Consider the following 144,179-nt stretch of genomic DNA (forward strand, 5'->3'; position numbering starts at 1 on the left):
GAACACGTTGGGTTTTAGCAAACGAACATCATTAAGTCGGAAAAAAAAGGTGCAGCCCTTCCAACCAGCGCATCCAGTACTCATACAGAATGACAAATATGAGTGTGATTTTTTGTGGTGCTTGAGGTCGCTGTAGCGCCCGATATGCTGCCAGGAGCAGCTGCTGCTATCAACGTGCTTCGGCTTCTCGGCTGCCCACTCCCCCAGCCAGTCTGCGCTCACCCCCTCTATTGGCAGCCTCCCTCCCACCCGCCCTTCCTCGCACGAGGGGGCGGGGCTTAGGGGCAATCTTAGCGAGTGAAAAAAAAAAACGAGGACTTGGAGCGTGAACATGGCGGAGCAACCGGTTCCTGCGGCGGCGGCTCAGGTGAACGGGAGCGTGCCCGTGCTCTTCTGCTTCTCGGTCTTCGCCCGGCCCTCTGTCGTGCCGCACGGCTCCGGGTATGAAGTGCTGATCCAGAAGTTCCTCAGTTTGTACGGAGACCAGATCGACATGCATCGCAAATTCGTCGTGCAGCTCTTCGCCGACGAGTGGGGGCAGTACATCGACCTGCCAAAGGGCTTCCAGGTGAACGAGAGGTGCAAAGTGCGGCTTGTGCCCCTGCAGATCCAGGTGAGCGCCCGCCTTGTCCTACCGATGTCTTTGTCGGGCCTGACAGCTCCCCTAAGACCCACCTCAGTGCCCCTGGTGTTCAGGTCTGCCCAGTCCCCAGGATCAGATTGTCTTGTAGTGTCCTGTGCTCACTGTCCCTGAGACCAACGTCATGTGCCCCTGACATCCTTGTAGTGTCATGCGCGACACTACACTCCCGGCTCCCTCGTGTTGGTACCTCTACAAGTGAATGACTGTCCCTCAAACTATTCTAAATCCACCCCCACCCTCCCTGGGTCAAGAGGTGTGCCCACGAAATCCACGATTGTTCCTTTTCAGGTCCAGATCGGTGGCCATCATATAGGTATTCATATCCATCCGAGGTGCATCATATGTTCAAGGTCAGTGCACTATCCAGTCCAAATCTCGGCTGCCCACCTGCAGTAAGTGCTCTCTAGCCTCCAGTCAGTGTATCCGTGTCCTACAGGTTCATCGTTCGCCCTCCAGTCCAGCTGTGCACCTCTGTGCTCGTGTCTCTGAAGAATGCGGTTCCCAGACAGCGCAGGTGCCCGCACAGTGCCAAGGTGATGGAGGCTGTGACAGCACGTCTGTTTACTGTTTGTAGTTGAGCGCAACATGCTACATATGGGAAAGCGCGTGTTCCAATGAATCTCCAGTCCCTGTCTGCCAATTCCGACGGGGCTGCTGTTGCATCCTGTTGCTTTCTTCTCATAAACTTAGCAGTAATTGTGTCAGTGAGAAGGAAGTGATGATGGAAACAGTCGGCTTCCACGTAGGTAGTACAGTGTTTTGGGAAGCAGTGCATTATAAATGAAACCAGTGTCATGAGAATCAAGACCTCCCACACCTACCCTTTTTTTATTCGAGAGGGTGGGTCCATTTAAAGTAGTTTTATTGGTGCTAGATTGCCGAACCATTTTAAAGTAAAATGTATATTTAATGCAATATGTCGGGGGGCGGCGGTCGTGTATTCGGGTGGCGCGTGCTGAAATGTAAGTTTATTTCCAACACCAAGCCTCGTGGCTCACGTTATTTGGGCAGTGGTTCCTGTTGCGGGGTACGGTGCACCCTTCGCCCGCGTGACACCCGCCGGTAGTGGAGTGATGCTACTACACATTCCAGCCAGGCCATGGCTCCCTCCGTGATGAGAGCACGACCAAACTCCATGGCAAACTTATACCATAATGATTCGATTTTTTTTCTCCATGCGTGCAGGTCGAAAGACCTGATGTGCCAGACCGGTGTGTGTAGTGAGTCCGTGTGAATGCCGCTGCACCCTGCTCGCGCGCCATCCGCCGCCGTGAACCGACCATGGGGCAGTGTGCTGTCATGGGAGTCGCATGGGGTTACACCCCCTCCCATTGCTGCTTCACATGCAGCTCCCTCTGGAAGCGTCGGTACTCTTAGAGCCCTTGAAAGAAAAGCAAGTGGTGTAGGGAGAGAAGAGGATGGCTGCATGTGTGAGACCTCGTTCCAGTAGTATCCATCGCGCCTGGCTCTCAGTCCTAGGCTACAGGACGCAATGACATGTAGATAACAGCAATGCACATTCAGGACACAATGTGAGAGTATTGGTTATGGCGTGCTTTAAAAAAAAAAAAAACTCTTCGAAGCCTTGCATCCACACCAAACTCATGGCTTCTGTTTAGAAGAAAAGGAAGAAAACTTAAACCAAGCATTAACTAAACCGACAGGCCTTCTTATTTTTAAAGGAGGAATGTCCTTCGCTTTTCATGGCCTTCATAAGCTGCGTTTGGTACTTCTCCCATGCAGGCTGCAGTATCTTCCGCTCTTTCTAGAGCTCCCACAGTGCTCACGTGCTCCTGTGTCACAAAACCGCTACCCAGGACAGGTGTAAGATGTACTCTCTGCAGAGCTGTGTGCACGTTCAGTATGTTAGGGTAGATATCATAGTTTGGTAGGTATGTTAGGCTTGGTATGTTAGGCGTGCTAGGTTTTGAAGGTATGGTAGGTTTTGAATGTATGGTATGTATGATGCTAGCTTGAGTATGGTCGGTAGGTATGTTGGGTTGGGTATGTTAAGTCGTGGTAGGTTTCGTAGGTATGTTAGGTTATTTATGCTAGCTTGGGTATGGTCGGTAGGTATGTTGGATATGTTAGGCGTGCTAGGTTTCGTAGGTATGTTACGTTATTTATGCTAGCTTGGGTATGGTCGGTAAGTGTATTAAGCTCGGTATGTTAGGCGTGGTAGGTTTTGAAGGTATGTTAGGTTATTTATGCTAGCTTGGGTATGGTCCGTAGGTATGTTGGGTTGGGTATGTTAGGCGTGCTAGGTTTCGTAGGTATGTTAGGTTATTTATGCTAGCTTGGGTATGGTCCGTAGGTATGTTGGGTTGGGTATGTTAGGCGTGCTAGGTTTCGTAGGTATGTTACGTTATTTATGCTAGCTTGGGTATGGTCCGTAGGTATGTTGGGTTGGGTATGTTAGGCGTGCTAGGTTTCGTAGGTATGTTACGTTATTTATGCTAGCTTGGGTATGGTCGGTAGGTGTATTAAGCTCGGTATGTTAGGCGTGGTAGGTTTTGAAGGTCTAGGTTTTGAAGGTATGTTAGGTTATTTATGCTAGCTTGGGTATGGTCCATAGGTATGTTAGGCTCGGTATGTTAGGCGTGGTAGGTTTAGAAGGTTTGGTAGGTTTTGAATGTATGGTATGTATGATGCTAGGTTGGGTATGGTATGTAGGTATGGCAATTTACCAGTTATGCTAAGTATATATGACAGTTTAGTGTGGTAGGTTAGCTAGGCATGGTAGATTTAGTAGGTTACACAAGGAAGAAAGTTACGTAGTTATTATAGGTAGCTAGGTTTAGTAGAATTGTTATTGAAGGGTATACCCTTTTTATCTGAATTATAATAGTGTCAGCAAACTAAAACAAATGAATGCCCTTAGTGTTTAGTGACAGGGAGTGTGATTTTAGTAAGTAGTAAAGCTATAAATCAACAAGTAAAATGCAATTGCCTCAGGAAAGTAAATACATTAAAGAACACAGAATGGCTAAAGCTACACATAATGTTGCCTCTGCAGCTTAACTAAAGGACCACTTGATCCAGTTGCCAAAATCTAATGCATCTCAAGCAGGACAATATACCTATCCCCAAAATGCCATGACCTTGATGAACAGCCCATACAATCAATGGCAAATGATAACAAACATGAAATCCAATGGTTGAAGAGAGCTGACCCAAACCCCTCCATCTATTTATACTTTTGAATACTTCGTTGTGTAGTATTGATGACAAAAGCTCTCTCAACAGACTGCTAAAGCTGTCAGTAGCGAGTCCTAAAAAAACAATAGTTAAAGCACTTCCTGGGGTCACATTAAACTCCTGGATGTGCTAAGACCTTTTCATAAAGTGACCACATTGTAAGACAAATAACATTAAACAGTGCTATTATTTAAGTTGTAGATATTGAGTCATGGAATACTTGGAAGTTTGGGTTTAGCTTCTTTTCCATGAGCCATGATTCTCATTGACAAGCAGTGCCAGACAGACTATTGCAGTTTACCAAGCCTGCTATGGTCTCCTTCACTTCAAATGACAAGAATTGTGTTTTCCTTCTACTAACCAGGACCCTCTGCCTTACTTACCCTTCACAACGTCCGCTGTAACATTAGACACAACTGAGCACTCAACAGAGAGATCAGAAAAAAACAAGACTTATTTGTAACTGCAAAGTATGCCTGACATTCTGTGGTGTGTGATGCTCCTGATTAGACCATTAAAGAGAATCTACTACTGAAGAATTGCTTACTATTCTAAAACCTAAAGCAGACATGCATTGCTTAGGGCACCCTGAGAACCCGCATGTTTGCGCACAATTGCCCCATGACACTTCCTGCATGCTTGATACACGTTAGCGGAAGTCAGTCTCTCCCTACACAGGGTGGCATTGTGATTTCAACAGCTAACCATCACTTACTTACTCTTTGTTAAACTAAAATGTATTAAGGTCGTATCCTTTACTGAAAGAACAACGATTAGACGGTACCCCTTTTTTTGCATACCATTTAGGTGCCTACCGTGTGAGTTTCCACCTCCACAAATAACGCGCAGGAGTAAGCCTTGACTGTTCAACCTCACAAATCCTGATAGTCAAAACCCAAAAAGGAGGTATTTTCGGAGTTCCAGGAATGGCTGTAATGATTATTACAAGTAAACCTACTTTCTCTTGAGTCCCTTCTGCCTCCAATTACTGGCTTGCGTATGTAGTCATGGTTTACATTTCAAGTAGTTTTTTTTATTTTTAATTGACTGATTAATTAAAATCATTACAGTAAAAAATAACAGCGCTTTGGGCGCATAGTGCGATCCCCAATATTACACGTATTTCATTTATACTTAAAACCATTGATACAGAACATTAAAATGTTCAGACTTGATAGTTCTGAGTAGCTAGGTGAGACCCCTTAGTGCTTGTCTGGGACCCCCCTGATTGCTTTGGCATCATTTGGCATGTCTGTTACAGGAACAGGGTTACATTCCCGTGACTCCTTTTGGGACAATCCGAATCAGATGTGTACATTTCCCCATTCTTGCTAGATTCATTGTCGTTGATTTGGAGAAACATAAGGTCGAGGCCTCTCTGCAGGTCTTTGCCCTGTTGGCAATACTAATGGGGCGAAGAAGGTGCCTGCGATCATTATTTAGTTTGGGGCAGCAGCACAGGAGGGGCAACCAGGATTCCTTCTGAAAGGAACACAGCCTGCATTCTATATTTTCTCTCTTATGTGCCCATGCTGGATTGAAATCAGTGATACAGCGTTAATAGTCTCATAAAAAATATTTTACTGCAGGCATGTTGAATTGTTCAGTGGCTATAAGTTGGGGCTTGAACGGAGGGCTTTAATGTCTTGAGCAAAAGATGTTTCACAGACTTTTTTGTTTACTGCTTTCTTCCAGGCCGTGAGCAGGATTTCCAAAAGTTGCAGGCTCGCTGCCTCTATCTTCAAAGTGTTGATACCGTGGCCCAGATTGGCATGCCAAGCTGTTCCTACCTCCTCAAAGGTGGATCTCAGTTGGTATTTTAGGGAGTCAGCTGGGGCCCTCTGGATCCTTAGGTATAGCTTTATAAGGTCCCCAGGCACGATACCGTGGCCCAGATTGGCATGCCAAGCTGTCCCTACCTCCTCAAAGGTGGATCTCGGTTGGCATTTTAGGGAGTCAGCTGGGGCCCTCTGGATCCTTAGGTATAGCTTTATAAGGAGCTGGGGCCCTCTGGATCCTTGGGTATAGCTTTATAAGGTCCCCCAGGCACGTCGGGTCCGTCTCTCAAGGCCGAGCTCTAATCTCAGCCTTGATTTCCTGGCAGCCCGTGGAACAAGCATCACTGATTTATGAGCTTTATGTCTTCTTTGTTCAAGAAGACAGAGATCCTGGGAAACAGTTTTGCTTTTAGTGCCGTCAGTATTGGGCCCGCTGTAGGGCTTAGCAGATGTTGCCTCAGTTATTTTTATATTTCAAGTATATCTAAACAGTGGAAAAAGTGCGTCCCACAAGTTCAGTGATGTGGGCAATTCTAGGCCAAATACCTTACTCACTGGGGCTCTCCATTAAGAATGTAATTCTATGTATCAAATTATTAATCTCTGGATTGTAAATTATTTTTTAACGAGCTGTATAGAAACTTTGGTGAAACATACATAACGAGCAACAACTGTGATCAGGAAAATGTCTGTAGCTTTGCAAAGCACATTTGTAGAAAGTGCCCCTAAAATATAACACTGGGTATTATGAGTTCAACACAGTGTTCCTCATTAGAGCTTCCCAACTTAGTCACTGTGACTAAGGCCAAAATGAATATTTAGAAACAAGAAGCGCTTCCCCTTTTTTTTTTTTTAACTCGTCAGCATAACTCTCATGGTTAAACAAAACCTCCCCATCCCCTGCTTGGAATCGTGTCTAACAATATTTACCTCTCACTCCCCTTTTTGTGAAGCCTCGCCATTTTGTTGGTAGTAGTGTTTGATATAGTGTTTTTATGATTTGATTGTGTCTTGTGTTTATTTGACTACTACTTCTCCCTTTAATCATGATAATGTAGTTTTCTGGAGCTTATGCTTACTTCTACTTTCGTTGTTTTCTTTTAAAATTGTGCTTTCCTATGTGCTAAACTTTGTTTTAATGTCCCCCAGGTTCTAAAACTTAAGAGACACAGGGAGGCAACACACTGTTTACCTATTCCATTCATTGATTTACAAATTTGTTGCAGCCTTCCAAATCAGATACACAGCACTACCTTTAATATTTAAAATACTGTATTTAAGATTTTACATACATTACGTACATCATCCATCCACAAGTTGCAATTGAAATGAAGTCAGACCTATTGGGCTGCTGTTATATGCGCATTCTGTTACAGGCAATCTGAGTATCCAAAGTCCTGGAAGGTATCAGCTAGCATGCAACTTGTTGAGGATGGTGACACACCCACCCCACTCTTTAGACAACATTCAACAAGCCTTGGGGGAAAAGTAACCCTCTTGATCTCCTTATCCCATCCCCCCCAGTCGTGCCCAATCTGTTCTGGACTCCTTAAAAAGCAGAAGTGATTTCAGCTCTGAACAAGTGGTGCTATGAAGATATGCTTGCCTCCTGTTCTGAAGTCTCAGGAACACGAAGACCTCACTTGCAGCATCTCTGAACTCCATTGCTGGTAGTTCTGACCAGCCTAGTGGTGCCATTCGCAGTTCTGAGCCACTGGAGGTGTGTGCTGGAAGATTCCTGACACCGTCTCCAACGCCGCTACCTGCACAGACGCCGTGGTCACTGCTTGCGGAGGGAGCGCAGCACCGACTGTGACACGGCAGCCCTGACTCCTGCCAATGCTGTCTCCACATTAACTCTGACGTCGGGACCAAGGCCGCTGCCTACACCTGGCCCAAGAGCACAACTCGTGGAGTGCATAAAGCATCGACCGATGCCAGCACCTCCCGTCCACTATCGCAGAGTCGCTAACCGATGTGGATGACTGCCCGACGCCACACCGATGCAAGGAACCAAAGCCTTGCTGCCATGTCATCTCCCCTGCAACAGTAAGCAACCCACGCCTCACCTCCCCTGCATCAGTATGCAACCAACGCCTCGCCTCCCCAGCAACAGTAAGCAACCAAATCCTCACCTCCCCCGCAACAGTAAGGAACCGATTCCTCACCTCCCCCACAACAGTAAGGAACTGACGCCTCACCTCCCTTGCACAGCAGTAAGGAACCGCCACCTCACCTCCCTTGCAACAGTAAGGAACCGCCGCCTCACCTCCCCTGCACAGCAGAAAGGAACTGACGCCTCACCTGCCCTGCACAGCAGTAAGGAACTGACGCCTCACCTGCCCTGCACAGCAGTAAGGAACTGACGCCTCACCTGCCCTGCACAGCAGTAAGGAACTGACGCCTCACCTGCCCTGCACAGCAGTAAGGAACTGACGCCTCACCTGCCCTGCACAGCAGTAAGGAACTGACGCCTCACCTGCCCTGCACAGCAGTAAGGAACTGACGCCTCACCTGCCCTGCACAGCAGTAAGGAACTGACGCCTCACCTGCCCTGCACAGCAGTAAGGAACTGACGCCTCACCTGCCCTGCACAGCAGTAAGGAACTGACGCCTCACCTGCCCTGCACAGCAGTAAGGAACGGACGCCTCACCTGCCCTGCACAGCAGTGAGGAACTGACGCCTCACCTGCCCTGCACAGCAGTGAGGAACTGACGCCTCACCTGCCCTGCACAGCAGAGAGGAACTGACGCCTCACCTGCCCTGCACAGCAGTGAGGAACTGATGCCTCCCCTCCTCTGCACAGCAGTAAGGAACTGACGCCTCACCTCGCCTGCATAGCAGTAAGGAGAACTGACGCCTCACCTGCCCTGCACAGCAGTAAGGGACCACTGCCGCCCCGCACAGGCACCGCATCACCTCCCCGACGCCATGCGACCTCGTTGTTTGGATCATTACAAAAGGTTTTGTATCTCTGGAGGTCTGGTGACTCTGTGACCAGCCTGCGCACCTCATGGTTTGCGTCGTACTTTGAATTTGTACCTGTCACAATGTCGAGATAGCCCGAGTTGGAGCTATTGTCTTCTTAGAGCTATTTTTTGCAAGAAACCATTTACATGTGATATTTTGAATTGTGAATGTTGGATTTTTGTTGTTTTGCTCTTGTTTGTTTTAGCTAACGATATTCTATTTTTCTAAACTGGTTTGGTGTCCATTTGTGGTGTTTTCACTGTGGGTTATACACAAATGCTTTACAGATTGACTCTGTAGTTTAGCCTGACTGCTCTGTGCCAAGCGACCAGAGGGTGGGCACAGGCAAACTTAGGTGTGTACTTTACTCATCCTGACTAGGAGTAAGGGACCCTAATTGGACAGGGTGTATACCACTAGCAACTAGACACCCATATCCAAAACCATGGAATTCCAGTATCTATTACTTTTACAGTCGTTTGGGCATACCCGGCAACTCGTCAGGGGAAAGTGGTCCGGGTGCTGAAGTTCATCAACCAACGCCTCCCAAACCCTGGCTACTTCCATCAACCCTAGGCCTCTCTTGGCCTCTCACTGTCATAGCCTGCCTATCCCAGCACCTCTTCTTCTTTTTTTTTTTTTTTTTTTTTTTTTTTTTCCCCTGAGTCCCCCCGCCCCTTGAAGGGCCTTCATCGTGTCCAGTTCCTAGTGATTTCTCTGTTTGCTAGGAGAAAACCTAAATGAGACCTGCTCGTGACTTTATTCTTGGTCGTGTGTGGGAACCACCTCATGAGGACACAGGGCACTATCATCTTTACAAACAATTGACATGTCTATATCCACAAATTATTAAACTTCCTTTATTCGTTTTAGGGTCGTATTAGTAGATATTTCAAGTTCATACACTATTTTGCCACACGTCTAGGCCAAGATAGTGCTGTAACTAAATAGTCAGTAAAACATCTAAGAGGGCTCGCAAAACAAATAAAATGTGCCATTTGCAAAAAAAATCCCTCTCAATTTGTCACACTGTTCAATAGCTTCCCTGTGAGAAAACGAAATGCCTGAAAAAATGGACAACAAGAGCTCTAGTCTCGCGCATTGCGAGTGACAATCAGACATTTGGAATTTGGGTTTAGCTCATACACCACAGTGATTGTCGCACCTGTTGGGAATAGACGCTCTCATTATTTTTGTCTATTCAGCGCTCATCATAGCATCGCTGAGAATGCTGTAAGTGGCCTTCCCATCACAGGAGTAAACAACCTACATAGACCCCTCTATTGAAGAGCACAGACGCATCTCAGCTCTGCTCTACTAATTTGGAACAATGTTTTCTGCATTTAATCTGGATACCTTTATATACTATGCATTGTGTGCCACTGCAGTTCATTACTCTTTTAATGAGACTTTGCTTTTATTTTGAACTGTTCTCCAGCTTACAACGATGTCGGATCATTAAAATCACCGAGCAGGGACAAGAGAGGATGTGGCCTAACGGCTAGGGCGGTCGACCTAAAATCTGGGGAATAGTTTTCGGCAACGACGCTCAACATCACTTACTCTCTCCGTGCCCAACAACAATGAATGTGGCAACTGGTGCTCATGTAAGCGCTCTGATACCTGAAACCGGGCCAAGTTCGCCCTCTATAAAATTCAGAAGAAAAAACAAACAAAAAAAAAAGCAAAAGTTGGGTGACCTTATTGTCTGCGATATACTCGAGTATGCTTTTTACTACTCAGTTACATTTGAAAGCACATGTATACCCCGTTCGCGCAAAAAAACGGAACCAAAGTAAAACCTGTTTTTCCAAGGAGGCAAAGTGGCAGAGGAGAAATGACGTTGGCGAAAGAGTAATCATCGATGTAGGTTATTGATAATAGATGACACCTCTTAGTGTTAGTAAATATCTGCAAATTAACAGCTTTCTAAAATTCAAGGAAAGTGTACATCTGAGATACTCTGAAGCTATACGTAGCAATTAAACAAGAATTTAGCACATAAGAACATTCTGGCAAATTGACTACAGATTAAAGTCAGCTGTAGAATAGTAGTCTCTCAAAAAAATGTCAAGTTTTGGAAACCTGAAGGTTTTCCAGCCAGATCAGGGTACCCGATAGTTCCCTCGTGAATGGATCTGTTGTATTTAATCTCAGCCACCATTTCTTAAGTCTCTACTGGGTTTGTTAATCCTCTGATGATGTAAAAAAAACACGAGGGCCATAAGGTGCTGTGGCAGATCTTTGTTCAGAGGATACTTCATCCTTTGAGGATTAACCAAAATAATCTCTTAATACCGCCATGGTGCTTGATTGTGATACATCGAGTGTAGCAGCATATGCACCTGAGTAATGGGAGTTGGGCACCCTGAGGTCATAAACACAGTCGGTGCTTTTAAATACGATTTTTGAAGTAATACCGAGATTCATGCGAGCAGGGCACAACGCTCTGGAGTTTTTTCAAAGTGAACACTCGTCTGCATACTTTAGAAACAAGCAGTTACAATGCAATAGGTTTCGCAACTGCGAGTTTTGGAGCTATTTGCATTGTAATTTGCAATGCCTTTAAAAAAATTAAAAGGCATTGTCATTTACAATACCGAAAGCATCACCTATTGCAGAGCGTGTCTGGGAAGACGGCGCCGCGCTTATTAAGTTAAAAGAAAAGAAAAACAAGCGGAGGCATAAAGTAATCAAAATAAAGCTGACAATTCTTCTTCACAAGCTTATGCTGCTTTTAAACGGCCTGAAGCCTCAACTCCCTGATGGGGCCGCCTCAGCCAGTGACCGGCCTCCCCAGCCTCCAGTCTAGGGCAGGATAGAATGTTATGTCAGATGGAAGATGGTGAAAGAAGTTAAAAAGAAGGGGCTAGAGTTCTTTCACCCGTATATCTAGTGTTTAGGCGCTCTCTATGTCGGCCACACACCGCTGTTTTCGGCAAGTTCGCCCAACTGGGTCCCAAGTCCCAAACTCTGACGGGGTCTTCGCCTCCCTCATGGGACCGGCTTCCTTCTTAAGACATTAATTAAGCTGGGTGTGCTCTGCCTACTTCCGAAACCTCTTTTAATTCAATATGTGTTCATTCACATGACTTCTGATGATTGTCCTTCAAGAGGGCAGCCCGGGTCACCCGTTTCTTGAGCACAGCGAGGAGAGAGACGGGTCACACTGCCGACCGACAGCCTTTATCGCTGACAGACTCCAATACCGCGGACACAAAACTATTTACATGCTGTATAAACTGGCGTTTAGCAGACCACCCGCCTTACACTCAAATGAATGCGACACGAGTTGTGCAATAAAGTGTCCAATTAATCCCCTTACTATGATGTTACACGTAAGAAGGGGGTGGCATCCTGAGCACCGCGAGGAGAGACGGGTCACTCTGCCGACAGACAGCCTTTATAGCAGACAGACTCCAATACCGCGGACACAAAACTATTTACCTGTTGTATCGTGGCCCGACCACAGAGCAGAGGAGACCAGAAGACGAGCAGGAGCACCAGAGCGCAGCAGTAAGCAAGGGACACAGCTACACTTGTGACTCTCAGCAGTAGCAGCACCAGATCCTCGGGGCACGACTGGGTATGTGCGCTCACAGCCTGCTGGGAGCTGAAGTGCACTGGAGCCACACTTAGGCGTGCAGTCTGTATGATGAATGGAATATTTTTAACTGTAATTGACATAATGCGAGAGAGAGCGGAGAGCGGAGAATGCAATGAATACAACTTTTTTTTTTTTTTTTGGTTTCCTCATATACCATTATGGAATTCTTAAAGGGAGCTTAGGCAACTCAATTTGAAAAGGTCGATCCTATCCGGCCCTAATGTTAAGCGACCAAGTTCATACAGAGCCATGCCTAATCCCTCAAGTTGCCACTGCTTTCCCAATCCACTCCTTTTCACGCCAAAACTGACTCCCTGCGTTACTGGGGAGATTTAGGAACCCACAGGGCCCAAGATAAATCATAGGAACACCAAATTACCTTTACCTTTAACTATCTTGCCATGCCACCAAGGGCTTCCAAATTTTATCAAAACTTGTGAGATCACATGCCATATCTGACTTACTGGTAACAATAACATGTTTAAGACAGTTTGAAAAAGATGGAGGTAATGGATCTTTCCAGGCTCTGCATATTTCACGCCTGGCTAGGAGTATGACGTAGAAAATGAACCTTGTGTTAATATCCTCAATATTGTAGACAACTCCTAGTCCGGAAAGAATAGTATTAATTGTTATTACTATTGGTGTCTGCAGAACCTCCCCCAAGAAACCCTGTACCGAATCCCAATAATTTTTTATTTCTGGACATACAGCCAACATATGCACATCATCTGCGGCCAGGAATCTGCATCTTGGGCAATGATAATCTAGATTGGCGAATTTCATAAGCTTCTTTGGGGATATATATGCCCTATACATGGTATATAAATGGTTCCGCTTTAATGTTGCCGGTTTTACCACAGCCTGCAAGATAGTAAATGAGTCAACCCAAATATCCACCAAATCCACATTCTCCAATACTAGTAGATTATTCCATAGCTTTTGTATCTCTGATTCGCAGATGTTCTCAGCTTCTAACATAGCTGTATACCAGTATGAAATTTGTTTTTTCCACTTATTTTTCCTATATATTAAATCAAATTTTGGATTAGGGTTATTGAGATTCCAGGGCTTAGATAGCCACCATCTGGATAACTGATGATATTTAAACCTTGTAAGAGTACCCCCAGTAAGACCAGATACTGCCTCCCAACTGAGAAGCTGTGAGCCAACCTGGAGATCCCCCCCCCCCCAGCGCTCAATCCCAGCGGCCCTAAGAGGACGAGATAGTAAATCGTCAAGGCAGGCCGGTGTTCCTGGGGAATCCCAGATTGGAGCCTGAACTGAGTAATAGGGAATATCGAGCTTCTGCCTCACAAAGACCCAGTTTCTAATAGCTGTCCCCAGGATCTTTAGTCTTATTTTTTTGTAAAATTTTGGGTCTCCAAACTTAAAAAGAAAATGCGATTAGCCCTGTGGTATATCTCGTAGTAGTGCTTGAAATAATAAACCTAATGATGTTGCCTCTATCTCCCCCGCCAAGGGTCTAACGTTCTTGAAATGGAAAGCGTGGCAGTAGACCAATAGATCAGGAAAGGCCAAACCACCTGCCTTTAAAGATCTCCTAAGCTTCTTCCATGCTACCCATGGCGATTTAGAGTTCCAAATAAAGGAACCCAATTTCCCTTGCAACTTTTTAATGGATACAGTGTTAAAAGATAATGGGATAGAATTAAATAGGAAAGTAAGTTTAGGAAGGATAATCATTTTTATTAGGTTAACCCTCCCAAAGATGTTTAGAGGGAGTGATGACCATCTTTGCAGTAAAGCACAGACCTCCTTAAAGACCTTTTCCGTATTAATTTTGGTGATATCCTCAATTTTTTGGGTCAAAAGGACCCCCAGGTATCTCATTTTTGACTTGGTGCCCACCGTACTAACCTCTTGGTTCCACTCCATGATTTCGGTTTTATCTTTATTAATGGAGTAACCAGAGACCGCCCCAAATTCGTCAGCTAGAGCTATCAATTTGGGCAAGGCGACCCCTGGGTTTGAAGTGAACATAAGAAGGTCATCAGCATATAATGCGAATTTTAGTTCTAAGTCAGAAATCTTAAAGGGTTTAAATGCTGGGTCAGATCTAAGTAAACAAACAAAAGGCTCAATATACAAATCAAACAATAAAGGCGACAGCGGACAGCCCTGCCTAGTTCCGCGAGCAATTGGTACCCAGGAGGTTAAAAGACCGTTTATTAATATCCTTGCCCGTGGGGAGCGGTAAAGAGACCTCATAGCAGTTACAAACTTATTTGGGAAGCCAAAGGCTTCCAAGACCCTCCATAGATATAACCAATCTACCAGATCAAATGCCTTAGCGGCATCCACTGCTGCCAGGGTCAAAGGGAGCTTCTTGCTGATAGCAACATCTATTGCTGCGATAACCTGAAATGTCAGTTCGTTTAGTTGTCTGTCTGGGATGAAACCCCTTTGGTCCTGATGAATAATTGTCTTTACCGTTTTGGCCAGTCTGGCTGCAAGCACACCGGCAAAAACCTTATAGTCTGTGTTTAACAGCGAGACTGGCCTGTAAGATTCGATCTTTAATGGGTCCTTATTTGGTTTCAGGATTAGCGTTACAGTAGCCTCTGCCCATGAGTCGGGAGCATTCTCGCCGCCCGTAAAAATTTTATTAAACAGGGTTGTGAGAACTTGCACTATTTGATCTATAATTATCCTGTAAATTTCTACTGGGAGGCCGTCGGGTCCAGCTGCCTTACCCTTAGCCATTCTCATCAGCTGAGCTCTGACCTCACCTTCCTTTATGTCCGACGCAAGGAAACTATTATTCTCTTCAGCTAAGCATGGGAGCTGAATCTTACTTAACCAGCTTTCCAATGACAAGGGAGATTGGTTTATTCTAGCAGAGTACAGCGTTTTAAAGAAGGATTCAGCCTCAACCCTAATTTTCTCATCACTTGTGACAATACCCGAACTTCCCTGGGTGAGACTTGTGATCATATTTCTATTTCTGTCCATCCGAGATTTCCAAGCAAGAAGGCGACCACATTTCTCCCCATAAGAAAAATTTTGAAGTTTGCTGGCGTCCCATCTACCTTTCAGGACTTTATCCAAGCCTGCTTGATAGTCTGCTCGCAAAGCATCTAGTTCCTTTTGTAGGAAAGGTTTTATACTAGAATGATTGGCAGAGGCTGCTTGGAGTTCCAATTCTTTCACTTTGATTTTATGAAGCTCTTCTTCCTTTTTCTCCTTATTCTTCCTATTCCTAACAATTGACATGGAGGTCAGCATACCCCGCAGAAACGCTTTATATGTTTCCCAAACCACTTGTTGGTTGGCTGAGCCTATATTATTGTTAAAGAAATCCTCTGTCAAAGTTATCAGATCCATTTTTGTCTCATCCTCTAGTAACATAGATCTATCTAGGGTCCATCTCCTTTGTATTTCTTTTACTTTGAAAGTAATGATTAACTCCACTGTCGAGTGGTCTGACAAGATGGCAGGGGTATATTCGGTAGTGTCAACTGCCGCAAGTAACACCTGATCAATAAGGAAAAAATCTATTCTGGAATGGTGGCCATGCCTGCGGCTATAAAAAGAAAAATCCCTCCTTGTGCTGTTTCTAACTCTCCAGACGTCTATAAGGTTATAATCCTTAACTAAGTTTTTAAGCTCTCTCCGGGATTTCACTGGAGGTGTAAATTTGACCCTCGATGTTCGATCCAGCTTATCATCTAAAATCAAATTAAAATCACCCCCTATGATAACTGGCCCTGTGTGATCTAAAAGAATTGTTCTAAGCTTCAGGAGTGACCCTGGAAGATCTTGATTGGGGCCGTAATATACAGCACATACAAAAGGGATACTCTGGCACTGTAGAGACGCCACCAACCACCTTCCTGATCGATCAGTGTCATATTTCACCACCTTAATTCCTGCGTTAGCTCTAATCAATATTGCTACCCCTCTAGTGCTACCATTCTGGTCAGAACATAGGACTTCCTGTATCCATCTAGCCTTCCCCAGCTCGGTCTCACACTCTTTTTTTCTCTAAGTGGGTCTCTTCCAATAAACAAACCTGAGCCCCTGTCCTAAATAAATATTCCTTAACCCTTGTAAGTTTCCTCTTATCTCTTAGGCCATTCACATTCCAACTGACAAACTTAATTTTGTTATTCATATTAACCTTTCCATCTACCACCACAGGCCCTGCTCCTTTCCATATCCGGTGTATTTATTGATGTGTATATGGGAATTTTTTTTTTTACCCCTTTTGCCCCAACCACCCAGCAAACCACCCACCCCCCCTGAAGAACCCCTCCTATACCTACTCTGGCGATCTTGTCGCCTGTGGGGGCTCCCGTGATCTGACCTGGATCCTTCCCGTCAGTTGCTAAGAAAAAAAAAAAACAGACTCCTGTATATGAGCCGGGTGAACCCTTATCTTTTTTTTTTTTTTTCCCTTCCTTTTTTTTTGTTTGTTCTTCCTCCTCTTCCCTTTTTTATTTTTTTTATTTTCTCCACCTTTTCTTCCCCTTTTTTTTTTTTTTCCCTATTATTTTTTATTTACTTCTCTTTTTTTTCCTATTTTCCCTCTTCTTCTTCTCCCCCTTTTCCCCTTCTTCCTCCTCTCTCCTCTTCTCCTTTCTCGTCCCCTCCCATACAGTGAAACAACTAAATTCAATTAGAAAATTCTGTTAAGGACTCTCTCTTATTAAAGTTATGAAGGAGTCAACTTCATGTGGAGATAGAAAGTTATGGGTCTTGTTCTTCCAAACAACTTTTAGGAATGCAGGGAATTTCATTTGAACCTGGGCGCCCAGGCTCCTCAGATCGGGCATTCTGTTTCCCAGCTCCCACTGCCTTTGTGCTGTGGCTTTTCCTACATCTGACCTAATCAAATATCTGATAGTCTATCTGGAGGGTTGTATCAGCTAGTGCTCTACTCAGTACTAGCTCCTTTACCGTATAGGTGAGGAAGTTCACCAAGATTTTCCTAGGTGCCTTCCTCTCCTTATGCAGCCTATAGGGGTCTCTATGAGCTCTTTGAATTTCGGCCTCAAGATCTATGTCAGGCCTGTCTTTTAGTACACCATCTCTAAGCAGGTTACAAATAAATGTTTAACATCCCCTTTCTCGGCTCCCTCAGGAATCTTTAAAAATTTGAGATTATTCCTTCTCGAATGTATCTCGAGTCTCTCAATGTCCGTTTGGAGATTTTTGTTTTGCAGTCTGAGAGCCTCTAGATCTCTCTCATGTCGCTGAGAGGCACCCGTAAGCAGAGACACATCTTCTTCTAACACACCAGTACGCTTAGACACTTCGTCTAATTTAGCCTCCAAATTCGCACATTGATCGTGAATGCTTTTCTGATTTGCCTCAGAGATTGCGAATTTCGATAACAAATCCTCCCTCATGTTTAATAATAAGGACTCTAATTGAGAGAGCCTGGGTCCGGCAGGGGTATCCATAGTCGACTGCGGGGCTTCCCCGTCTACTGGTGGAACCTCTTGTGTTCCTGAGTCACAATCCAAGATAGAATATCTGTTGGTTAGAGGCAAACCCCCTTGCGTCGTAATAGTACCTGCGGTGGGTTGTACAATAGGAGTTGGGCCCCTTGATGGTTGGGCCGGGAGATGTGTCGCATTCGGAACTTTCTTTAATGATGGCCTTGATGCAGACTTGGGTAGAGAAGATAGAGGAGATGTACTACCTCCCTTAGAATCCATGGCCTGCTCCAAAATGTTAAAATAGGACTTCAGGGATGGGGCCGGTTTACCTCGAAGGGGCAGATTCTTGGGAAGCCTCTGTTTCTGCTCGCCTACCCCTCCTTTTAAGCTTTTCCCCTTCCTTTCCTTCTTCTGCCCTTTAGACGAGGGAGCGGCAGTCCCTAACCCTATCTCTATTTCAGGGCAGTTGCCTGCCACCTGGAGCCCTACCTTATGGAGCTCTAAGTTCGACCTAAGCTGATACCTGTTTCTGGTGCCCCCTGTTCTAAGGGCAGCTGGGGCTCTAGAAGCTGGGGGTTTGATTCCTAATTCCTTACTACTGCTCTCTGATAAAAGAAAGGACCCCCCTGGCAACTCGGGGTGAACTGTAAGTAAAGGGCTGGAAAATTGAGAGATGTTCGAACTCATTCCCTCCCCTTCCCTCCCCCCCCCGCAGCTCCGGCTGCCAGAAGGAAGGAACTGGCTTCACGTATACAGGGTCAATAGATAGCGGTCAACAGCTAGGTGAACTGACTATTGAACTATCGCAATAACCGTCCCCTTCAATCTTAGTAGTCCTTAAAGAATATGCACCAGAAAGCCTTCGGGACCCAATTCTCGCTAATACCAGCCTAACACCATGCCAGACCTTTGCACGCCCAAAAAGCCAATTCTCGTGCTTCAGTTCAGGCTCCTTTGTATGTATTAATGCTCGCTGGTATGTTTGTGCTTGTGTTTGTGATAGTTTGTAATTGCAGCTCGGTCTCACCGCTTTTACAAGGGGCTCGGCGTTTTCCAGAGACACCATCGGAGTTGCACACTTCCAGTGCCTCCAGAGGTCCTAGCGCCCAAATGTTTTGTTCCGGTAGTGAGGCTGGAAGGCTGTCAGGCGGTGGAGGCGGGGTCCGCCGTTGCTCGCAGAGCAGGAATGGGTCAGGTCCGTCGAGTGCGCAGAGACACACGAGAGAAAAAGGAAAAAGAAAAAAATGCCGAAGATTTAAAGAAAATGAATCATACGGTAAGGGAGATCACCCGCACCCACTCACCAATTAAAATTTCATTGTCGTCCGCATCTCACTCGGGAGATCACCAGTCAGATTAGAGCTCCCCGCGGACGGCGTCAGCCCTCCGCCATGTTCCTCTCCATCCCCGACCAAGTTTCCTGTTCTTGACCGCGATCGCGCTGAATACAACTTGACGGGAAATGTAATTCTACTGCGTATTTACGACTACAGTGCTGGGAGTCTGAATAGGCAGCAAATGTTAAAACCAGCATCTCCACCGCATTTGGCTGTGCCTTTGTGGAGAGGCTGCTGCACTTAGCCTGGTAGGGGAGGAGATTTACGGGGGAAGAGCGAGCACTCTGCCGGCTCCCTTTCTCGCTGTGTTTAGGGGATAGGACAAGCCGCAGCCAATTACAGAAGCGCGATGCTTGAGCAGAGCACGCAGCGAACACAAGCCTGAGAAGTAGTGGAACGGACGTTGGGGGGAAAACGAAGATGGCGTGCGTTTGTCCGGATGGGCCGTCTTAAAAGTCCACAGGGCGGTAACCGAAATGGGCGAAAGCTAATCGCGAGCCAGCGATTACCATAAAATCAGACGCCAATGAATTGCAAACAGGGACGGTGCTTAAAGCCCCCTTCTGAAATATATTGTTGACTATAGCTTTCGTAGGCAAGGAGCGCATGCGCGCTCCAACGCCAGGCGGGACCTAAAAATGACTAATGCCTGTTTTTTGTGTCCCCCGCCCTTCGGATATTGACAGGACGCTCCTGCGCTCCATCCGGTGCAGCAGGGGAGGATTCTGCCGGCCGCATTGGTGCTCCTGACGGGGTGCCTGATCAGGAATAGCCGGAGCTGAGGTGAGGGAGATGGCGGACGTGGCGCGTTTCTGGTGAGGCCAAAGAGAGCTTTGTGGCGGCGCCGCTTCAACGCACCTCGGAGCTCGCACCACGGTTGCGTTATGCTCTGAGAATCTGCTGCAGACTACCGAGGACACAGCTGACTGCACACCGCGAGGGCACGGTAGCGGCCCAGTGCGAGGTCTGTGGGTCACCCGCCATTTTGTTTGCCGACCTGCCGTGGCGGAGCCGCCATGCTGAAGACTGCGGCGCTACATGCTCTGAAACTCGCAGCGCGGGACTGGTGAGCGCACCTGACTTGACGACCTGCCCCTGGTCATACGGTGGACTACCGCGCCTGCACAAGAGGATTTATAGGTGAATGAGCTTGCAGGACGCCGTCATCAACCCCTTGGAGAACTCAGGACCAGAAGATTAATGGTATTACTTTGTGCCGCTGCGGGAGTTTGGACTTCGCCGCCTATTCCACCACTGACCTGGGAAGAGGACTCCAGGTCCCAGAAAGCCTGTGCAGACACCACCTGATGCACTGCTTGTCCACATAGCGCCTTGCCGCACCCGCTTCGCGGGTGCCGCTGCGGGAGTTTGGACTTCGCCGCCTAGTCCACCACTGACCTTGGAAGAGGACTCCAGGTCCCAGAAAGCCTGTGCAGACACCATCTGACGCGCTGCTTGTCCACATAGCGCCTTGCCGCTACCGCTTCGCGAGTGCCGCTGCGGGAGTTTGGACTTCGCCACCTATTCCACCACTGACCTGGGAAGAGGACTCCAGGTCCTAGAAAGCCTGGGCAGACACCACCTGACGCGCTGCTTGTCCATATAGAGCCTTGCCGCACCCGCTACGTGGGACGCGGGCGGGCCCGTCCTTGCCCGCCACAGGCCGGAGGAGGCCGGACTGGGCACACTCCCTAACTTTCCACTCTTGGGACCTACAAGTAAGGTCCTCAGATCGATATGACCCTGGATCTATGACTGATGGATCAATATTTTCCAAGGGGGCCCCCATTCCTGAGGCTGTATCTGTACTCCCACTGGTCTAACATTGTCAGAGCCTCAAGCCGCATTTAGTTACCATATCATTTTTTGATTTAGTGGTAGAAACCAGGTGTCCCCCTTGCAAATTACCAAGCTAGAACATGGGAAAACATACTCCTCCACCTACTAGAACTAGCACCAGACAGAAAGCGCAACCCCGTACCCCAATGATAAAGCATACTGCTATAGATAAAATGTTGGAGCAGGCCATTGGCGCTGTAACTAATGAAATTTCACGAACAGAGGCGCCTATCGTTAACGCCAACACTAACCCCCCATTTCGTCAGTTTTGAAACCAGGCACAACCAGGGAATTCCAACAACTAGATGATACATATAATCCCCATGCAATGGCAACTCAGGGGGAAATAGCGCCAATATCAATGCAAGGGGGAGACTATGGGGGCGGTATTGAAAATAACACACCCAAGATTAAAAAGTCTAAAAAAAAAGCAAATCTAATTTGGGTAAAAAATGCTCATGCAAAATCCCGGTCGTACCATCTGGGAGTTCCACCAATGCTTGTATAATCGATCTAAGCAATAAGGATGGAAGGAATTCTCCAGACTGGGCTATAGAGATGGTAAATGACCTTAAAGCTTATATAGATCTTGCAATCTCAAATAGTTTAGATAAAGTGATGAGTAAAATTAACTCCGTATTATCAATAGTAGATTCCTGGGGTCCTAATCCACCACTTAGTTCGCAAGGGGTCCAGTGTGCCATAGACACAGCCTCGAGGGTAGCTCCCGAGCAGCTAATTAAAGCAATGGCTCCTCCGATCAATCCACCTATTTTGCCTCATCCTCACTCCGATAGGTCTGGACCATCTACCCCATTAATGGGAGCCAGTGGCCCTCCAAACGGCAAAGAGGTAATCCAAGGAAAGGGCTCTGAAATAAGTCCTGTGGGTATACCTAATCAGGAGAAGGACCACAGGCACCCAAATGAGCGAGCCAAAAACATACATGGTCATTCTCCCGTCTCCCATGTATAGATCTGCCACCAGCTTCCTCTCCGTATGTGGTGGTACTAGCTCGAGTTCCCAGCCTACAGACTGGTCGGGTGGAGACACATACAGAATTAAGAAATAAAGTATCATACTGGTTAAATAATAACAGACCCCTTCCACCCTGGGTGCATAGTGAAATTATCCATGTGCGTAGGGTCAGCTGGGTTGGCCAGAGGCAGAAAGACATTCAGGGAGACTGTATTTAGATTAACTTTAGGGACAGACGAACGGTCCAGCATATTCTAGGATTGTCCACTCTGACGATAAGTAATAAAATCCAGACACTACCACTTTGCCATTTCTATCCGCAGGGTACCTTTGAAGAGAGGATGGGCATGACATACAAAAAGTGGGAAAAAAGGCCCACCCAGGGGAACCACAGCAAGGCAGCTGGGATAGTGATTCTATACCATGCTTCAACATCCCTGTATGTAATAGATATAGCCCCCTTGATCTGGTAGATTGACAAACTCCCACAAATGGCAATAGGGATTGTGCGGCCGATCCACACGCAATAGTTTACGAGGGCGGTGGCCTCAGGGTTAGGAACTAGTATCCACTGTTAGGCAGTAACCTAACCACCGCAAACATTAATATAGGTACTGACAAAGGGAAAAACGAGTTTTTCTATTCTACCCTACCACCAAGGCAGGGGGATCTGTTTAAAGATAACTCCGCTAAGGTTATACTGGAGGATAGCAGGGGCTGGACTCCACATGCACTTAGGAATAATGGAGCACCTGGTGAGGGGAAGGGTAGGACATCAAAGGCCCACTCATTGTGCCTGGGGACACAGCAACCAACTGATCTGATAGTTTAATCCACAGATCTCTGGACAAAGACCCATGATGTTGGCCAGAGGGGTAATAACCTCCCTGGAATCCCATGCACCCCCATAACTAAATTGCAGGAAATGTCCAGAAAAGTAGGGGATAGTCTGAAGATCCTATCTTGGAATCTGGCAGGACTCAAAAATAAATTACCCTGCCCAGACTGGGGAGGCTTCATAGATAACCACGACATCTGCCTCTTTCAGGAGACTTGGGCCACGGAGGAATACCACAGGACGGGATTCGCATCGTTCAATATACTGGCCACCTCCGGTGGAAGAGGTAGACCGTCGGGCGGCCTAACTATCTGGCTGGGTACGCATATTGGGGCGCAAGCTGAGTCGACAATTTTGTCAACAAATGATATTCAATGCGTTCTGCTGACATTTCCCACTAAGCTCAAACTAGCTCTCATTAATCTATATTCTAGACCTGTAAGCTATAGACAGGAATCAGTGGTCTTGGATAAACTGGGATGTTTCCTACCAACTTTAGACCCAGATACGTTGCTGATCGTAGGGGGCGACTTTAACTGTCAGTATGAGCCACTTACTGATCCCAACATAGGTGAACCCTCAGAAGAAGATCGCCATTGGTCTATACCCGAACCACAAATTACCCCTATAAAAACTTGGACACCGCTGGCCATCCAACTCCATTCATTGACCTTGGCCCACTCCCTTAGGGCCTGTAATGGGAGAACAAAATCTGACCAACCGGCCCAGCATACATTTAACAGGGAAGGTCAATCATCTCTGATCGACTACATTTTAGTTGAAACTAAATCCTGGGACAAGGTTCTTGATTTTCAGGTACTTGAGAGACAGGACAGTGACCACAATGCTCTGGTACTGTCCTTGAACTCAGAGAACATGGGCATTTCCAACCTTTTACCTTCGCCCAGTTAGGGGGCCAATCAACTGTTGCTCTCAAACAATAGACTAAGGGTTAGGTGGTGCCACATACAACAATTGCCAACAAAGTTGGCTAAAGTATATGAGCTGGCGATACCACTGATAGAGGAAATGGAGGAACTAGGCCAGCTAGAGGTCTGTCATGGGACCCAGAAGAGGGCAGCTGAAATTCACGAGCAGCTAGTCACTAAGCTGATCGAGATAGTCTACCCAACTGCAACCCCTAGAGGAGTTAAGTGTAACACCAACTCCTGGTACGATGCCACTTGTCGTAAAGTAAAGCAGGATCTAATAGCTGCAGTCAAGGCAAAGGACTGAACCCGAATCAAATGTCTCCGGGTAACATATAAAGGTACCCTAAAAAGGGAAAAGAGAAATTGGGAAACCGAGAATTGGGAGGCACTTAGGATTGCCTTGAAGGGCAGAGATTTGAAATCTTTTTGGGCCCTAGTAAGTGTGGGAAATAAGGAAGGACAATCGGCCAGGGAGCCCAATATATCGCCAGAAGCCTGGGAGAGGCACTTCGGGGCCCTTTACGCTGGGGAAGATTTGGTGGGTGCCAAAACAGCCTTTCTGGATTCTCTGCATGAGTTCCACCCAGAAGGTTTGTGTGACATCACTTTGACCGAAGTTTGGAATGCTATCAACAGACCATCCCCTAACAAAGCCCCCGGCTTAGATAAACTTCCCGGGGAGCTTTTTCGTATGGAACCAAAAATGTGGACTCCTTATTTATGTGCTTTATTCAACGCTATCCTGAGGGGCATGGCTCCGCCAGATACCTGGTGTGGGGCCGAGATTGTTCCTATCTTCAAAAAAGGTTGCCCACTTTTGCCGTCTAATTACAGACCCATCAGCCTTATTGATATCTCACAAAAACTGATGGGCAGGGTCCTTCTTGATCGCATCCAAAGCTGGATAGAGGAGGAAGGAATTTTAAGCCCCTACCAAGCCGGCTTCAGATCAAACACCTCAACTGTGGACCAGATATTCAGGTTACAATTGTTTTGGAAAACTGCTAAGATGGAGGGTGGCAGCCTCTATCTCATTTTTGTTGATCTGAAGTTGGCTTTTGATCTGGTCCCTAGGGGGAAACTCTGGGAAGTTTTAAAGAACCTAGGGATTCCACCCTATCTCCTCAAAGTCCTGGTGAGGCTGCATATAGGGACCTTCGCGCAAGTAAGAAGTGGGAAACATGGAAAACTATCTGCGCATTTCCATGTTAAAAAGGATGTGTCCTTGCCCCAACCCTATTTTGTCTTTATATTAATGGGCTCATTGACCATCTCAATAACATCAAGGATAATGCCCCGAAATTGGGTTTGGGGAAGATTCCTGCGCTGATGTTTGCGGACGACACTTTGTTGCTGTCCAAAACTCCATCAGGCAGCCAACGCATTCAGGACGGATTTGGCGAGTTTTGTACTAAGCGGGGTTTGGAGATCAACTTAATCAAGACAAAATATATGATCTTCAACCCCCCTCCCCCCCCCCAAAAATACTTGGTCAAACCCCTCTCTTGATGGCTCTCCCCTGGAAAGGATGAGGACATTTGACTATCTAGGCATTACCTTATCAGAAGATTTTGCATGGGCACCCCAAATGGATAAGGCCAGACTAAAATTATCACAGACGGTGGGTGGGATAATGAAATTCCACAGGTCAACCACATATAGGTCAGTGGCCCCCGCAGTAGAAATTTATAAAGCCCAGGCAAGAGGGGCTGCCTTATATGGGGCTGAACTGTGGGGACATACATCTGCCGCCAACCTCGTAAAAATAGAGAATAATTTTATGAGACAGGTAGTAGGCCTCCCACCCAGTACCCCCCTAGTCCCCCTTCGTATGGACTTGGGTCTGCGGCCCATAAATGAAGAAATTGCCCTGAGGCCCATTACATTTTGGCGCAGGGTGTGGGCGACTCCAGAACTTTCTGTCTACAGAGACGAGCTGAGGGAGATCCTCACTATTAAAACCACGAAAAAGATCCAGTGGTCATTGTACATCAAGGATCTCTTGGCTAGGCTAGGTAGGCTGGATCTCTGGCTAACCCCAGAGTTATCATGCTTATCAACTTCTAAGCAAGACTTGGTGCACCTTTATAGACAGGATAACTTGTTGGCCATCCAGGAAAGTTCCATAGGGGGTTCGATGACTGCTGAGTTTTTGCTAGTTAAGGCTGAATACAGGAAAGAAGAGTTCCTGGATCTGGTTTATCCTCTGCAGGCCAGGAAACTCTATATGCAATTTAGAATGGGGAATCTCCCTCTAAATGCCCTCACTAGCAAATGGGCTCCAGAGAACAAGAAGAACTGTCCTGCATGTATTCATAGGGAAGAGTCTGAAATACATGTACTATTTTTTTGCCCGGCATATACTCTCCCACGTAAACGATGGATAACAAAAATATGTCGCAACCTTGGGTTTAGGTTACATCTAGAGGCCTTCAGGATATTAAAACATGATACCTCCCCCTCCAATAGTATTTGCAGTCTCTCGTTTTTTTTTTTTTTATTTGATGTGGCATTTACGCAGGGGCCTTGTAAAGTGATATGTGAATCTTTGAGTATACTGCATACTCTTTTTGATTGTGACTCAGGCTCTTTTTAATTCTATTTTTCTGATCTTATTTTATGACACCTTTAACTTGAGCCACTTTCTGTTTTTAAGATTTATACGTGGAATATAATATGGTTTTTTTTTGGCCTGAGATGAATTAGCCAAATGTGTTTTTTATACTGTAGATATAGCAAGGTTATGTGTTATGAATGTTGGCTTTTTGTACAGTCCATTTTGCAGTATTTCTAGATCCGTGTATTCTTTGGTGTTTGACCAACTATGCTTACTACAAAGAAATTTCGATAGTATCTACACTTGTATATATTATAGGGTCATGATTTCTACAACCAATCAATGATCATGTTTTTGGTTATTCAAAACTACACTACCTCATAGGTCACTGTTGCCAGTTTCTCCTTTCTGTAATGAAATTGCATACTGTAGTGTGTTTTTCCTATTCTGTGCTTTTATGGTCTTTTGACCGAAATAAAGTTACTATTGATTGATTGATTGACTAATGCGTAAATAGAAAAGGGCTAAAAGCAGAACATTTTTAGGTCTGTGCTACAGATCGCAGACTCTGGTTGCCAAGCCCGTGTAATAAGTTAAAGAAAAAAAAAACATTCTTAGATTGGTCTTGCATCAGCCCTCTTCATCTGTTGATCTCTTCAACTGTCATTCACAATTTGCTTCTGCCTACCACGCTTCTGCCTACCACAGCATGAAGCAGTGGGCCTCCCGCTTCAACAATTGGCTGTCTTGCACTGCGAGTGATGGTTTTTTTTTCTCCTAACCACATGTGCTCATCTAACTGAAAAGAAGTGCACTTTAGTCCAAGGGCTGGTAAGCTACTTCGTTACTTTGCCAGTGTTTTTTTTGGATCCAGTCTTTAATCCTTTTGTAATTTTTAGCCATCCTCATGTGTTTGAACAATATATTCAGGGTACATTAATTCCAAGTCAGAAGTGACTTTATTTGTGCCAACAAGAATTACATTATTCTGTGATGTACGTTAAAACTAGAAAGAGACGATATGCTTCTAACTACACATGCTGGCTAGGTACCCCCACTATGCTTTCGAAATTATATGCAATGATTATTATTTTTTTAATTGTATTTGTCCTTGGAAGTCTATGGCTAGTCTTCTTAGGCTTTTACATATTTCTTTGTTTTCTTATTTTTTTTTGTGTGGTGTATGTCAATTAAAAAAAAAAGTTACCATTTAACCAGCCTGCCAAGGTTAGATTCAGTTGGTTTGCCAGTGCTGTTTTGAAGAAGAATTTGTGAATTCTGAAATGATGGTAGATTCGAAGGATGTGGAGAAGGGGGGGATAAATATTGTGCATTCAGGGAGGCAATCCAACTGTACTTATCTAACCGATAACAGTCCTTCTGGGGAAGGCGCAGCCACGGCCCTTCTCGCTAATGGTGTTTGAGAGATTAGGCAGCGAACAAGGGAAGTGCCTGTCGTCACAGGGCTGTTTCTGATTTTCATAGTGGAGACGTGCATTTTAAAAATGGAACAACTGGGTCACTTCAAATATCATTGGTTACCTAGCAGTGCAGCATGTGGAGTGTGGCAGATGGCCTTTGTATGCCGGGAACGTGTACGCAAGAGAGATTCTAAACATGGTATTGGTTTTAAAGGGAAGACTTGGCACTCACTGGGCAGCAGTGATACCATGTGTGCTGAGCTCCTCTCCTCGTGGTGGCAAGAAGGAAGGACAAGAAGGTATCTGACCAAGAGTGTAAATCTTGAAAAGAACCGCCAGGAGGAGTAGGAGAGCGATGAAGGAAATAACTTAGGCAAGTGAATGTGCATTAACTGGGCCATGGCAAGAATGGATGCAGGAGCGGCCATTGAAAAGACAAGTGAACAATATAAAAAAGTGGGTATCGCAGATGCAAATCCTGCAAGCCCCCAGGCGGTTACAGGCATAACCCGTAATCATATCCTGCCAGAGCACATTTGGTGCTCAAGGTAAGGCATTGGAAAAGGTCAGGAGCAATCCTCTTCCTCTTAGCTAGGGAATCGTTGAGGTCCGGGTCTGATGCAGGACCGCACATGGTGCAGGAAAGGAAGAAACGTGCACTGCTGCTTTAAAGAAAATATGTGAGGATCAGTCTCCTCTAGAGAACAGTGTATTTAAGGTCAGCAAGGCTGTAATGGGTAGTTGGCTCCTGGAGTGGGTGCAGGATAGGCACATGAATAGAGTTGGGCTGTGCAGCTCTACTACAATTAAGGGTTGCAAGCTGGAGAAGTAAAATGAGCTGTGTATATCAGTGAGAACTTGAGGGAGAGTGGAGAGATTGTGAATGGATGTGAAGCTTCCAAGGAGGTAATCCGTAACAGTAAGAAGGCCTAGGAGTCCCGGGAAGGCTCAGTCATCTCTACAACTGATGAAAATGTGGTGGTTAGAAGGGAAAAAAAAGAGAGACCCAGTTTGGGCAGTATAGCCAGTGAGGAAGGTATGATGGAAAAGTCTCATTGGATAACAGAATAGAAACAGAAAGGAAACCACAAGTTTTGACAGCAAAGCATGGGAAGGAAACAGGAGAGTGAAGCCTATAAGGGTGGGCACTGCAGAATGCTCAGAGATGATGGCAAGAGAAACACCTCTGAATTAGAAACCGGGCATGACGAGAGTTACATGACTTTCTGATGGAGAGAGGTGGTGAAAGAGAGCAAAAGCAAAGATGACGCATTTTGCCCGGAGCACAATTCAAGATCAGAGAGAGCGGCTGTACAGGAAGAAAGCGGGACAAATTTGAGGCAAGATGACGATAGTATCAATAGAAAAATGGTCACACCTTCTATGGGGACAAGGGAACAGTAGATAGGAGGGTAAATATGATGGTCAGAATGTATTGTAGAGATTGGGAGGTTCCAGATGGGTGTATGGCAGCAATAGGTGTTGGACAGACGGAATGAAATAGGAAGGGGGCTTATAAGAGGACACGACGAGATAACCGAGAATGTGATGGGATTCAGGAGATAAGTGCCTAGACCAAAAGAGTGGGAAGAGCACCCAAGGGAGCATATTTGGAGAAGCTTAATAGATTTGGGGCCTGGTGGGCTAGGGCGAGCAGGATGAGATTTTGCAGATTGTGGTGTGTTGTCCTTTTTAGCTCTTCAGAGGGAGTCAGAGATACATCCTTGCTGGACTGTGGTGGTCATCCATGCACCATGATTGCATGCCAGTATTCATAGATTGATCTGTTTGCCAAGGCCCAGCAAAGTTCCCAGAGTATGCCTTCAGGTTCAGCTGGTCTCAGGGCCGCTATGTTTTTCCAGCGATTCCACTGCTATCTAAAGTCCTGTGAAAGGTGTGGAAGGATAGAGCACAGCTGATCCTGAATGCTTCAGTTTGGACAAGAAGGCTCTGGAATTGCTATCTGTTGACACACATGCATGCTGTCACTTCTTCTCTTCTGTACAGAGTGGATCAGTTCTCGTAGCAGAATGGTCAGGTGCTCCACTTGAGTCCTAAACTCTGCACATGCATTAGCATACATTGAGCAGTGTCAGATAGTCATTTTCCTTCTTATTGATGTTGTGCACGTTGTGGCAGCCAACCAGCTATGAAATCATTTACGCAGTTCCATGGACAAAAGCGTTCAATTGTGCAAGTCAAAATGCCTGAACCTTATCAATCATGTCTTTCTGGTGCCTTACGATTGTTACTGTCCCTTGCACTGGGTACAGCCAAGACTATTTAGCAGCCTTGTCCACCTTCCTGTGTCTTCCTGACTAGCCCTATTTTTTAGATGGCCACTAGTGGCACACTTTCTGAAAGGTTCACATCACTTGTTTTCTCCTACTCCTTTCATTGTTTCTCATTTTTATTGAGGAAAGATAAGAAACAAAGAGACCAAAAATAAATGTGTAGAAACCAAAACTCAAACAGATATAGAAGAACCGGTGCACCGCCATTCTCAACAATTGATTTTACGATCTTTAAAATCCCAGCATCCATATTTCATTACATATTTACATAGTTAAATTGCGTAAATTGCGACAGCAATGCATGTTTTCATAATATTTAATTCTTTACTGAAACATTTGTTTGAGATTGTTTATAATTATCCTAGTATCTCAAAATATCTCTGATGCTGGAAGCACTACACTCCTTGTCCAGTACCTGCTTAGAAATAAACACTATGCAGTATCCAGCCACCTATTCATTGCTGACCCGATAACAGCTCCTCTTATTCTTGCTCTCCCACCTTTCCAGATTATATTAATTATGATTAGATATAAACTCTCTTCTAAATTATATATTCCAGGAAACCAAGTAATTCACTGCTGAATAGAGGGGGGTTCTGGGTCCAACCACGCTGCCATTATACATATCCTTGCGACAGCTACAAAGGTAAGGTATGTGTACCACAAATAGGGGTGTGACAGAAAATTAGACCAGCTGCAGACTCCACATTTAAATAGTTAAACACCAGGGCAACTGGAATATTTTAGGTGTTTTTTTACAAGGAGGCCTGTTCATTGACTGTTTGCCAGAATAGGTCCTGAAAGTAACCTCTTGATTATCTATTGATATTGGAGTAGACGCCTCACTCACTTAGAGCATGCTTTAGAAGGCAGGGAAAGACTTATTAAGCCCTGACAAAGGCCCCAGACCCGATTGGGCTCTTGTGTGGGCTGAAACATGTTGGCACAAATATAAAAGGTTTAATTGAACGATTATGATCAACAAAAAACCCTAGAACAAGTTTTTATCTATACACCAGGTACCCGACGAATAAAGGAACTCTGTGGGTATACCTGTAGGTATTTTTAACAGTAGAGATTTCACCTGGATCCCTGCTTATCCAGTTGGATTTAATTTAAGGACTCCCAATACAAAATCTTGGTTGAGTCCGCCCTGGTAGTATCAACCTACCTGGGTGTGGATAGGCGCTGATGATGAAGCATGTCACGATAAGTGAGTGAGGCGTCTACTTCAATGTCTTTGGATATTCAAGAGGTTACCTTCGCGACCTATTCTGACAAATTATCAATGAACAGGCCTCCTTAAAAAAACACTTTGAATATTCCAGTTGCCGTTGTCTCTAACTAGATAAGGTATGTGTCTATCATTCACATAGTAAATGTCCAGTCCTAATGCACCATCTTGTAGACTGTTCAACCTGGCATTCAACAAAACCACATGCCCCATACTTAAGAACTTGTTAAAAGCATATATCCTTAGAAGCAAGACCCAATCAGCTGCCCAGCTTACCTTGTTGGGCAGCTATATCGTCTGGATTAGATTCCCTTAGTAACCTGTAAATAGCCCAGATTTTAGTTCTGCCTTCAGCAACCAGAGACTCCACAATTGTTATTTTACCTAGCGATATTGTTTCCATTTTCAACTTTTTAATCTTTTTTTTTTTTTAACAATTTTATTTTGCATTTTTTTTTTTTTTTGGAAAACCTTTATTGACATTTCAATCAATAACAAGTATGGGCCTACAACCCCCCGGGGCCGGCCGCTAAGCAATCAGAGCAACAAAGATCAAATGTTAACACAGGTAGCACCTCGGGGAGCAGAATCTTCATGCTAATATAGTCTGGCCAGTGAACAGCGCAGGTAGGACACCAGGATAAAAAGGGTTTTCATTTTATAATGTAAAAAGACAGAAGGATCAGGTGCCGAACAATTTCCCAACAGCGACAAGAGGCAGGCAGAATGATAAACGTAAGCAATAAACAGCAATCTATTGGATCAATGGCGCAGACACAGGAAATTCAGGATGAAGAAGAATATCATGCCCAGCTGCGCCTGCAGTCCCCTGCCCTAAAGCCCAGAGAACACCCCGGAAATTGTGGCACACATGAAAAAGCAACGATTCACAACAAAGGAGGTGTACCACGCTGATCCCAGAAAAGAGAAAACAAGAAGAATCAGAGAAGAAAAAGGAGGCCATGGAAAAAAGAGATTAAAGACTAAAGAATCCCCCCCCCCAACCCCCCACCCTGCACCTCTGCAGATGAGTACGGCCCCCCCCCCCCCCAGCAGTGTGCCTGTCGCCCTGGAACTAGACCCGAAATATAGAAGAAACAGGGAAAAAGGAATAAGAAAAGACCCCCACCAGAAGGGGGGGTAGAGAGAGTATTAATAAACTGGAGGAGGGCCTTCAAAACATGCCCCCGGCGTCTCCCTCCCGCACATTATGTTTCCCCCAAAGCAAACAGTAAACAACACAAAATCGACCATGTCAAAGAAAGATGGGGAGCATTTTGCACCTACTACACCGACCGTTATACCATGAGAGCACGCAACCCCGAGCCCGCCCGCCTATTAGCCGACCACCTCTGATAGATCATTCTTATCCTTGGCCACTCTTGGCAAATCCGCCCATGCATACCCCTCGACCCGGCGCCATGTCCAATGCTACACGGTAAAGGAGCGTCCAAAAACGACCAGGAAGCGATGCACCCCGGTGGGGTGGAAGTCTCTGAGTACCAACCCAGTCAGCATTGTGGAGGAACGTCTTTCCCAGTGCTGCCCCAGGATCTGCACTGCACACAAGGTCCAGGAAGGCGGAATCAGCCAGAGTAGACAACCGTTGCTTGAGTTTTCCCCGGGTCGCCGGAGGCCGCGCACCGGACAAGGCCACCCCCCCCCCCACTCAGGTCCAATACCTCCGGGACAGATCAGACCCACAGCCAGCCGATCACACAATAGTAGACTGTCCGGAGTTTCCAGCTGGTCACTAGTCACAGGGGTGGCCCCGACATTGTCGTCCTGAGTGCAGTGCAGGAAGTCCCTGTGTATCTGAGGACAGGCAGGCTGCAACTGTCCCAACGCTGATGCCACACCATCAAGCCTACTCCCCAATACCCAAACGCCATGAAGCAAGGTGGAATGAAGGGCACCGAGAGCCTCGAGAAGGTCACAGTACCCCAGCACAGCTCTCTGCGATCGCTCCGCTACGCTCCCCAGAGTCGCACACTCCCGCTCCTGCTGTGACCTGGTGGACAGGATGGTAGACTTCATCGTGACAAGATGGCCGCCGAGTAGGTCCAACCCGTATTGGGACCAGGACCCAGGGGCAAGCACATCAAGGTCCATGTCGCTGGCAAACAGGGTTCCGGAGGCAGACCAAGAATGTATCCGTTATGTAGTCACAGGCAACCGTCGTCCCCACCACGGACCAGCGCCCGCGAAAATCCGGGAGCAGCCCGCAGGAATCAGGGCGAGTTACGGGCGGCGTTCGGGCAGCTCACCGTCGAAGGCAGAGGCAATCACCGGAGAGTCGAGGAACTGCCACCCCGGGCATGCACTTGTTCCGCTCCGCTTAGTGGTAGGAAGCGACCACGGCGAAATGTAGGCCGATAGTCGCACCGATCCGGCAGTCCGACTCCACCCAGTCACCAAAGGCCGCTGTTGTTAAACTGCCACCCGGCCAAGGTGTCCACTCGGGGTCCCGGCTCCAGGGCCGCACAGGCCGCAAATTGCAAATACCCGTTTCTCCGGCGGTACAGCCGCCAGAAACTTCGGAGTCACTCGATCGGTTGCCGCTCTCATTCACAAACACGGGCGCATAGCGCAGGCTGAGGATCTAATGCAGGATATCCGTGCGGGATACGGAGGTTCACGGAGCCGGGAGTCTACGCTGCCGTCCCGGTCGCCATCTTGGCTCCTCCCGACCCTATTTTGCATTTTTTAATAAAATAACATGACACATTTCTGAATGACAACAACGCCAAATAGTGGAGGGTCCAAGGGACGTATTTTAACCCCTTCGCCGCGGCAGGAATTCCGCCGCGGCGCTGGGGGGGGTTTGGGGGCAGCGCGGTAGCGCTGTGCTCGTGACGGAACCGCTCCGTCACGAGCCACGGTTGAGCTGTGCTCATGACGGAGTGGTTCCGTCACGTCTCCGCCCACTGCGCTAATCGCCCGCACACCACTCCGTCATGAGCACAGCGCAACCGTGGCTCATGACGGGAGTGGTTCCGTCGTGAGCAGGGAAGGGGTTAAAGACCAGCAGAAAGGGTGTCCCCTATTAACAACGTTGTACAACACCAAGCCTCTCTGGGTCTAGACTAACAAAGTGTGTCTAGAGTAATAGACTATAAAGGAGTGTATTGACTATCAATGGAGGAGAGAAATCCCTTTAGGACGATTCCCCTCACTCACCAAAGGTGACATGCTTCATCATTTGGGAATCTCAGTGAAAAAACCTAGTTACACCGAGGGCTACGACCCCCTCACTATGAGGGAGGATTTCAGGGATGTTTGGAAGATGAAGCTTTTAATTTCAGGGATCCTAGAGTCCCTTGATAAGTCAAAAATAACAAAAAACCGCGGAGCAAATGATAATAAAAGTGATTTAAAACTACCTAGTGAGATACAAATAGGGCTAACTTTATTAGTTTGTTCCCACTGGCAGGAATAAAAAGCAGTGCAACAGCAGTATGGAAATTAGACTGCTCGTTATACACAAACGGTCAACATGTTTCAGCCCTTCCGATCAAAGAGTATCTGGGCTTTCGTCAGGACCATTAGCAGCAGCTTTGTATTTTCTTAAGTGAAGAAACCATAAAAGGGCAATGTAACACCAGATTATTGTGATGCTGAACCATCCTCCATTGTAGCCATCAGTGATACTGGAAATACCCAATCTGTTGGATATTGAGAGCCTCACCTCAACCTGGCAACAGCTCAGGGAAAGGGGCCCTGCTCTATCCGTCGGTACCCCGTCGCAGACTGCGGCCTCCAGTCACAGCCTCAGTCTGCGACGGGGTACCGACGGATAGAGCGGGGCCCCTTTCCCTGAGCTGTTGCCAGGTTATCGGATCCATGAATTGCGACATAGCATCCCAGGGGTGGTAATGAAAGCAGGGTACAGCCAAACTAACTTTATCCAGTGAGAGAACTTCTCACTCTTATGTTCCCAGATTAAATGATTGCATATATTGTTCAGCTTTTTTTTAACCAATCAATAGCTAATCCTAAAGGAATAGTCCTAAATAAATAGAGAACCTTATGGAGCACCATCATCTTGATAATATGTCTACCTATCAGCGTTAAGTGGAGGTTGTCAATACGCCCTTAGCTTTTCTTAACTTTGATCAACATAAGGGCTGAAATTCATTAGGATGATATCTCGGGTAAGAGGAATTATGAAGTCACCATATCAATCTTCCATTTATCATTGATAGGAGTATTTTCATTACAAATGATTTGAGTCTTTCCCCTGTTAAGGAGTTACGATGGCCACATTGTCAGCATACGCCAATACATTAGTTGCCAATCTATTGAACACCACAGATCTTGTAGCTATATTGTTAATTAGTTTGTCCAGAAAGGGGTTATTATATACAGCAAATAAAAGAGGGCTTGGGCAGTCTGACCGCATTCCCCTAGCAATTTCTACATCCTCCAATTCCAGGCCCAACATTTGTATTTTAGCTGAGGGTTTTTTATAGACAGTGCGACTAGCCCCCCCAAAAAGCCGGATCAACTTCCACTCTCTCTAGGTATTCCCACAGATAGTACATGTGACCTACTCAAGGGTATTTTCCGCTTTACAGGATCATCCTGGATAAAACATGCTGCCAAGAGGAGATCAGTCTGGCAATAACCCTGATCTTCTGAGTCACTAACATCTTTGAATAAATATTAACAACGCAATTGATTAATGATATCGGCCTGTACGAGCCTGAGTTCATGGGGGGGGTCATCCCCTTCTTTAAAAATACAACTAGATTAGTATTAGACCATGATTACGGGGCTGATTTCCTCCCCCCTCCTTTTCCCCGTGCATCCAGGATGTTTACAAGCAAGGCTCCTGACCAAATCAGAAAAAGTACGATAAAACTCTAATGTGATTTATATCGGGTCCAGCTGCCTTCCCCAGTGCCAAAGAGTTCACTTCTTCTCTCAACTCATCTATTGTAATTGGTGAGTCGAGAGCAATTCTGGCCTCCTCCCCTAAAGCTTTAACAAATGTTTGATCTAAATAATAATAATGCTATCCACCGAGGGATCAAGCTCCTCTTGATACAGCGCACTATAAAACTCAGAAAAGACCCAGACAATACTCTCTGGATTGGTAACTTTCTGGCCTGGTCTATTCTCAATGGCAGAAATTCCAGCCTGTATTTGCTGTTGCCTAACCTTCAGGAAAAGCGGTTTCCCTACATTAGCTCTATATTCACTGTTTTCTCCCTTGTGTGCCCGATACTTCTCTGCAGCCCTCCTGATAAGAAAGCTGCTCATCTCAGCTTTAACAGTTCTAATCCTCAGAGAAATCCCATCTTCTGGCTCTCCCTCTCCCGCTGCCTGCCTAGTCCGACTTACCTTAATGAGATCCCCTTCCAATCTGCCTAGTTCCTTTTTTAATTCCTTAATTCTATTATATCTGACTGTTAAAGCTAAAAATAATTATTTCCCCCCCTTATCCCAGCCTATAAAGTTTCCCATACTACAGCTTTTGTGGTGCTTCCTCTACTTCTATTTAAAAAGTCAATCAACCATTCTTTCATATGTCTGACATAATCGCGATTTGACAAACGTGCCCTATTAAAAGACCACGTGCTCCATCATGATCTTAAACAGGGAACATGGTGTATTTCCAGCATCAGAGGGTTATGGTCCGAAAAGACTCTTGGATATTTCTATATACCAGCCTGCTATAATAAAGTAGATGATAAGAAATAATCCAATCGTACATGCTTTTTATGTGGCTAAGTACAATACCTAAACCCTGGATCAGGAGTTTCTAACATTGCCCATACTTCCTTCAGCTCATGCAAATCCATCAACTGTTGTACGGCCCAATAGGCCTTGGGTTTTCTCCCCAAATACCCCTAACTAGAAGCAACGGAGGCCGGCTCAGGTAAGTGTGGTGACGCAGGGCTGGGTGCAGAAGGGGAGAAAGATGACGGATGACAGAATAGGTATTTATTTATTTTATTATCCCTCTTCCGTCGTCTGACGGGTTTCCCCCCCCCCCCGCTGTGCCCTGTCTCACTGCGCTTACCTGGGCTGGCCATCGCTGACTAGAAGTATGTATCAAACCCATATGACAGTTAGTCTCCACACACTGGTATAGGTGTAGACCAGGAGGCCAAATCTAAAATCACGTTTTCAACTACTAATGTCTCATCCAGCTTGGATCCATAAATCGAGCAAACCAAGACCCTCCCCAACTCGACACAAGGCCTACCTCTCCCATAGGTTAACATTGGGGTTGCCTTAAAACCCAAGTGAAAATTCCAATTGGGAAGAGATCGAGATATGGAGTTTGGTGACTGTGGACTCACAATTTAAAATCGCAACTTATGGTGAAGTCGGATTTTAAATTGTAAGTCTGAAAATGCCCCTTTTACAAGTAGCATTTTCTTACTGTAACCCTTCTGTGTTTCTTTGAATACATGTCTTGCTTCGGTGACTGGTGGTCTTTGTGCATTCCCTCTAGACAGTCGCATACAAAGGGAGCTCAGGTGTGACATTCACATCCTGATGGCCCATCAGGCTGATGGGTCTTCCTGGGCAAGATGGGAGGGAGTAGTTGCCACTTGCACCTGAATAGGGCTGTGCCTGTTCCCCCCCACAAAGAGCTGCATACCCCCCTTCAGTGAGTCTGGAGCCAGGGCAGAAAGGGTGGAGACCTTGTGTTCTTCAAAGGCCTCTTTGAAGTCTCCTCCACTAAAAAAGGCACAGTTAGGTATAAGTTCTGGACCCCTGACACCGCCAACTCCGTACACTCAGGACCTGAGGACACTCTGCCAGGAAGTATGACTGCCACTCTGCTGAAAGGACTGCCACTCTGCTGTTCTTGCTGACCTCCTGCTCAGCTGTGCCTGCCCTTCTGCCTGCTGCCCCTTGCCTGGTGGTGAGAAGTACTGAACCTGACTGTCTACATCCCAAGTACCAAGTGACTCCATGGACTTGCTGGCTTGCCTCCTGTTCTAAAGACTGAGGGATATAAAAGACTTCATTGCCCTCTGCTTCAGCTGCTGGACCATGTCAACTGTGAGTCCTGCCCTACCAAGAGGTGTCAATCCAGTCCTGGGCCTTCAACACGGGTTCTGCAGTTTCTCTGCCAAAATCCATACATTGCATGCTTCACGCCTGTGGGAACTGATGCATCCGCCGTCTACGCAGGCTGCTTTGGAGACTCCACAGTGTTGACAGCGCCGTTTGACGATGACTCGGGACCCGACTACGAGGCTCAATGACAACGCAGTGCCTTCACCTTTTAAGGGGTTCGACGATTGCGCGGGACCCGATTTGGAACCGATACATATGCCCCTCGATGTCGACACATCCTCCAGAAAGATTCTATTGTCAGCCGGGCTTGCATGGCTTTTGTATCCTACCTTGTGCTCCATCGCGGTTGTCTTGACTTTTTCAGATTTGACCCGGTCCAGTGCGACCTCAAGTAACCCCTAAGCGCTATTAACTTTTAAGTACTATGTTCCACTTTAATGTTTAGAAATTCATAACTTCGTTTCCACTTATTGGATGTTTGTCGTTTTGGTCTTGTTTTGGTCATTAAATTAAGCTCCTGTTTGCTAACCTGGTGTGGAGTATTTTTGTGTGGTGTTTTTCACTGTTGCACTGTAATAGGTGTTGCACGAATACTTTATACATTGCCTCCTAAGTTAAGCCTGACTGCTCTGTGCCAAGCTACCAGAGGGTGAGTATAGGCTAATTTAAGGTGTGACTTAACCTGACTTAAATGGTGGTCCCTTCTTGGACAGGGTGTATACCTCTGCCAACTACAGACCTCATTTTTAACAGTTGAGAATTATTCATACTTTAACATTTATTTTTATACAGTAGTTTGCCATATGATTTTCCTTCTTCTACGCATCTGTTTGGACATCCATGCCCTACTCAAAAATAAACTATTCTTCTTATGTTAATGTTTACCCTTCCAACTCTTTTAGTTGTTGCTTATTTTTTCTTGTATTGCAATACATGTACTTTACTCTGAAACCCAGGCACATGGAATTTGCCATTATAGTAAACCAATAAATACAGCACTGTCTGTGAGTATTTGTTTGGGTGTGACTTTTCATGATTTCCCAAGGGTAAGACTTGTTGACTAACCTACCAGATTAACAAAGCTTTTTTTCTGGGAGTATGCATTTCTTTTTTCTTCTAAAATCTCATGAGTAAACCATACCATAGTCTGGACTAATAATATGTGATTCTTTGCAGAAAAACTTTGTGACTCATCATGCCAGTAATTATAGTAATAGCTTGAATTTAAGATAGGAGTTAGACAATACTCACAGCAAAAGCTTTGTGAATTGAGCTCATCGTTTTTTCATGCCACTGGTATAGCGTACCACAATCTTCCTAATTATTATTTCCTTTTTCAGCCTGATTCTCTGCACGTTTTTGTTGGAGGATTTGAAATGGAAACTTTTGTTTTCCCTTTGTAGAGTGTGATCTTAATGTTTGTTCTTCTGTTAAGAATTCAGTTTATTGGTTGACGGGAGTGGTGGCCCTACTTTTGCAGCAGTCACAATCCTTGTCCGTGCGAACCACAAAATTCACTAAATTAACCTGTGATTAACCCTCGGGTAGCTTGGCACAAAGCAGTCGGGCTCAATTTCGAGGTAAAGTATTTATGTAGCACACAAACGATAATAAAATAAAAACCCAGCACAAGAAAAATCCCAAACCAATTTATAAAAATGGAGTACATTTTAATGAATCAATGAATCCAGTGCTACAATATCTCCAAAAATCCAAGCAGTAGAACTGGAGATACGCAATAGTTTTGAATAAGAATAGCGCAAAAAATGAAAGTGCCAACTGAAGGTATCTGGTCCTACTCACCTAGGACCCAGTCACACAGGCCGACCGTGATGGAGCAAGCAGTGTTGCTTTGGTAGGCTTTGCGTTAGTTGTGCTGAAGCTTTTAGTCATGCGGTGAGGCTTTGCTGTGCTTTTGTATTGCTCATAGTTGGTTCTGATCAAGTGTTCAGCTGTGCAGATAGGCTTAGCATTGCTTCACGCTGGATTTGATGGAACATTCAGTTTGGCAAGGGGGAGTTCTCGCTGATGCCAGCCAAGGGTCCGGGAACTGGGGAGGCAATTCTTGGGGATCAAGTACTCACTCCATCAGAGGTCAGCAGGGATCAGTAAGCTCCAGTTGCAGGTCCAGGCAGGTAAGGTGCAGCAGGTCAGCTGGGCAGTTGCAGGGAGGCCTCTGGGACTTGTTGGAGTCACTTTTGTAGCCTGTGATGAAGGGATCAGGCCCAGTGTTCCCTTCTCAAGAGCAGGGCAGTCCTCAAGCAGCAGGGCAATCCCCCGTGTAACAAGGCAACCCTCTATCTGTAAAGTCCACAGATTCAGGAGGGTACTGAAGAGTGGCTATGGAGGTCTATAATTTATACATGGTGCTAGCTTTTGAAGCAGGGGATTCACTATATTACTCCCACACCTGGTTCAGGAAAGTTCTCCCTTTTCCCTGCCAACGCTTTAAGAAGTCTGAGGTGACAAAAGACAGGTTCCATCATGTGTGGTGGAGGCAAAGCCCTTTTAAATGTTAGTGGTACTGGGTGCAGCTTTGCTACCAGTCATCCTGACAGGAAGGCCAATCCTGTTCACACCTAATCCACTTTTGTGTCACTGCTTTTAGGGTTTCTGTATCACTCCCAGACTGAGCCATTCAGTCATGTAACCCAGGATACTGACAGAAGGCACACATGTTTAGAACAAGAAAATGGCAACTTTCTAAAAGTGCATTTTCAGAATTGTGACTTAAAATCTGACTTGATTGGTAGAAATTCACATGGGAACATGGTAAGGAGAGATGACCATTTCTAGATCTTCTTCTTTGTCCTAAAGCTGGATGAGTGCATTCCGAACTATATAGGAAATAGCAAGTAAATTCTCTCCTAAGCTATGACGGCTACTATCCCAGGTCCTTGCGTGGGGCAGTTCTTGAGGAGTAGGCAGAATTGTTCAGGAGTAAAGAATTATGACAAGCACTCAGCTGCTCTGAGTAGACAACTTACATGGAAGAAATATCCCATATATATGATTCTAAGAACAGTGAAGCAGACTGTAATAACAATCGAAATGCCTTTTTAGAAGATCATCATTGACCACCCAATGAACCATTGATTGTAGTTGTAGCTTTTCCGTGATGATTCAAAAGTCTGTTCGCAAGAATTTTATTATATTGAACACAGGTTGGTTTGATAGATCTAGCACTTCCTATATTTGCTTTTCGGCCAGGCCCTAATTTGAAGGATGCACGCCCCCCCCCCCCCCCCCCCCCCCCCGAAGAAGTATACATGTCCAGATATGCTGTGGCCTCTGCTAAAATGACCCCATGGGAACAAACATTTCAGTAACTGCAATAGTAGTGACCTTATTTATATGATCATGTGTAATTGTGGACTGCGCCATGTTGGCCCAACTACACGAAAGATCAGGATCTCTGAGCATCGTAGCATAATTGGAGGCAATCCGAACAACAAAAAGTTCATTTATCACTTTCTAGAGATGGGCATCAGTGATCAAGATATTTTTTGGGTAGTCCATATTTCCACAGAGGCAGTGGGACAAAGTTTCAGGCTTAAAACCCATACAAGAGGTCTGAATTATGAGATTCCCTGGAATACCCTGTAGTGACTTCCTGTTTTAACATTGCTTGTTTGATAAAGCGCATTTTGTACTTGTTTTTTTCCAGTCAACTGTTTTGGCCCTGTATGTCTGGTGTTTGGGACTTAAGTACCCTAGCTATTGATATTAGAACAGAGTTAGCAGTAATGATTTTCTGTGTGTCTTCTATTTAAAAGGTCTTATGGACATATGGAATATTGACCTTCATTTTGATGACATTTTATGACTGTTTTTTATGACCCAGCACCAGTGCATTTTAAATTGTTGAGACACTGGGATCAGATGACTTTTTCAAAACCACATTTCCATCATTTTTGTTTGGTTCTCTTACTCCGTACCAGTGTATGTTACCTTGCTAGACGCCGGTATAAAAACGGAATTGTTCCAGTTGAATTGTTTTAGAACTAAATCTCCTATTATTCCAAGTGTAGTCGCACCCTGGTGACCTCATCAGGCGTTTGTCAAGAATTATTCTTGTACAGACATGTGGGAGACTTTTTTCCTCACCGCCTCGTGTAGGATATTATGAGCGACAGTGGAGTTTAAGATGCGTAAAAATCGAATTCTCTGTTTTTCTCGCTGAGTTAATTGCGATGACGAGGGCATTGTTACTGAGTCTGCGCTGGTTTTGTTAACTTATGACACTTACCTGGTAGCTACGAACAGCAGTACATTCTGTTGACAATCGCCTTGACCTACTAAAAAGGGCTTTTCGTCCTGCTTTGTTAGCAGGTAGATTGCCTATGTGGAGATTCCCTAAACTGAACAGCCACAATTTTTAGAGTGAATATTTTGTGCTGTTAATTCATCCACACTTGAGATTATTGGTGTGTATATATGAGAAGTGTTTTGTGGCCTTTAGACAGTAGGTTTGATAAACTTCAACTATTTATTTGCAGCGTTGTCAATCTTGGTCCTAAGCGGGCGAGTTGATGCCATTTGACCTGACGCATGCGGGTAAGCATTGATGATATATGCTATATTATTGTTTTGGTGGATATGAAGAGTTCACCTTTGGGTTGTTAGTGGTGGCATCTATAGATTTGATATGCTTCTAAAATAGGAATACTGAGAAACAGTCTCATGTGAATACAGTGCTCAGTCACTTTAGTTTTCTAATATCTTTTATGGTTTCTTGGTGCCATCAGCCATATTGATTATAGCCTAGCATTTGTACTTGTTCTATTGTTTCACATAATGTTCACCTACAGAGTGATAGGTTTCAGTAATGTGGGCTTGAAGAATGCCGTTCACCATATATTAAGGCAATTCGTAGTGGCAGAAACATGTTGACTCTTTTATCACACTTAGGGTAAAAGTTTTATTCCCATTTTTGCTGATTTTAATATGCACCCCAGTGACATATATTAAATTTGGTTTCAGTCCACTGAGAGGCATTTTTAATTACTCTTTTCACGCCTTTTTTGTTTTTTCACTACACTCGATTTAACCTCATGAACCCCATTCAGCTGACATTGATGTAACCATTCGTCATGGTAGTCAAAGTGGCTCCTCTTCTTATTGTCTGGAAGAGTTGTAGCCCACTGCACATCCACACTTGCTAGTGGTGACAGAAGGAACCCAATGATGAAACATGTCACCTAAGTGTGGGTGAGAGTTTGCGTGCTTAAGGCCTGTTTTCTAGGGGTGGACGGTAAACTCTGCTCCAACAGCTCAGTTGGCGGAGTTTTGCCACTCCCTGCTCTGCTTGAAATGCATAGTTCGGCAAAAACTCCACCAACCCCTGACAGAGCAGAGTTTGCCAACGTGTGCCACTCACCCCTAGTACTCATCCTCCAGGAAGGAGTATTGCGCAGGGAGACGCGTTTGCAGAGTGATTGAGAAAGGGGGCGGGGGCCTCTGACGAGGTCTCAGCAATCTCACTGCATGGGAGTTACTGGTGGAAACAGTAGTGGTTCTTGGCCTCTAACGACCCTCAGCAGCCAAAGGGACTTCATCCCTCAACCAGTAGTGCGACAGCAGGCGCGTTTGCAGAGTGGTTGAGAAAGGGGGCACGAACTTCTCCGAGGTGTCGGGAATCCTGCTGTTTGACACTTACTGGACAATCCTGCTGTGTGAGACTGGTGGTAACAATATGGGTTCTTGGCCCCAAATGACCCTCAGAAGCCAAGGGGACCATATTCCCCAACCAGCGGTGCAATAGGAGGTGCATTTCTAAAGTAGTTGAGAACATGTGCGGGGCCTTCGCCGAGGTCTCAGCAATCCTGCTGTATGGGACTTACTGGTTGTATCAGTGGGGGTTCTTGGTCTCCAATGACCCTCGGCAGCCACGGGGGCTATATTCCCACACTAGCAGTGCACCAGGAGGCGCATTTCTAAAGTGGTTGAGAAAACGTGCGGGGCCTCTGGCAAAGTCTCAGCAATCCCGCTGTGTGGGACTTACTGATGGTATCAGTAGGGATTCTTGACCTCCAGCGACCCTCAGCAGCCAAGGGGACTGAAGTGTGGACGAGCATTACCCCACCTGCTGGCATAAATCCGCAAAATTGGGCAGAGTTTTTCAGTAACTCCACGGATTTATGCTGAGTGAAACTCCGCGATCTCCACCGAGGCCTACTATATTCCAAGAGATTTCTATTTGCTAAACACCGCTTCTGTGTTTTCCTGAGATGGACCCACCAAATTCTTTGTGTGTCTTGTTAAAATCTGACTTTACCATTAAAGAGGATTTTAGATTACAATTAATTTGAGTCTAAACAGCATATCTCTATCTGATTCCAGTTAAACGTTACTACTTATTAAATGTAATAAGGTAACAGCATGTTTGTCAATGAGGGAGATAAGCCTTTTGTAGTGAAAACGTCTATATGAGTTTTTCACTACCAGGACATGTAAAACTTTAAGTATATATGTCCTCCTTTTTAAATACAATGCACCCTAGCCGTTGAGTTTTTTAAGACTCCTTTTGGGGTGACTTAAATGTATTCAAAAGCAAGGTTTAGGCCTGGCAAACGCTTTTTTTTTGACGGGTCGAAGTGGCTGTTTAAAACTGCACTACAGGCTGCAGTGGCAGGCCTGATACGTGTTTTAAAAGGCTACTGTAGTGGGTGGCACAATGAGTACTTGAGGCCAACCAGTATCATTTAATTTACAGGCCCTGTATACATGTAGTACCATTTACTAGGAATTTACAAGTAAATTAAATTGCCAATTAGGTGTAAGACAATGCTGCCATGTTTTAGAGAGAGAGAGAGCACAAGTACTTTAGCACTGGTTAGCAGTGGTCCTAAAGCCAACTAAAACAAATCCAATAAATGGTAGAAGTGAAGGCAAAAGGTTTGGGGGAATACCACACCAAGGATGTTTGGTCTAACACTTCTAAATTAATAGGGCCATGTTTAGACCATAGGCACCAGTATGGTATTACTTTTGTCACTGGTGGGTAACATTTACTGCAAAAGCTGCTGGTTTTCTGGAGGCAAGGATGTTGTTAGGGACGGAGAATTTTGTGCTCTTTCCTGTATTGTGCCTGCAATGCTTCTCATTTCATAATTTCTATCCTGATTTGCTTAAATGTGGGTGCCCTTAAAATTAGCATGGCATGTCAGGTGGGCGCTTCCACTGCACAGTCACTGTCACAATTACACTGCACGTGCACAATGTTGTTACAAATTGATATTCAATATGCATGGTACAGTGTTGTGTGTGCTTTGGAATTCCTGTTACGCATTCTGTCTTTACCTTCATCCATCACTTATGGGCTGGAATAGTTCACCTTGTTGAAGCCGAGCACTGATGCAATCTGGTGACTGTGGAAATGTGCTTCCATGCTTTACTCTTCGTTTGAGTCATTTGCATTCAAATATATTAGTAATTTGCTTCCAAACAGGCTACCTCCTGTCTAACGGATGGAGAGCTTATTTGATTCCCCATTCTCGTTCGTCCACTCAGGCATCACGTACCTCTTCTGTAAGTAAGTGGTGCATCCCTAGACAAGTTAAATTTATTTTGTTGTTTAATCAATTTTCTTTTCTTTAACTCACTCCAAACCAATTCCTTGCTTTCTTTTTACTGACTATGTAAAACAACACTTTTAGTTTACTTTGAACGATATCTTTCTTGGAAATCTAAATCCTAAAGATTACAATTCTCAAAGAATTGCAGATCGCATTAGGATATGTTTAATTTATTTCACTAGACCGCTGGACTGCATTTTTGGTAACCTCAGAGTTGGGACAGGCAACGACGTTTAGTGCTTCAGTCCCAATTATTCGCCCTGCCTAAATTTAACTTGGATCTGAATAATATGTCCGGAATCACAAATGGAAAGTCGTGATTCATAGAAAAGTTGTGCTTACATTTTCACTTTCAGAAGGACCTTACTACTGCCGAACATCTGCCACTATTGCAAATTTTGGTTTTGGAGAGGGAACTGGTACAGATATGTAACATTCTGAGTGTGTACATAACTTCCTAAAGTCTACATGATTATACTCTAAATTAGGGTTGGAATAATTGTGTATATTTTATCCTGTTTCGACATAGGGCCTGATTTAGGGTTTGCTGGACGGTAGTGCATCTGTCAGGGTGGTGAAGGACATTACCTCAGCCACCCTCCTGGACTTCCTTCCATCAAATTTAGAGATGACCATCTGCCGAGCAGTCATCTCTGTAACTTAAAAGGAACAGTAGTCTTGGGGGTTTCCTTCAAGGTACAAAAAGGTTAGCTGAAATCAATTTTAATTGTCGTTAATCAAAACTTTACTTTTTTTCTTGTTTTTCAGTAACAAACTCCAAAAGAAGAAGTTTGTTTCCGAAAATCAAAAAAACTAAATCGCCCTTCACACCCTGGGATCCCCTTCTCCAACAGACCATCAGAGGAAGCTTTCCTTTGATGGAGCCAACATGAGCTTTGTCGATGGAAAGCTGATGTTCCTGTCTGTCAAACTCTAAATCCGGTCCATAGCTGTTAGATTATTTTCCCTCAGCTTTAGGATGGCGCGTGAGAGCTGTGCTAATTGTTATTCCTTGCAGTGCTTAGTGTTTCGTTCCATAGTATTCTTAATGTGGCACTAGCCAATGACATTTGTGTTGCATTTGCGGTCACCCTCACCCCAAATTTCCGGTGTCAAGCACGGTCTATGAAATTCTTCCATAGCACTTGGGTAGTTTGTTTTGAAGATCAGAATCGCATTGCTAATATTGTGTACTCTGTGATATTTGAGACTTACTAAGCCAACCTTCATGGAAAGATATTTTGTAGGACACTCGTATGTAATTCCAAATAATGTCCCTCTACTTTTTGGTATCTGTGTGGTTACTTGCCTTTCTGCCAAGCATAATGCCCATCTTGTTTGCTTGATTCACTTTTGGAATGTGCATTGCATTCAGGACTGGTCTTCCTTCCCCATGTGTATTGTTTGGAGCATTGGGCTTGTTTGACTTGTTGCTCAAGAGCTTTGTCTTCCTTGTTGTGAGATCAAGAGGCAGCTGAGCCAGGTAGCTGTGCAGTCTAGACTATCTTAGTCATGAGAAGACCACCCATCTCAGTGTCCTTTTGCGAAGGTAGTGGAGAAGCTGGTTGATGTGATGCCTACATGGTGTTAAGACTGCTGGAGCTTTTGAGCAATGTATCCAGAAGAGTAGCTGGAAGGTGACTGTGAGTATTTCAGTGTGAGCTGTAAATTGGTTGTGAGAATTTGCGAACACTGCCATTGACGTTTGTCACAGAGCCTTAGAATATCAGAGGCTTTGAGACGCCTAACTGTTTCATCTGATAACATTGTGCTTCAAGTAGGCTTTTAGTTTCATTTGGTTTGTGAATAGTTGAACATCATCTTGAAAGCTATGCTCAATTGCGCGAAGAACCAGTACATTTCCGATTTGTATTCTACAATTGTTTTTTTAGTGTTTGCATATAGAACAGTATTGGAATTGGACATTTTTGCTCACCTTTTTCTTGTAACATAGGATATCGTTTTCTAAGTGTTAAAGACAATGTATTTTCATAAGTTTTTGTCATTCTAGTCTCCCCTATACAGAGATCAATGGGCCAGATCTAGATGTTGATGCACAATACTCCATCAGTCTGGGATGTCGAGGACTAACTGTCCACCAAATTTAGAGCTCGCTGCTGGCCCAGCAGTGATCTCGGTACTTTGAAAAGAATTGCTATTGTGTTGGTTCCTGTCAAGGTACAAATACTTTGCTGGATGTCCGCCATCAAACATGTGTAAACGTTTTATTCTTCAAAGTGGGAGTTCCTTATGAAAAAGAAAAAACGGAGGAAGAACCACCCCTGCACCCTCGCCCCACCCCCATATGCACAGTTTCTTTCCCCGGGTGTTCGAGTCATTATTTGGTATTTTTTCTGTCCCTTACCTCCGGGTTTTACCAAGCAGCTACGGGCAGAAAGAAAAGATGATCGCACATTCCACCCTAAATGAGGCAGGCCGTGTATTCTTCCTCTAACGGCCCCTACACAGTATGGCATTGGAGGAAGCTTCCAGTTGATGGAGCCAAAGGGAGCCCCATCCACTGAGAGTGGATGCTCCTTCATACCCTACGTAGGGTGGGCAAACCGTCATTTTGGTGGACAGGGTACTCCATGGCATTTACAATGGTTTGCCAAACTCGAAAATCACCCCTAGTGTTTTGTTAGAGAGTTTTAATTCATGTTTATCATTAATTTTCATTTCAAGGATGGACACCTTAATTTTTCCTGCAGAAGGCCTAAAGTACTCCTGTTCTCAACATTTTGAATGTGGGACGAAAAGTTTTGATGGCTTTTCCCCATAGTCTTATTCTTCTGCTGGCATGAGATGTAACCTGAAAGTACATTTACAGTTTTAGAAATGTGAGCAGACATCGAGTGATGGAGAGGATTCTAACCAAGTAGCAGAAGGCCGGAAATTAAGCATTGCATTTAAAGAAGTAACATGTAACCATTTACACCTTCTGCCGGGAGAAAATCTTCGCTCTAAAGAACTAAACATAGTTTGTTTCTTCATCTGCAGATGTGGCTGTTCTGGCTATTGGATATATTGTCTGAACTATTGTGGACATTAAAATGACATTGTAAAGAGACTGCATACAACTCTGTGCAAATAATTGCAACACTAATGTTCAACCATATTACATTTTGACTTGTTGCAATGAGTGGTTAAGGGGAATGTTTGAAGACTGGAAGTTCTACGTTGTGACACAAACTTTGCAAGTGCATCTTTTAAAAGAGCTTGTGGAACAGCCAATGAGAAGAGGCTGTCCAACCAGTAGTAGCCGCTATTTGGGACGAGGGATGGGTGGGGAGGGTGTGAGGGGGGCATAGGGGTCGCGGAGGAGGGGGGGAAAATAATAAAATAATTTTTAAAAAACTTACCTTCATCCAGCTGCGTACTGTGTCTCGTTCCTCTGCTTCTAGCTCAGGCGCCCAGAATGCCCTGCAGACAATCCTGAAGCTGCTCCTACATGAGAGCAGCTTCAGGATTGGCCTGAGTACCCTCGATTAGTGCTCCAGGGCAGACTGGGAGTCCATTCCTGCTCTCTCTAACCCCAGCTGCATTGCTGGAGTTGGAGAGAGCAGGCACAGACTCCCAGAGTTTCATTGCTCGTGATGATTTGGCCGGCCTGAGACGGCCGGCCAAACCATGATGCACACTGAAGGGGATTGCACTACCACTTCCCTCAGTGCAGTCACCCCCAGGCCCCGCACCTATGACTTGAAAGGAGAAATGAAACGAGTGCCATTTTCTTTCTCCTTTCCTGATGTTTTTTGGGGGAGCGACGCTTCTCCGCCATAGTGGAGTTGCCGCCTCTGTATCCGACAGGACATTGTATTCAAGAGGACAATCTCTGAAACTGATTTGCCTTTTTCCTGACCCATGAAAGCTGTGGTTCTGGAGGAGTGCAGAATCCTATGTCTCAAAGGTCCCTAGTTTTCATGGTATAAATAAGGAGACTCTAATGAAAGTCAAAGCCTAGATTATTGACTGAAGGTATGTGACCCTTCCTGTAAGTTTCTTATAATATAAATCACACTTCTGTAGCACATTGTCAATGAATCTTTGGGATCATCTCAAAACCTATCACTGGGGAATCGTGTCATGAATCCATTTCAGACTCTTTCGAAAATAGTAATGTGTGTAAAATAATTTAAATGCATCACTTCTCATGTAGTTTCACCAGTTTAGCAGTGACTGACCTCAATTGCTTGCACTGTGCATCTAGACCTGCATTCAGCTGGATACCCTGTTGCACATAATCGCAAAGCTATGATGCAAGTAATGGCTCATCTTCTGTTCTTCTTTGTTTGCCAGCATCCCTTCCCAGAGTTAGACTTCTAGAGCAAGTCCATTCAAACCTGGTGGTCAAGAGTCTGTTTGTGTGGCTTGCTTAGAGTAGTTCATTGCTCAAGGAAATGTATGTTCTTGGAAATTGAATCCCTGCCAATTGACAATATTTGAAAATTTTATTTTAATTTCCTTTTTATTAATTGTATTCTGTTATCTTGCTTTTTTCCTGTAAAGTTGTTTAACCTTTTCTGCCTCGAAGACACAGTGGTGAATAGGTTCTTGTGTTTTTAAGTTATCTAAGTGTACCGTGTGATCATTTTAAATTTCTGGGTGTTACTGAGTGACATTGACAAATTATTTTTTTATTAATATTTCTGAAAGAGCTAATGCATGCAGAAACTTAAGACACATTACAGTAGAAATATATTTCTATGAGTAGCATTTTATTTATTTTTTATGTTAGTAGTAGTAGTGTGGGTTTTTCGTCAATACTCATTGTATCTCATGTTGAGTCTCTAGCTATGTCTTTTGTAGAATATCATTAAAACTTGAATAGAGCATTAATTACATTTTACTTGTAGGCAGAGTCTCTGGCGAAAAGCGAATGTGCGTCTTTTTCTTTCAGCCTCTGAGATTTGCAATCAAGACACTTTCTCTTCTAATTGCCTCAGTGGTGTTTTTCAACATTGGTAAAGAACACCAACACCCCGGAGTGAAGCCTTTTGATGGCATTCTGAGATCCCTTGTTTTAGTGCAGTGCAGTGGTTTCCTTGAAAGGACTAACTTCTGAACTGTGTGCCTCTTTGATTGCTTAGAGGATTTCTGCCAGTTTTATTGAAAGGATTTGAAGATTTTTTTGCTCAGATTGATTTTTCATTTTAGGGAAGTCTACCATCATGAGAATTGCAGCACCCTTTTCTGAGTGCATCCAACATACACATGGAGTTAATATAGGCGTTTCACAACTTCATGTATAGTACATAAACCTATCCAGCTACAGTGTCCTGAGCATTATTTCTGAGGCATGAACCCCTAACAAAATGAATCGGTTCACTGTTGGGTATTGGGTTATCAACCAGATCAAAGTGAGATTCACTCAGATGCTCCATGAGTGTGAGACAATCACGTGGCTCATTCTTCTTGGAAGTATGCATCTTGATGCTAGGTTCAGGCAGGGCAACAAATCATATGGGACATTCAGAACAAAAGCCAATAAGTGGTCAATCGGTCAGTCGAAAGATATTGGATTTGTGTAGTAAGAAGAAGGGCATCAATGTAATGGGGAAATGGCTACATTGGGTGTGAAGCCAAAGACCGTATTTTCTGATGATTCTTGAAAATGGGCTGCAGAAGCAACAGAACAAAGACATGGCTAAAGTCCTGAAGACAAGAGTAGATGGCTAATAAGCAGTAGGCTTTTTCTAATTCCCTGTGATCCTGCACCAAAACACTGTGTGTACCCCTTTCATACAGGACAATACAACTTGAAAGGTTTACTAAAGTCAGGAAGCCACAGACCAGACACACATGTCCTTGCTTGTTCTACCTGCATGGACACTAACTTTTCCTCCTTTGTGCAGTGCAAAGGTTTTGGGGAGACCTTGTTGACATAGTTTTGGAGCATATTCAGTGACCTATAATCTTAAATATGTCGCCATTTCCATAAAGGTGCAAGATTGTCACTGCATAAGGTAACTTACAGATGGCTTCAATTCGGTCAGACAGCTGAGATGTTCTATCATAACTGCCGCACATGGGGGAGACAAAATTGTAATTTCTCTTAGCAGCATTATGGAGCTTGTTAGCCAATTCAGTGAGCAAGTACACACGGCTTGTGTCTTCTAAGGTGACAGGAGCAAATAGTACATTATGTTAATGATTTGTTTATCTACACCACCTATTTATGTGGAAAAATATATTTCTGCCAGGAACACCGCTGTTCTGACTAGGCTGTGCCTTAAATGCACTGCAGTGCCATATGGCAAGGAAAATATCTGAGATGTGGGAGAAGCCTATTTTTCTATATTCATAAATCACCCTTTCCCCCAATGTGTGCCTAGTAAGCCCACAAGATAGGGTTCTTATGTATGAAAATAAGACTCACTGCATATTGGGGATAGTGTTTCCTCGCAGTGAAATACAACCCAAAATCTGTTTTACGTTAAAGCCCTGGCTAGACTTTTCCCTAAAAGGCCCAGGTAGGATTAAAATCTTTATTTTTGACCTCTGTTGAGGAACGGGCTAAAAAAATGCCTCAAAGTTATTTTGTCTTTAGTTTTTAAAATCTGATTTAACTGTGAAATCAGATCTTTTGATAAATTAAGCAGGAAACCAGTGCTGCCACTCACTACACCACAAGATCAGAATACCCATCATTGGCTGAGAGGGTTAACAACCCTGGTTCAGGGAACTATGGTCTACCTCTGAGCCTATGTGAGGCCAATAGGTTTTAACTGCTGACCCTTAAAGAAGGATTAACTGTATTGGAGTGGACAAGAGCCATTGGTTCTACAAAGGGCATCTTTAGCACTATCTCTTTAGACCTCTTTAGGTGAGAGCAAGGGATTCTCTTATTCATCCCCAGAATATTCCTAGACAGTCAGTACCCTGGCACAGTAGGAGGGAAACCCAGTGTTTCAACCCTGTCATGTAGGGGAGTGGTCACAAAGCTGAATATAGACCTGCCACGTGGCAGCTTAGTCCTGTCATGTTAAAACTGAGGATCTTAAGGAATTTTATAGTAAGGCAAAGAGAAAGTGCTGCAAGAGAGTTGGGTGACTGCAAATAAATAGTTAGATTTTGGAGGTATGTTTTATCCAGTCACCGGCTAATGTGCAGGATAAATCTGGTACCCCAACCACTACCACCTTCGAACATTCCTGGACCCGTGTGAACTCTGGGTCTGATTTAGATCTTGCCACATAGGTTACTCCGTCTCAACGGTAATGTATATTCCGTCTACCGAAAAATAAATCCCTTAGGATATAATGGGATTTATATTTCGGCCGGCAAACTTGACATCCCTAATCGTTGGGATGGAGTAACCCATCCTCCAAGATATTAATCAGGCCCTTTATCTTCAAGAAGAAGGCCGATCAAGGTGAATCCGAACTCCTGCCGGAAGAAGAGAACTCATGAACTCTTAAGTCCTGGTGGCACCCAGGGACTTGAACAGCACTCCAAGGGTCAAGTGGTTTGCATCTTGTTTACCTACTTCAGTGGCATAAAACCGGAAGGGCCCAGCTGAATAAAGACGAGTAAACGCTTCAGTAGCCTGGCTGGAAAGAGGCCTGGTGTCCAGAAGCCTGGAAGCAGATAAATTGAGAGAGGAATTGATACAAAAGCAACAATTGGTAGGTTTTAATCCCACAGATGATGGAGGACAATGATGACGGAAAAGGTCAGTCTTTCACTAGAAGGTATTGTAGATCCTTTTATTCATTTATTAAATACACAACAGCCAATGCGTTTCACCCAATGCGGGCTTCTTCAGGGCTGCAATTGACAATACAAACATAATCAAAAAAGTATCCATGCCATTATTAAAAATGTGTCCAGAAGTCTGCTCTGAGGAGCTAGACGCTGCAGCACTGACAAAAAGAAGCTCTCCGAGCTGATGGAGACTTAGGGTCCAATTTATATCTTGGCTGTAAGGATACGCCATTGCAACGGCAATGTAGTATCCTTACCACCAAGATAAATGGTCGGCTCCGCCCGATTTATATTCAAGCCAACCATTGTGTAACCATGGCATAGACTACTACATCTCCACCATGATTGTTACTCCAATGGAGTAATAGCCCGAGAATTGGCTCTATGTCTGTCCACACAAATAGGAAGTATAGCAGTTTTTTTTTACTGGTGCAGGGTTTGATTGGTGGTGAGGAACAGTAAAAAAGAAATAGTGCCCCCCCTCTCCATGGGAGATAACTCCCTGGTGAGGTGGGCATTATCTATCTCATTTTCAAAAAGAAAATCCCTATCACAATTTTTGTCTTTGAGAACAAAAAAATAAAGGACAGTTTGGTGAAAGGCTCTATCATGTTAATGGACCCCTGCACAAAACAGCAAAGTGCATTGACAAGAACAGCTGTGATGGTGGCTCCTGCTTAGTCTGATGGTAAAAACATAGACCTGGACAATCTGCTCGAAGTATTTGGCCTCTGCTTCATCGCAATAGGCCTGAAATTGCGTCTAGGTCCTTGCCCAATGCAAGCTATTGTTTTTCTTTAGTGCTTCACTTTTTATAGCCATTTTTACCTTAGAACTTTAAAAAATCATGGGCCCGATTCACAGAACTAATTTAAGACAAAATCCTAAACTTACTACCATTTTGGTATTCACAGAAGGCACTTAGGGGCATATGTATCAAAACCCGAATTTGCGAATCTCAAATCGCGATTTTTTGAGAATCGCTATTTGAGAATCGCAAAATGGGATGTATTTAAAATATCGCTAATATTTAGCGATTTCTTAAAATTTCTTAATTGCGATTAGCAAATTGCGAAATCGCAATTAAGGAATACTTGCCCATTCATTTCTATGGGCCAGGAGACCCATAGGAATGAATGGGAAGTAATTCTCTTATTGCGATTCGCAATTTGCTAATCGCAATTTGAGAATAATTTCAAAGGTGCAAGGGTGTCAAGATGACACGCTGATGCACCCCTGAAATCAGCATGTGTGGACATATGGCGCACATACATGCCCTAAGGGCATGTATGTGCGCCACGTGGCACTTATTAAAATTAAAAATAGTGCATTTTGAAAAGAATTCGCAAATTACCACCAACTAGAAGTTGGTGGTAATTTGCGATTTCTTACGTATTTTTCGCGAAACTTTGTTGCCTGTTACATTGCATTTAAGAAATCGCAATTTGCAATTTCTTAAATGCTTGCGAAAAGTTAGGAAATCGCAAAATTAGCGATTCCTTAAATTTGTACATAAAAATGGCTCATACATACCGTCTAGCGATTTTTTTTATTCGCAAACGCTGTTTTTTGCGAATCGCAGCGTTTGCGAGTAAAAAATCGCTTGATACATATGCCCCTTACTCATTTTGGTATCCACAGAAGGCACTTACTCATCAATGAGTAAGTGCCTTCTGTGAATACCAAAATGAGTAAGTGCCTTCTGTGGATACCAAAATGGTAGTAAGTTTAGGATTTTGTCTTAAGTTAGTTCTGTGAATCAGGCCCCATATCTCCGATTCCCCTTAACCTACCTTGATGATCTTGATTTTTCTGTTTGTTCATTAAATATTTCTAGACCTGGCTTGGTTATTTTTTTGTGTTTTGTGTTGTGCATTTACATTTGTTGGTACTGCTTGAACTTAGCATGCAGTTCTGGGGATTGAATGTTGCTCGTGCCATAGCTACCAGGGTTCTTGCAGAGATTCTTTTAGAACTTCTTGTACCTAACCAGAATGGGTTTTTTGAATTGTTAGGCTTTCCTCTCTGCAATCAGTAACCTTATCTCTGAGAGTGGGGCAGTGATAGTGCAAGTCCAATACCAAATTAGACACCTTAAGGAACAGGGTTTGGAGTCTCTGGTGGGGCAGATCCATGAAATAGATCTGAGACACATTTCCAATTGTTTGCTTTCTCTTACCAATTTAAAGGAGCTTGCCACTGTCCTGTGTCTTTTGTGTTCTTGTTATCTTTCCATCATTTTCGACTTAAATGCTCTCGATCAATTGTACCTTCCTCATGAAAGCAATTATTTCCATTTTTGCTAGCGAGTCCCGGTCACTGTTTCAGATATGTGCAGATGCTTTTTCTGTACTGCTGACACAGGGTGGAAATCCCTTTTGATGAGGCTCTTGCTGTTTAGATTTTTTATTCCCCGATTTTCTATTCTGCCTTCGTACTGAGGAACACCTGAAGGTGTCTGCCAGCCTTGTGCTTCACTTCATCCCATGGATGGAGTGAGGAAAATGGAGCAATGGGAATGGAGAGACCTCCGTTATTTCTGTAACTGTTCCCATGGAGAGAGGAAGGGAAATATCTTTAACATTTGTGCAGTGACCCTCCCCCCTAATATTGGCTTGCATCCGGTTCACATTGCAAGGGTCACAGAGATGTAGGGCAGCTGGATCAGTGAACTTCTTTCAGACCCATGTTTGTCGTTATAGGGTATTTGCTGGGTTCCTAGTACTCTTGCCTGTTTACTTCTCGCCACTCACTCTACCCATGGAGGACGACCATACTGGTCTTCATGCACTTCTACCACCCCACCCTCTGCACTTGTAAAACACCCAGATTAGTAAGCAAAGCTGCAGAAAATAAGCCTGTTTAGACTTTTAATTCAGCCATGCTAATGCTTTCTGACCTTATCAGTGATTTGAGCCCTGGGCCTCGATCCACCCCTGCTCCATCTGGAGAAACGTTTCCCTTACCTTACTGCTGTGGATGAAAAGAGTAACTGCTAGCCTACTTGAAGGCTGCAACATGTTTATTAAGCAACAACCATCAAAAATTGCCATATTGCAGCAAATAGACAGAGCTCCCCTCCCAAGAAGCTGAGCATATAATGCTAGCCTTTCCCCAAATGTCCCCAACATTGATACATTTTCTTCACATAGGCAGCTAAAGGAGGATACATGTGGCAGGCTGAAACTTTAGATAGTGGCATTAGCAGATGCATGACTTTCTCATGAGAGAAATCCAAAAACACCATGAGAAAAGGTAAAATGGGGCTTCAGATACCGAGCTAGCTTTATTACCATTTATTAAGCGCAACATATCATCCCCAGGGGTCATCTCTCGGCGCTGCAGATTAGCCAAGCAATGTCCGGTTAGAGATTGAACAGCCAAGTTTTAAGAAGTTTTCTAAACTGAATTAATTTAGAACAGTAGTGAATGAAGAGCGGCAGCTTATTCCAGTGGTGGGGTGCCAGGAAAGGAAAAGCGTGACCACCCAGTCTGGTTTTGTTTATACGGGACACAGTAATAACTGGTCACTAGATCTAAGTAGCCGGGTGGGAATATATGGCTGGTTTATTTTTCAGATAGTCCTGTTCCCTTTCCCTGAAAGGTTTTAAAGACCAGACATAAAAGCTTAAATAGGGCAAGTTTTTTATGGGCAGCCAGTGGAGACTGCGCAGTAGAGGTTCAGATGGTGATCGTGGAGGAAGGTTGAGGGCAAGGCGAGCTGCTGTGTTGTACACCACATGCAGCCTAGGGAAGAGGCCTTCATTCATACCGACCATTAAGGAATTTCCTTTATCCAGGTGGGTAACTATCAGAGCCTGAATCCTGGATTTTCTGGCAGAAAGAGGTATGCAAGGGAACAGTTCCTTAAGCATGCGCATCAAGCAAAAACATGTGCCCAATATGCTTTTAACATGATCGTCCATGGATAAACCATCATCTAATAGGATGCCTAGCTTTTTAGGCATCTTTTCGGAATCGGGTGGGGGGAGTCCCAATTCTGGGGGCCACCAGTCAGAAGACCATTCTGCGGGGGCTTTATCAAACAAGAAAATCTCAGTCTTGTTTGTGTTGAGTTGGAGGAAGTTCGGATTAATCCACCCCGCAATCTTTAGCATGCAATTTTTGAATTTGGCCTTTGTTAGAGAAGGATTCGTGTCCATAGTGATTATCAGTTGCGTATCATCCGCATAGGAGATGCTATCAAAACCACATGATCTGATGAACCTAGCCAGGGAGGATGCATAAATGTTAAAAAAGAGTGGGACTAAGAATCGAACCCTGAGGTACCTCTTTGTCTAGGATTATGGACTTTGAGGTAAACGAGTCCAGCTGCACTACATATGTTCTTTCTGATAGAAAAGTCTCTAACCATTTTAATGCGTTTCCGCAGATACCAAACACCCTCAGTCTAGATTGGGAATTCTCGCTTTGCTGTACCAGGCATGTAAATGAGGCCTGTTTGCATCAGAAACGAGAAAGTCCAAACTATTTGTTTAACATGGACATGGAAAAGGCTTCAGTTTAAAGCACGTGATGTTTGTTATTTGTGGTAAATTTCAACGGAAATGCACAAATTAACAAATTCTTCCGATGTATATCGGGGGAAAAATACCTCATAAGCATCAACATCTGCACGTAATGCCCCATTTTGGGAAAATATATAATGAATAACCAAAAGGTCAATCTTGCCACATTCAGGCGCAGACCATCAATTCCTTCACTGGGCTAACAATTTCTGACTGTTAAACCCACTTTAAAAGGTTTGATGTGCCTAATGCGTGCTTTGAATTGAGAGAAACCTTGTTTGTGTAAAAGACGGTAAATAAATTGCAGCCCAGAAACTATTTCCGTTTATGTCCATCACTTTACACAAAATTTTGGTCTGGGATAACCGCTTTATCATGGATCTATAGATCTTGAGAGAGGCATTTTGATGACCCAAATTAAACAGATTGCTGGGTTTAAAGGACCCTCTGCCATCCCTTGTGAGTTTTAGCTGCATCTGATGATTCTGAGGTATAACTGTGGTATACTTTCAGTGTTTCACTGTTTAATAGTACCATGCAGAGGATGGTAAAACATCATTATATAAACCTCTTTTGTAATGTACATCAGTTAGTTCAGTGCTATTCAGCCTGTCTAAAAAATATTAATTCATTCATGCATGAATTCATGAAAATTAGTTCAGAATCAAGGATGGGTACAAAAGCTGTGTATCCTCTTATTTTGTATTAAATTAAGAAAACCTGTTAAACGCTCCGAGTAAAAGAAGCAGAAAATTGGAGGCCTGAAGTCAGTGGCGGCTCGCCGAAGGAGTGCGGCGGGCGGGGGAGGGGCAGGCTGGGGGGTAATATACTCCGGCATATGGCGTAACTGAGTTAAGTAAGTAAATAAATAAAACAATTTACATTGCGTGCGCTGCATCGCCGATTTGACGTAGCAGTGCGCGCAAAGCAAATTGTTTTATTTATTTATTTACTTAACTCCGTTATGCTGTATGCCGGAGTTTACTACCCCCCACCCTGCCCCTCCCCCACCTCACCACCCCGCAGCACTCTCTCGGTGAGCCGCCACTGCCTGAAGTAAGTGTGTTGGGGAAGGTATTGATATTTGAGGGCTCATCATATATTCTGATCGTCCTTGCTCGTGTGCAAACCCTACCAACAGTTAAAATAGCACTATATGATGTGTTCAACATTTTTTAAATATGTTTCATTTAAAGTAATGATCATTTAAAAGATAAATACATTTGACAGCATAACATTTGAATAACCGAAGCAGACAACTGAACTTCACACATCCTGGAAACAAGACATGTGAAGGTGGACTTTGATGCCATGATGCACATTTCAGTGCAGGCATCACAAATTGACAAAGTGGACTGTCCTCTCTGAAGTGCTTATTATATTACACTTTTTTAATCCATACTTCACATCAATCGCTGTAGATAAGAGATTACGCAGCATCGATACTGAAAGCTTCACAATGCTTAAATCCAATGTTTAAATTGGGAGCTGAGAAATTTGAACATCTACTGGGTGAGATTAGAAACAATCTAAAGGCAATGAGAGCGCATAGTTGGACAGGGATGTTGTTCTTTGGGCTAGAGACTGGTACGTTTGTGGGTTGTGGACTGATGAGCTTCAGGATTAGGGTTGAGCGAAAAAGAAAACTGAAAACAAGCCTGGGTATTGAGGGATGAGAGAGACAACATTTATTTTTTAGGTCGAGACTGGGCAGCGCATGCGGTGCTGTGAGGCATGCAGTAGTGGAGTATGGCTTTGAAGCCCTGCCCACTCTCAACCCATATTTTTAATTGGCTTGTGTCACTGTCCTTTGTCGGTGGCTTCAGAGTCGTTATTAGGCTTGTTAGTCCCTCCTTGGTTCCGCCTTGTCTGCATTTGGAACCTCCCATGGCGCCTGGCCCTTTTACTTCTGCTGCGACACGGTATGTCTTATTTTAGTCTGTATTTGCTATTTTCTTTAATGAGTTTCTCCTACTGAAGGCACAACATGCTTTCCTCGCCTTGCACGCTTTCACTTCCAAGCAGCCCCGGACAATGGCGGTCGGTTCTATGAAGTGAAATAGGTCTCACATTTAGAAGAGTTTGAGCTATTGCCATTGTAAATGACAATAGCTTTAACTCTCGTAAATGCGAGACCTATTGTATTGTAAATGCTTGTTTTATTGTGGTTTCGTGTATGTTGTAGGTAGTGTCATTCGGATGTCAGAAATTTTATTTTTATGTACTTAATTTTTATCTTTGTGTGGGCATGGTACATTCGGGCATTAGAGCACCGAACATTATTATATACAGAGGTATAAGAGCTGACACTGAACGCTGTGTATATCATGTGTAAAAACACCATACACATAATAGTCCTAGCAAAAACAAGGTAGTAATAAAGCATTTGGAAAAGACCATTGTAAACAACAGGTAAATTTCTTAAGTAATGATATATTGAAATAGTTTGTGATTTAAATTGTGGTTTTCACTGTGGTAAGGAGAGCAAGGAGGACCAGGCTTGCCACATACATTGTGAATGGAAAGTTTCAGTAATACACGATCGTTCGATTAAAGGTTGAATTGTTTGATTGATGGATTGGTATAACCATTGTATATGCCATTGTAATCCCTTGGGCAGAAAGAGCCGCCAGAGGGATTACTGGATGCTTTCCAAGTGGCACTGAGCCCTTCGGAGGCCGTTTGGAAATCCGGTTTGGAATGGATCGGTTGGAAAAGAATCCGATCAGCCGATTACGATGCCACAGGAACGGCATCGTAATCGGGCCTCAAATCTACTACAAACATTTAGTGGTAAGCCATTCTCAAAGAAGGGACCCCTTGATGAAAAATATATTTTTTTATATTGGGCTGTAATCCCATGGACCACTGCCTGCTCTTAAAAAAATGTTAGTTAATTCTTTTTTTTTAATTAAAAGATCCATTTTCCCTTAAGGAAAACGGGCTGCATTTGATTGCTTTATTTAAAGCAATCACAGACATGGTGGTCTGCTGACCTCGAAAGGCTACCATCCCTGTGATGGCTGTGATTCCTACTGGGTCGCAAATTACAACCTTCCTCATTAAAATTCGTAAGATAGGATAATTTGCAACTCACTAGGAATCAGTATTTCGGTAAATACCACACTAGTCGCAAAAACCCTGGTCGCAGATTGAGACCAGTATTTTGCAACCATTGCTTCGTGCATTTGCCCCTTAAGTCTCTTCTGTTTTCTATGGGACTGTGTTGCAGTACCTACGAGTGGCCATGTGTCGTGCTGTACTAATTCCATGGGTGGATTGGAGTATATTTCCAATGTTTTGGTCCTTTTTGACTGTATTAACTTTAGAAGTGCAGTTAGTGAAGAGCAATGGATGTACTCATTTGTAGGTGGGTGTTTTTATTTCTATGTCCCTACCATTCCCTGAGCTCCTCCTTTCCTCTCCCTATAAACCTCTCAATAGTAAGTATTTCCCCACTTTCCAACCTTTCTCCTAGGATCCTCTCACATTTACCACTAAAACATCTGCAATCGTCGCAGATTACACTGCACAGAAAAGATAGAGGCAAAGGTCTCCGCGTGTAGGTTTGTAAATAGCATTTTGAAGTAATGGAGTAGTAATATTATAGTGCTATTAAGCATACTACAACATGCAGTTTGTGAATAGGCCCCTAATTGCCTGAGTAAGTGCTACAAATGTGTACTTTACGTAGTCCACCCCCAATAACACAATTAACCAGAACCACATTTATTTGTCACATGCATGATTCTTCGGTCATTCCCTCGCTTAAATATCTGGGTGCTTCTCGAGTAGTTTACTAATCTTTTTACTGCATGCCACTTTTACACAATCTGCATCAGGTTAACTGGTTGCGCTAAAAGCATGGAAACGTGCTGAGAACAAAAGCCTTACTTGTTATTAGGTTCTCAGCCAAATTATCCTTGCATTTCTACATGCCATGGTAGCAGGACAGAATATGAATGTTTTGTTCCATCATAATTTGATCATGACGAGGTTTAAATTTCATTGAGTTTATCTCCACTGAATCCGATTAGAACGTACACTGTGGATCAATTCCCCATTAAAAAAATGATTTATGCATCGATGGTTATTTCCTCCAAGGCTTAATTTGTGTAAAAATAACAGCTAAATCACTTTTGCATTAGTAATAATTTTGCAGTTTTTACAACTGTCCCATTTAAAATGCCTTTGAACCCATAGTGGGTGGTCATCTTTCAAGGAAGACCTAATCCATTATTACACTGAAGTGGTTTAGAATGTAGTCTTTTCAGTCAACACGTTTAAAATAGAGCAGCACCATTACATACTTGCATTAGGGAATCCTGTATTAATTTTTTTAATTGCCATTGGAAAGGCATGGAATGGGAAGCGGTTAATTTGTAAAAAGAATAGTAAGTGCCCGGGCCCAACTTATTTCTCAGGAAGCCGCTTGGGGTCATGAACAGATCAGCCATGCTATGTCATTATGTTTTTGAACCATGTGGAACAGGTGTGATGACAAATGTAGGTCTTTGTAAACACGTGCCAGTACTGAGCACCGGCAAACACTGGCACAAATTGATCACTGGAAATGGATGAGCAAGTGACAGTAATCCAGTCACATTGCAAATAGTAATATGTATAGAGACGAGTAAGGAAGAATATGAGTAATGAAGTTTACCTGTAAGTAATTCAGGCATTACACTCAGACCTATTTGATTTGCTATTGTTTTTTTAAAATTACAATGTTGCTTAAATGCTCTATAAGCAATTCCTGCTGTTAGTTACTTACTGTTTGCATCAAGAAGAAGCCATTTCACTTGAGACAGAGCAGGTGTGATGTGGTTGAATTTTCTTGTAATTAAAACTAACTGCTGGGGTGTGGAGAACAGCTTTCAAAGGTATGAGGAGTGTTAATGGAGGGTAGTAAGAAGAGAGCTGCCATAGTTAACTTGTGATATTACCAGTACATGTTGCTGAAAGCGTAAAGTTGAGGTTGATGGTAGGCACATGCATGCTTCTATAATGTTTGTGGCAAAGTCTTTGAAGGACCTGAAGGTTTGGATTTGTCTTTTGTTGATCTCAGTTTGTTGGTAAGACGGTGGTGAAGTGGTTGGTCCAATCCAGGAGTATGGGTGGTTTGCATTAGAGTTTTGGTGATGTTGAGAAGACCAGGACCAGGATATGTCCATTGGAGTGTGTTGGTTGTCTTTCATCCTGACCACATTGAGTGGTGTGTCTGCGAGGTGGAAGAATTTTGACTTTTTTATTTTTTTTTATTTTTTACTTGGGTGTGAGAGGTTTGAGTTACCTGGAATCCTGACATAGGCATGTCAGATGGACGAGGTGACGAACAGAAATCATCAATAAAGTCTTTGTTCGGCCAGGTAGGCTTGTTGATGAGATGGAAGGTGGGGGTCTGAGTTGGAAATGGTATAATAGCTCCTTTGAGATGAGTGCCACTTGCTTGCCCAGGGTGTAGGACCAGAAGAAAATATAATGGTGAGGCCTCTTCCCTGTTTGTGTTCTACATGATGGATGCTGTAGCATGTGGGAAGAAGAACTTCTTGGATGTGCAAAGATGTGGGAGTGCACTGTGGTTTATTGATGAATAGGGAGTTAAGCTTATCAAGCTTGTGAAAGGTGAAGAGGTATGTGATAGCTGGTGGATAGTGTACTGCAGGTTGAGAGTTAATGAGCATACGTTGGAATGATTTCTCTAGTTTGAGGTGATTCAGTGGTTAGTGGAAAGTGTACACGTTTGGGCCTATGTGTTGTGGTAATGCTATGTGAATGTTTGAGTCATATAGTTTTGGGTATTTTTGTGGCTATCCGCGGTATGGGGTGCTAGGTGAACTACATGATTTTTCTTACCTTGTTAATTTCAGTGAAACTGATCTGCTAGTTCCTTTTGTTTGTATATGTATGGGTCTTGAGAGTGTCCATATGACCATATAGATGCATTGGTGATTTGGGCAAAAGAAGGGTACGTTGGCCTCTTTGAAGATGATAATGTAAGGGACACATCACATAGTGTTGGGGAGACATTAGAAGTCTTGAGATTTTCATCAGCATGTCAAACATTCAGGTAGACTGTGGAAGATTCTTGTGAATATTTTGATCTGTTCTTTGTGGGATGATAATGGTTCTACTTTTTTACTGGTCATTTGTGAGAGTATGGAGCGAGTCTTTCACTGATTTTAGAGAGGTGGAAAGTCTCCTAGCAAGTATTTCAATTTTTATTTTCACATCTCATAAAGTTGCCTGGATTTAAGTGAGTGTCGTGGAGATAGGTGGCTATGAGATTGAAGGATTTAAGTGATTGTATCTGTCACTTATGCTTGCTAGTTCTTATTCATAAGGAAGGCTGTAGGTGGGTAGATTGTTATTGTAGTTTTAGGAGATGTGACATTACCTTAGAAACCCAAAGAATTATCTCAATTGCTATTGAAAATGCATGCAAACAAGTAGAAGTTAGACTTTTGAATGCAAGATCTTAATTGTTCGTTGCACTAGCAGAGGGTAGACACTGGATCAATATCTATAGTTTTCTATGATGCTTATAGACTCCGAAAGAGCCACTGGCTGGGTGACCTAGTCGTATTTCTCGTCCCTGCCCCCTCTTTTTAGATTCCTGACCAGTTTATTTGATTTACACAGATTCCATATAAAGCTCCAGTTGCTCACATGTGTGCTATTGGCCATTGGTCCTTGTGTATCCAGATACTTGGGAGCAATTGCAAGGGTTTCTGCTTTCTCCACTTCTGTTTGCATTGTACCGATAACCCTTTCTTTGTCACCAATCAAATTGAAGTTGTAGTTTTCCAGCTGCATGCATGGATGATGTGGTCCTGTATACCAATGATCTGTCTCTCGCTGTCCCACAAGTTCAGGCAGAAACGTACATTTTTGGTTCCATGTGTTGATTCCTCCTGTGGGCCTCCAAGACACAAATAATTAGGAATCCTGGTATCAGGAATGAACCTCTGGGATGTACTAGGCAGGCCACATATGTAGAAGCTAGTCGATGAGATTAGGTGACGAAAGGGGTCTCTGTTAAGTTCAACAGACAGCTCAAGCAGTGTACTGCTTTTATGAAGTGGTGAGACCATCTGTATAGTGTGACCATATGGCACTGTGATCATATTAAAATTAAAATAACTCCCTAAGTGTTTTATATTTGTTTGGTGCATTTGTGCTGTACATCCTCATACGTTCTTTAAAACGTTGGAGTCCGCTGGTGATAGCCTGCGGATTTTGCAGTGGCATATGAAGCTATGTATGTCTCTCTACCTGCTTGTGGCCAGTGGTAGCTTGGCTGGACCTAATGTTACAGTATAATTTCTGGGCTTCTTCAGGTCATCACACGTTTAAAATAGAGACTGACTCTGGAGGGTTGAATTTAAAAAGCTTTACGTGGGTGTGGCATGGAGAAATATGCCCTGGTGCTTCGACCTCCCTCGTGTTCCTGGGGATTATGGGCCATATGTAGGAAGCCAAATTGCGATCGCAAACGCTAAAATTCACAGAATTTCAGCGTTTGCGTTCGCAATTTGGGCAGTGTGCTATGTAGCAGACAAAAACCCACTAGCAAAACAAGGAATCGCAAAATTTGCGATTCCCTATTTTGCAAATGCATTTAAGGAATCACAAATTGCGGTTCCTTAAATGCAATGTAGGAAGCACCGAAGTTGTGCGATTTTGGCTTAAGGAATCGCAAATTACCACCAACTTCAGGTTGGTGGTAATTTGAGATTTCTTTGAAAAATGCACATTTTTGCATTTTTCCAAGTGCCATGTAGCACATGTATGTGCACACATGCTTATTTCAGGGGTGCAACAGGGTGTCCTATTGACAACCTTGGAATTGCATTCTCAATTTGCGATTCTCTTATTGGGAATCGCAAATTTCGAAAGTCTTCCCATTCATTCCTATGGGCCTTCTAGCCCATAGGAATGAATGGGAAGGTATTCCTAATTAGCGAATCTCAATTTGCGATTCGCAAATAAGGAATATGTAGGATTCGCAAAATAATTTGCAAATCCTACCTACATTGCGTTTTGCGATTCTCTAATTGCAATTCCTTAAAAATCGCAATGTGAGAATCGCAAAAAACGTTTTACCTACATATGGCCCTATATTCTTTGGAATAGTATCTTACTCTCCGAGCTATATGTGTGATGTTACTCATGGACCAAAGAAAAAGGCAGGTTTATTGTTTTTCCTACCGATTTTAGACTGTGAACTGAGGAGATTCTTTAAGAACTTGTTAAACAAGTTTTGCTTGCAGAACCTGTATGTCTTTTATTTTTGCTAACTTGTGACTCTATCGATAACCTTGAATGCTGATGGGGTTTTGCAGTCGCATTTAGTATTTAAACTGGCTTATGTTGCTAGCTCTTTTCTTCGTACTTAGTCAGTACAAGAGACTTATAGTTTCCTGCTTCCTCATTACGTGATTATCCTATCATATGGCAACATCTTATCGCTGATGCGCATTCCGGCATGAAGATGTCATGGTTGAAATGGTACTTTGTCATTCTGACGAATTTCTAAAACGAAAACCGGCTGACACAACTTGGTTTTAGAGAAAAGTTCAAATGATCAAATGCCTTCTCCATTGAAATGTATTTCATGGAAAAGGCAAATGTTCATTTTTAAGGACAGCATGGCAAACGGGTAAGGAGAGAGATCGGGATGGGTGTACAGGGTGGGGGAGGTGCGGGCGGGAAAGGGGATAGAGTAAGGGTTTTGTGTAAAATATGAAAGGGTCTAATGCTGGAGGGAGTGTAAGGGGCTGTAGAAAAAAAAGGCAGAAAATGGGTTTATGAAAATAAGAATATATATCCGTTCCACTCCTGCTCCTCTCCGATTCTGTAAGCAGCCCCAACACTACTGAAGTTGGTATAGATTCAGCTTATTTTACAGTGAAACAACGAAGATAACGCGTTTCAATGGTCACTGCCTCTCTCTCTTTCTCTCTCTCTCTCTTTCTCTCTCTCTCTCTCTCTCTCTCTCTCTCTTTCTCTCTCTTTCTCTCTCTCTTTCTCTCTCTCTTTCTCTTTCTTTCTTTCTATCTATCTATCTATCTATCTATCTACATTATATCCCTCTGTTTTTATTTTTCAACCCTCACTCTGTCCCACAATGCACTCTTACCAAGAATTTCTTATGGGCAAAGCCTGATGCCTGACTTTTCATACACCCCATGCACCTTACCCACATGTCATACCTCCACACTTCTCACCCTGAATAACTCGTTGACTTTCTCCTCTCCTTGATGATCAGCATCTTACCTCTTCCACCCTTAAATCACTTATTGGAAAAGCATCCTCATTCTCAGAATTTTAGGCTCCTCCCTATTATTTGAAACATCCTCACCATATTAAAAAAATATTGAGCTTATTTACCTCTTTCACATAAAGGCTCGATCACATGCTTACCTTCCTATGCACAATATTAACTGCTGTAGTAGCATACTGTCACCCTGCATCATTTCAACAAATGTATTAACTCGTAGAGATGAGGCTTCCACCCAATACGCAGCATAAATTGTCCTGCACTTACTTAGTGGCACGCTTTGTATCGGCAGCACAGAAGATCACCAACTATCTGTGTTTGGGACTGTGTGTTTTTCAATACTGTGTACCACTGAGGCCTTTTGACTGCCCTCTCCTCCTGCATGGATATCATTCATTTTGTCCCTCTTTTCCTTTTTTGGTGTTGCCAGGTTATCCAAATAGACAGCTGCAGTCAAGCACTTTTAGTGGTATGTTTGCACTAGTCTGATTTTGTTCTTTACATAGAACTGATCCAGCGATCTGGGACTAATAAATGTCTGCAGACAAGGCCCAATTTCATTCCCCCCCAAATTCCTTTACGCTGGGTTAGTGTAATTCCAAAATATACCAAACTTACCAATAACCTAATTTTAACTTCATTCTTTGATTACAAAATGATGGCAATGCAATCTCATAGTTGACAGGATTTGGCAACTAATACTTAAAATACCGAACTAATATACACCGCTAGTAAAAGACACTCCTTTATATATTTATAAATGTTTATCCAAATAATGTGAAATAAGGCTCATCAGTACCAACATACAGTACAATCCCAGATTGTCACATGAGAAACAACATTAGAATAGAAAATGACAAATTCATATCAATGACCATACATAAAGGAGTGTACAGGCGAAGAGACCAGTGTCAAAAGGAAAAATACATTTGCTAATGATTATGCAAATTCATATTTCATTCTATTCTAACCCAAATAGGAATAGGAAATATACTCTCTGGTCATGAGAGCAGCAAGGCCTCTCAAGAAGTCGGGAATCGGCAGACGGGAACAGGACAGCAAACCGACAACAGCGATGATCTCCCAGCAGTCAGAACCCACACGAGTCTGTCAAATGCCTAGAACAACAGCCCCAAACCCCTCCTACTAGGCACCTCAATTATACCCTAAAAACCCAAATGTCCAACCCACATTTGTATCGAACGAAGGGTTATTCTACACTTGATTGGTTAAGCAAGGGGGTGTACTGTTACACCACTCTCTGCATGATCAACTCACTAAATGTCCCATTGTTTTATTCTTCAACACGTCAACTTCCACCCCAAGAAATATAATTCAAGCCACTATCAAAATGTTCTCTTCCTTCTTTGCCGGTTATGTAGCAAACTTCATAACATTTGTGCCGCTCATGCCTTTCCAGAGGAAGCGTCCCCTCTGCTTAATGAATCAAATTATTTTTTGTACAAAAGTTCTTGGCAGGCACTCTGGATTCTTTAAGGGCAAATCTCTGTCCACCTTCCTCTTTGCTTTCAAACATCTACATTTTCCTGTCATTTATTCTATTAACCCCTTATCCCATGCAGAGTAGGAAATCATGCTTCTATGAAAACAAACACGGGCAATATTATTCACTTGTAATGTGTTTTTCACTATACACCGACCCAATACTACATCTATCCATGCACAATCCATGTTATAAATTATTTTTCCTAGCAAACATTAATAACTTGCATTAAAAGCAGCATTAGTCTTTTATTTTCAATTTGTCAGAAAGCATTTGCGGCGTACTTCAGTACTTTAGTTCACGCTTGCGCAGTAGCATTTTCCCTCACATTAGTAGTTTTACTGTATCAGTAACATTTACTAACGGTATTCTGTGAAAATGAGGGTTCATTCCGATCCGGTTTTATTTCACGAAAACCCTGCTCCATCAATCCCCCCTTTGATGGCGTTTTTGAGCCATCACCAAATACCCACCAATACAAATGATCACTTACCAAAAAGCAGTTGTTCTCTCTTGTAAACATTATTCCATCTAAATCTTTCATGACTTCATAGTAATTTCCTTTCCTATCCTCCAATTCTATCTCATCTCTCTTTCTCGCCCTTCTTTTATTTTCGAAGGAATCTTTCTTGCATTTACAAAACTTATAGATCAGATAAACCATTAATATCATTATTGCCACTGGTAAGATAGGTGTTTAGTATTCTCCATATACCACTATTTCCAAAGGTAGAAAACCAATTACCAGCAGAGGATAAACTCTTATCAAGTTTCTCCCAAGCACCATCAACCATCAATTCGGCCAAATCTTGATGAAGATTTGTAATATTCCTAATATATCCCTGAAGACTTTTACTTTTGTCAGGAATATAAGTGCAACATTGTTGTATTTTTAACATATTGCAGACTCCACCGTCTTTCGCCAATAACACATCAATGGCAAGTCGATTTTGTAAAACCATACACCTAATCACAACCATCTCAGTATCGATCATTAAAAACCCACCAGCAGTGTTTGTTGATAAACGATCAACCACTGTGGACAATTTACTAATGTTATACGAATTCAGAATAACTCCAACTGAAGGTATCAATGCTCCAAATATATCTCCCGCTATTTCTGAAAAACTCGCTCCTCTCTTATTACGTATTAGTCCATTCTGTACTTCATTGATTCTATGATTCTTATCCAAATGATACATTTTTGGAAATAATATGCCTAAATAACAACATCCATTCCAACGTGCAGGCAACCTATAGTAGGCATTTTTTACCACACACATAATATACTCTTGGAAAAACAGGCTAATTTTCTCCTTTTATTCCCCAAACTCCCGTTATTAGAAATGTATGATCACATTCACTAGAACCAATAAAATAGTTGTTATATTCAGTCTTTTCTCTAAGCAAACAAAGCTTCGCTCTGAGACCAGTCTAGAGTCATGGCAGTGTAAATCTCGCCCTTCTTATAATCGCCTTCTCTGAAAGCCCATGGAGGTACATGAGACTTTTGCTGAGCAGCTTTTCTCTGAAACTCTTGCCTTCTATCTTCTACCATATTAATGAATTATTTTTCTTCGAACCGTAAACTATAGGTTAAGTTATGTCTATGTGCATATTCTGTATCTATTGTCTGTGTAGTATGAAAAAAATCACCCATATATTCTGCATTCCTAGCACTATACAAGTTGTTCATGTTCTTTCTAATGGGAATTTCAGAAAATACTAAATCTATGTTAGAATAAAAATATTGCAAACTTCCCTTCTCATAAAATAAACTAGTTAGTACACTACAAGACACACTATATGTTAAAGGATGGTGATGGTAAATCCCCCCCCCCCCTCTAAGACAGATGACAGTAATTGCAAGCACATGTAACAAGATCTCGCAACTATTGTATCAACATACTCATACAAAAACATGGCAAAGACATTTAACGAGAAATCATTAATTGATATATCATGATGATTGATGCTGTCATCTTCTCTATATTAGTCTGTGAGTCGTCTTTAAGACTTTTAAAATTGATTTCCTCACTCATCACACCATTAGTATTATTTCTATGATGAGTTACCATTAGGACAGGCACAACAACACTTAGGGGCCGATTTCGTTCCGGGTTGGAAAGCACTCCGACCAAGTCGGATCCAGACTGTTTTCCGACCGAGCCGGACCCCTACAGTCTGACCGAGCGAGTACGATGCGCACGTATGCTGTCGGACTCGGTTCGGTTGGACTCCCATAGAAGTCAATGGGAGCCAGTTGTAAGACACGTACATGCGCTCCCATTGACTGAATGGGTACGTCTCGAACAAGTGCGCCCCCACAGTATGTACGTGTCTGTGCCATCCGCGCCGTACATGCCTATGTGGGGGAGACCCATGTGTCTCCCCCTGTGTGTGAGTCGTACAGCTGCGGGTGTTGGGGGGGGGGGGGGTCCGATGCAGACCCCCGAAGTCCTACTCCGGGAGTTTTTGCGAGCCAGACACTCAGGCTGTCCGATGCGTGCATCGTACTGGTTCAGTCGTGAATCGTATCCATTGCACGCCACGGTTAGCTTACGACCGAGACGTACGGAGCGGTTCTGACCCGGACACGACTCGGTCGGTGAATTTCATGTAGCTCGCAGTGTACTGGCTCGCTCGTACAGCTGTACGAGTCGGGCGGATAACATGCATACGGCGCGTAGTTTTTCCGGCTGGATCGTGTTCGGTGCCCTTCCGACCCGGATCGGAATCGGCCCCTTAGTATTAACCACACCATCATTAGTAGTAAAATACTAAATAAGCAAGCATTAATACATCTACGTTTTAAAACTACGATTTTGATATCCAGTCTCTACTGTATTTGCTATTTCTAGAGGGAAAACATTTGTATCAATTCTAAAGAATCAAAAAAAACTAATCAAAACTAAGAAAATCTAGAAATAAAATCTATCCAAAGTAGTATATCCCCACACTTTATGCCTTTCTTCTTTACCCCCTCTTTTCCTTTTTTTTTAAAAATCTTCTTCTTTAGATCTCTGCTCTGATTTTATGCAATTTTTTTCAATGTTTTCAAATTCCTGCACTTTAATTTACACAGTTCTTGAAGGTGGTTCAAAACTGCTTCCTTCACTTTGCTCTGGACCTGCGTTTTCTTTGCTCTGATCTGTGTTTTCAATTTCTGCCAACACCGCATATGTCCATTCTGGAGCTGTGTATTTTTTGTTCGGAACCCTTTTACTCTTTTTGTTTTTCAAACTGATTCTTCTTCAGACTCACTTGGCTCAATCTGATCTGGTACTTCAATTATTGTATCTGGTGAACTTTGTTTTTGAGTGTATTTCAGTCTTTTCACTCCTTTTGGCTTCACATCACCTTTTCTAGCTTTTTTTACTTGAACTGCTTCTTCTGCATCAGTGTCAAGATCACACGTTCTCTTACTTAGTCCTTTTCTCTGTTGTACTTGCTCTTGATTTCCGCTCAACATTACTCCATTGTCATCTTCAACAGCAGTCTTACAAGACCCAGTAGCTGGTGCCCACTTTATTCAACTTTTTTCCTGATCAAACAGATGTTCAACACCTTCCGAATCTGTAGCCTCACTCTGTGGCATCTCGTTCTACAGCTTCTTGTTCTTCTCGTCTCTACACCAGTTGCTGCTCTTGTCTTTCAAGTGGACTTGGGACTCTTCTTGTATGACTTGCGTGTATCCAATTTGGCAAGCCACCACACTTCACTGCTGTCGTCGTCACCAGTATTACTTGGTAAGGGTCATGCCATCTAGGTTCCAGACACGACTTTCTCACATGCTTCTTCACCAGGATCCACTCACCTGGACTTAAATCATGTCCTTGTTCTTGCTGGGTTGTGGCTGCAATTTCTCCAACCTGATGAGACACCGAAAGCACCACATCAGCCAATCCTTTGCAATAATCAAGCATTAGATAATCAGTAATATTCATCAGTTGATTTGCTGCTACAATCGGCTGTCTCATTGCTCTCCCCATCATTAACTCACGTGGTGATAATCCAGTCTTTTTATCAGGAATGCTTCTCAGACTCCTCAATACCAGGGGTAAAGATTCTGGCCATTTCAGTGTTGTGGATGCACACACCTTTGACAGTCTTGATTTGATTGTGCCATTAATCTGCTCGACCACACCTGAGGCTTCTGGTCGATAGGCACAATGCAGCGTTTGCTCAATTTGTAATGCTGCACAAATCATCCAAATTATTTCATTATTAAAATGTGTACCTCTATCCTTTTCTAAAGAGACTAGAAATCCAAATCTAGGGATAATCTCTCTCAAAAGCAATTTAGCAACTGTTAGACTATAATTTCTTCTTGTTGGATATGCTTTCACCCAACAAGAAAACAGACAAACCACAACCAACACATATTTCAGCCCATTACAATGGGGAAGTTCGATAAAATCTGCTTGTAACCTAATAAAAGGTCCTGATGCCTTTCCAATGTGTCCCCAGCTTTCAACAGTTTTTCTACCTGGGTTTTGCTGCTGGCACACTACGCACCTCTGGCATGGACTCTCTGCAATAACCCTAAACTTGGGCTTGTACCATGACTGTTTGAAGGGTCTAATCATGGCATCTCTTCCCACATGTGTTATTCGATGGTACATTCTTGCCATTTGAGAAAGTAAACAATCTGGCATTACTGGTATTTTATCTACATACACCAATATTTCCTCTTCAGGTCTCTTTGTACATCCTGACTATATCAAAAGTTATTTTTCTTCCTCACTGGCTTCTTCCTGCAACTGTCTGATTTCATCCCACGTTTCAACTATGGAGAACATAAAGAGACAATTTGTATTCTTTTTCTCTCTTCCTTTGTTAATTGAAACTGAATTTTGTGCACAGAAATGAGAAACTTCATCTGAGTATCTGTTCCCACTGGTCACTTAATCATTTCCTGATTTATGTGCCGGACATTTGACTAACACAATCTCTTTGGGCAATTGTAATGCATTCAATACATCTTTACTGTTCCTAATAGGGGATCCCAAAGAAGTTAGAAATCCATGTTGCATCCACAACTGACCAAAATCATACACCACCTCAAAACCATATTGACTGTCCGTAAATATGGTTACTCTCAAATGTTTGCCAATTATACATGCCCTGGTCAAAGCAACCAATTGGGCTGAATTTATTCCTTTTAGGCAAGATGCTTCAAGAACCATAGCCACTGTGCATACAGCATATGAAGCACACACAACACCTTTCCCATCTCTCAGACAAGAACCATCTACAAACCTCTCACAATCTGACTCTGACAATGGTACATCTTTTATGTCAGGCCTTAGTTTAGTACACATCTCTGTCACATCCAAACAATCATGTTCTGCTTCATCTTTTGCTTCGTCACAACCCGAACTCGGCAGCAAAGTTGCTCAATTCAATGTCATACATCTTGTCACTGTCACATTTTCAGCACCCAAAATCACTCTTTCATACCTAGTCAACCGACTACCCTTCATGTGCTGTATACTTGTCAACAAAATTTCAGCACAATGCAGTACATACACTCTCGTTGGATATCCCATCACAATTGATTCACTCTGCTCCAGACTCACACAAGTAGCAGCCACTGCTTCAACAACCTGGCAACGCTGCAGCCGCTGAGTCCAAAGTAGCAGAAAAATATAGCACTGGACGATGTGCCATTCCATGTGTCTGTGTCAAAACTGAAAATGCATACCCATCTCTTTCACAACAGAACAATGCAAATTATTTGCTATAATCTGGCATACCCAATGCAGGTAGGTGCACGACAAAGACTATCTCGCAACTCACAAAAGCCTTCATGCTTTCTTCATCCAGTTGGATTGGATCGACAACATCTTCATGAGTCAATCTCTGTAATGGCTTAGCAATCAGCAAAAAATCACTGATCCACTGTCTACAGTATCCAACCATGCCCAGAAACATTTGAATTTCTTTCTATTTTCTGGGAGGACCCATTTGTAAGAACACATTAATTCGATCTTGCAATACTTTCCTGACTCCTTTTTCAGTTTTGTGTCCCAAATACTGAACTTCCTTTATTCAAAACTGCAATGTTGCTGGTTACACTTTATGCCCACCTACTGCCAAATGATTCAGTAGAGAAATTGTATCAATCACACATGCTTCTCAAGTCTTCGATGCCACCAGTAGGTCATCGATATACTGCACTAATACTGAGTCTTCTGGCATAACTAATGTCTCAAGACACTTTTTCAGAACCTGATTAAAAATCGAAGGACTCTCTGTATATCCTTGAGGAACTCGGCACCATGCCACAACACGGTTTCCGAACTGGAAAGCAAAAAGATATTAGCTATCCGGATGCAGCGATATCGAGAAAAATGCTTTACACAAATCAATCACTGCGAACCACTCCGCGTCACAAGGAATTTAGTAAAGAATTACTGCTGGATTGGGCACTATTGGACAACAAGGTACTACAATCTTATTAATCTTCCTCAAATCTTGCACAATCCTATACTTGCCACTCTGTTTCTTAATTCCCATAATAGGTGAATTACAAGGACTCCCTAGTATTTCTCTTAGAATACCTTACACAATTATTTGCTCAATTACAGGAGTAACTCGCTCAATAGTCTCAGGACTCATTTTATACTGTGGTATTTTGAGAAATTCTGCACCCTGTTTAACCAGAATCGGCATAGGATCAACACTCTTCATCAATCTAATGTCTTTCCCTGAGAAATCCCACACATCAGCTGTCACTGTGTCTCTCAATTCAACAGGCAAATCATTCGCTGTAAATAAGGGATACAAAGCATTCACTTCTGTCCCTTGCTTTGCAAACATCAAATTGAAAGCAACATCCTCATCTGGCGTTTGAAAGGCAACACCATCCGGTGTACAATAGATGGTGCAATTGATCTTGCACAATAAGTCCCTACATAAAAGGTTTACTGGACTTGTGTCACACACCACAAATTGATGCAAATCTCTGAACTTTCCAATATTAACCTCCATTGGTTTAGTCACTGGAGTCTTAATATACTTATTTGAGACTCCTACTACTTGGTTAGTTTCTCCCAAGAGGGGTAGGTTCGGAATTTCTGCCGTTCTTACAGTGGAACGGGTAGCACCAGTGTCCACAAGGAATGTAATATCATTACCTTCCACTTTCCCATCCACAAAAGGACCTGACTGATCTACCCCTAGAGATGTGCCAAGCATGCACACTTCCTCCCCCCTCAAGCACCTTGAGATGAATCCGAATCACTCTCAGGACACTGCAACCAATATTGTGAAACCATTTGTACATTCTGATTCTTACCAACTTGTTCACCCATGTGAAAACCAGCATCTGCACTGTATCTCTGTACCTGAGCATTCACATTATTTGACACAGGGGCTTGAGGCACTTGTACCTGTTGTACCTATGGTGTAACTACCTGTTGCTGCTGCAATTGTTGTTGAATTCACAACCACTTCATTCTGCATCTGTGGATTGAAATTTTGTACCATTCCATTATTTCCCAGCACAGTCTTGCACGTGTTCTTCCAATGTCCTAACCTACCGCATCTATGGCACGGATATTTCTTTTTCATCTCTTCTTTATTATTCTTACCTCTACCTTTTCCTGGTAATTGCACTTGAACACCACCATTCTGTACAATATTCATAGGTACCTGACTATTTTGAAAATTCTGATTCTGCCCTTTCATCTGGAAACCGGTTTGCGAATCATCAACACCATTCTAATTTTTCTGCTGTGCCACTTTCACCTGTGCCCACATCGTTTTCTCTTTCAACTTCTTATGTCTTGATTCAATATCATCACTACAGTACTTCGCATATCTCAGAATTTCATCCACTGTCTTATTCTGCCAATAAATCAAATGTTGCTGAATCATATTACTAATATCTGGTTTCAAACCAAACACAAACTTATAGACAAAATGACCCATCTGCCTGTCAGTTATACTCTTAAAACCAATATACTGTTTAAACACTTGTAAAAGCCTTTCATAATAAGCATGTACTGATTCTTTTGACTCCTGTGTTGTCCTATCAATCTTAACCCAATCTGTTTCTTCTGGGGGAATCTTACTTAAATATGTAATCACTTGCTTATATTTCTTCATCACTACTTCTGACAGGACTCCAGTTTTAACATCTCTGAGATTTTTTTTTTTTTATACAATTCTTTTTATTAAACAACATGAATCGGTGTGGTTACATGAATCAGGTGGGTAAGTTACAGACCGGAGGAATTAATTCGGCAACATAGTGAAAAATCAATCACGTTGACTACAAGAACAGAGCAATGAAACATCACGGGATACAGCATTTATGGTGAGGACAGGTCATCAGAAATGGAGCTATGTGGGGGGACTACAGAGCTCCCCTCGGTACGTGTTCCATGCCCCCCCAGATTTGAGACCACGTCTTGGGGCAGCCCCTAGCAATGTACACTGTTTTTTCCCAGAACATACACCAGTCCATGTGTTTCTCCCATTCCGTTATGGTGGGTGGGTTTGTGGCTCCCCATAGCTGAGCAATGTTCCTTTTTGCCACCATGAGGCCTAGCGTTACCCAGATCTTACACATTCGGGTCCGTGGGATCCCATACATTCGATAGGCACCTCTTCACTTCAGGACGGATGACCAAATCCAACACTTCGCCAAGAACTGCATGTATTTGACGCCAGTACCTCTGAATAAGATCCCATTCCCAGAGGATATGCAAAAACGTTCCCTTTTGACCACATTGTCTCCTGATTTCCCCACTTCTGCCCTCCCCATGCGAGCCAGGCAAGGTCCAGTAACGTACACCCTATGCAAGATTTTGAACTGGACAAGTCTTAGTCTGGCCGAAATAGCCACTTCCCTTGGGGAGGCCAGTGCCTCTTGTCATTCCTCATCGTCCAGTTCGAGGCCATCCCTTTCCCACTTTGCCCTGGTGCCCCGGAGAGGGTCTGCGGTGTAGTTTATCAGCTTTTTATATGTGAGGAAGATTGCTTTCTCTGGTAAATATCCATCAAGCAGTCTATCCTCGAGAGGTGTGGAATCTGAGGGGGAGGAGCCTTTAGTTAGGTGGGACTGTAGTGCATGTCAGACTTGGAGGTAACAGAAGTATTCTGGGTTAGTGAGCTCATATTTCTGTTGTAGGGAGGCAAATGTCACTACGTCACCCTTTACTCACATGTCCCCGATAGTCGAGATCCCTATGAGGTCCCATTTGTCAAACCCTTTCGACTTCCATAGATCACCCAACTTCTCTGAGTCCCAGAGGGGTGTTGCAAGCGTCCGTTTCCGTTCCCATCCCAGACTTTTGGTTGCTGTGTGCCAGACCTGCACAGAGTGTTTTGTCGGCCCAGTGAGGGGAACTGTTTTGGCCTACAATAAAGAGCTCTGTTAAAATTTCCACCTGGGAGGAACCACCGGTTCATGGCGTAGGCCTGGTCGTCCATGCGGCGATATGTGCCATGATTAATAGCTGCAAGGTGGGCCGCCCAATAATATTTCTTGAGGTCTGGAAGGCTGATCCCACCATCATACCAGTTAAGGGTGAGCTTGTTTAGCGCTATTTGGGGTTTCCCTCCCCACAGCAAGTCCCTCTGCAAGCCCTCAATCTCCCTAAAGTAACAAGTAGGCACAAGGTCAGGGTAGTTTTGTAGCACATATAGGAAGCAAGGGAGGGACATCATCTTAAAAAGTGCTGCCCAACAGTGAGAGGGGAAGTGCCTTCCATGCGGTTATGTCGCTTCAATCTTTGCAGTGGCGGGAGTAGGTTGCCATCATAACGGAGTTGCGTATTCGACGTCACATAAATCCCCAAGTATTTAAAGCCCATTGTGGTAATTTGAATAGGTCAGCCCTTAGGCGCAGCAGGCGGGTCCCCATGGAGGACGTAAATAAGAGATTTACCCCAGTTAATGGAGTATCCAGAGAAAAGCTTGCAAAGATGCCGCAATCCGCGCCGCTTTCGGAGAAGCTAGGAACAGAAGAATGTCATCCGCATATAGAGAGATACGGTCTTCACATGGTTCTGCCCATCGTAGACCACGTACAACTGGGTCTCTATGGACCCATGCCGCCAGGGGCTCCAGGGCAAGGGCAAAGAGGAGGGGGGAAAGCAGACAATTCTTGCGGGTACCCTGACCGAGTACAAACACTTCAGATTTTTTATTATTCACTACAACCTGTGCCAGAGGCTCAGAGTAGAGGAGTTTGATCCAGTGGATAAACCCAATCCCAAACCCCATTTTTGCTAGCACGGCAAAGAGTTAAGGCCATTCGATGGTATTGAACGCCATAGATGCATCCAGTGGGACTATAATCGCTGGTTCTTGTATTGTATCTAGTTGTCCCATCACCACGTGCACTCTACGGAGATTCAACGCAGTGTTGCGCTGGGGCATAAAGCCCGACTGGTCTGGGTGTACCAATCCGCTGATCACTTTAACAAGACGGTTGGCCAGTAGCTTAGCGAGGATTTTAGGTTTAGCATTTAGGAGAGAGATAGGCCTATATGAGGCGCAATCCATCTTAGGTTTGTCTGCAAACATGGACCGCAGGTGTGGGGCTAGTTTGTCTGGCTCTAGTTTATAGAGTTCAATTGGTAGGCCGTTGGGACCTAGTGCCTTGCCTGACTGGAGGCTTCTAATCGCTAGTGCAATTTGGATTGCCCATCTTTAGCTATCAATTCTGGCACCAACCTGGATGCTAGTTCTTTCCTGTCTAGCCATGCTATGAGTTTCCCCGCCTTGTCCCAAGGTCGTACACTCTGCCCACCGCCTCCCTCCCCATGGATCTGGCCCACCGCCTCCCTCCCCATGGATCTGGCCCTATCTGTGGCTATCGCTTTATACTCCTCCCTTTTAAGTTGCAAGGTATGGAGCTTTTCCTGTGTCACCTCCTCTTCCAGTTCTTCTTCTAGTCTGACTGCACTTTCCACAGCCACCAGTTCCTTCATTTTCTCTTTGCGTGCTCCGGCTATCAGTGAGAGTGCCTGCCCTCGTATTACCGACTTAAATGCCTCCCACAGTGTATGGGTGGAGTCAACCGTGCCTTCATTTTCTTGCAAGTATTGGTCAATGGTTTGCAGCAGGGCCTTGCGCACACCTGGGTTGTGAAGATACCATGGATTGATAGGGGCTATCCTACCCACCCCTCCCTGTCCTAGTGCCAGGTGAGCCCATACTGGGGAGTGGTCGGAGATGCTCCATGTGTCTGATTTCGTGGATATGCGCTATTTGGGATGCTGGGACAATAATGTAGTCTATAAGGGAAAGGCTATTGTGCGCCCCGGAGTGAAACGTGTGTTGGACACTATCTGGATGATATGCCCTCCACGCATCCGTTAAACCAAGAGCCTCTAGAAAGTCTGGCAACCATCTGGCTGATGCCCCAGTGTCTCGCGGGGGATACCGGTCGAGTGTCGAGTGTGCCTGAAACCACAGAGCTGAAGTCCCCTCCCATCATCCCCAGGCCCTCTGGAAGTGAGAGTAGCATAGCTCCCAAGTCTTTGAATGTGCGGTTCTGAAGGCCTGGTGGGACATAGATAGACATGCAGGTGAGCGTACGTCCCTCCCACTGCCCCGTAATACCAATATTTCTCCCAAGGTCATCCAACCATGGGAAAGAGTTTCGCATCAATATTCCCACTCCCCGTGAGCCAGTAGTGAAGCCTGTGTGGGCCACCAGTTTGTAGCCCCACCTGTTTAGTGCCTTGCTGGAATTTTCCCACCAAGTGTGTTTCCTGAAGAAGTATTACGTCCGGGGCATGTCTCTCAATATGTTGTAGTACCAAACAGCGCTTAACTTTGTCCCCAAGCCCATTGACGTTCCAGCTCAAAAGTTTAATCTTGCAGTCCCCGTGCATGTTCATGGATATGTGTGAAGGTCGACCGTTCCTCCCATAGAACACAATCTTCTCATGCCAATTCAATAAAAACAGAACCACTATCAATACCCTAATCCCAGCAACCCCACTCCCCACTCCCTGCTCCCCTGCACTCTGGGCCATAAACCGCCCATAAACTCAAACATGCAGAGTGCCTGTCGCCCAACTGAAGAACTAAAGGTAGAAACGTGGGGGTGAAGTGGATGCTACATCTCCCCAACTCTCCCAAATCAATCAATGTCCCACAGCTCCCCGAGAGGGGCGAGCCCAAGTGTCATGTCCCATCAAACATGGTTAGACCCAATAAATCAGCAGCGGTCTCCGTTGCATAGTGCCTGTGTCCCCCACCGACTCGGGGAAAGATCGGTGAGGTGGCTGATCCCCATGCGCCCCGGAACTGAGTCCCATTGTCTCCATGGGTGGGCTCGCTGGTCTTCTCAACAGGAGTTGTGCTCCTTAGCTCCCCGCCAGCCCTCCAACCACTCTGCCACAGATTCTGCATTATCAAAGAACCAAGCCCTGCCGTCAGCCTCCACACAAAGTCACGCCAGGAACAGCATGGCATACTTCACACCTTTTTCACGTAGCGTCTTTTTGATGGCTAGGAATGATCTTCGTTGTTTTGGGGCTGACTGTATAAAGTCCAGAAAAAAGGATATGTCGGTGTTCTCATACCGGAGCGGTGGAGCCACTCTGGCATTTTGAAGAATCACATCCCTGTTGCGAAAATTCAGTACCCGCACCTGCAGCGGCCGCGGGGGAGCGCCAGGCTTTGGTCGTTCCCCAGGGACCCTGTGCGCTCTCTCAATTATAAAGAATTTGGATTGGCCTTTGGGTTGAAGGTGAGTAAAAATGAGTTCCTCCACAAATAGATCCGGTGTCTGCCCCTGCGCCTGTTCCGGCACACCTAGGAAGCGTATATTGTTGCGGCGGGTGCGTCCTTCGTAGTCGTCAAGCTTACTTTCGGCAAGCTTCCGGAAAAGCTGTAAGTCGCGATCTCGGTTTGGAGGTGTGAAGTTTCTTTCACAATGCTCGTTGTTGTGATCTCCAATTGATTTGACCTTTTTAGCTGATTTTCACTAGGTCCACCCTGATGAGTGTGACGACAGTGGAGATTGTGTCCATCCTTTGTTCCAGAGATGACCGGACCCCAGATATGGCCTCCATGACATCTTTGAGTGTCGGTTCAGGGGGATTCTCCTCTTCTCCGCCTCCCGCTTTGTGTCTCGCCTGCTGGTCCTGGGGTGACGTTTTGGGGAACGCGTAGCGGTCCAATTTGTTCTTTTGGACCACATTGGAACCCATTGTCCCGGACATTGTGGTTTTCCCAAGTTCAGGTCCAGTACTGAATTTCAGCAGTGGGGTGCAGCAACTCCAAGTCCCTTTCTATACCACCGTGTCAACTGGGAGGTGTAGCACCAGTGGGTCTCCACTTTGGGAGTGCGGCAGATCAGTAAGGTAGGGATGAAGTGATATCGCCCAATCATATAAGGATGGCCTCGTCAGTGTACAGGACCCACTCTCCAGGACCGTCTCTGGCTCTCAGGTCACTCAGCCCCCAGGCCAGGTCAGGAGCAGGTTAAGGGGCTCAGCCTTAGAGCCCCAGGGCACAGGCACTGCACCACTTGCCGCCGCAGGAGCAATGGTATCACTAGTGTGTGAGGGGGGAGGGGGGAGAGGCACCCTCCGCAGCAGCATATGAGGCGATCAGGCCTCCATCAGTATCCAATGCAGCCAAGGCCTCAGCAACAGAACCTCACCACTTCCTCACCTTGTCGGCGCGGGTTGCTCCAGTGCTGCACTGGCGATCGCCCGCCATGGCGTCCCATCCCCCCCCCCCCCCCCCACCCCCTTGCAGGAATGCTCTGGTAATTGCGGGCAGTATATAGCTGCCGATGAGTCAGGCAGAGACTCTGACCTTGAGTATCCGGTGGTGGAGTGGAGGCGGACGCCCAGCCACCCACAGAACCTCGCCAAAGTCCACCAAGGCCTGAGGTTGCGCCTCCGATCACGGGTTCACTGCTTGCCAATCCTCCGAAATAGGCCCCGCTGCTGTACTTCTCCAAAAGCTTTGGCAGAGTGACCCGTCTCTCCTCGCGGTGCTCAGGATGCCACCCCCTTCTTAGATGTAACATCATAGTAAGGGGGTTATTTGTTTGAGTAGATGTAACTGGATTGTCTGCCATCTATATTTGTATTGTGATACATTGAGGGAACATTAAAATAATCCTAAATCTTTTGATAATAATTTTACAGAAACTTATTTTCATAATATGTGGAATAAGTTACAAAAATGTAGCAAACAAAATCCTACTGTGTAATGAACTTGACATAGGCTATATATCTAAGGAAAGTAATCAGATCGACTAAATGTTGTGCACATATTAGATGGTGATGTTAAAGTCATTTAAGGTTCATGGCTTGTAAAACATCAGGTTACAGCCCATAATTGAGCAAATGGAGGACAATAAAAGTAAGGACTCCTATGCATTGCAAAACAAGTTGGATGTCAGAACTAATATATGAAATTAATGTGTGTACTAGAGAAAATAAGAGGTTTAAATGAGTCTTATTTTACATACATAGGCCCACATGCATCAAAGCAAAAACCGGTCGCAAACTGGCAGATTCTCAGAATCTGTCCCTTTGCGACCGGTATTTTTGCATTTGGGATGCATCATCCCAAATGCAAAAATCACAATTTAAGTAATCTCTAAATTGCGATTACTTAAATTGCGATTGCATTTAAGGAATCTCAAATTGAGATTCCTTAAATGCAATGCATTAAAGTAAACAAATCAGCGATTTCGCTAATAGGGGGAGCAAATTACCATGAAGTTGAACTTCATGGTAATTTGCAAAAACTTTTTTTCAAAGTTCCATTTTACACACACACATGTCCATGGGGCATGTGTGTGTGCAAGATGTACTCCTATGCAGATTTCAGGGGTGCAACAGGGTGTCCTTTTGACACCCTAGTACCCTTGAAATTGCATTCTCAATTTGCGATTCTCTAATTGGGAATCACAAATTGAGAATGTCTTCCCATTCATTCCTATGGGCCACTAGGCCCATAGGAATGAACGGGGAGGTATTCCTTAATTGCGACTCGCAATTTGCGAGTAGCAATTAAGGAATGTTTAGAAATCGCTATTTTTTTAAAGCGATTTCTACATACATAGCCTTTTGCTATTCCTTATTAGCGAATCCTTATTTTTCGCTAATAAGGAATCGCAAATGGCATTGTTGATGCATGTGCCAGATAATTTTGTAAAAATTATATCAGAATACATAGTGTAAAAAGTGCAGATGGTGATATCTGTTAGACCAGAAAGTATGTGATTTTTAAATATCCTGCTTTATTTCATAATTTATACCAAAATCAATTTCTTAACAAATACATTTTAAAAAGTAATTAATTGTTTTATTGATCTTAATGAACTAGGTTCAGCTTAACCAACATTAAAAATAAAATTAAATGATTGGTAACAGAATGAGAGGCTGTTACAGGTCTTTTATGAGACGCAGGAGACACAGAGGCTCAGGCATATTTATGTGAAAAGCAAGTGGGCACACATGACCTGCTCCAGGTTCCATTTCAAAACCATTGACTTCAACGAGCGAAATGTATTGACATAAGGGAAACTCTATCAGTTCTTAGATTGAGACCACAAATTAGCATTGATCTTTATTGCTATATTGGGTAATGCCAATCTAAAATAAGAATTGAATTCGGACCTCAAGAGCCTGCCGTCTGTCTATCTTTAAAATGTGTTTTGCCAATAAGAGATAAGGCCACCCACTATATTTGGATGCAGAGGGAATTTGGGCAATATTTTGATTGTGTATTCACTAGTCGATTATAAGACTTTCTAAATATATCCCTGCTGATGTGTCAAGATTCAAATTGATTTGAAAATCTGTAGAGACAGTGGTCCTTATCTGTTACCCTTTAAGATCCATTGAGTGCAATAGAGGCTTTCAAACTCCTCGTGACAGGTTTTAACCAATCCTTGAAACGTCTGTGGGTGTGCATCATCTCTGTATAGGAAACTTTCTACTCCTTGTTAGTTTTTAGCGATATTGGCTCAAACACTGTAACTCTATTGCAATGTACTGCAGATTACATTACACACACCCTGTAGAACGTCTACTCGCAAGATAACTTTTGTAAAATCCTGCATAACTTTCAGTCCCGTATGTATACTCTTCATTAATGATTATGTTGCCAAAGCTGTATGTTCTACATGTCCATTATATCGGATCTCATTAAGTTCTATACTATGGCTTGGAGATACAAATAGACTTTACAAAAAGCAGTCACACATTGCCCACTGATTTATTTTGCGACCTAGCTGTGATGTGACCGATTTACCAACATGCTGCATCACAAAACCTCCAGTTGGAGGCATTTGAAGAATTACCTGCCTAATTAACCTTAATTACGAAGGTAACTATTTGTCACCACTTGTGATAGGCTACAAACACAGGGATAGCAGACCACTACTCCTTCGTTTGCATACACAAAGGGGGAACGTTTTTTTAAAGAAGCTTGTCTTCCTTGAAGCAACTGGTGCTGCTTTAAAAATTGTCTTGACTTCATCTGTATGAAAACCAATAAAATCGATTTAATCCTAAAAAATGTTTCCAATATGGTAATGCATCTGGGAACTATTTTGTGACCCAGAAAGACTTACACGAAATAACAAATGGGTTCAGTACATTGCAAAACACTGTTTTTCAGCTACAGTCACTGTGATTTTGTGAATCGCAAGGTTTGCAACTGCAACACAGTTTTGTACATTTGGCCTAACAATAAGAAATAAATCATGAGATGTTAGACTGGAGGAGGAACATTTTACCAGCAAGATGAGTTACCACTTGCTGCTGACACTTGCAGTAATCTGAGGGCACTAGTTTGAATCCCAGAAAGGTTAACTCAGCCTCTCCTTCAGAGGTTGTACTTTTACAAAAGTAATAGTAGCATATGTTTTTATTAGCGTGCTGAAGAAGCCTTCAGTTCAAGCTGTGATGTAATTAGAGAAGGGGATGGTGAAGCTCTTTCAACTGTTTATTGAAGAAAACAAGATTCACAACCCTTCCAAGCAAATGTTGATAGATTCCATCATAAACAACATTCTCAATTATGTAGGAAGTGAAGTCTAAGAAGGGAAGGCAAAGGCATTGGTCTTTTTGACCTTTTCACAGCTTTCTATATGGTTGTTAATTGTATTCTGCTCAATGGTCTGGCTGAGACTACCAGTGATGCCTAAACCATGAAATAATGCCAGCGATTCTTAATATGCTGTTTTTGCAGTTTACTTGCTCTCTGCCCCATTAAGCGCTGATTTTCCCAATTGATCTTTGGGGGACAATGGGTTCTGTCCATCTAATCCACCCAGATTTTTCGCATTTTGGTCACCTGGTTTTCAACCTTTTCCTGTGGGAAAGCCTCATAGTCTGTGACACACCCATGGTAAACTTATGGTAAATGGACTGCACATATTTACTGCCAGTGCCTGCCTTTTAAAGGTAAGGCTGCTGCAATGCAGCAAGGATAAGGGGCACTTGGCTGGTTACACATGTGCACATGCATGTGCACGAGTAAGTACTGCGTGTCGGAGACTCCTTTCGTGGTCATCTAGGTAACTATGCACAGATAGCCTGGTGCAGAGGGCAATCTGCAGAATTAAATATTGGCCTGGGGTAGGCCTCATAATGTTAGTGTTCACTCATAGGGGAAGTCAGTGTGGCTTACTATCTTGTCTGCAGTAACACTCCATTATACACCTACGAAGAGGGCTGCCGTAGAGTGCAGCTTCTCTTTCCTGAGGCCTACAGCGACCAATGACACCTCAAATTGGGGTGTAGCCTGTGCGGGAAAATCAATTCTGCAAGTTCCAAAACAATATCTTTACAGCATATTGTCATCCAGGAGTGTCCAATTTCTCTAGCTTGCCTCAGGATCAGAGCCCAGGTCTTTTGTCACCCTGTTGTGCCAAATCAACTGCATTTCTCTCCAGCGGCAGGAACAAAGGGAGCAATTGACAGTGCTTCATTCAGCTCCTGAGGCGGAAGTAGTTGGGGCGGAATGCTCTGCATCAATCCATCAGTTGTCACACTATACCAGGGATGAGCCTGCCCAAGCCCACTGATCAAAGGAAGGAGCACAGAGATCTGGAGCCAACCCAGGTGGGGGGCTTCTTTTGAAGATTTGCTGGGAAACGCCCTGGCAGTGATGTCAGCGAGATGCAGAGCTGAGGCCCCCTGAGCAGATGTGATTAGTGACTCCTAGATTACACCATTTTGAAATGTCCCAGACGGTTGTGCAGGAATGTTGGGACAGGGGCGGAGAGGTGATGTGATGCTCCAGGATAGGCCAGAGGTGCCTCACTTCTGGAACCTGCCACCCCTCCCTTAAAAGGTCTTATGCAGGGGGGAGCTCACTTGCTTGTGATTTTCTACTAAACACTGGGACTGGAGGCAGCAGCCATGCACAATTGGGACAAAGAATCCCCAATGCCATCTGGACTAATGATTCTAATTTCAGCTGACCCCAGGACCAGTTGGGCTCTCTCCAGGACCATGGAAGCTGGTCCCCTAATACCCCAAGGACTAGTTGGGGTAAAGACTGGACTTCTGTGCCATGGAGGAGAGAAGCTCCATAGGAAACAAAGGATAAAGGCTGGCTCAAGGAGCCACCTGCCCCTGCAAAGCATGCCACCTTAGAGGGCTGAGGAAAGTACTCCAGGTGGCTAGGGCTCATTACTAGGGGCACAATGAGCCCACGATGGAGTAAAACGACCTAACTGGGCCCAAGATATCTGCAGGAGAAGGATTTTACCTTTGACCCCTTCTCAATCGCAGATTGCTCGGAGCTTTGCTGCTCGGCTGCTAAAACCTCCCGGGCTGAGCCAGATCCCGTGGGTCAGCGCAAGGATGGTTCCTTTATTTTTATCCAGGTGTGGGGGAGGGGGTGGTCATTCCTGCCCATGGGCCCCGATCTCCCCAGGGGCTGATGCTTGCCATTTTTCCAAGGAGAAGGGGGTTCATGGGGACCTCTCCCCGGAATCTTAGCTGGCCCGTGGACCCCATCCTCTGGGCTGTTTATGCCAAACGGCGGGCGGGACCCCATCCCCGTAACTAAGTAGGAGGGGAGAGCACTGTCATGCTCCTACCCCACAATTGTGGTGGCCTCACCCCCACTCTAGCATCTGGGGGAGCGGGCGGCCACTGCAGAAGACCGCATCCTGCCAGATGGAAGTTGCTTGGTCCTGTGGGCAGATGCAAAAGAGCTGCTCGTTCAGGGAGACGGCCTTGGCTAGCCAGGGGTGGGCTCCTTGGCATACCCCCTAACAAAGGAGGCACGCGGGGGAGCCCAGAAAGACCCCAAGAGAAAAAAATGAAAATGCACGCCATGCGGCTTCAGAAAATGCTTGTAGAATGTTTGTGGTGATGTTTAACTCCTGTTCTGCTCACCTAGGCAGGCATGCGCTCTACCCACTGAGCTATTCCACTAGGTGGTGGCACAGTGCATGTGGTGGGTCTTCTTTTCTGAAACTCACCTTGCCTATAAGATGGGTGTTAAAATTTGTCCTCGTTTTACTAAACAACTCAGGCCCTGTTTTTTTAGTGAAAACCTGGGTTAATATGTTTAATAAAATGGATTGGAATGTGATATAAAAGTGGCAGTGCAACTTGTTAAGTTTCCCACGTTTTAGTTCCATCTTCCAATCCAGAGGCGCAACTAGAGCCAAATTTCGGGGGGGGGGGGGGCTAAGAAAAAATGTCGGGGTGGGGGGGGGGCTGAATCTTTTAAGCCATAGGCAGAGTGGAACTGCAGGGGCTCTTAGAAGGTGTGAAACAACAGCGAGGCCTCATTAACATGCAAATGGTCTTTTAAAGACCTGTGAAGTGCTCGGGTGCGGCTGTGTGTGCGCGCCGGGAAGCGGTCTCACCCTGGGCTGCCACACACGACGGGGGGGGGGGGGGGGGGGGGGCTGAAGCCCTTTGGGACCAATGGGTGTTGCGCGCCTGTTACAATCGATGTATGTTGGGTTTTGGCATCCGTAAAAAGGAGGCGATTATAAACTTAGAATATTTTTATTGCTATTCAAAAAGGTTAGCGATATAATATGGCTTTTAGATATATTTGTACTTCATGCGTTATATGTAACACAGTGGCGGTCAGTGACTTTTGAAAGTGGTAGCGTAAATGTAATGTGTGACACGCCCGCACTGGAACTACCTCTGCATCAACCACGGTGGGACCACAATAACACCCTGCGCGCTGCTGTCATGTTTTATTTGCCCCAAACGTAACCTGCACCAGGCATCGTCACGGGGTGAATATTTTGTGCCTGTATAGTGCTCTGTCGCCTGAATGGGCCATGTTTGTTTTTTAAGTACACAGAGAATATGGCAACTCAGACCGTCTATAAACAAGTAAGCAAGAAAATAGTTGCTGTCACATCCGTCCTTGTGGACAAGTCTATTGCGTGCATGGTATGTGCTATGCTTTGCATCAGGCGCATTGACCCTCTTGGCTTGCTGAGTCAAACCTGTGATCATGCTGCGCAGTGCACACAACTCACCCTAGCAAGTGCACAAATCAACATCAATTCACTTCCATTATACCCTGGGACTTCTGGGGTGTAAAATGTTCTCTTCAGCAGGTGCATTACCCTCATAAATTATTTTATAAAGCAATCTGTCAGTAAACAAGCCAGAACAGCTTTGCTGTTACATTTGTCAGTAGAAACAAAGTTTGTACAAAACAGAAATGCATAAACGGACAGTCGGTCTCTGCATTTCCAGCACTGCTTGCCGTAGAGCATGTTCTGCAGCTCTAAAATGTAAGCGTCAGGTATTCAGAGGTGAGACCAGAACTCAGAGAAATTAATCTTGTACACTGACATCAGAGGGGCAGGTCAGTGCACACTAAAGCAGGTGCAGGGTGTACTTCCAACCCCACAGACGTGCCATTACTATGTGACCATACCCTCGGATCCTCAAGCACGCGGAATAGCCCAACAGCAAGTGAAAGCACTTCAACAGACCGACTTGAAGAGCCGGCCTTTGACCTGAATGCTAAACCACGTGAGCAATAAACACAAATAGGCAAGTAGTTGTGTGATAAGGACCTTTCTATGAGGGAACTTAAGATTTGAATATTTAAGCCGCAAAGTCAATATTATGTCAGTCTGTTTATCATTATGCAAATTAGTGACTGTGTCAAGAGGACTTTGGCAGTACAAGACTGCATTCGAAGAAAATAGAACTGGATGTCAAGTGGGAAATGTTGAATATCTCCTGAAAATGCTTTGTGACACAGTAGGGACTTTTGCCATCTCTGCATGAAAATGTTTTGAACACAACAGAGCCCTTGTGTCTTTTCCCCCATTCAGGTGCATTATTGGTAAAACAATTTTAGTACTTTACTCAGCTACGAATGGAATCTTGATAATGCAGCAGCAGTATATGAACAACTAGAAGCAAAATGTTATAGCTTTTATAATTAAAATGCAAAATGCGCTTCTGTGTTTTTCAGCTCACTACCTTGGGAAACCTTACACCTTCAAGCACTGTGTTCTTCTGTTGTGACATGCAAGAGAGATTTAGGCCTGCCGTCAAGTATTTTGGAGATATCATCAGTGTAGGACAGAGGCTGGTAAGTATTTATTTTATTTTTTTAGACTTCGATCACTGGGGGAAATATTTTAATGCATTTTATTTAATTTTCCTCTAGTTCCAAGGAGCACGTATTTTAGGAATTCCAATTATAGTAACAGAACAATATCCCAAAGGTCTTGGAAGCACAGTTCAAGAACTCGATTTAACAGGAGTTAAACTTGTTCTTCCCAAAACAAAGTTTTCTATGGTTTTACCTGAAGTTGAAGCTGCCTTAGCAGAGATTCCTGGTGTCCGCAGTGTGGTATTGTTCGGAGTTGAGGTATGTATATCAATTTTGTCATCTAAAACAATGTTTTAAAATATGTATAGCCTTCGCTTAAAAATACTGGTTTTGAAGCATACAAATTCAGATTTTACAAGGTTCATGCCTTTGAGGTGTCAATTTACTGGAATCTTTTACATTAAATGATGATGGTTTGGGTTTTATCGCCTGGATCAGTTTTCTTTGGAAGTCGCTGTACCACACCACTGTAACAGACAGGAGTAGAAATAGTGACATGAGAATTAATATTCTAACACTGTTGAGGGCTTGAACATATCAGGAGCCTATTTTTTCCCCTGAAGACTAACAATTTAAACTATCTGTAACCTAGTACAAGGCAAAAGCATTAGCCCTGCCCCCGCCAAATAACTTATTGTTATAGAAATCTGCATCAGGCCCAGAGGACAAACAAGACACAACTAGACAAATTGGAAAGGAGATAAAAGTATAAGCAGGATCAGAAGTTACTAAGGACCACCATAAAATAATCACATACAGCCTTTTTAAGGGTGCATGAGTAACTCAAAGTCTTGGATGCTGAGGTGCATTAAGACCTGTAAAAAGTAACCGTTTAGCCGAACCAAAAATATCACAAACGTACAGCTGAAACAATGTATTAGAAAATGGTTAAGTATCAACAAAATGAAATGTGGCTTGTGATTAGTCATAAGCAACAATAGTATGAATAATTAGATCTAGAAAAGTGTGATGTATATCTCTGTAGAGAAAGATTCCACAGGCACCTGGGGGAAGGTATGGAATGTTAGTGTACAAAATTACCACACTGGTCACAAAATTGCTGGTCACAAATTATGACCAGTATTTTTTGACCAGTGCTTAGTACATCTGACCCTTGGTGTCCAATTTAAACCATGCAACCCTAACCTATCGTCTTGCCATAGTCTATTCTGAACAAGACGTAAGGCTGTGTGACTACTTTGACTACTTGTTTGTTTTAGAATATATGATATTGTATGTATCCTTAACTGGAGAAAGTAAAACATTTTTTAACCATATTGCTTGTGTAGATTAAGGTCTCTTGTTATCTATGAATCTTAAGGATTTGTGTCATTTTCTTACATTCTCCCCTCCCTCCCACCTTCCTCTGTTGCTTCCCCACCCAATTCCCTCCTGTTTTTGCCACTTAGCAGTGGTTACGTTTCCTCCACGCCCTACCCACTCCACTGTTGCTTCCCAGCTTCTCCCCGCAATTCTCTTTGTACCATTTGTATCCTTTTTTTGTAGGGTCCGGCAGCTACAATTTGCTGCCTGACCACTTTTTCAAATTACCGCTCCACAATTGGTGTCTGCCATCTAGGTCCAGTAAACAAAAAGGCACCTGCATTATGACATACATGGGCATGCTTGCTGATTATGTACTGGCACAAGTCATCATGCTGGGTCACTGTAGCCTCATGATGCACACAGGCAAGTGGACATATTGTGATTCGTCTTTTTTTTTACTTGTGATGCTGCACTGCATCGCCAAAAATCTTTTTTTTTTTCTTCTCCCTTTTGCCCATGCTAAAAAACTTCATCAAAACCATTTGCAAAATGAAGAGGTCTGCATTCAAACCCCAAAAGTGAGACCTTTAGACTCTGCTAGTGCGAATTTTGAGAAATGGTGTGGGATATAAAAAATCCTACCATAAATTGCCACATTAGGTTTTAGAAATGAGTCCCCCTAAATAGTCTCACAGGACAAGTAGTTGTCATTTGTAAAATTAATCTGTGATGTAAGATAAATATTTGTAAAGTGAGTAAGTATTGAGACACAGAGTGCAACTGTTTAAGGCAATGGTTAAGTATGAACAGGCAAGTATGGCAATATAAAAATACTCCTGTTGTATAATTTATTTTGTATGTTGTACCAACATTCTGCCAAACCTTTTCCTTTACTACAGAGTATGTATACACACCCATATATCTCACCTTATGTTGTTCTGCAGTTTGTTGGCTGGATTATTGCTCACAAAATGAGCAGCAAGGATGACCTTGTTTAGTGCATGGCTGTTCTCACTCTGTGTGGGTACAGTAATCTAAAATTATTCATCAGCAAATAACGCATTGTAAGGGAAACAAGACAGCCATCAGCAGGGCTACAAGCAGAGCACAGCAGGAATGACACATGTTGAAATAAAGCACCAGCTATAGACAACCCTCTGAAGTGAATGCAAAGGGTTAAGGCCAAAACCAGCATGTGCTTAGGGGCAAAGTGCTGAACTAGGGTTAAAGGTTATAATTCAGTAAGGGCTATGGATAGCCAATTGAAGGCCGGTCAAGTCGTGTGTTTGTTTCACCCACTCCTGAAAGTTGTTTTGGTTTTCAAAAGATCCAGAGTTTGTTTAAAAAAAAAAAATCCCCTGACCTCGTTCTTTGGGGGGCATTCATTGATTCTTTGCCCGGCACTGCCACAGTGAGCAAGTGGGGAGTCGTGAGTGCATGAGTAATATGATCATGGTGCTTTAGGGCAAATACAAGGAGAGCAGAGCTTGGCGATGAATGTGTGCAGAAGGCCTGTGTAGAGGCTGTTACAGTAATCGACATACATGACCACGGCGAGTATTGAAGCAATTTTCTGTGAGCAGTGTTACAGCAGGATCCTTTTAATTTGAGGAAGGTCAAACCATTCATTTGGTTTTGCAAACTGCAGTCCTGTGCGATGAGAATGACAGAACTGTCGGATCACACACACATTGCAAGCTTGATGCACTGGGTAGGAGAAGACATTATTCTTGGCACACAGATTAGCCAGAGGGTATAAAATCCTTCTTAATGCAGACCATCCATTAATGTGGTCCTGCATTATACTTCATGGCACTAAGTTCTCACTAGGTCGATCAAAATACTAATCCTGATTTGTCAACTGTATTAGCATTGGGAAGTCCACCTTTGTGGCAGAGAAACCATTTATGAAAGTTGAGGTGCAAGATGGTCTGCCTAAACCAGACCACTCTTCTTTTTTTAAATGAAAATAATGTCACTTTGTCCCAAGAAGGCTTTTAGCAATCGTATATCATACTCTTGGAGAGGACAGGATTCAGTTCTAATTGCTCAACATTTCATAACACGCCGAAACTCACTTCTGCCCAGTCTTCAAACCTTGGTCCTCACACCTGGCCGGATGTAACACTTCTAAGTTTCCTAAACATGAGAATGGTTCCACTGACCAGTCAAAGACATTCACAACATTGCTGAATGGTTCATCAAGGGTATGAAGAAGTTCAATCAAGTCACACCTAAGGAACAACACTGACTCCCCCTTCAAGCGGACAGGGCCACACTAGAAACATGGAAACTGCTAGACTGGAAGCAAAACGCTAAAGGAAATAAATAAAAGGGAGGACAGTAATTAACTGTCTATGGTTAGTATTTGGAACAACATCCCTGTCGGTTCCATTAGTACCCCATCAATCCTGCAAATTCTGAAAGTACCCGAAAGCCCACCTCTGTAGACAACTTGAGCCAATGGAAACACCATTTCACAACGTTAGTGCCCTTTTTAAATGGTCCTAAACCATCCTTTTGGGATAACACCTTGTGTTCACTGTTGATGTGCCATTAAAACCCTATTTTTAGGTCTCGCCTGGCGAAAAGCAGCGTATGCGCTGCTCTCGTCAGAGAGACCTTTTGGAATCGACTCTCCGCCGTGGGCTCATGCACACGCCTGCATGGACAAAGATGGCTGCTCTCACCATCTGTCCATAGCAGACCGCATACGCGTGTCCATGGGACAGTGGACACTCCGCCGCCATCTTGCTCACGCCGGCTTCCTTCAATTCTGTCTCAGGCGGGCTTTCACTTTAAACAGTGCACATGCGCACGATGGACCCAGAGTTGAAGGAAGCCGGCGCGCACTAAATAGCGCGTTCACCACGCTGCCGCGCTCAATCCCCGATCAATGTGAAAGCTGGCAAATAAAATTTTTTGTAGCCTGCTGGTGCGATTATAGACACGTCAGTCTTGGCTGTCCATGGAACAGGACACAGCAGTCCTAACTAACAGCCACATCTCCTCCTCTGAAGGCACCACAAGCAACCACAGACCAGTTTATGCTTTGTCGAACCTCATTGGCAAGTGAAGCCTTTCTTGCTACGGCAAGCCAGGTCAGCACGAGGAGCAATTTGTTGAAGTTTAACATGAATAGAGCACAGTTATCACCAAATCATTCATTGGGTTGGGAAATTCAGATCACTGATACTTAGAATTCTGTCAGAGTGGAGGATCCCTTTATAGCCTCCTGAATGACTCACTGCACAGTAGCATCTGACTCACTGCAGGAGGAACAAACAGGCGAGAGCAACTATCAAGACTGCGAGCTAGATAAAGGATGGAGTCTGACTAATGGCATCCACCGCTGCATGATTAGCGCCTGTTCGAAGACTAGCGATGGCGACAACTCATGAAACGCTGCAGTCCTCTATAGGAACGTCCTTTATCCACCCTTGAGCGAGGTTCCAAGGAACGCCTCTTCCCCACCCCCAGTGAGTCATGCATGCACCCGGCTCCACTCTTGGGCATCAGAATATAACATGTAATTAACTCCCACATCCTCATCATGTTTTCTTTAAACACTGGGTTTCAGGCCATGAGGAAGTCTCACTTGATAGCAGGTGGTATTACATGCCTGTAACTGAGCCCCCTCATCATGGAGAGAGATTTACTAAACCCCTTAGCCCGGCACCTCGAAAGCCTACAAACTCGGCTCAAACTCTTCTCCACTGGGACATTTTCCTACGTAAAGAAGCGATACTTCAGTCTAGCAAACACTGTCAACCAGTTGCAAACTACTGGATATGAAGATGCCATGACGCCTGTAACAGAGGCCGCGGCTTCTGTTGCTCTTTGAGGCTCTACCCAGTCATGCGTCCAGTGATATTTTTCAATGCATTAAAACCACTCACCGACATCCATAGGGAGAAATGGGAGCCAGTGCGCCTGCGCACTGGGGAGTAAAGCACACAATGTCCGAGGACAGCACATCTGAGTGCTGGAACATGGCTACGTCACAAGAATCCTCAAGCAGCTCCACAAATGAGTTTAAGGGCAATAATCTTGCGCTACTATATTCTCATTAATTTAATATTATTTATTTGCATGCTCACTTCTGGCGCTAAAACAATACACCTGCCAAAAATAAAACTAATAGCAAAATGACCAGAATTAAGAAAAAACAGTCTTAAGTGCTGTCCTGAAACCCTAATGATTCTGTTTTCTGCGTCAATGGATGGGCAGGCCACAGGTATAGGTCACCTTCTCGGTGATCTGCAAGCGTGATCCATGGAACATGCAGGGGGCGCCAACATTCAACCAAAGAAGCCCTCCTGAGGAGCTATAAAATGTCTCCTTAATGCAGAAGTTTCTAAAAGTAAAGTAAATTTTTAATTACCACTTATGTACAACTAATCAATCATGTTTTTAACGATCAATTGACTTGCAATATCAAACACACGGGTTACGCATTGAAGTTAGAAGCTGTCCGATGAAAAAGACTTAATACAATAAAAAAAAATATATAGCACACAAAACCTTGACATTAGGACCTTAAATACAAAGGCCAAAACACACATTGATTACCCCCGAATCAGCAACCCAAACATAAACAAGCATTGGCAAAGCAAATGGGTCTCGGGGACCCGTGACCCTGTTAGCGTGGTCAGTGACACTGTTTTTTAGCCATGTGTTATGGAGCGGAATAAATGTATGTGGTGTAGAGTGGAACTACATGGATTGGATTGAAATTTTTTGTTGTGGAATTATGTATTGTGGAACTGTGATGGTGAGTGGAGCTGCATGTAGTGGAATTATGTGGCATGGTGCGCAGTTGAAATATGTGGATAGTAATTATTTGGTATTGAGTGTATCGGAATTATGTGGAGTGGTAATGTGTTATGAAGTGTAGTTATGTGGAGTGGTATTGTGTGCTGTGGAATCGCATGTAGTGGAGTGGATATATAATTATGTGGTGTGGTGTTGAATTTTATGGCATGATGTGGAATTCTGTGGTGTAGATTGCATTTATGTGGTGTTAGTATCAGGACATTGACTCGTAAAGTGTACTTTGGGACTGCAAAAGTCTGGGGCAGCCTGCATCCGAAGAGCTGTTGAATAGATAGTGGCCTAGCAAGGGTGGTTGGGGTGGAGCCGTCCGCCTTGGGCGGCACGAGTTTTGGCCGGCCGTTGTGGGAATCGCCAGCACCCCCACCCCCGCTCTTAAATGCGGCCCGCCGAGCAGAAAACGCAGTGACAGCCACGGGCGGCACAAAATCTAGCTATGACACTGTGAATTGAGAAGCTCCAAGGTTCAGCCAGTCTTGTTGAAGTAAAAGTGATGCCTGCATGAGTGACACTGCAGGAGGTGGTGTCGCAAACATTGTATAAAATTAAGGCAACCAGTATGATTGTAAACAATACAATAAAGTGATTAAAGTGCTGTCAAAATGAACCAAGAAAACAACCAAAGGATTTATAAAAATACAAAAATGAGCTGTTTATTGAATTTATAAACAAAACAAATCAAAATGAAGACATTCATTCATCATCTTGCATATCCATCATGTACACTGCCAAACATACTGACATCGTTAAACATAACAAGATTAATATTGACAATTAAAATGTCACAAGAGGTTTAAAAATTGAAAACACAATCACAGTGGCACAATTGAGTTGACTAGATGGTTCAAACACCAGCAACTCCAACGAGATAACTTTGGAGTGGTGAAAACCTAAGCCAGGAATGGTGTGGGGACTTTCAGTGCTCCATCTAAAACGTTATTTTACCTCGGGGGCGCTCCTCAAACACCAAATAAAGTCACATTTATATGTCACTTTTAATATTTAGCCCCACCACTAGGTTTCGTACCTACCTTGCTGAGGCGCTGGTCTCCCCAGAGCAAAGACTTTTAAAAGTCTCATCCTCAAACAACCATGACATCTTTGAAAGATGGTGTTGACCGGTCGGTGCCAAGCTGGGCTTGGCGAACCATGTGGCACGATGATGATGCAGAGGGTGAGGCCAACAAAGCTGAACTGGGGAAGGACCATTCAACAAAAGGGTCCGAGCATGGGGTGAAGGAGTGAATGAACCAGAGGGACACTATCCCATAGCTCAGAGTAGGGAACGCCACAGGAGCCTAAGATATCTGCTTACTTCCACATTGCGACCTGGAGCAGAACTCCGAACAGGAGCAACTTCAGTATGTTTATCAGATGACTCCACATCACCAGGGGCACGATCATTGTCCTGACAATTCATATAACAACGCAGATCCTGAATAAACAAAGCATAGTTTTGGGGAGATATAGTCCTTCTTGCACCAGAGAGGATGAGAATGAACAATTTCCAGTAGTGAATAACCCACGGAGTGCCGACGCCCTTGACCTCTGTGGTGAGCGGGACAACAGGTGTGACCTGGGGCACATGTGGCATCTTTAACATGAAGGAATGAAGGAATGCCATGTTTAGAGACTGGTGGCAGAGAGTTGCTGCGGGGCTAATGCCCCTGCAGTCATGTCCACACTAGGCATGGAGTTCATGGCACACGACCGGCAGACCCTGCCCACCGCATTCAGGGCAGGCGCACAGTTTTGCCATGGTCCCCGAGGCACACTGCCCCAAGGTGATCCTGGCCAGGGTGTTCTCCAGGGCACTTCCTAGTGATGCAAGGCCCAGGTATGCCACCCACACCCAGCGTGCCATGTGTGGACAGTCAGATATTGGGGGTCGCCAGGGAAGAGAGCTGGCGTGCGGCTAGGAAGTCTTTATAGATTTATAGCCTTTACAACGTAACTGGTCTTTGACCTATTTCCAAGCGCTCCCAGTATTGGCAGAGGAAGAAACTTTGGCACAGAACGTCAGGGGTAGCGGAAGTTACATCACGGATCATTTGACCTCCGACATCACACAGTTGAGCCCCTTGCCCAAACCTTACCCACTCAGCACTCAACAGCCTCCTTATTGGTTGCCGAAGTTTTACTGCAAGGACACAAAGTCGAGCAAAGCAATACGTGCCCTTCTTGTCAACACCACCACAATAACTGCGCAACTTGTGTCCAAGATGTGCTTAGGTGAATCTTACCTTTTACTATGGCGGTCATGTCTTTGCTTATAATTACAGGCTGTAAAGCACAGTGAGGCCATCGGGGTTCTGAACAGCGCTATGTAAAATCATACGATTACATTTACAATGCTTATGTTTCCAGATATGACATGCAAGTATGCAAATCCAAATAAACAAGACCTGAACAGTGTGTGCGCATAACATTGCAAATGAAACGCTGTTTAGGTCTCGCCTGGCGAAAAGCAGTGCATGCGCTGCTCTCGTCAGAGAGACCTTTTGGAATTGATTCTCCGCCGTGGGCTCATGCACGCGCCTGCATGGACAAAGATGGCTGCTCTCGCCATCTGTCCATAGCAGACAGCATTCACGTGTCCATGGGACAGTGGACAGTTCGCCACCATCTTGCTCACGCCGGCTTCCTTCAATTCTGTCTCTAGTGTGCTTTCACTTTAAACAGTGCACGCGCGTGCGACGGACCCAGAGTTGAAGGAAGCCGGCGCGCACTAAATAGCACGTTCACCACGCTGCCGCGCTCACTCCCCCCCCGTGTTCACCACGCTGCTGCGCTCACTTCCCCCGCGCCCCTCTCGTGATTTGCCTAGATTCACATGGTGTTGGAGCCGATGCCGAGACTCCAAACACCACATCTCCTCACACCCATCTCGCCTAGAACGCAGTGCTCCACCACAGAGCACTTGTTTTAGGACTTTTAGGACTTGTGCCCTGCCCTGCAGGCATTGAAGACCCTAGCAGTGATATGCAGAGTGCATCTACCCAAGCGCTGCATATTAAACTGCTTGTTTACGGTTGATACCTGCGGGTTTAAGGATGACCTACGCAGTCTGCACAGCTCCCCGACTCCCAGCTCGGTTCTCTGCCGTCCGCAAGAGTACATCCACAAACTTCTCCGGCGGCCCCCAGCATCACAGGTGCCGCCATGTGTGAGCCCATGAGCAAAAATGAGACCCTGACCCTGAGGAAGAAGCACACCGGGTGAGTAGCATATGGCCGCTATGGCACCACGGTCGTCCACTGAGCAACAAAGCGCAGTCAGTTGAAATGCGGAGCTGGTTTGTGTTACGTGCTATGTGTCTTATTACCAGATCCATAACTCAAGCCTATTATTTAAGTTAATATTTCTGACAAGACTAACGCTGTGCTCCTAATTTATTATGTTCCACGGGGAAAGTTGAGGTAGCACACAATACTTACGAAAACAAACGGGACAAGACGGCTTGGCAGACAGGTTAATTTCGTTGTGGAAGTTCAGCCACCAGGTGACTTGTGAAAGACAACCGATAATTCTAGGGCACCGTTTTAAAAAAAGTTTTGGAAAATAGCGTAGTACCCAGTGTGTCGTAGGCCATAGTGAAAGGAAGGAATGGACCCCCCTAGCAGCTGTGTGAACGGTGAAAGATAGCGGTGAGCAGGGTTGAATGCACCCTCTCCCTCCCCCCCCCGCCCCTCTTCCCCCCCCCACCCGCCCCCCAGTCTAGTTGCCACTGCACCCGGTACACAATTGGAAGCAACGTCCTTGGCTTTGGATAAAAGCCATCTTTTTTTCCCACCATGTCTGGGGACAAACTTTCCGTGGTCGCAGGATCTGGCACTGTCCAACGCCTCGCAAAATATTTGCACTTTTAAGAACATTGGGTGCTACTCGCTATCAGCTGGAGAGTCACACAAACAACTTCCCTGCACACTAAACTCACTAAAGAGAGCAAAGTTAAAAAAACAAGCATTAAAAATGCAATAGGTCTTGCCTTTCATTAAGTTAAAGCTATTTGCTTTGCTATACAATGCCATTAGCAAAGCAAATGGCTTTAACTTAATCAAAGGCGAGACCTATTGCATTTTCAATGCTTGTTCTCCACTGTATTTGCAATGCTGTGCATTGTCCATTGGCCCATTACAAATGTTTGGTCAGTATGTTTAGTGTCTGTACTCCTGGAAGTTCAAGTGACTTGAGTTAGAAAGTTGGGCTGCTGGGGAATAAAAGCTGAAGTGTGTGTGTGTGTGTGTGTGTGTGTGTGTGTGTGTGTGTGTGTGTGTGTGTGTGTCCGTGTGTGTGTGTGCATGTCTGTCTCTGTCCCATCCCCCCAGATTACCTTGTCACAAAAAACATGGGCCATGACCTACATAGAAGTCGGCACTCTTTGTGCTTCTTGTCAGGGGCACTAACTGGTGCTACTGTAACAAGCACTGACAAAACCAGTAGGTCTGATGATGCAAAATAGGTGCAATGGTCTATTTTAAAAATAAAATATTGGAAGTATATTCCATAAAAAATGTTTTTTAAATGTCAGTGGAAAACCATGACAGCCATATGCATACAATACAAATCTCAAATTTAGAAAAAATAACTATTGCTTATTATTTTAATAGCACAGGTGCTTCCTAGCAGGAAGGTCTACTTACAGCAGGTATAAAAACCCTTTTTTAATGTTAATACACATCAAAAGAAAAAAGGATTCTTATTGCAGCAAAGAAAAGGTTATATTGGTTTTGAATTACTATAACTCAAACTTATTTTAACCACACAGGGAAAAAAAAAACGTTTGGCAAAGTATTGTGAAAACAGGTGTTTTACTGAAATGTGCTTCCTTTAAGTCAGATGTGCTTGGGTTATCGGGGAAAAAATATTATCATTCAATTTGGAAGATAGACCGTGGCAGAAGTGGGTTGACCCTATTGCCATATGCTGTTTGCTCTGATATATATATATATATATATATATATATATATATATATATATATATATATATATATATATATATATATATATATATATATATATATATATATTCAATCTAAAGATTCCCAAAATTGAAGGCACCTCACACGGCGTGTGTTCACTCTTTTATTCACAGGACCGCATTTCACACAACTTCGGAAACAGTGTCCGATGGATTCAATGCGCCATTCAAAATCCCAACGCGTTTTGGGCGTCCTCGCCCTTAATCACAGGAAATGGCTCCAGTGGAAATGCAGCAGCATATTTGCTCGTAATTTTAATGTTATTAAAGTCCCGCCACATGGCGTATTGCAGCAGTGCATTCAGACGAGCAGGTCCGGTTGCGTCACTTGTACGTTGCCGATTGGAACGGCGTGTGAATTTTACAGGATCTTTACTAAGAATGCTAGCAACTATGTGACTACGCAGTCTCCACTGTGGTTTTTAATTTTATGAAGGAAATTAAGCAGCGGCACCAATCTTGGGAGAAAAAGCAATATTCAAACTACAGTAACCAGAATGCGCTGCTGCAATACGCCATGTGGGCGGGACTTTAATAACATTTAAATTACGAGCAAATATGCTGCTGCATTTCAGCTGGAGCCATTTCCTGTGATTAAGGGCGAGGACGCCCGAAACGCGTTGGGATTTTGAATGGCGCATTGAATCCATCTGACACTGTGTTTCTGAAGTTGTGTGAAATGCGGTCCTGTGAATAAAAGTGAACACACTCCATGTGAGGTGCCTTCCATTTTGGGCATCTTTAGATTGATTGATATATGTGTATATATGTATATGTGTTCACTTATGTGTTTACGCCTAAACTTAAGTGTAACTACTCTGTTTTGCTATTCACCATTTCTGAGTGTAGATTTACACCTTCGTGTAGACCAGGGGTCTCCAAACATTTCTGTATAAAGAGCTACTCATGTTAAATACAAATCATGATTGGCACCAAACATGTTTTTTAAGAGCAGGCAGTGGTCCCACGGACCACTGCCTACTCTTAAAAAAAATAAACAAATGTTTCACTTTTATTTTATAAATGTGTCCTTTAAGGAAAACAGACTGCATTCAAATTTTTTTTAACTGCTTTATTGAAAAAGCAATAACGGACATTGTGGTCTGCTGACCCCCAGCAGGCCACCATCCCATTGAGTGCCGGCTATACCCAGTGGGTCTCAAAATGCAACCAGCATATTAATAAGGCACGTCCTTCATGACCCATTTGAAAATCGCAAACAGTGTCTCAGACACTGGTGTACATCAGTGTTTGCGACTCTCAATTTGTGAGTCGTAAACAATAAGGGTCGAACATCTGGCCCTAAGTGTTCTAATAGTGACCACGTCAGACAAGATTACATTAGTGGTGGCCACCCCATGCAAGACTACTGGCAGTGATCACCTCAGTGCATCAAACAGACTTACCAACAGTATATAAAAAGGCTTTTTCAGTTTGGATTGCCTCTACATGGGAAATACATGACCGTCATAGCTTAAATGCCCCTAGCACCAATGTATTAATAATATTGCATTGTTTTTCACTCAAATTTCAGTTTAAGTAAATGTTGGAAATCATCTGTTTTTCAACCCTAAGCTTATGAGCTTTGGGGAAAAAACGCAGTTTCATCTCCAATACACCTTTTTCAATTTTAGGATACATATATTAATTCAATTAAAGAAAAGCTTCTTATTTAATAGGCTAGGCTGCACGCAGGAGAGCTACTTCCATTTTGCCGGAAAGCTACTAGTTGTTCTCGGGCTACTCATTGGAGAAGCCTTATGTAGTCTCCGTCCCTCAAAAGCCTGAGAGTGGAGCCTCCGACAGCAGGATTTAGAAGGTTAAAGATATTGCAAGTAACTTTGCACACTAAGGGGTCGATTCCGATGCTGTCCGGAAAGGCTCCGAGCGGGATTCGGAGGAATCCGACACCTTTCCAGATGATGCAAGGAAACCGTTTGGGCTGTCCGATTTGGTTCCGATTGGCATTCAGACAGCCTGAGTTGTTTGGAGCCGAAACGTACAGTTCTACAGACACGGTTTCCGAATGAGCGATTACGATGACCAATTTGGACAGCTGTTCCGATTTGTTCTGCCCGACGCGAAACGGCTGTCGGAATCTGACTTTGGGGGCCTGTAGCATGCCCCCTTTCACCTGTAGACCTCCGGTTGGGGTTCGTGGGAGTGCCCAAGTGACCCCTCTTACCAACCATGCACAGTGTTGCAGGCACCATGGGTTGCCCGTCACAGGTTGCATGATTTTCCCAAACCACCCATTTTTGCAATGGGAGCTTGTGTTCTCGTTTGGAACACGGGCTCCCATTGAAGTTAACTGGATTCGACCGGATGATGTACGAAAGCATCGTAATCAGTCAGTCGGATTCGCAGAACCCGACTCGGTTGGAAACTATTCCAAAACCAATTCGGTTGGAAGAGTTTCCGTATGGCATCATAATCGACCCCTTAGGTGGAGATCTCCTTATGGTTACAAATAGGGAAAAATCATGAAACTTAATTTCTTTTTTTAATTATAAAAATAGTGTCATTTTATACATGTAAATTATTTTAAGATCTCATTAACCTAGAACTAATAAAATGTTACAGTACATTGTCATTAAATGTGCTTTAAAAATAATTTAAATATATTATATAAATTTTTAAATAATCTTAATAAATAATTATAAGAAAATCCCATCCCTTACATTTTTATCTGTATTTAACATGTAATACATTTTGTGAAAAGTTGTGTTGAATTTATATAAATGTATACTTCTTACTTAAAGTTTTAAGGTTACATTATTAAATAAAATAATATCCAATTTAAAACACACATGCACAAACACTGTGCTTTAAATGTTTAAATTATTTAAATAATTCAACATACATTATGTCCTGTGGAATGTTACTTTATTTTCTGCCGTCATAATTTTCTTTGATAGTGTGTTGCAGTATCTGTGAGTGGCCATGTGCGGTGCTTTACTTACTCCAAGGCTGAGCTGGAGTACACTTGAGCCTGTTATGATCCATTGTGGGCTGTAGTAACTTTAGAAGTGTACATTTGTGAATAGCAATGGTCTTAATCTTTTGTAGGTGTGTCCTTGTATTTACACCTGCCTCCATTGATTCCTTAAATTTCCCTGAACCACTCCCATTTAGTAGTAAGTATTCACCATTTTCCATCCACTCCTCCTTGCCCCTACCTTACTTACTACTAGAAGATACACTGACTTGTGCGGCGATCTCCACACAGAGAAGACGGGAGTGACTGAGGCAGAGACCTCTGGATGCAAGTTTGCATTCTGTAGTAGGGGAGTACTACTATTGCAGTTCTACTTTAAGTATAGAAAAATGCAGTTTGTGAATTGCACCACATATGTATTTCTTATTAATGAATTGTTTTGACTACATGATGCTGGTGAGATAGCTAAAAATTGTTGCAAAGTGTGATTGAATCCATCTTTTGCACAGGTGCCTGGGTTAAACCTCAAGCTCTGTGTTTTGTTTTTGATAATGAAATATGTTTGCAAAGATAAGAGGCAAAGTCCTTTTCATACCATATGGAATTGCTGTGACCGTTGTCATGTTATTTCAAGGCCTTGACTTAAAGTTTGTGTGTTTTTTGTTCAGACACACGTATGCATTCAACAGACAGCACTGGATTTGCTTGGAAGAGGAGTGGAGGTTCACATTGTGGCTGATGCCTCATCCTCGAGAAGTATGATGGACCGAATGTTTGCACTAGAGGTAACGTATCACATGGTGTTGGTGAGATTAGCGCAGTACATAAGTATCATTCATTTTCACAATAGACAATTTAGCAACCTTTTCATATTATTTTCATTGCTGACGTTAGAGCTGATGAATTATGATGATATTGTACAGTGCAAAGATAGTCACAGATTTAATAAGAAACAGAATCACACTATTACATGTTTTTTTAAAAAATATTGCTGATTTTAAAACTGTGAAGGTCGAAAGGCGAAGGTTCAGATAATGTAGCTGTGAGTAAAACATAGATAATTTAGTTCAATGTGGCTTAGTTACCAAACTTCCCGACTCCAAAATGGTATAACATAAATCTCTGGTAAGGAACAGTCTTTAGTGTTTGGAATCTTCCTAAAACCAATGCCTGTTATCCAAGCCCTATGTGTGTCGGTTTTACACATTGAGTAAAATACATCAATAATGGAATAGAAAATAGGACTCATTATAGTTAACTTTAGGATTCCTTTATTCTCTCGTTCACTCTGTTCTATAGCAACACATCCATGTGTTCCATCATTGCTCCCCGCTCATGTACCCCACTGAAAACATGTTAGTGTTCATTTCCTTGCTTTCTGTAGGAATTAAGTACGGACTTTTCACTTTTAATTAAGGCTGTGGATAAGTGTGGAAGATGTTCTTAGATATATCTAGAGTTGGGTGATTAGGGAATCGGAGTGTTCGTATGGGGGTGGGAGGAGAAGGGTCATTTTCCTGATGTCAGCTGACTCGGTTTCCACGGGGCCCAAACAGTTTGACCCTCACAATGAACTGAGTTGTTTGAAGAATGCCTGGCTCTCGTTTGATAGCAGGTGGTGCATGTGCAGCAAATCACTAATCAACAATACAGCTAACAATAAAGACATTAAATTGTCTAAACCATGTCAGGTCACAACATTACAATTTAATAAGAACAATTTTCAAAAATTAAAATAATCACGTTATAAAGGAATTCTTGGTGATAATTTGCAACTGTATTCATCCTCCTTAAAGGGCGGATATTTTATGTTTCTTTGACTCATGGAAAGAAAGAGGCATCCTTTGTGTGTCGGGGGATGTCTAAGCGCGTGCTTGTCTAAGGTCCTTTACCTAGCTATTCTCGCCTCGCTAGGCCTGCCCTCAATTCTCGTTTGTCGGATTAATTAATGGTGAAAGGAATATTAGCTTATTTAGGTCAATTACAGTAAGCAGACTGTTCATTCCATGCCTATTGTATTCAACCCCCAGTGTTGAATTATTTTACTCCAGTACGTCATGCTTTGTTCTGCAAATCATTATAAAGGTTTCAGATCTCAATATCGCTCCCAGTGTTGACCTACTTAAAGGTTGCAAAAGCCAGTCGAATTTGAGTATATTGGTTTAGGAATTATATTTGAAGTCTACATATCCGCTCATATTTGCCAATTTACTGTTCTTGTGTGGCCTTTTTTTTTTGCAGCGCCTTGCCCGCAATGGGATTATAGTTACCACCAGTGAGGCAGTACTTCTGCAATTGGTAGCTGATAAAGACAATCCAAAATTTAAAGAAATCCAAAACCTTATTAAAGCCAGTGCTCCAGAATCCGGACTCCTTTCCAAAGTTTAGAAAAGAGGACAGGAGTGGAACTCGTAGTGAACTTCGAGCGAGAACTAAGAAACTCAAACGTGAACGCGACATTGGAAGACGTGGTGACCTCTACAACTGTTACTGAGGTTTTCTGATGTACTATCTTCGAAGACTGTTCTCTGTAGTCCATCTCTAATTGTCAAAGATTTTGTAAGTGGAACCTTGTAGTTTCCCAATGTTTACTGTCATTTATTTGCAAGTAAGTCAACAGATGTGCCTGTCCAATGTCTGTGCTGTACCATGTGATTATAACACAACTTGACACTTGCATATCATTTTTTGATAAACCTTTTTAACACTGTACCCTTTGTAAATTATTTTTATGTCCAGAGAACGATTCTTGTGTTTTTTCTTTCTTTAACTCTTGTGTGCCTGGAAGGTAATACAGGTTTGTGCAGTATAAAAAGTACTTTTAATGGTAGACTGTGTACCCTGAATGATGTGTGAAGGAAACTGTTCTGTTGACTGCATATTCGAACTACATGACTTAAATAGTGTGTGTGAAATTTAAAAAAACATGTTTTTTCCAATAAGTGGTCTTTTATTTTTCATTAAGTATCTTTTTCGGACTATTGTGCCCCCAGATTAGCTAGACGGGCAAACCCCTAGAGTTCGGCTTCTTTTGCAATTTTCCCTGGATTTGGGGGCACACAGTCTCTTTCTGAAAATGTAACTAAAACAGTGACAAATAAAAGGGTGTGCCTGAGGCATGTTTTGGGCCGTCTGCGCCAATTTATGTAAACTTCATATATGCAGTTTATTGGCACAGTGTTTGGAAACGTATTTATTAGTGAGGTGACAAAGTTTCTGATTTAAAATGGCATGAAGCCGTGTGGTATGTCAGGGTGCTGGTTAACCCTGTAGTGAAATGCTGAACTTTGCTTTGTAATTTAAACTAAATCACTTCGAAATTAAACTGCAAGCACATTTGTAATTGCCAGATGTTCTTACAGCGTTGATGTTTGTTCTGATAGAGCAGAACTTTTACTTGTGGTCTACAAAAAGCATTGCAGATCAGATTACATTTTGCTTTGATGATTGCTTCCAGCAGATCAGGCGGACCGCAGCGATTGCGGATCTGCTCATACCAATGACTGTCTAATCCTGTTTTAATGTTCTTTAGCTCAGTCTCCCGATCCAGCTGGAAATTGTCATTAATGGGGATGGGACTCCAGTGCCCCTTTCAGAATAACTCTCTAATCTACAAAATGGTTAATCCGATTGTACTCTGGGATTGGTGCTCATCAAAGCAATACTGTTTGCAGGACAGAATTATGCATTCCAAATGATGGTCACATTGCAAAAATTAAGGAGGGAATGAAATTCAGTGTTTCATTAAGTGGTATAGAAAATCAGACCAGACCTAAACTTGTGCTTTGGAACAGTTCACAAAAACAACTTTTGCAGCTGCAGCAGTGCATTCAATCCAGGTCATGGGTGGAACAGAGACCCCTGCAGGCCCTTAGACGAGGGCGGGTTTCAGTTCAGCCCAAGACCAATGAATATTTTAGCGTTATGTTAGACTTGGGGGCTCTTTTTCTCGTTCTGCGGGTGGAGGGGGTGGGGGGTGGGCAGAGGTCTTTCCAATCGTGTTACCACTGCCAAATCATCTGGTTTTCTCACTCCATTTTTCCATGTTTCACCGCTTGTCATTTTCAATAATAAAACTTGTTTATGGAATCAAAATTGTTACTTTGACATGACAAGTATATATTTTGTACGAAAACTGAAGTTTTTGGATTGGAGCGTTATTTCTGATGTGTTCAAATGCTGACCCCTCACATCCTAACCCGTACAATGGCTCCCAAAAACCCATTCTGATGGTTCCTACATTTTCTTGTATGTACATTTCTGTCAACAGCAAATAAAATGTATTTTTAAAACTTTGGTTGGCAAATTTTTGTATAGTGCAAAACAATACATTAAAATATGTAAAAGGTTGCCTCATTCCTTGTGTGAAGAGGAAAGGGCTCTGTAATTTTTAGGTTAATTACTTCCTGGGGATCTGAAATCCATTCCATTGCTTGCCTGCGTTTACTGCCCTACAACATTAAATATACATACTTCATATTATCAACAGATGGCATTTTTTTGTGTTCAATCCTTATTCTTTTGTTTTCTTAGACCTAGCCTAGTACCTGACGAGTCTTGATGTGACCCATGTTATACATGCTAATCAAAACAAGTCTTTGTTGTCGACTCTTCTAATAAAAAGCACCAACCGCTCCTGGATAATAGTCCTTTATTATTTCCGTTACAGAGATGTCTGACCTTCCCACCGTCTTCCAAACCCTCCAATAAAATTCCACAATCCACATCTATGGAAACCCTTGTGCTAGCCACTAAAGTGGGTGTGGCCAGAAGCTTGCAAAGCCTCCACTCTACTGAGCCACTTCCAGCAAACACAATTCCAGCCTTACAGATAGTTATATAGAATGTGTCCTGTATCCCATGTTTAGCTGTATCTCGACTATACATACACTCTAACAGGGTAAATATGATACACCTCTTCCTTGCAAGCAGTAGCATGTTATGCACTCATGTACAATATCTGTCGATTAATACACTGCCATTCTTGCCTGCTTTTTAGCTGCAAATAGCCCATTTTACTTTAGGTGTTACACGCCACTGTGTGGCCTCCTGGCTTCAGTGTGTATTGATCTGTACTGCTATCACTTTGGCCTGCTCAGCTCTCACCGATACACAGAATACCTAGTATGAGTGTATTTGCTATTAGTCAGACTTATGATAATATAGGGAGCAGAGCAACACGGGGGATAGAAAGGTAGTCACTGACCCACTTTGCTGACCTGTTTTTAACTAATTTCCTGTCTTGTGGTTTCGCTCTGTCCACCTGTTCTGTCAGAAATTAATCCTAGAAAAAATGTGTTGGCGCTGAAGTACGCATAGAAACCCGTGTAATTTTCTGTGGCCCTGCAAGAAAACGTGTTTAGATCTGTTTCATCAGCTTTCTTCTGTTTACTTTTTTGCTTCATTATAGTGTTCATTACTTATCAGATTTTCAGTCTCAATGTGGACCACTAATCACAGTGTTGTGTTTAATATGCATCACTTGCCCTAGTTCAGTAAGGCAGTCAATCTTTCTATCGACACATCTTCACTGATGTGGCTAGGCTGTTCAATTTACAAGGTTCAAAATGTTATATTCATTCACTGAAGTAAAAATTGTTGCTTGCTACTAGGCACAGGCAAACCGTTTTTTAAAAGTAATCCCCGAACTCCTGCCGGATCATCAGGGTTACAAGGGACAAAGGTGAAGGGCCATTGAAGAATATGTTGGGTAAACCTTTAGTCTGTTATTGTTCGTCCTTGAATATAATTATCTGTGTCATTTGTCTTATAGATGTAGTTTCTGTCTTTTGATTAAAAAAAAAAAAAAAAAAATCTACATTTCTTACTACTTCATTTTTTTTGTGTATTTTTTTTTATTTTATTTTTGTCACGTTTTAGGAATTTCTTTTATTTTGTGTTTTAGGGTTAATTTTATATTTTCTTCTAATTTTATATTTTCTGTTTTGTAATTTATTCTACACTGTTGGGGTATGCGTATATAGATGTGGTATATAGTAGCAATTAAATCCAAAAGAAACCGTTCTAGATTACTTACCTTAGAATTACCCCCAGGCGTCAGACTGGATCCGGAGAATTTTTTTGTCCGCTGTACCCCTGTGCATCGAAAGGTGGCATCAATTGGGTCCACATTCCTCGTTGGCGTCGCAGTAGCTACTTAGATGCCACCCTCGCGTGCTGATGGATGTCAGTTCTTTCTTTTTCCGTGCCAGTTAGTACAGATCCGGAGAGAGCGGTACCTCCAGTCACTTCTTGACTGACTTTTTGCACTGATGGTGACGGATCCGCACCGCGTGTACCTCTTTTGCTTGGAGCAGGACCATGACCCGAAGTCGTGCTTCAACTGCCGGACCATGAATCTGAAGTCTTTGCGGGAGTGGTCCCGAAAGCTTCTCGAGGCCCGGCAGTCGGCTCCGCACCATTCCCGGTCACGTGGGAGGTCGAAGGACCGGTCGCGGAGCTTCATCATCATTCTTCTTCCAAGTCTTCACACTCGTGGTCCGGAAAGTCGAAGCACAAGAAGAAGTCAAAGAAGCATAGTCTCCCTTCGGTTTCTCCCCGTCAGTCGGCCGCCGCGATGAGGGATGTGGGTGGTGCCCCTCCCGCAGCTCTGCGTGCGGAGCAGAATGTTCGGCTCCGGGTTTTCCTTCCTTCCCAGGACCCGGAGTGACCCCTACCCAGCTTTGCCAATTTTACGAAGCGATGCATACCATCTTTGGGCAGCCCGACTCCACCGGCATGCCTTCGGGCCTCGCGGACCCAGCTGGGGGCCCTGGGCCTTCGACGCCAGCGGCTCCGGCCCTGTCACCGCAGGGTCCCCTTGGATACAGGCCTGGATCCGGATCAGCACCGGTCGGCCTCAGTACACCTTCCCCCAGCACCGATTCCAGTTGAGGTCGACTGGTTTTTCTGGGGATGTCCAATCCACTCTTATGGGCATGCCCTTTGATGGCCGTCGCCTATTTGGTGACAAGGCAGACCACGCGCTGTAATGCTTTAAGGACTCTCTGGCTACGGCCAAGTCATTGTTCCTCTCCACCACCCGCCCTGCGCAGTCTGCTTTTCACCCCTTTCGTGGCTATGTAAGGAGTGGCCTGCCACATCCTGCCCAGAGCCACAGACAAGCGCAAGCTGTTCAGCTCCTGCGAAGCCAGGGACGTGGGAACTACCGCCGTGGTTCTGGGGGCCAGTGGGCTGGCCAGTCCACCCCAGCCCCCCGGCAGCAGCCACCAAACCCTCCTAATCCGATCTTTTAAGGCCACCAATCACCAGTGGGTGGCAGGATTCACCGTCACCTCCCCCACAGGCGCACCATCACGTCCGACAGGTGGGTTTTGCAAATAGTCCCTCCCCTTCAAGACTACCCCTCCATCCATGCCACCTCAGTACCATTGCATGTCGGAGGATCATCTGGCCCTTCTCCAACAGAAAGTTTTGGCACTCTTGTCCACGGGAGCCATCGAGCGAATTTCTGTCACAGAAGTAGGTCGTGGTTGCTATTCCCATTACTTTCTGGTGCCCAAGAAGGACAAAGGCCTGCGTCCTAAATTGGATCTCAGGAATGCCAACCGCTTCCTCTGGAAGGAGAAGTTCAAAATGTTGACGCTAGCTCAGGTCCTGTCTGCCCTCGACCCTGGAGACTGGATGGTGGCGTTGGACTTGCAGGACGCTTATTTTCACATCCCCGTCCTGCCGGACCACCGGCATTACCTGCGGTTCACGGTAGGCCACGTGCACTTTCAGTTTACCGTGCTCCCCTTTGGCCTTACCAGCACCCCTCGGGTGTTCACAAATGTGATTTCGGTGGTCACAGCTCATCTGCGCAGATCAGGGGTTCCAGTCTTCCCCTATCCCTGTTGAAGGCGGGCTCGCCCCAAGCTGTCATCTCTCACATCCAGACTACGGCCGACCTCCTGCACTTGCTGGGGTTCTCCATCAACGTCCCGAAGTCGCACCTGACTCCCTCTCAGAAGCTCCTCTTCATTGGAGTGGTTCTGGACACGACTCAGTTTCGGGTCTATCCCCCCACGAACAGCGAGTCTGGGATATTCGGGCTATGATTCTGATCTTTCTGCTTCTATCCTGGGTTTCGGTCAGGATGACCCTCAGGCCTGAAGGCCTCCTGCATCCTGCTGGTGGGCCATGCCAGATGGCCTATGCGGGCTCTGCGGTGGGACCTGAAGTTCCAGTGGGCTCAACATCAGGGGAACCTGTCGGATTTCGTCCAATTCTCGGAGGGCACTGCACAACAATTGCAGTAGTGACTAACAAACCAGGATTGGGTAGACGGCAGGTCCCTCTCCCTTCCCCAACCAGAGTTCACAGTGGTGACCGATGCATCACTTCTGGGATGGGGCGGTCACAGGTGGGGATCAGAGGACTTTGGTCTCCGGCGGAGTCCGAGCTACATATCAACCTTCTGGAGCTTCGGGCGATCCGTCTTGAACTAAATGCATTCCTTCCCTCTGTCCGGGGAAGAGTAGTGCAGGTGTTCACGGACAACACCACTGCCATGTGGTACTGCAAACAAATAGGGCGGGTCCGGGCCAGGACCCTATGTCAAGAGGTTTCTGTCTCTGGACATGACTGGAACATCAGGGCATATCCATGGATGTTAAACACCTGGCAGGTACCCTGAACGCCAAGGGCAGACTAACTCAGCCACAGGTGCATGATGGATCACGAATGGCGCCTCCACTTTGAGGTGGGTCAAGGTCTCTTTCAGCAGTGGGGAGAGCCTTGGTTAGATCTATTCGCCACCGAAGAGAACACGCACTGTCAGCAATTTTGCGCGTTGGAATTTCTAAGGCGGCACTCGCTAGGTGCCGCTTTTCGTCGCAAGTTGAGTTGCCGTCTTCTATACACCTTTCCGCCTACACCACTTCTGCCCGGAGTGCTGAAAAAGATCAGGCACGACCAGGCTCCAGTAATTCTTGTGGCTCCGGATTGGGCACAAAGAGTCTGGTATCCCGAGCTGCTACACATGGCTATTGATCCTCGAATCAGACTGCCTCTTTAGGAGGATCTTCTGTCCCAGCAGCAGGGGATGGTCCTCCACCCGAACCTGTCCAGCCTCCACCTCCTTGCGTGGAGATTGAGCGACGGCAGTTGATGTTTTTTGACTTGCCTCCCGAAGTCTGTGATGTCATCTTGGCAGCCAGGCTTCCCTCCACTAAGACGGTATACGCCTGTCGATGGAACACATTTGTGGCATGGTGCGCAGTAAAGGCTGTGGATCCCCTTTCTGCCCCTCTTTCTGAGGTTATCTTGCTCCTTCTTGCTTTGGCCCAGCAGGGCTCTGCTCTTGGCACTCTTAAGGGCTATCTCTCTGCCATTTCAGCCTTTCTTAGGCTACCTGATCAGCCTTCTCTTTTCAAGTACCCTGTTGTAAATCGCTTCCTTAAGGGCATTACTCATCTTTTTCCACCTAATCCCTTCGTAATGCCTCAGTGGGACTTGAACTTGGTTCTGACTTACCATATGTGCACTCCCTTTGAGCCACTTCATAACTCTCCTCTTCGTCTTCTTACCTTAAAGACTGCTTTTCTGGTTGCTGTCACCTCTGCTCGCAGAGTGAGTGAGCTCCAGGCTCTTTCTACCAAACCTCCTTTCCTGGCTGTTCATCCGGACAAGGTTGTACTATGAACCAGACCTTCCTTTCTTGCCAAGGTGGTTACTTTTTTCCACATTGGCCAAACCATCACTTTGCCCACCTTCTTTCCGCCTCCGGATCCTTCAAAAGAAGAAGAGGCTCCACCGTCTGGATCCAAAATGAGCGCTTTCCTTTTATTTAGTTCGCACCAAACAATTCCGGGTGTATGACCAGCTCTTTGTGGGCTACATGGGTGCCAAGAAAGGTCGGGCCGTGCACAAACTGACCATCACTCGGTGGGTCGTTTTGTGCATTAAGGCTTGCTATTCCTAGGCAAAGAAGAAGCCTCCAGTGGGGCTGGGCGTCCATTCCACCAAGGTGATGGCAGCTACTACTGCTTTGGGACGATGAGTCCCCCTCAATGACATCTGTCAGGCAGCTACGTGGGCATCTCTGCACACGTTCACTAGACACTACTGCCTGGACAGCCACCTCCTGGAGAAACTGCTTTTTTGGCCGTTCTAATCTCCAGGATGTTCTGGTGTGAACTTGGGTCGCAGACCCACCTCCGGGGTTGGTATTGCTGGGGCATCTATTCTAAGGTAAGGAATCTATAACTAACTATTTCTTTCAGATGAACAAGTTACTTACCTTCGGTAACGATATATCTGTAAGAAACCTAGATTAGTTCTAAATTCCTTACTGCCCCCCCCCTCCCCCCATCCTCCCTATTCTGCAAACTGACTTCTAGGGTCAGGGAATCCTTTTCAGGGCCCTAGTTTTGTGCACCAGTGGTCAGTATCTTGCATGGCCCTGCTTTTCTGGCATGGAATGTCTTGTCTAAATAGCTACTACGACGTCATCCCTGCAACCACGACGCCAACGATGAACGTGGAGCTGAACGAAGCCACCTTTCGACGCGCAGGGCTACTGCTGCCGAAAAATTCTCCGGTTCCTGTCTGAAGCCTGAGGGTAATTCTAAAGTGAGGAATCTATAACTAACCTATGTTTCTTACAGATATATCGTTACCGAAGGTAAGTAACTTGTTCTTCTGCAACCTTGCTGTGATGTGATGTTGATATAGTGCTGTTCAATAGCACCTTGTATCTGTAGATAATGCACAACGAATAAATCTGCTGAAGAAGACCTGTAATCTGACTATGAACCGGAGTTGCAATTCTGCCACTGGGCCTGCAGTCTGGGCTGTGGTCGTGAGGCTGGAATAGTTATCATTTTCCTGGATTGCGCTGGGCGCACTTTTCAGAATCTGTAGTTTGTCTGAATGCTTATTAGCCTCTTTATTTCTGGTTCTTTATGACCTTTGTATTCTTACTACCTTGCTCGAATGGATCAGTTTTTCCTGTGGAGTCCCTGTGTGATCCTGGGCAATTCTATACCCAGTTTTCTATTTACTTTGTATACCCTGCTCTTGCCAGAGTCTGACAGTTTTTGACGAAAATACACAATCCATCTTTGCCTGCAAAGTAGAAATGAAAAAGGCACCAATCTTGTACTGTGTAAGCTTGAGCCTGTTTTTTTGGATCGAAGGTAGTCTACATCACTCTCCATTGTGAATGCATTAGCATAGTTTCTCAGAGTGGGGAAATATAAATGTGGAACATATGCAAAATATTGCTACAAAATTAAGTAATTTCAAATGCAGTAGAGTTGTTGCATTAGCAAATAGGAACTGGTTTCTGTGCCCTTTGTCGGGGTCAGTGAATGCTACTGGTACAAATTAAAAAGTTACCTTCCATCAGTACAAATAACCACTTTGGGTGAAGTAACATTCTTTCACTGCCAGCCTATTTCAATTTGTGGTGCCTTGAAGTACCATAAAAATAAACTAAAGAACTATACCTACTAAGTCCCAATACCATTACCAAATAATCAATCCGTTGGCAGTGAAGAAGGTTCAATCGTTTATTAATCAAAATACTCAATAGAGGAGCCTCTCCCAACCTCACCCATCAGGTGCGCCGAGAAGACGCTTGGCTTGTATTCAAACATGAGGTTATATACTTTTCCATTCAACACATACAATCGCTGTAAAAGAAAAAACACCAGTTGGCCCTCGAGCTCCAGGAAAGGACCATATATGGCATACATCCGACCTGTACAAAGGCTTGACTATCTATTACTGATGAGGTCAGGATGGGTGACTCCCTTTCGTCTTGGTGCCTGGGAGTGTAGACACGGTGCCTCCAGGAATGCGCTTATCGGCTCCAAAGCCAGATGCAACCTTGAGTCTTTAGAACAGTCAAGTAAACAGCCTATCTTCAGCTGCTACCAGTAACTCAAATGAACTGGGACCTGACAACTGCACGTGATCAACACGTGATCACGGCCCGTGCACGAGCATATGTTCAGAAGATGGCGTCTGTATGGTTCTCGGCCTACTCTTTTAGCAATCGAAATACAGGGAGGAAATAAACGAGTTTCCTCCAAGCAAAAGCATACATATATATATTATCTACTGGCAGTCGCCAGTAGAGAGTTATAGTTAGGACCGAGTGCCCAAGGAAATCTGAAAATTCTATTTTGAATAACTTTGGCGCCCGTTGACTTATCTTCGTGAACATTTCAAAACTAATGGGGTGCTCCGCTCAGCTCCTGCCCTGAAAGTCTCGGGGTGATTCGTCAAGCGGGGGCTGAGAAAAAAGGGGGGTCCCAAAACGCGTTTTTCCCCATGCATTTTCCCATAGGACCTTTAGTCGAAGGTACAGCCCGAACGGCTGAACAGAATTACTTGAAATTTGGCAAAGAGGTAGTCCTCAGGTCAGGCATGTGCCTTTTGCTTAAATGGTGTAAATCCGTTCAGTAGTTCCTGAGAAAATCAAAAGTAAAATCACATATATATCTGGGCGGAGCCTAACCACACATCTCATCGTGAGATCTGATTGGCTGTCAGCACTTCATCCAAGAAGTGTTGGCAGCCATCTTGGGACCAATATACATGATAGCACCTCATTAAAAAGCATTGCAGTTAATAGAAGGTTTTAAGACTTTAGTTACATTATAAATTATTTGTTGATGGTACCATACTCATTTTAGGAATTGTGGTGTGTTCTAAGGTGATTTTACCATGAAAAAAAGCCTTCTGCTGTGATATCATGAATCATGTTTGAGAGAGAACTATTTTCTCATGCTTTTCCCACAGAGGTTTGGAAGGTAATCTATAAGCTAACTGAGAGCATATTTTCTGTAAATTCACATTATCTTTCTCAGTCATGTGAGAATGAAGTCTGACATTCTCAGTAAACCATGTACATCCAACAAGGGCAGAGACTGTCAGTTGATTCCTTTGTGTTCTACTGCAGTTACCCAGAGTGTTCTAAAGAACAACTAGAGCGCTAACAGTACTACTTATGACAAACGTATGGCACACCTGAAGCCATCTTGCTTGGATTAAAGTGGTAATTCTTAAAACATTTAATTTAAAAAGGAACAAAATGAGGGGGTTCATTTTGCCATAGAAAGTATGATTAATGCTGCAGAAAGAAAAATTAGGGCACATTTTGAGTGACTTCTCAAATCCTCTTCTATTTCATTAAAGAATTCTGACATGCAGACTGAAACATGCACTTTCAATACCAGCAGCAGACTTCCCTGGTGAGCAGTAGCTTTACTACAGTGATCTAATAAGCAACTAGAGTGCTAACATTCTGAATTTATGGCAAATTTGTGACACATCTGAATACCTTCTCGATGGAATCAAAGTAAAAAACTGAAAGCGTTTCCTACTCAGGAGACTGCAGTAAATGAGGAAATTGGGAAACTTCATAACAAATAAATCTCCCAAGATGGCCACCAGACACAAAAGAGCCTAAATGCAGCACAAATATCACCCAGATGTAGCCCAATGACAGAAGTGTGCAAAACACTTATTTTTTGTGTATTTGCAGTTTTATATAGTGCAAACTTGTCAGGTATTGGAATGCTTTACATGAGCATTGGTTACATCACACAAGATCAAATTCATTTTGGTTGTAGACATGGGGAGACTAAGTGATTTGACCACAATCGCAGAATGTTGAGCTGAAGCAGAAACTCCAAACTGGTTCCCCAGTTGCAAAGTCTGCAGCTCTGGAAGTAACACCACATCCTCTCGCCAAGGTGCAACATTTAATCAAGTGGTCAACTGGATAAAAAAACATAAAGATTACAAATAATTTAAAAGTTCTTTGTCGCTATTTGAAAACTCAGAAAATATGTCCTCATTTTAGATTTTTAGAGCACTAACCATAATTTTGATGCAAATAAGACCCTCTCATATATGTAATTTCTAAAGGAAATACTCTAGGTATTACAGTTTTGATTACATCAAGATGACGTCAGGCGTTCCACACTTTTGTAATAAATATAGAATGTTAGCAGTCTAGTTGTTCATTGGGATACTGTTGAGAGGCAGAGGCCAGGGGCACGGACTCTGAAAATTGAAGGCAGTTAGGAGAGTGCAGAGGCAACAATTTGACCACACTGGGCAGGCAGGAAGGGCAGTGGCAGCACAACAGACTATGGAGGGCAGTGGAAAGGGGGGCAGGGGCAACAAACCAACAATACAGGACTGGCAAGAGAGGCTGTGGCAATATAATAGACCATTGTGGGCAGAAGGAAGAGGCAGTGGTAGTACAACCATACATGCCAACAGACCCGTTTCAGCCAGGAAACGTCCAATGTTTTTAAGCTCAAATGGGCTTTATTTGATCTGTCTCCTGTCTACAATCTCCTCTTTTTCAATGTAACTCAAAGGGGAAAATCAATACCCCAATTTTTTTCAAAATCTCCCTCTTACCAAGTTCAAAATGTTCGCAAGTATGGTACATTGAATCGTGGTAGGCAGGAGGAATTGGGGTAGGGACATAGACTCGGATAACAGAGGACAGGAGGGACAGGGAGAGGTGCACCAAACTGACCCTACAGGGCAGGCATAAGGGTTTGCAGCAGCACAATGCACCACACCGCGCATGCGGGACGGGAGTGCAGCACAACAATCCATAAAAAGCAATAGGGAGGGGACAGGACCATGCACATGAACAACAGAGAACAGAGGGGAAAGAGGCAATGGTAGCTAGCTGACCATAATGGACAGACAGGAGAGAAAGCTGCAGCATAACAGACCATAAAGGGCAGGAGGGACGGATCAGGGGCATTACAATGGAACAGACCAGCCAGGAGGGAGGGAATAGGGGGTCTGCACATGGAAATTGAGGGCTGAGGGCTGGGGGCAAGGTGGCAGGGCAGGAGCAGCAAGATGACCATGGAGGTCAGGCAGGATGGGCACTAGAAACAAGACACACCATGGAGAGCAACAATGAGACTATGGTGGCATATACACAGACCATGGAGGGAAGGTGGGAGGGGGTCAGGGGCAGCTAGCTGACCACACAGGAAAGGTGGGAGGGGCCATGGCAGCACAGAAGACCATGCATGGCAAGCGGGAGGGTTAGTGGCAGCACAATGGCTATGATGGGCAAGAAGGAGGGTGCAGGGGCATGCACAAAGGACCATGGAGGATAGAAGGGAGGGTCCGGACCTGGGCACAGAAAAGAGTTCAGGGAAAGGGGCCCTCACAACAGACCGCGCGGGGCAGGCAGGCAGGCAGGCGGGCGGGCGGGCAGGCGGGCAGGCAGGCGCGCGCAGTTGCAGCACAACAGATCAGGGAGGGCAGAAGGGTGTGGCAGTAAAATGGACCATGGAGGACAGGAGGAAGGGGATAGGGGCATGGCATGTGGACAGGCAGGGTGGAGGTGGCAGGGACAGGTTACAGTCATCTGACAATGCTAGGCAGGTGGGAGGGGAGTGGCAGCTCAACAGAACACTCAGAGTAGTTGGGAGTGTCAGGTCCATGGAACATAGTGGGCAAAAAGGATGGACAGGGGCATGCACAAAGACATCGGAGGGCAGGGGGAAGGAGAATAGGGGCAGCAAGCTAAGCACAGAGGCGAAGCAGGAGGTCAATGATGGGCCATAGAATTGGGCAATGGAGGGCAGGAGGAGTGGACTGGTACATCATGCTAAATGGAGGGCAGTGGCAGCACATCAGACCATGCATGGCGGGAGGGAGGAGGCTAGTCCATGGATTCAGACAACAGAGGATAGGGAGGAGGTGGATGGGGTAGCAAGCTAACTGTTCAGAGAAGGTGGGTATTAGGAACTTTATTGTTTTTAAAATGTGTGTCTGTGCGGACGACTTAAAATATGAACAAGTATGCAGCATAATCTCACTTTTATTCAGGAAGAAGAGGACGTTTGTGACTGTGACTCCGGGCTCACTTGGTAGAAACACCCCCTGACCCTCCACCCCCATCGCAAAATGTAATGCCCGTGAAAAGGGTAGGTGGATGCAGTGTTATATAGAACATAGTCCTGAGAGCACGATTGAAAATGAAAACTAGATGTAGTATATGGTATAAACTATGCACCAAAAAGTGTGATATAAGATGAACCGGGGCGTGAAATATAATATGCAATACATTGTGCGCAATGACAGATTAATTGGAGAGCGCGAGATAGCACAGGCACTAGCGCGTGCTATGCGATCTGCGCCTTGGAGTGTAATATGCACATGGCAGTGTTGTGTAACATAACTAGTTGTAATATAAAATATGTGCTGGGGAGAGTAATGTTGCATATGCACTGTGACAAAGATATGAATCCCAGATTGTAATATGTATGGCATAGCGCTGTGCATTATAACATACACATCGAGGAAGGCACGTTAGATGGGGCAATATAACCCATGCAAAGGCAAGTGTGGCATGACATATTCACGGGGTGGTGTTACAGTGCACATGGGCTAGAGAGTGTCATAGCATACGCACTAGCTGGTGGAATACAACACAGAGGTGTGAGGTAATCGGCGGCCACTGGTGGGTGTAACACAGCATTGGGCTCAGCCAGGAGCACGCTGTGACTCTCAAGTGAGGTTAGTCTCCTTTCCAGAGAGTAAAATGAAAAGTATTACACATCCGGCGGTGGATGTGTTTTTTATTAACCGTGAGGGGGGTTTCTTGCATAGTTTGGTCGAATTTTTGTCGAATCCCCTTTGAATGGCTTGGTGTGCGTGTATATTAAATTTGCCCGTCAATAGCTACCCATGTTTGTATAAATAAACGACAAGGGTGTCTACTTGGAGAGTACCCACCAGCGGGGGCGCCGGGATTAGGCACGGTAGGGTGTCAGACACGTCAGAGCTTCACTAGCGGTGTAAATACATTCCATGTGGATTAATTCTATGCATAGTCGCCTTTTAATGAATATCACGCAAATCGTCATGGTGATAGGTACATACGGTTTGTCCAGCATGTCCTACGTGTTTCTATAAATATATATATTTTTAAAATAATAAAAAACAAAGGCCGCCCCGGGGGATGGGGTCCCCGGAGCCATAATTGGCCTGAGGAGGGGGGCAACGCAGCCCCCTCCTAAAGAATTTAAATTAAAAAAAGGCCATGACCCGGGGGTTGGGGTCCCCGGGGCCGATTAAGGCCTTGGGAGGGCCCAATTTTTTTCAACAAAAAAAATTGGGGTGCAGGCCCTGGGGGCTGGGGTCCCCAGGGCCAGTAAATTAGAAAAAGAAGGCGGGCCAAACAGCCCTCCTTCTTAAAAAAATAAAATAAATAAAAGACCGGCATCGTGCTGGAGGCCACGCCCCCTCCTTGCAGCACTCTGCAAACGCGTCCCCTGGCCGGTTGTAAGTTGGGGAATTAATTCCCCTTCAATACTGAGGGTCCCTGAGGGCCAACTAGCCCAACAGGTATCTCCAGTGTGCGCCAGGGAGCTGCGTTGCAGACAGGTGTTCTGAGGCCACGCCCCTTTTTACACCTCTATGCAACGCAGCTCTGTGGTGCTTACTGGAGGTACCTAGTGGGCTAGTTGGACCCTAGGGACCCTTAGGATTCAAGTGGACTTAATCTCTCAACTTAGAACGGCCACAGGGCGCGTTTACACAGTGGTGAAGGGAGGGGACGGGGCGTGAGTTAACGTGTGCAAACAAGCCCTGTGGCGCCTTTTAAGTTGGGGAAATAATTCCCCTTCAATCCTGAGGCACCCTGGGGGCCAACTAGCCCACCAGGTGCTTCCAGTAAGCACCACTCCGCTGCGTTGCAGAGAGGTGGTCTAGGCCGTGCCCCTTTTTACATCTCTCTGCAACGCAGCTCTGTGGCGCTTACTGGAGGTACCTAGTGGTCTAGTTGTCCCTAGGGACCCTCAGGATTCAAGGGGACTTAATCTACTAACTTAAAATGGCCACAGGGCGTGTTTACACAGTGGGGAAGTGAGGGGACGGGGCCTGAGGTGACGTGTGCAAACACGCCCTGTGGCGCGTTTTAAGAGGTAGTTTTAATCCCCTGCCCTATTATATACTAGGGGCTTACAGAGGAGGTCATGCTGATCACAGGGGGACCCCAACGCATAGTGTTCCCTAGTGTATGTAGGTGTTTTCACTGTATTCTGAGTGTCTTTTAACATAGCACTGGCTCTAGGACTGGTTAGTCAGACTCAGTTACCACCAGTATCCGTCTGAAAAAGTTGAGGGTACAGGATGATTTTGCCGCAAGGCTTCTTTCTGCTCTTCTGTTTGTTCTTTCTGCACGTTATCCTTCTTCCTGCACTTTTCTTCGTCTTTGAGGACTTCTGTTGCTTCTTTCTGCATTTCTTTTTTTTCTTTCTGTGCGTTTTTTTCTTCTTTCTTCACATGTCCTATCTCTGTAGGCATAGTTAGAAATTGGCATTTAAAAAACCTTTGAAATTCACTGAAAAAACCATAGGTGTCAGGCACGTTATAGTTCGGAATTAGCATTTAAAAAACCTTAGAAATTCACTGAAAAAACCATAGGTTTCAGGGGCGTTATAGTTAGCTGGACTTTTCACTCGTACAGTGCATCCTGCACAGACCTCGACTTCAGCCACGCCACAGAGCTTCAATGGTCGGACCACAGCTGCGTCCACTTCACCTTCAAGAGAACGACGACCCACCACCACCAGCAACAGGTCGCCCGCAGAAGCTGGAACAAGATCACAGCAGACCAGCTCGCCACCTCCCTGAGCCAGCACCCTCCTGCCAGCTCAGCAAACCCCAGCCAGGCCGCCGACAACCTCACGAAGTGGATCAGCATCTGCGCGGACGAACTCGCCCCGCTGAGGACCCCGCCCAGCAGACCCGGCAGCAAGAAAGCCCCGTGGTTCACCGACAAACTCAAGAGCTCCAAGAAGAACTGCCGAGCCCTCGAGAAAGTCTGGAGAAGGGAACCTACACCGGACAACAGGACCACCTTCAAGCTGGCCACCCGGAAGCACCACCAGCTGATCCGCGCCGCCAAGAAAACTGCATTCAAGGACCGGCTGGACAACAAAGCACACAACTCCAAGGAACTCTTCAACATCGTGAAAGAGCTATCCAACCCCAGCGCAGGAAACAACGACATCACCCCATCGCAAGACCTCTGCAACTCCCTCGCTTCATACTTCCACAACAAGATCGCGGACATACACAACAGCTTCAACAACCAACCAACGCACACCAAGACCGAACAACCACCCCCCACCACCACCCTCCACGCCTGGACCCCGGTCAGCACCGAAGACACCATCCGCACGATGAACTCCATCCACTCCGGATCACCGACCGACCCCTGCCCTCACCACGTCTTCAACAAGGCCGACGCTGTCATCGCACCCCACCTGCGAGACATCATCAACACATCCTTCAACACCGCCACCTTCCCTGAGAGCTGGAAGCACGCCGAACTCAGCGCTCTACTCAAGAAACCCACTGCGGACCCTACCGAACTCAAGAATTACCGCCCCATCTCGCTCCTCCCATTTCCTGCCAAAGTCATCGAGAAGACCGTCAACAAGCAGATGGCCGCCTTCCTCGAGACGAATGGATCCCTCGACCCCTCACAGTCCGGCTTCCGAGCCAATCACAGCACCGAGACCGCCCTCATCGCCGCCACCGATGACATCCGAGCCCTGATGGACAACGGAGAAACAGCGGCCCTCATCCCCCTAGACCTCTCCGCGGCATTCGACACTGTCTGCCACCGCACCCTAGTACAGCGCCTCAGCAACGTCGGAATCCTGGACAAGGCGCTGGAATGGATCATCTCCTTCCTCGACGGAAGAACACAGAGAGTCCGCCTACCACCGTACAAGTCAGAGGCCACCGAAGTCATCTGCGGCGTCCCTCAAGGATCCTCACTGAGCCCCACCCTCTTCAACGTCTACATGAGCCCCCTCGCGGCCATCGCACGCCAACACAACCTCAACATAATCTCCTACGCCGACGACACCCAGCTGATCCTCTCCCTGACCAACGACCCCGCCGCCGCCAGAGCTAACCTGCACGAAGGGATGAAAGAGGTAGCCGAGTGGATGACGACCAGCCGCCTGAAACTGAACTCGGACAAGACGGAGGTCCTCATCCTGGGCTCTTCACCCTCCGCCTGGGACGACTCCTGGTGGCCTCCCGCCCTGGGCATCGCACCCAAACCGACAGACCATGCACGCAACCTGGGCTTCATCTTGGACTCCTCCCTCTCCATGACCAGGCAAGTCAACAACGTCTCCTCGGCATGCTTCAACATCCTACGCATGCTACGGAAGATCTTCTGGTGGATCCCCACCGAGACCAGGAAGACCGTCACCCAGGCCCTCGTCACTAGCCGACTGGACTACGGCAACGCCCTCTACGCCGGTACCACCGCCAAGCTCCAGAAGAGACTCCAGCGGATCCAGAACGCCTCAGCCAGACTCATCCTCGACATCCCACGAACCAGCCACATCTCTGGACATCTGAGAGACCTTCACTGGCTCCCCGTCAACAAAAGAATCACCTTCCGCCTCCTCACCCACGCACACAAAGCCCTACACGACCAAGGCCCGAGCTACCTCAACAGCCGAATCAACTTCTACGCTCCCAAACGCCACCTCCGATCAGCCAACCACGCCCTCGCCGCCGTCCCCCGCATCCGAAGAGCGACTACAGGAGGAAGATCCTTCTCCTACCTGGCCGCCAAGACCTGGAACTCCCTCCCGACCGACCTGCGCCTGACCCAAGACCTCCTCTCCTTCAGGAAGAAGCTGAAGACCTGGCTGTTCGAGCAGTAGCGGCACCCCCCCCCACCCCCAGCGCCTTGAGACCCTACGGGTATGTAGTGCGCTCTATAAATGTCATTGGTTGATTGATTGATTGAAAACCATTGAAATTCCCCCGTTATAGTTAGTTCAGCTAACTAGAACTCGCGCGCCCGCAATGCACTGCTGATGACGTCACATATTGCTTCACTCATGACATGGTCAGTGACATCACTCATGACATCATTGATGACATCTCAAATGACATCACTAATTACATCATCCTTGTGATAGAGTGGCAGACCTCCTCTTCCCCTAATATAACCTTTGATACACACATTCAAAAATAGAAACTACAATGTTCAAAACAATGGACATACCAATACCAGTTACAACAACCTATTCAGTGATTCTAAGATCCACATACACATCCACTCATTCACCAACAGTCCTATACAGTCACTCATACATGTACTCACTCATCATATGTACTCGCACACCTATACATCCTGTTACACAACGCCACTCATCCATAGGGTTACTCACACACATAGTCACTCATGCTAATAAAGAATCAAACATCCATTTACTTGCATATACAGTTCTACATACACCACCACACTTACTTTTACAGAAACTTACACATACTTAGTCTTTTAAACAATCACTTATAGAAACACATACTTATTCATACAGGAACTCTTTCAATCTCTCACTCTCACATATACTCACTTATATACACCAATAGTCACATATACTAGTTTAAAAACCTATGTAGTTACTCATAAAGACACTATTGAGACAGTCTATCACTCACTAACACACCCATGCACACACTCATCCACCCATACAGTCCTGCACACATGCTGTCCTCAACACATACAAACAGTGAGTCACTCATTCATGCACCTATGCACTACGTAATACCCCCCCACCGAACCATACAGACACTCATACTGATACTCAAAAAACCAACTAATAACCTATATAGACACTCATGTAGCTACTCGCCAACCCATGCAGCCACTTATACACAAAGTGAGAGACTGATACAGATATTTACACATTTAAACATTACTCACTAAGCCATGTATTCACTAAGATACACTTAATCAGTCAGTTACACAATAAATTTTTCAAAAACAAATCATCCATTTAGACACTTATATACCCATTTATTCTTCCATCGACCTTGAGATATACATATATAAATCATATGTAATTTTCAGAAAAACACACTTTCACTGGATGATGTCATCAGTGATGTCATTTGAGATGTCATCAGTGATGTCATGAGTGATGTCACTGACCATGTCATGAGTGATGTAATATGTGACGTCATCAGCAGTGCATTGCGGGCGCGCGAGTTATAGTACGCTGAACTAACTATAACGGGGGAATTTCAATGGTTTTGTACAAGTGAAAAGTCCAGCTAACTATAACGCCCCTGAAACCTATGGTTTTTTCAGTGAAAATATATTATATCTCAAACAGGGAGTTTAAGTATAGATTCATCATGCTAACATAATATAGGTCTGATACTCCTTATATATGGGAAATCTACTTTTTTATCCCTCAGCCTATCTGTAGTTTCCAGGTAAGCTGGTAGCGCCTAATAAAAGGTACTTGGACATCTATCTCCTAGAAGGGAAAAATCGTGGTAGGCTGAGGACTCTTAGGGAAGCTTTTAGAGGTGGACAGAAGGGGGACTCAACAGCCATGCAACCCAAGGGATGCACACTATTAACTTTTAAAAATGGATATAAATTGCTCCCACCCCCAAAATCCTCACAATACTGACTCAAGACAATATGGGGCTGCTATGAAAACTATTTCCAGAGCTGCTTTTACCTCGCAGTCCATCACTGATCCACTTGCTCTTTATCATTTGCAGTTCTTTATCTTCTAGCTAAATCTGTCTTCTAGTTAACATTTCAGGTCGATCATGCAGGCTCCTGTCAAATCCATAGCTAATCACCTTTGTAGAGGATGCTAAGGTGGAAGTACGTAATGGCAATACTGATCTGTCAGTAAGACCAAAAGGGTAACAAGGTTGATGTGTGTATTGCAGAACACCACATAATGATGTACAGCTACTTTAGTGGCCAAACAATACAGTAAAATGTGAGGATACAAAATTAGAACCCATCTGGGAGCGGAAAGTGACCCCCTCAATTGGTATACCTTATTTGCTTCCCTCTTAGTTGCTGGGCCTGGGCTAAAATCCAACCTTAGCGCAGTACGTTTCCAATAGTCTTTTGAAACGCTGATGTTTTACTACCACTGTCGGGCATTGGTTCCTGCCATTTCTTAGTTTGTACCACAAACTCCCAAGCATTTCCCTCTGTTTTTTCAAGTTGAACCCTTGCTGGTCTATCAGACGGGCTGGCTGGCTACAGACCCCTGATTGTGAATCTCATTCTCTTTGATTCTCTTCCCATTGTCTTAGTAGGCCTCCTGCTCTGCACATATTATTTCAAATTTGATTTTGGACTATTACGACAGCCAGTTCTTATCTTACTGGTACTTTGCAATTATAATTTGGCAGCTCTGTTATTTAGCCTTTAAAGCCTATCAATGAGTTATTCTGCAAACATGTAGATTTTTAACGCTATATTGTTTAAGTGCTTTAAGTTCCACCGGGTGGTCAGTTTGAAGGAGCAAAATGAGGTTTTGAAGCCGGTGTCTTTGCGAAGCGTTTCTCATTGAGATTTAAACGTGAGCTCTGTGCCTCATAGGACTCCCATGTTTTATTGTGTTTTTTGTTGTAACATGGTTAGTTGTGTCCTCAAACCTATGGACTAAATAAATGAAATAGTTCTTTGACTTAGCTGCTTCCATTACAAGGTTCCCGATGTGTCTCCATTGAAGCAGAGGACAATCTCATCCATCCAAAGGTAATTTTGTCCAGGGCCTTGTCAATGTTTGTTTAGCTGCCAGCACCATTTTCCATCTGGATTTTAATTGATTTGCCAGTGGGTTACACTAGGAGGTGCAGCTGCACGGTTTCATCACTTTGTGTCATTGTGAGCATGTGGACATTGACTAGTAATGCACAGGTGGGTGGCTAAAGAGCCATTTTGGAATGCATATATCACATAGTCAATTACATGAACCCAGTTGCTGAGGAAAGGGCAGACACATTTTATATCAACCCAGACACTCATGTCCGTTCCTCAAGCCTTTTCAACAGTAGATTATGATCTCTAGTGTTATTTGTTGCTGAGAGATTGAGATGAATCTGGCTCATTTTGCTGACTTTTCTCAAGGATAATATGAACTCTATTAGCCAGAGCAGCTTTAGATGATTTCACTTGACCGAATGCTCGAGCAGTGATTGTGAGCGAGGTGATATTATTCTTGAATTGGATCTGTTATCTTCCTTTTTAGACTTTTAGTGTGGTAGGGAAGGGTATAGATTGGTTAATAAGTTCCGTATGTCTATGGATCTATTATAATTTTGTTCTGAGGTAATGTGATTAATAGCATGTTTTGGGGAGGGTAGCCAATCCCGATTCTGAGGGCCAGAATTTTTTTTTTTTTAGATCAGCTGCAAATGTTAGAAAAAATAGTTATTTTCATGATGCTGGGCATGGATCCACCAGAAAGTTGGATGCCAAAGTAAAGAACCAGCTTAGTCAACTTTTTTTAATATGGATATTTTGACTGATGTCATTTTGGACTTTAGGCAAAGTAGCCCTCCACAGTGATTCACAGTTGCCTGGGATGGGAGTGTATGGGGGCTTCTAATGTGTAACTGTCCCTTGTGTAGGAGATCTGTGATTTGCAATGGATCTTGTCTTTGCTCAACAACTTATGATTTCGGTGTTTAAGATGTGGTTCACTTTTTCCACCTCAACCATTTCTCCACTAAACCACATGTTAGTGGAGTTTAATCTCTTAATTTCGGTTTCTTATTTGGAAAGGATTGTCAAGCAAGATTGCTAAATTGTGGCGAAAGATTTAGAGCATTGCTTCAGAGCCTCTAACCCTATTTGGGTTTGCTCTGAATAGTTTGTTGGTATGTCCTGTTCCTTTCACATATTTTGTTGAGTTGTCCGACTGAGCTTACATGTGTCAGCAAGTAGTCCTATCAAAATTGTGTTGTACTCAAGTGGTCCCAAGTTGTGTTGCATTGTTGAATTTATAACTTAGCTTTTGTGTGCAAATATTAAATCTAGCATATAACTGACTGCACACAAGTCCAGTCACTGCTAGACTACAGTCCAGGGTTTTATGTTCAGTGAGGTGACCCACAGTTTGAACTTTCACATTATGAGAATTTTAAGGCAGATTCAGCAAGTGTTGGCCAAGCCAGAAGGTCCTTGCTCTGCAGGCAGGGATATTGACTCTGCCAAAGCTTTTTGCAAGTGCATGCATCAAGACCTGTGTATATAGTGCCAGCAATTTTGGAAATTGTCTTTTGTTAAAGAAAATACATTCTAGGATGACAGTCGATCACCAGAGATGGTTAAGGTGTTCTTGCCAAAGTAAGTGTTAATCAGGCTTGGTGGTTTTTATTTTTAGAGGTCTTGGTTTTTAACTGTGTGGTTTTAGACTGAGTGGGTGTTGAACAAGCTCTGTTTTATGTAGGGACTAATGTCTGATGATAAATCACCTTGATTTAGTAGTTGGTGTAAAATGTAGGCTCATTCCAGTCTTCAAATGTGTTGGCTTGGGAGCCTGAAAATAAATGTTGTATGCTGTTGGGGGAAGGGCAGGGCTTGAGGTTAGGCTGCTGTAGAGGTGTGAGGTCACCATGGGCATAATGAGCAAATGTGTTCTGGGTATTTTATATTTGGGAGTTGTGCTGTAGAGTCACAATGTTTGGGCCCAGAAGTGAGATGGAAGGGGCATGGAAGTTGCTATGCCACTCTGTCTCAACTCTAGTGTGGTGTTGCCTTTGGACCTTGTGTTGATAGGATCTGGTCCTTCGACGTTTTGAGGTGTAGTACAATGTAGTTAAAAGCATAGAGATTGTAATTGGTCTGAACCTACACTGTATTGGCTGTTTTTGATGGCGCTTGGTGTTTCCAGCTTTGTCATTGTTGTAACCTTGAATCTCTCTGCACTTTTCAAGGTGAGATTTGTCTTTGTTACAACCATTTTCAAACTTCAATTTGTAGTTTTAGATCTTTTAATATAATTTTGGGATATTGTGGTTTTTGGTTAGGCTAATGGGAAGCACTCTGGGCCCGTTTTGTTTTGAGGATCTCGACTTCCTCGGTTATACTGTTGCATTGATGTCAATAGACCAGATCCAGGTGGGAGACTGTCGACTTTTGAAGCCAAAAAATGTCTTTATTTTGGCTGTCTCCCACTTGTAATTGCTTCCCCTTCAATAGAAATCAATAGGGTGAATACGCTCTCCCAATTATTATTTTTTTAACCTCCCACTGTCCTTCTCTAAAGTGTTAGCATGTATGCTGTTGGGGATTCTTATTTTGAGGAGATGCAGGTAAAAGTAGTGTGGGAAGAGCCGATCTGACTGTTTTTCATCTGCTGCCAGGAGGTATGATCACTGCGGAATGCACCTATTTTAGGATGTAGTTTAGAAATACTCATGGTGTGGAGATGCGTGGGGTGATGTGGGTGTCAGAGAGGAGGGAATGATATAATAAAGAAAATTACCAGGGCAGGGTGAAGGGGATTGTTTTGGGGAAGTGGCCACATTCTTTTCCCTGGTGGTGTGTTTTATATTGCGTCACCTGATGTGGGATACTTTCTTAGATTTTAGTTAAGCCTCCAGTCCAACATCTTTAAGTTTACTAATGCCGTATCTACCATAGCTGTGCTCCATGACCACATATTACCGATGTCCTGCTCACTGTTAAGAGTGAATCCACCCAATTCATGCATATCAATTATTTATAGCTCCATTTCCTCAAACGACCATCCCCCCAATGAGAGGGCAGGGATGTCATGAACTCCCCTCCCCCCACTTAAGCAGCTTGAGTGTGGGTAAGTTCGACTGGGCAGTTCAGTGTAAGACGAAGCATATCTATCGCTATTTAGGGCTCGTTTGACTGTGATCGGAGTTGCTGCTATCTAAACAAGCTTACACATTTAACTGAAACAAGAAAGCACTACAAGATGTGAGGACAGGTCGGATGCAGAGGAGAGAGGGATGGGTGGACAAAGAGAAGAATGGGCATTGATAAATGGGTGGATGCAGCAAAGAGTGGATAATGGAGTGAGGAATGATGCATGGAAGGAAAGAAGGATAGATAGATGAGTGATTAGGTGAATAATGGATGAAGGGGAGAATGGATAAATAAATTAATGGCTTTATGGGTGGATAGGAAGTACCATGTAAGTAAGAAGAGAAGGAATGATGGGTGAAGAAAAGTAAGAATGGATTGATGGAGAGAAGAATGGAGAAAAAACAATGGAAGGGTGTAGAGAAGGAAGGGTAGATAGGTTAGGGATGGACGGAGGGAAGAGAGCTAAGAGACAGAACGGTGAACAGAAGAAATTAAGTAAGTATGGGCAAATGAATGGATAAAAGACAAAGAAAGATGGAAAATAAGTAAATGGCAAAGGTCAGAAAGGATGAAGAGATCAAGGAAACATGGTAAAAAGTATAGACGGAAAGAAAAAGGGATGTTTGGCTGTATAGAAAAGGATAGAGAGTATGAAGGGAAGAAAGTGACTAAAAGGAAGGAATGAAGGTAAAAGTGACTTATGGAAAGAAAGCCAAAAGAAGGAAAGAAAACTGGACTGAAGTAAAAATGAAAGCCGAATACGGAAAGAAGATCAGAAAAGGATAAAGAGTAGGAAAAACAAAATGAAGAAAAGAAGAAAATAAAACGGAAACAAGAGGAACAAATGAAATAAAGAAAGATCAGAAGTAAGTAAGTTCTGAGAGAAAGATGAACTGAAATTAAAGATGTGAAAAAACATTGTAAGAGAAACACGGAAAGACATTTGGAAAGACATATGGAAATACAAATGTGAAAAATTAGGAAACAAAATTGTCAGAAAAATAAGGATAGAATTAAATGAAATTAGGAAGAGGACCCATACAAAGAATCAAGAAAACGGAAAGAAGAGAAGATACTTTGAGTGAACCTCCCAATAGCCATTCGGTGGATATGCCTTGCCTTGTACTAAGGCTTACCTGTTTCCTACCCTTCAGTTCAGTTAATTCTCTCCATTTTGCCTCTTGTCCTCCGAGATTTGCAGAGGTACCAGTTCTAATCATTGCCAAAACTGTCTCCGAATCCTATTTTTTTAGCAATCTTTTCAGCAAGATAATGAGGGTGAATGGATGTTTTACTGTATCTGTATTTTATTTCTCAGAAGTGCTGTTTTTCCGTTCCCAGTAGATATTGGTAACATTTTCACCTCATTCAAGAGGTGTCTGCTCCATCCTCCTACACCTTCTAGCTTCGGGGAGGACTCTGTGCACTTATCTAGAAGAATGATTGCTCCACCTAGGCATTATTTGAAGCTATTTCTGTATGACCCAAGGGGAGTAACCCAAAGATGGCAATACTAGGAATAACAGTAACAAAAATGTGTTCTAAAAAGTCATAGACCTACTAAATGGGATGAGATATTTCTCCCAAACAAGTCTGCATGCTTGTTTATTAAAAGATCTGCTCGCCATTGTAATACCTGAGTTCACTTGCTAAACAATACCATACCCTTGTGCTGGACCGTGGCAATTATAGGCACATTAACTGACACCACTATAAGCATTCCTTTCTACCATTAATCAGTAATCCCCATTATGGCTGTAGTAAAAAAAAAATTGTTTCCAACAATCAGGGATTCTGCAAACTAGTAATATCATGTGACTTAATGAAAGGGATGACACTGGAGTTGAGTATACACCCATTAATTGGCAGATTGCTCGTATAGCTATGTTTAACAAAGGATTAAATCCATTAAGGTTGTGCGCATTATACTCTGAATCCCCCTGCGTTGGTACAAATTGTAGTGTCCTCCCCAGCCTGATAGCATGAAAATGACCACGTCACACCTGTAGCTCTGTGGTACGTCCTTATTCTTCTGAGTGCAACTGTTAAATAACTATGTATTGCATCATGAACTTTATTAACCACACCCAAACGATGATGTCCTTTATATACAGAGTCCAATAGGAACCTTAAGGGTCCTGCTATACATATTTACAATACCCAGTGGCCACAAATACCAATATATCATCACTAAAATTAAAAGCATGTGTGACAAGCAGTATTATGCGGTGAACAACATCCTGAAAACGTTCTGCAACTGACGATACCCCAAAACATGGTCTTTTATATCTGAACAAACCAATATGAGTCGAAAAGGTGGTAATGTACCTGCAGTTTTCCTCTTGTTCAAGTTTATTATACCTGTCGTTTTGATCAAGACAAGAAAATACTTTGGCACTATTCAGCTCTGCAATCCTATCTGCAATGTGCGGACCAGGATGTTATTCTCTCTCAATTGCCTTGCTAGTTTGTCGCATGTATCGCAGATGCGCGTTGCACCTACACTGTCCTTTTTGGGCACTACCCCTATGGGTGAAACCCATGGTGTCGAACTAGTAGAGCGTTCAATTCTCAACCACTTTCTGAAAGTAAAAGCAATTCAATGATGTCATTGAGCAGCAGGGAAATGTCCTCGTTGACATGAAGTTGCACTTTCATGGTCTTAAGCTTCTCTAGTCCACAAAACAATGACAGGAACCGACTCACTATGTCTGCATGTGCGTTTATATTGTAGTTGATGGAAATCAAACCCATGTCTGTAGCAGTACTGAACTGAGTAAACATGCACTTTCAAGAACACAAATTGGTGCTTGTACCTTAATCTTCTTGTGTGCATGGTTGCTACAAATGATCCTTGACTTTGGAATGGCATGGAGGCAGTTCAGGTGTATAACTTTGTCTTTGAAGGTGTGAGACGGAGCACCAGCGACAATTTATTGAACTTCTCTGCTGGCATGATGTTTATTGATGCACCACTATTGAATATAAAAGGTATGAAACAACCATTCACCTTTAGTGTGATCTTGGGGCAATGTCCAAAAGAATGTGGTTGTTTCGCATGGCGAGCTCACTTGTACTTCGACTTTACATGAGCCAAACCCACGTGCTCACGTCATTCACCGTCTAAACCATCATCGTACAGCCATTTTCTTTACTGTCACTCGAGAATGACATTGAAGAACCTTTGGAAAATTAATATGATGACAATTTAATTTGTTTAGTTTACACTTGCCTCACTTAGTGTCACTGTGTCGCCTTGTGGCCTTGGGTACAGGGTTTCTGGAACTTTATGGCATACATTTTCTTTTCTCTACGTGATGCATTCTGTTTCTTTTTCGCTTTGCAAACAGTTACAAAAAGGTTTTCTTTCCCACAACCGTTGCATGTCTGCCCAATGGTGGGACATCTACCTTCATGCGGAAAAGAGAATCCGCACCGGAAACACAATTTCCTTTTCCTCTGAGACATTCCTTTGTGGCCGTGGACCTTATGTCTCTGCTTACTTCCCATATTCAATTCTGATTCATTCTGTGCTATTCCAGCTCCCATATCCACTGCCTGTTGATCTGCACGTTCTTCTGCTCTCAAAGCCAGACTGAGTGTCTCTGGCATTACAAGAAAAACAATGGTTCCTATGGAATATTATACTCAATATTGATTTTGAACAGATTGCGAATTTACAATAAAAAGGGTTATCTGCGATGTCAGAAAGAAGGAACCACAGACACTAATTGTTTAATTCAATAGTGTATTAAATACTCCAATATAAACAAAACGATTTGCACAGTTGTGTAAGGTGTCCCAAGTGAAACATGAACCTAAAAAGTATGTGACATTGTGTAATAGTATTTACGAGGTTTCAAAACCTTTTTTATATATACAGAAAGCGACCAATTCTCAATTATAACCGGTTATATAGCCACTATACAATCATAGAGTGCAATTTCAGTGGTTAGCTTTCATCTTTACTGTCGACGGTGTTTCGACCCTGTTAGGAATGTAGGGTCTCGTCAGGACCTATAGTATCAGGGACATCTGGGAAGAGGAAAGAGATATGTTATAAAATCATTATTTGGCCCATATACCGGCACAAATGCTGTAATCAGTAGAATTATTTTTACCTTGGACGTGGAATTGCTGAGCTATTAGTGGGGTGTGTGCAACCCGTGATATAATGAAAGGAAAGTTACTCACTGGGAAACCCGGCCGGGTTCTATGTGAGATAGAGATTAAAAGATTGCGCTGCCTTATAATTGGATTGCTAGGCTCGCGCCCTCACTAGGGGTAACGAAAAAATCTTGCAAGATTGAATCAATCTTATATTACGTGTAATCTTCTCTAAACCCCCTTTTTTCTTTCAATCTCTATCTCACATAGAACCCGCCCGGGTTGTGGTATTTTCTTTATCTCTTCTTTCACATGCAAGGGTCTTTAAGTATTTGATGATCTTCTTGTCATCTGCTTCTTCTAGCGCATCGATGAAATCATCAAATTTATCAATCTATGTAGTCCATCTGGCGCCAATATTCAACTTTTTGACAGTGTTGAATAAGGAAGGTGGCGGCATCATAACAACCGATGGAACTTCCTGCTGTCGTGAGCAGGGCTTGCTCTGACACGGTCTGCAGCCCACTAGAACTTGCTTCATTCATACCATCTCTAGACCGCAGCCGCTTGCTTGCACTAGTGTCGGCATGACTGCCATGAAGTCATATGGTCCCTTTTTCATCTGAGGTGAGATAAGTGCTGTATGAGTATGTCACCGAATATTTTCATGCCTCTGTCTCTCTCTTAGAGGCAAGGTAAGTAAATTTGTATTTAACTTGTGGTATGGGTGAAAGACTGCATAATTAAGTGTGTCTCTGGGTCTCAAACTACACTTGAGACAGGGAGACTTTAAAGTGCATGTCTAACTTTCTAAGCATATACCACCCTGCCCTATGACCTACCTACACCCTATCTTAGGGGTAAGTAGTACACAGTAAAACAGAAGATTAAACCTCAGCAATGAGTTTTTAATGCCAACTCGACCATGCAGTAAAACAACACACACACCGACCCACACACCGACACACACGCACACTGTACAATTCCAGGACAACACATGATTAAAAGACTTCTCACACACCTATTATCAGTCCCAGATAGACACTCACATACTCACACACCCATAGAGACACTCGCACAAATTCATAAATCTACAAAAACTCTCACCCACTCACTAATTCTCACATAAACTCACATAACTAAATAGATCATACACACTTTTATTAACTTCATCTATACCCATACCTTTAAATTCATATTCTTTTAAAACTATACTATATTTCCCAAACCTGTAAATTGAGTTGGTTGAGCAGGTTTTTTTTCTGATGCTCTCAGTTACGATGTAGACTCAATATGAATGTAAAAACTAAGCATAAGATTGGCACACCCCTCTCATGCATAACAAAAATTACTGCCGATCTCTACAACTTTGCTGTCCGTAAAACTGGTGAAGATTTATTTTTTATTTATTTTTTGAACTTGTAAGGCGCAACAGCTACCCAAAAAGGGTTTCCCGGCGCCGAGATACAGCAAAGAATGTCAGGGACGAATACTAGCTATTCTAGTTATTGTTCGAATAACCAGGTCTTAACATTTCTACGAAACCTGACATAGTTTTCCTCTTTTCGAATGAAAGGAGGGAGTGCGTTCCAGAGGGACGGACCAAGGTAGGCAAACTATCTGCCTCCCATTCTTGCCAATTTAAATCTTGGAATACAAAAATTAGAATGTGATTGTGAACGGAGACTACGCTTGGGGATGTAAGGAAGGGCCAAAGCTAGAAGGTATTTAGGCGCCGTACCTACCTTGATTCTGAACATATATGTCAGGGCTTTAAAGCGGATTCTGCTATCAACCCTGAGCCAGTGAAGCTCCCGGCGATAGCTTGAGACCTCGGAGTTTTTAGGAATTTTGCACAGCAAACGGACTGCGGCATTCTGAACAAGTTGCAGTCGACTGACTACAGCTTTATTTGACCCGAGATACAGAATGTTACCATAGTCAAGCCAGGAAGAAATGAGGGCATTGACTACAGTCTTCTGAGTAGAAGGGGGCAGCATCCAGATAATTTTCCTCAACCATTTAATAATGGTGAGGCATAGCCCAACAACTTTATTGGCCTGTTTACTCATAGAAAGGGCACTGTCCAAGATGAAACCCAGGTTGCGAACTTGAGTCACTGGGGTAGGAAAAGCGGCCAACTGGTCAGGCCAGTGAGTGGGATTCCAGAGATCTTGCGGTTTTCCTAAGAGAAGGACCTCTGTCTTGTCTCCATTGAGTTTTAATTGGTTTCTCGTCATCCAATTAAGGATGTTTTGAAGCCCAAGTTTGAGGGGAGATGAAGAAGATGTGCCTGGTTCGCATAGGGAAAAGATAATTTGGGAGTCATCGGCGTAAGTCATAAGGGAGAGTCCGGATTGTTCTGCTAAATCAGCTAGGAGTCTGAGATAAATATTAAAAAATAATGGACTCAGTATAGATCCCTGAGGCACGCCGTGGGGGGCATTGAAAAAGTCAGAGCAGGCCATAGAGGATGTTATTTGGAAAGTCCGGTCTCCCAAAAGAGAACGGATCCAATCCAGCGCTTTACCCCAGACACCATTTCTATACAATGCCTTAATGAGGATTTCATGCGATATAGTGTCAAAGGCCGCGCTCAGATCAAGGAGCACGAGCGCGACCGTCTGACTTTTGTCAAGGAGATTACGGATTTGTTCCGTGACTCCAAGAAGAGTGGTTTCTGTCGAGAAACCAACTCGGAAACCAGATTGTGAGGGGTGCAAGAGAGAGTTATTTTCGACAAAGGTGGATAAAGCCGTGTGGACATGTCTCTCCAAGCACTTGGAAAAGGCAGGGAGCAGGAATATGGGTCTATAGTTTGCCAAACATTCCGGGTTAGCTGTGGGCTTTTTTAACAATTGCGTGACCATAGCGTTTTTCCAGAGAGTTGGGACTGAGGAGAGTTCAAATGAAGCGTTGAGCGTATCAACGATAACTCCTAAGGACTGGTCATCAAGTTGTTTAATGATTTTAATTGGGATGGGGTCCCTGGGGGAACCGGACTTAGTGTTTTTAAGAATGGTTTTCATTGTATCTACCGTAATGAGGGGCCAAGTTTCCAAGGTATTTTCACCGAAGGAGGCAATTTCCAAATCAATAAAAGGGGGAGATACGGTATTGTTGGTGTTTATGTCCCTGATGATTTTCTCAATTTTCTCAGAAAAGAAACCTGCAAGATCTTGGCATTGTTGCGAGTTTAGTGGGGGAGCCACGGCTGTGGTGTGTGCACAAGCTAGATCCTTGACCAGGTTAAACAAAGTTTTCGACTTGTTTGTTGCTTCCGGGATAGAATGGGATACAAAAGCTGCACGTGTTTTTGCACAGGCAGTGTGATATAAATTCCTGGCCACGTGATAGATGTTTTTAGCTTCAGGGGCGTAGTCTTTACGCCATTTTCGCTCCAATGCCTTGCATCTTGATTTTTCAATTTTTAGAAGATCATTAAACCATGGAGCAGGATGACGGTGTCTATTTCCTTTAATAGAAGTGGTAGATAAGCAGTAGTCAGCAGCATTGCTGAGCCATTTATGAGTGGCTTCCGCCAGGCTATTCATGTTATGGACCTTCCTAGGAGGATTTTCATGAAGTGCCTCATTTAATTTGGCCATGTCAAGTGACTTCCAGTTTTTCCTCGACATAACAGAAACGTCGGGTGTTGTGAAAGCGCTAGGTAGAAGTTTTATACTCAATTCTATTAAATAGTGATCCGACCAACAGATAGGAGACGTGTTGTGCCATTTGAGCTCGGTAAAGTTAGAAAAAATGGGGTCAAGCAGGTGACCTTTATTATGAGTCGGTCCAGTATTAATTAAGGTCAAATTTAGGGCCTTCAGATCATCAAGTAAGTTAGTACAAGCGGGAATGGATGGATCCTCCAAATGTAAATTTATATCACCAATGAGTGAGAATTTTTTTGATGCAATATAGTAAGGAGTAATATAGTTTGCTAAGTTGGATGCCCATTTGGAAGAATTTCCGGGGGGCCGGTATAACAATATGCCGGACATTGTACAGTTCGGATTCAGGGAGATTTTGAAAAAACCAGCTTCACAGTCAGGGATGGTAATTTGTTCTAAAGTACACTTCATGTCTCTATCGAAAATGATAGCTATTCCACCTCCTGACTGGTTTTGTCTGTCAATCCTAGTGATAGCATAGTTAGCGGGGAGGGCAGTAGCCACATCAGGGCCCGCACTCTCGTGCAACCATGTCTCCGTCAAAAAGAGGACACTGGGATTTGCCTCTAATAAGAGGTTGAAAATGTCCAGTCTGTGCTTGGGTAGTGAGCGGCAGTTCGTACTATAAAGCACAAATTTCTTTCCCTCAACAAAACAAAGTTGTTTGTGTTTCCTATGTCTTCTAACAGCATTAGGGAACGGTTGAAGGATGGTAGTGGTAAGTTTGCACTTGTTACACGAAACAACTCCAGTACTATGGAGATTGAGTGTGGTGCAACTTGGGTTAGGAATTGGGCATAGCGCTCGTAGTTCCAACGAGGATCTTACCAGCTTCCTGAGGACGGGGGGAGTATAGCCTTCTGCCCCATGCCTCGTACTGGCCTGGACCATTCCTTTCATATTTTACTCTTCGTAACTTCTAAATGGTCAGTGTTTCTTAACCATTTCTTGCACTCTAGTAAAGAAGCCCAATGTGGTAGCCTTTTTTGATGATATTCTCAAGTTTATTGCGACATTACATGGGGCACCGCAGAGCGTCTCAACACATTTTTTGACGTTTTGAATGCATAGGGTGCCACACAAACACCCCTATATTCCAGCCATGGGGACATGGTACCTTTACCCTGACCGCTTATACCAATTGTGTTCTTTATTTTCAGCCCCAGGGACCGTGTCCCATTACTTAAAACAGTGGCTGTAACTTTCTTCTCAGGTTGTGGCCAGCCAATCATGGCATTCCTGTTTGCGCTTTGCATTCACGATTCGTCACAAATAATTTGCTCACCTAGATATGCAAATTTGGATTTCCTTTAATATCTCAAACTACTGAAGGGAATTACACCAAAGAACAAAAAAGCCTCGTGTAATTCCACCCAGCAGTTCGGGCTGTCGTCATATTCAAAATCCCTGTGGATATTAAAACCCTTTTTTTGTTACTCCCCTTTTTCCCAGCCCCCGCTTCATATATCACCCCGAAACTCTCCATGCACAACTAGATTTTCCAGTATGTATGTATATAATATATATATATATATATATATATATATATATATATATAGACTTATCACAATAAGCTTGTGAATTGGCAAATGAGAGAACTGCTGGATGAGGATGAGTTTGAATATCTACTTACAACGCGACCTACAACACCAACACTGAGTATCCTACTCAAAGTCCATAAAAGCTTGGAGAACCCACCGGGACATCCGATTGTTAGTTCTTGTGGCTCCCTTTTGGAGAACACATAAAGATTCATTGACATATTTCTCTTTCCTTATGTGGAGAATCTTCTGCCGTATATCCGTGACATTATGGACTTTCTCAAACGTATTGGGGGAATACCCTGGAAAGAAAATTATGTCATGGCAACTGTGGATTTTGTCTCCTAGTATACATCCATCAATCACGAAGATGGCATCAAGGTGAGTGAGTTATTCTTACGATTACGTTCACTGAGTCTTCTGGAACAGACACAATGGATCCTAGAAATGATCCATTTCTGCCTCCATAACAATGTATTTATATTTCACAACAAATTTTACAGACTAAAGAGAGGAACTGCGATGGGACTATCTTTCGCACCTACGTACGCTAACCTGACCATGGGTTTCTGGGTAGCCAAACATGTCTGGTGTGATAAAATAAAACAATGACTTGACAGATTGTTGCTATAGGTGCATTACATAGTCAACCTATTTTTAATTTGGGAAGGAGGTGAGGAGGAACTGGAACTCTTCTTAAGATCTTTTAATGAGAATGTATTTCATCTAAAATTCACCTACAATAGAAGTCCTCAGGAAATTGAGTTTTTAGACACACGAATATACATCTACAATAAAAAGATCTGTACCACCTTTTATCGTAAAAATACAGCGTGCAACAGCATTTTGGTGGCTAACAGCGCCCGCCCAGATCACTCAAGTGGAGTGTACCCTTTGGGGAATTCCTATGTGCCCGAAGAAACTGCTCTGAGGAGGAAGAATTCATGTCACAATTGAACCAGATGTATACTAGATTTTCAAGAAGAGGCTGTCCAACAGTGGTCCTGAATAATGAGAATTTTTTTTTTTTATACATATTTTATTAATTTTTATGTCACGGATATCAGCACAAATCTGAGTAGCATATACAGCACATAGAAAACAACCACTCATGATGAAGAGCAGGAAATAGCAATCGTAAAATTAAAGAATTAGAAATACATAATTTGATTGTAGGCGCAGTAATGCATATAACAATAAATCCAGAGAGACATAAAAAAGGACCCCAGAGAAGGGAATCCCCCCCCGTCCCTTTCTCCCGCATTAGTCCCACTGAAGACTTGACCAAATCCTTCCAAATTTAAACTTAAAATGTATTCCCCGAGCTTTAGCAACTGCAGATTCCATTTCATACACCCCTCTCAATAATACCCAGAAATCGGTAATCTTGGGACATACTGGATCAATCCAAGCCCTAGCAATACACAACCGAGCAGTACTAATACAAATTGACACCAGAGAAGTCGATAGAAGGCCGGGATCCAATACCATACCCAAGACGATTTCCTTCTCCGTTAATTGTATTTCCTTGCCAGCGAGCTGACAGATAGCATTTCTAACATCATGCCAAAATAAGGTAAGAGCAGGACATTTTATAAACATATGTCTATGATCCGCCGCATATTCCTTACATTTAGGACAAAATAACTTTAATGAAGCCTGCACTGTAATCCATTTAGAGATAACCTTTGGAGTGTAATATAGCATAAACATAGTACGATGATGTTGCAATTTTAGATTAATTGAGATAACAGCCAAGTTAATTATGGCCATAGAGTCAGTAACTTCTTCTATATTAATATCTGTATGAAACATAGAAGAGAGTTTAGTCGCTATCAACAAACCGTCGCTTTCACTTACAGATCGAAAACTCTTATAAATTTTCCCGATCTGACCCCGGCCAGAGATCCTATAAACAGCCCGCATTACCTCTGTAGTACCAGGTAGCGTAAATAAACCCTTCCCTTGTAGAAAGTAATCCCTGATTTGTAAATATTTAAAAAACATCTTATGGGATAATCCAAACTCCGCTTGTAGAGAAGAAAATGGTCTAAACCCACAGTCATCATATAACTGCCCAAGCCATATTATACCCGATTGTAACCACAGCCAGAACACTGAGTCTGAAAATATATCCGGAAATCGAGGATTTCCCCATAAAACAATAAATTCATGTAACTCTGGTAATGCGAAATTTTTAACAATATCTTGCCAAATATAGTAAATATGTTTGACTGTCTTAAAACAAACTTTTTTGAAGTAGTTAGGATCCGACATACTATGTAAAGGAAAACATGTATTGAAACCAACAGCAAGCTGATACGCTAGCCATGTTTTAGCTACATAAGGTCCCAAAAGTAAGCTCTGAATCCGATTAAGGAAAGCTGACCAAAAGTAAGTTTTAAAATCAGGAAGAAGGAAGCCACCTTGCTCATATGCCTACTTTATGTATTTAAGTGCTCTTCTGGATTTTCGAAAACCCCAAATGAAACTGCCAATGGCTGAATCAAGCCGCTTAAAAGAAGACATTGGAACTCGAAAAGGAATGGATCGGAAAAGATATAAGAATTTCGGCAGAATATTCATTTTTACAACATTACATCTTCCAATAATGGTTAATGGTAATCTATGCCATTTACGTAAATCCGCTATAGTTGTCTTAAGTAACGGTTCATAATTTAGGAGCAGAAAATCCTTAATACGGTCGCTGATGCAGACCCCCAAATACGTAGCCAAATTAGTTAACCCCAAATGTGGTATTGGAGATAAAGTCTCATAATTTAGGATCGATTGTGTTTTATTGATATTAAGCTTATATCCCGAAAAGGAGCCAAAAAGTTCAGCCGACTGCGTTATTGCAGTAGTTGCTATTTCGGGATTAGTAGTAAACACAGCAATATCATCTGCATAGGCCGTAACTTTTAATGTTATTACGTTGAGAATTAACGGTGCTATGGAGATATTCTGTAGTAGATGTCTAATAAAAGGCTCAATATATAGGGCAAACAGTAATGGGGAGAGCGGACATCCCTGACGCGTACCCCTCTGAATCTGAACAGAGCTAGATGTGAATCCATTAACTTTAATAACAGCAGATGGACTAAAGTAGAGTTGCTGGACCGCTGATACAAATCCTCTACCGAGGCCTAAAGAGAACATAGTACTCCAGAGAAACCCCCAAGCTACTCGATCGAAAGCCTTCTCAGCGTCCAGCATTAACATACCTATCTGATGACCCTCTTGGCTGGCAATATCAAAGCCGCATACGCAGTATTTATATGGGTTACCGTATCTCTACCTGGAACAAAACCATGTTGTTCATTTGAAACCAGCCGGGGAATATACAAAGAAAGACGAGAAGCGAGAAGTTTCGCAAAGATTTTCGCGTCCGAGTTAATAAGAGAAATCGGTCGATATGATCCCAGTTCTTCTGCTGGTTTGCCCTTTTTAAGGAAAACCATGATATTAGTTTGGTTCCAAGAAAGAGGAGCCACCCCTCCCTGAAGTATATCATTAATCAGCTCGAGAAGGAGTGGCATCAACGGATCTCTAAAGATTTTATAAAATTCAAGAGGAATTATGTCCTCGCCCGCCGCCTTGCCATTAGACAAAGAGCTAACTGCTAAATTCAGCTCCTCCAGATCTGCACTTTTCTCCAAATTCAAAGTTTGAGGTAACTCCAAAGATGGTAAACCACTTTCTTCTAAATACTTCATAGCTATCAGCTGATTAAAACTGCCAGATTGTTTATATAAACTATCATAAAAAATCCTAAATTGCTCTGCTATATCCTCTGTTTTCGTGTATGTGATACGGTATACCCCTTTAATAATCTTAATATGCGATTTAGCCTTACGATCCGCTAATTGATAAGCCAGTACTCTGCCAACTCTTTACCCATATTCATATTGCAAAGATCTAAACTTGATAA

The 144,179-nt window shown here is 43.9% G+C and overlaps 1 protein-coding gene across 1 annotated transcript; it reads left to right on the forward strand.

The window, feature by feature from the left end:
- Window positions 1–291: 291 nt before the first annotated feature.
- On the forward strand, window positions 292–108,559 carry ISOC1 (isochorismatase domain containing 1). The gene is made up of 5 exons (XM_085632712.1): window positions 292–613; window positions 90,106–90,225; window positions 90,304–90,507; window positions 104,936–105,052; window positions 106,509–108,559. The coding sequence occupies exons 1-5, from the start codon at window positions 332–334 to the stop codon at window positions 106,653–106,655; spliced, it is 870 nt and encodes a 289-aa protein (XP_085488838.1). The 5' UTR covers window positions 292–331; the 3' UTR covers window positions 106,656–108,559.
- The last annotated feature ends 35,620 nt before the right edge of the window (window positions 108,560–144,179 follow it).

The sequence above is a fragment of the Triturus cristatus genome, chromosome 2_1, assembly GCF_964204655.1.
Source record: "Triturus cristatus chromosome 2_1, aTriCri1.1, whole genome shotgun sequence".
NCBI classification, from domain to species: Eukaryota; Metazoa; Chordata; class Amphibia; order Caudata; family Salamandridae; genus Triturus; species Triturus cristatus.

Excerpts from the sequence above, each read along its gene's own strand:
- ISOC1 (XM_085632712.1), top strand. The coding sequence starts at position 332 with ATGGCGGAGCAACCGGTTCCTGCGGCGGCGGCTCAGGTGAACGGGAGC. Across the intron at positions 90,226-90,303 it reads TCAGTGTAGGACAGAGGCTG|TTCCAAGGAGCACGTATTTT; the intron begins GTAAGTATTTAT and ends ATTTTCCTCTAG. Across the intron at positions 90,508-104,935 it reads TGGTATTGTTCGGAGTTGAG|ACACACGTATGCATTCAACA; the intron begins GTATGTATATCA and ends TTTTTTGTTCAG.